The sequence below is a fragment of the Anabas testudineus genome, chromosome 21 (genome assembly GCF_900324465.2).
Source record: "Anabas testudineus chromosome 21, fAnaTes1.2, whole genome shotgun sequence".
In the NCBI taxonomy this organism is placed as follows: Eukaryota; Metazoa; Chordata; class Actinopteri; order Anabantiformes; family Anabantidae; genus Anabas; species Anabas testudineus.
In genome coordinates, this window is record NC_046629.1 from 7,197,383 (window position 1) to 7,326,464 (window position 129,082).

At 39.9% G+C, this 129,082-nt stretch overlaps 8 protein-coding genes and 1 long non-coding RNA gene across 22 annotated transcripts in view; 4 read left to right on the forward strand and 5 right to left on the reverse strand.

Moving 5' to 3' along the window:
- Window positions 1–4,864: 4,864 nt before the first annotated feature.
- On the forward strand, window positions 4,865–19,122 carry LOC113172608. Of its 3 annotated transcripts, XR_003299778.1 has the most exons (4): window positions 4,865–4,994; window positions 5,390–5,449; window positions 13,605–17,057; window positions 17,160–19,122. It is a non-coding gene; the product is annotated as an uncharacterized LOC113172608 (long non-coding RNA). The 3 variants fall into 3 exon arrangements; XR_003299776.1 differs by having other exon boundaries at window positions 13,605–19,122; XR_003299777.1 differs by having other exon boundaries at window positions 5,393–5,449; window positions 13,605–19,122.
- A 4,121-nt stretch (window positions 19,123–23,243) lies between these two features.
- Window positions 23,244–31,780, forward strand: creb1b (cAMP responsive element binding protein 1b). 2 transcript variants are annotated; one of them, XM_026377185.1, is made up of 8 exons: window positions 23,248–23,552; window positions 26,121–26,233; window positions 26,319–26,465; window positions 26,590–26,690; window positions 27,047–27,201; window positions 27,709–27,894; window positions 28,012–28,165; window positions 28,412–31,780. In XM_026377185.1, the coding sequence occupies exons 2-8, from the start codon at window positions 26,129–26,131 to the stop codon at window positions 28,554–28,556; spliced, it is 993 nt and encodes a 330-aa protein (XP_026232970.1). In that variant the 5' UTR covers window positions 23,248–23,552; window positions 26,121–26,128; the 3' UTR covers window positions 28,557–31,780. The 2 variants fall into 2 exon arrangements, with proteins under 2 accessions (XP_026232971.1, XP_026232970.1); XM_026377186.1 differs by lacking the exons at window positions 28,012–28,165; window positions 28,412–31,780 and having other exon boundaries at window positions 23,244–23,552; window positions 27,047–27,205; window positions 27,709–27,875.
- A 946-nt stretch (window positions 31,781–32,726) lies between these two features.
- Window positions 32,727–43,387, forward strand: ccnyl1 (cyclin Y-like 1). Of its 2 annotated transcripts, none has more exons than XM_026377067.1 (10): window positions 32,727–33,688; window positions 35,359–35,433; window positions 35,846–35,889; window positions 36,132–36,232; window positions 36,532–36,567; window positions 36,666–36,717; window positions 37,873–37,992; window positions 38,915–39,081; window positions 41,383–41,545; window positions 41,799–43,387. In XM_026377067.1, exons 1-10 carry the CDS (start codon window positions 33,526–33,528, stop codon window positions 41,913–41,915), a joined length of 1,038 nt encoding a protein of 345 aa, XP_026232852.1. In that variant the 5' UTR covers window positions 32,727–33,525; the 3' UTR covers window positions 41,916–43,387. The 2 variants fall into 2 exon arrangements, with proteins under 2 accessions (XP_026232852.1, XP_026232853.1); XM_026377068.1 differs by having other exon boundaries at window positions 36,156–36,232.
- Window positions 43,388–44,654: 1,267 nt separating this feature from the next.
- Window positions 44,655–48,911, reverse strand: fzd5 (frizzled class receptor 5). The gene has a single exon (XM_026377154.1). It carries the CDS (start codon window positions 48,254–48,256, stop codon window positions 46,532–46,534), a length of 1,725 nt encoding a protein of 574 aa, XP_026232939.1. The 5' UTR covers window positions 48,257–48,911; the 3' UTR covers window positions 44,655–46,531.
- Window positions 48,912–57,152: 8,241 nt separating this feature from the next.
- plekhm3 (pleckstrin homology domain containing, family M, member 3) lies at window positions 57,153–92,738 on the reverse strand. 6 transcript variants are annotated; one of them, XM_026376482.1, is made up of 9 exons: window positions 92,691–92,725; window positions 89,847–90,015; window positions 89,029–89,565; window positions 81,903–83,012; window positions 74,879–75,024; window positions 74,049–74,242; window positions 70,473–70,536; window positions 64,111–64,268; window positions 57,153–61,664 (listed from the first exon to the last, which is right to left on the reverse strand). In XM_026376482.1, the coding sequence occupies exons 3-9, from the start codon at window positions 89,549–89,551 to the stop codon at window positions 61,502–61,504; spliced, it is 2,358 nt and encodes a 785-aa protein (XP_026232267.1). In that variant the 5' UTR covers window positions 89,552–89,565; window positions 89,847–90,015; window positions 92,691–92,725; the 3' UTR covers window positions 57,153–61,501. The 6 variants fall into 6 exon arrangements, with proteins under 6 accessions (XP_026232267.1, XP_026232268.1, XP_026232264.1 ...); XM_026376483.1 differs by lacking the exon at window positions 89,847–90,015 and having other exon boundaries at window positions 92,691–92,738; XM_026376479.1 differs by having other exon boundaries at window positions 89,029–90,015.
- Window positions 92,739–97,887: 5,149 nt separating this feature from the next.
- Window positions 97,888–100,627, forward strand: dnajc15 (DnaJ (Hsp40) homolog, subfamily C, member 15). The gene is made up of 6 exons (XM_026375906.1): window positions 97,888–98,024; window positions 98,998–99,049; window positions 99,182–99,255; window positions 99,657–99,733; window positions 99,818–99,888; window positions 100,087–100,627. Exons 1-6 carry the CDS (start codon window positions 97,917–97,919, stop codon window positions 100,155–100,157), a joined length of 453 nt encoding a protein of 150 aa, XP_026231691.1. The 5' UTR covers window positions 97,888–97,916; the 3' UTR covers window positions 100,158–100,627.
- A 137-nt stretch (window positions 100,628–100,764) lies between these two features.
- sestd1 (SEC14 and spectrin domains 1) lies at window positions 100,765–114,394 on the reverse strand. The gene is made up of 19 exons (XM_026375899.1): window positions 114,157–114,394; window positions 112,722–112,791; window positions 112,514–112,622; window positions 111,839–111,929; window positions 111,591–111,704; window positions 109,053–109,166; window positions 108,861–108,955; window positions 108,716–108,771; window positions 107,853–107,924; window positions 107,244–107,401; window positions 105,787–105,909; window positions 105,261–105,455; window positions 105,050–105,164; window positions 104,747–104,915; window positions 104,427–104,508; window positions 104,217–104,339; window positions 103,864–104,055; window positions 103,558–103,661; window positions 100,765–103,285 (listed from the first exon to the last, which is right to left on the reverse strand). The coding sequence occupies exons 2-19, from the start codon at window positions 112,789–112,791 to the stop codon at window positions 103,018–103,020; spliced, it is 2,250 nt and encodes a 749-aa protein (XP_026231684.1). The 5' UTR covers window positions 114,157–114,394; the 3' UTR covers window positions 100,765–103,017.
- A 772-nt stretch (window positions 114,395–115,166) lies between these two features.
- Window positions 115,167–121,673, reverse strand: LOC113172867 (solute carrier family 22 member 4-like). The gene is made up of 11 exons (XM_026375905.1): window positions 121,255–121,673; window positions 120,959–121,135; window positions 118,838–118,941; window positions 118,533–118,687; window positions 118,209–118,380; window positions 117,991–118,117; window positions 117,823–117,917; window positions 117,364–117,578; window positions 117,031–117,213; window positions 116,641–116,776; window positions 115,167–115,930 (listed from the first exon to the last, which is right to left on the reverse strand). Exons 1-11 carry the CDS (start codon window positions 121,495–121,497, stop codon window positions 115,828–115,830), a joined length of 1,710 nt encoding a protein of 569 aa, XP_026231690.1. The 5' UTR covers window positions 121,498–121,673; the 3' UTR covers window positions 115,167–115,827.
- Window positions 121,674–126,472: 4,799 nt separating this feature from the next.
- The window catches only part of LOC113172866 (solute carrier family 22 member 4-like), a 9,065-nt gene continuing 6,455 nt past the window's right edge, over window positions 126,473–129,082 (reverse strand). For 2 of the 5 annotated variants that reach the window (XM_026375900.1, XM_026375901.2), the window contains exons 9-11: window positions 128,515–128,697; window positions 128,115–128,250; window positions 126,475–127,390 (exon numbers count right to left, since the gene is read on the reverse strand). In XM_026375900.1, the coding sequence (XP_026231685.1) occupies window positions 127,297–127,390; window positions 128,115–128,250; window positions 128,515–128,697 (413 nt within the window). In that variant the 3' untranslated portion in view covers window positions 126,475–127,296. Of the gene's footprint in view, window positions 127,391–128,114; window positions 128,251–128,514; window positions 128,698–129,082 lie in introns of all 5 variants that reach the window. The other 3 variants (XM_026375902.1, XM_026375904.1, XM_026375903.2) reach the window with 3 other exon arrangements.

Genomic DNA, 129,082 nt, shown 5'->3' on the forward strand with positions numbered 1-129,082 from the left:
ACAGAGGAACAGTATGATATTGATCACCGGTCCCTCTACTGCAGATTATTTAGTAAAGACTCGACCATCTGGACTAGATAAACATTTATTCACAGCAAAATCCTATTTATGTGCCTGTAAGAGTTGTGAATTTTGATAAGATGTGGCCTCGTTTGTCCCTTAAAACTGGTAAACAGATCATTTATTTAACCTTTATAGTTAAATAATAAGGATGCAGACAAACTGGACACATTAAGGAAGAAACCATTTGAATTTCCATTACTCTGCAGCCTGAGGGTCAGGTGTCAGTTTTGTGTTCAGATTCCTCAGATTTTAGTGATTTAATAACCATTAAGAAACACTACTAACAACCCCTTCCTGTAAAACACTTGCACACACCACCGATTGTTTTGGTACAGCTGAATCTGAACCAGGAGCTCTCACTGTGTTGCTCTTGGACAGGTGTGTTTCTGTGCTGTTTCGTTTCCCGGTGTTCTGGGTCATTTCAGTCTGCCAAACCCAATACAGCTCCTGCCAGATTCTGGAGGTGGGAACCCTGATTAGTTGTGACTCTGTCTTCCTGAGTTTCAAACACTTAAAGATTTCAGATTGAGTTGGAGTTGATGGAGTTTGTCTGCTTGTCTCCTGGGTTAAATTTGGTTCGCTGTTGTTTGTCGTTGCTGGAGCAGTTCTGTGTTTGACCAACAAATTGCTCGTCACATTTATGCGGCACGGCGGTCTGCTCATGTGTCTGCAGCTTGAATGTGTACAGTGGTGATGTTAATTGAGGGGGAAAAGGCAAAAGAACTCCACTGAAACTCCAGTGGCTTAGTCTGCAGAGGTCAAAGGTGAGGAGTCTGGACTCGCCGGGGTCACCGGAGCACCGAGAAGTGGTGTGTAACTTCTGTCTTTTCATGTTCAGATAGATGAACTAATTACAGTGAGTGTCCGCAGAGGTCCGCAGACAATCAAGTCTTTAGCTTATCTGCTACTTCCAGCCACTCAGGAGGTCAAACTCACATTAGCCTGCTATCACAGCTAATCTCCGTCTCCCCGTCAGTCTCTGCTCGCGCCTTGCTGCACTTCAGCGGCTCTGTCTCTCCTGCACACTGTGTACATACCTGAGTACAGGCTGTGGACGGGAATCTGAGTTTTTAAACACAGATAACGAAGCCCATGTTCAGGTGTTAGATTTTATTAAAACACATTCAGGCAGAGGATTTCTGCCTGTTTTCTTCTCATAACCAGGTTTTAACTAGGTAGTACAAGAGTTTCAGTAAGGGAAACTACCTCTCTCCTTTATCTAAATCTTTCTAATGCAATAGAAAGATCATTACTCATGTCCAAAATATTTGATCTGCTTCTCCACCGCTAATTATAAAACTACATAGAAAATTAAGGCCCATTGACAAACTAAAAACAGCCTGTGGCCTTTTTCACTACAGCTACTCTCTGCAACATTTGTCTAAATGTTTCCGACCGAAATACCTCTGTTTGATGTTTATAGTCCCTCTGAATGAGTTCATGAAACCTCCTGAAATCTAAATCTAATCTGAGAGTCTACACCTACAACACATGCACTAAAATACAGTATAGTACTTTGGTGCAGTTCACTTTGAATTTTAGACGCCTCTCTCTAGGAAGTATCCAGCCTCCTCTGTTTTTTCTGCCTGAAGCAGAGTGATCCATAACCCAGCCAAACTCATTTCCAGCTGTTTATCTTCATGTTTTTTGATGATTTTGATTACATGTAAATTGCATGACATTTTCATTTCCCTCCTGCTGCCTGATTTAAGTGTGATTTTTTCATTGATAGTCATTAAACTGAAGTGTTTTGGCTTAATTTGACATTTATAAAGGTATAAAATTTTAGACTTTCACCAAATGAAAGTCTCATCTCACACAGTGTGCGCTAATTACTATTATTGTCTGATAATAATGTAACTCTAGCTGCTTGGAAACATTAAGAGTCCAACAGACAGAAACTGTTTGTGTCACTCATTTTGCATTTTGATATTTATAGCATTATCGTCGTAAGGAATGAATGCTGCCAAGTTTCGCAGAAGGAACACCCACATGCAGACACACAGCTCGAACAAGCCAAAGCGTCTGCCTCCCTGAATGACAAAGTAGAATTGAGATGTAATCAGGTAACATTACAGTCTATCTGAAACAGTAATCTAGGAAATTGTCCTCTTTGTGTAGACGATGAGCGCTGCATGTTGTGCTTATCGCTGAGAGTCAAATATCCAGCAGTGATGTTTCTACCGTCGTCTCCCTCTGACACAGTCAGAGCTTCTGCTATTTGGTTGACTTTATCACCGGCTGTACTGTAAAGCTTTAAATTATTCAGTGCATGAGCAGATAGAGAGAGAAATGGGGAGGAGGCATTATCTTGAACAGCAGCCTCTGTTTTCTCCTCTTCTGTCTCACTGCACATCAGTTCAGACAGTATTTACTACACTAAACCTATTTCTCCTTCCTCCTATGAGTTGTTTTATGGATGTTTCTTCTTCTTCAGTTGACTCTGAGCTTATAATACAGGACAGAATTTTATTAATTTGTAGTATTATTTATTATATTCATTGATTTTAAGCCACATATGTTATAATAGTAACACAACCCCATTTTGTTTTGCTTCTAAAATGTGGTTCACAGCAGTGGTGTTCCCTGTGGTGTCGTCCTGTAGTGTCCTCTTATGTCCTTGAGTGTTTATTTTATGGATCCATAACTTGGTACTAATTCTGGAGGAAAAAGGAAAATACTGGATCATTTGAAATTAAAATAATCTTCAGCTAATTGTTAGCATAAGGCAGAGTTTCTTTTAATGAGTGCGCAGCAAAAAAGCTTAAATATGAATTTTGTCTTCAGGCGAGCATAATATATTCATATTTACCGAGGTTCAAGTAGAGCTTTTCTTTCAAGGACATTCCTATTTTCCCCAGAATGTGCATATAGTAGTTATATCCAGGAAATTTCCTGGGAAATAACAAAATAATACACATGCAAAAAAATAAGGCGACGTCCTATTTAAGTTAGTGTATTCTGTAATCTCCTAAGGTGCTTCCAGATGAATAGTAAAGCTGAGAAATGTCACAGATACACAGACAAACTAGCTGATACAGTTTCACAGCAATAGTGCAGCAGTAAAGTAAAGCAAGCGCTGCACAAACACTGTGGTCATTTCAAGATAGTGATCAATAAACACCACATCAGTTAATACATCTGTTTGATTCTTGACTTCTGTTGCTTGCTCTAATGGATGTTAGTGAGTCTGATAACCCCTTAGAATAATCAACAAAATCACACCCAGGCTGTAAAGAAAACCATTCATTATCCTTTAATCAAAAACCTTTGTCTCTCTGCAGATAGAGGTTTGTAAAGGTGCTCGTGTCTTTGATGAGAGAGGCCTGAAAGAGCATCACGGATTCCTCCTGTCCACGCAGCTCAAAGCCTTGTGTCCGCTCACTTAGTCTGTAATCAGCCACATGAAACGGTAAAAAGAGTGAACCACGGCGCTGCTGTAGGGTCTGTTTCTCCTCACTGGAAGATTCAAATTTAAAGGAGAACAATAGGACTCTGTTCCATCCAGCTGCTCTAGATTCTCGATAAATATCCACAAAAGCTTGTTGAAAGACTTTCAGAGAGACCGATTTTATATTTCTGTCTGGGGACAAGTTTATTGTTAAGAAATCAACATGCTAACATTTTATGTCTTCAGCTGAGACTCGTAGCGGTTAATATTATAACTCGTTTAATTGCACCCGCTGGCATTTCATACACAGTATAAACAATATTCCTTGGGGAGGTTTCATTTATAACATTTTAAAATTGTGGAAGTGCAATTTAAAAAGAAATGTGACAAAGGTGTAGGAGAAGCAGGTGAAGAGTCTGTTTGCTAGTTCTTCTTCAACCTTCAGCTCTGTTCGTGTGTTTTCTGCACCTGGTACATCCTGCAGCAACCCATTGTGGAAGAGGAAAAGGAAGGAAGCCTGAGCTAACACACACACATACACACACACACACACACACACACACACACAATCGGTTTGAGTCAAGGTCTGAGGTCATCATTTGAGAATCTGCTGATAAAACTGGAACAAAGAGCACAGCACAGCACAACACTGAGCACAGAGTGTGTGACGACTGTGTTTTCACAGTGTGTAGTCGTAAACAGATGAGAACACATGCGCATGATTCATGTTCATATGATCAAACTGTGCTCAAATTCTAACTAACAGCACATACTACCTATTACTATTAGATTTACTGTTTAAGTTACTCCTGACGTCATTTAATATAATGAAAGTAAACCTATTACATCTCCAGTTACCAAACGACTGTCACCTATATCACCTCCACATCTCTAAAGCTCTCAGGTGACATTGTCCGTAGTTTTCACTCACGTAGCACACACACAACAGGATACTGTGTGAGTCAGACTTGTGCGGAAACCACCATGTTTTGATTACAGCACGTCCTCAACACAGTCGCTCCCTCGCTGTGAACACCTCAGACAATGACCTGCTAGTTTCCCACAGAATCACAGTCGCACATTACACAGTCTTTGTGCCGAGGAGCTGTTTAGGTGAAGTGTGAAGTTTAATGTCCGGTCCAACAGCTTCGGGCTTTTGAGTTCTCACATGCCCTGTGTTAAACCAGCTAATAACGCAGCATCTTCAGGGGCATTTCCACCTACTTCTCCTGGAACAAAGGAAAAAAAAAAAAAACACAATCCCTACATGTTAATGTGTAAACTGAAAACAATATTAGTCATTGTTCCTCATGTCCATTGTTGCTCTGCTTACAACACAGAGATAGTCTGTGGTATGTGGGTAAATGGGTATGGTTCAGTCTTTACTAAAATGTCTTCTTTGTGCTCAAAGTGTGCTCAAGCTTAAGCTGAACACTGAACCAGCAGCTACTGCATCACCACTGTGTCCTGAATGAAGAGGATCAATAGAGTGTATCTTGCTAATTTACAAGCCTAAGCACACAGAAGCAGCATCATGCAGGTTTGTCTAACAAAAGTCTTTGTTTAATACCTGTTTTAATCCAGTTCACTTTCTACAGGCAGCATTTCTAAACACCACCGTGAACATCACTGTGGACACCACTCTACATTAATGCACGGAGCGGTGTTCATGAACTCTGAGTGACGTTTACAACGGCATTCATAAACACTGTCCCGCAAATTTACACTAGATTAAAAGTGATATTAAACACAGGACCGCGAGGGAATGGAGAAGATTTATGACCTCTTCAGAGAATCAAAAGCGTCAGATATATATAGCAAAGCTGAGAGTCACGGATCCTGTGAACTGAGTCATGTTATAATCAGTTCAGTGTCATAATGAAAGTCTAGAGGAGCTGTAAGGTTATTTTATTTTAATCCTATCTGTGTGTGCAGCAGGACGACGCCAGTGTAATCCTGAAGTGTGGACAACATCGTGGTAACATCTAGAAGAATGTAAGTTTTGTTTTTGACTTTCATGTGAATGAATTGTCAATGTTGTAACCTAGAATCCAGTTCTTAAATACATAGACGAGCTACACATTACCAGAGCGACTCAGATAAAATGAAAGTTAGTATGTGTAGTGTAAACATGTGTGCGTGTGTGTGTGTGTGTGTGTGTGTGTGTGTGTGTGTGTGTGTGTTGCTGTCAGCCTGTCCTTGCTGTGTCCAGCACTGACAACAGAAGCTTTGGTCCTGTCACTGCTCATCGCTGCTTCACATCCACAGCGTTCACAATGTGTCAGTGTTTCTGTTCCACATGGAGGCCAGTGGGGCATCATTACCATCTGGCTATAAGGCTATACTGATGTCAAATATAGGCCAGTGAACACACACACACACACACACACACACACACACATGCATACACACACACTTACACACTGATCATCCACACACTGTGCTCTTAGCACTTGGAGAGCAACAGGGGGAAGGAGGCGACGTGGACATGAGGCGAGCCGCTGTGACAGTCCGTCCCAATTGACCGCCAGCGCTCTGGTGGCAGTTGGCCTGGTTCCTTCTCATTGCACTGTGACATTCCCTCAATCAGCACTGTAACACACACACACACACACATGCAGACGCAGAGATATGTCCTCCAGCGGCCCTCATTGTCTCACTAGACCATCCATATGAGTCATTCTTCCCTGATTACAGCTTCCAGTAAAAGCACACACACACATTTTTGCATGGCAGTCAGTGTGCAGACACTCATTGACATAATTCCTTCCATAGCCCCCTACTGCCTCACCGTAAACTTCGCCCTAACCCTAAGAGGCCAGATTCAGCTGTAATACAGATCAACACATGTGGCCTAATGCACTAAAACCTTTTAATCGATGTATTTTATTTTTATATTTGCTGTGAGAGGAAGCTGAATCCCATATTTGCCGTTATATTTTACAGGACAGCCACTGAACATCTGAAAGAAACAGATGCTGTGCGTGGTTACATTATATAAATTGTTTTTGCATAGCTGGTTGAAAACAGATGAATCTACAGAACTTATCCCTGGTGAGTTTCACCTTCCCCAGACGTCTTCTGAGAGCTGTTAGTCTCATTAATCTTTTGTTTTTGCTCTCCTGCCATCTTTCCTCTCTCTCTTTTTTCCTCCCTTCATTGCTCGCTCCTCCTCTCTCCTTTCCAGACAATGATCCAATTAGCTGCTAGCTGCCGTGGCACCAGTTGCCTGCAGATGTCAGATGCCTGTGAGTGTGTGTTTCTGTAACTGCCTCAGTAATTACCAGTGTGATACTCTTGCAGCTCTGTAACCTTGTTCCTAGTTCGGACTCTGTGCTTCATGCTACTGGTGTGTATCGCTCTGTAAAGCAGACATAAAGCTAAGAAACAGACCTGTACTGAAGCTTTAATCAGTTGAACATTGCTATGGAAGTCGTGCACGAGCTCACACTTTGGTCCAGAGTGGAACAACCACAGCTGAGTCATCGCCATATTCAGCATCACCACTGATTTAAAATACATTACCACACAGGAGGTAACGCATTGTAGCAAAACAAGATTGATTTAGTTATATAATAAATTCACAAATCCACAAAATACATTTTAAATAAAAAGATTTTTACTACTTTTACTATGTCTGTCCACTTGGATTGACAGGGGTGGTAAAAACATCCTGCTGTTAAATACGTCTTGTCCCCTGAACACACATTGTTGTTTCCTTTGTTTTGACTTCCAGACTGCCTGCAGCAATTTTCCAGACACTGACATACTCCACCTGTCCACCAGATGTCCTCAATGCATTCCCGCCTCATTTCTGCAGCCAACTGCAAAATGAATATGTAGTGTTTTGTTCTCTGTCAGTATCCTACTCTCTTGCACTTGCATTGCCTTGAATAGAGCAACATGCCTATCTACTTGAACTCACTTAAGTTTGAACGATTCGTCTCTGAAAACCTGCCGTGGCTCGAAACAGTGCTGTGAGTAAACAGTGAAAGATGCTGCCCCCTTGGCACCGTGCAGCTGAAGGGAACTCTGGCTGGAATCCCACACTGCTGGTGTCCATAACTTCTACATCTAATTTATATGTTTATATTTAAAGATTTTCCAAGTGGTGTGACGTTTGTAGCACAGTAAAAAGCAGAGCGGAGTGTTTACTTTTATTTTTTGCTATGATTTAACCATGTGTGCGTTTGGCTGAAGCTTCGCAGCAGTCTTTTCCATAACCTCTGTTCTCCTGCTATCATAGAAAAGCAGAACCTGTGTTCATTAAAAGGAACATATTTGTAAAGCCTGCAGAGGAAATCTGCTGGGTGAGTGGTGACTGAAGGCCAAATTGGAGAGAATAATAATCGTTTGAAAGTGTATTTGCATTAACAGGCACGCGGTCATGGACACTGTGCATGTGTGTGTTTGAACGTGTCCATCAACTTCTTCTTTTGTTCTCCGTATCACTCCATCCTCTGAGCCTCTTTCATCAAGGTCCTCAGGTCAGAGGGAGCAGCAGCTGCTTGAGGCTGTTCAGGATCGTGGGGGGTTTGACCTTTGACCTTAATGGTATAGCATCACATCACCCGTTTTAACACAGCAATACGAGCGAAGACAGAGCAGGCAGGATTAATGAGGGAGCATGCCTGGAATTCATCAGGGCTTCATCTTTGTACCTTTGAGATTTTGCTGTCCCACAGGAAAATACGTTCTCAATATCAATAGATACAAGATAATGTTTTATTCAGTGTTTCACAGAGAAAGCAGCAGACACCATGGAACCATGAGATGCTAAACACCTGCTCTGAATGTTGTCACATCATTCAGTTGGTATAGGACCATAGGTGCGGGTTGGAGAGGCCACTTCTCCGTCTCCTAGTCAGCTCAGAGGCTGTTTACAGGTCAAGTTTTGGGTTAGTAACACTGACTTTCTCTTTAAATTGGGAAACAAATTGCTGCCTCCCATTGTTTTGAAATGTTGAAATGTTGAAATGTTTTTCTTCTTTTCTTTCCCATTAATTATCTCAAAACATTTGAGATTTATCTCAGAGGCCCACAGGGGGCCATGACCCCCACCCTGGGAACCACCATCAGAGGTATTTATGCCTAGGGCTGAAGTTTATATTTGGCTATATTACACACCTTATCAGAGAGGCGAACCCCATCATGTATTGATTTATTTCAAAGTAAATCTCTCAGCGTTGCCTTGAGATGTCAATATTAAAGCAGCTGCTTGAGAAAAGTATTTAAGGGAAAATCAAGGACCTCTCAAGAGTTTGGACAAGTCAAAAAAGATAAAATCACACATATATCAGGTAAATATCAAAGCTGAAATTAAAAAAAAAAGCATTTGTGGCTGTTTGTAGTTTCAAAAGAACAGTTGGTGTGCCTCGGTCTGTGTGTCAGTCATGTTTCTGCCCCCTCTAGGGTGAATTCATTATGATGTTTTCTGCTATTGTCGCTGTTTTCTTGATTAATTGATTAGTTATTTGTCAGTAAATGTCAGGAAAGGTTGAAAGATGTTGATCACAAATTCCCACAGCCTCGGGTGTAATTTATAATATCCTTGTTTTGTTTGAGCACTACTTTAAAAATCATTGCTGTTTAATTTTCTATCAGTTGACTTACAATAATCAATGGTTGCAGCATCTGTGTGTGTATGAAAAATTATTATCATAGACTGAAAAGCTGCCATTTTAGTTAGGAGAGTGTTGGATACAAATACTAATTACAGTGTGTTGATACAAGAGATTTTGCAGTTAAATTTAAAGTTAATGGTTTCTCTCTCTGTTTCTTCATCCCAAATGTCTTTATTCAGACAACTTGTCATATTCACGTGTCCGATTCAGAAAACTGAACGTGTGACATGAAGCCGTTCTTATGCAAATCAGTTTACTACGAAAGTCAAACACACTCGACTCACTAGCGATCAACAGTTCATCACAAACGGGGCTGTAACCCTGAACGCAGAGTGATGATTGGCTCTCACGGCTGTGGTCTAAAGTCATTAATTAACATGTCTGTATGACAGTGGAGCTGTGTGAGTGTGTATGTGTGTGTGTATGTGTATGCTGGCACAGGAGTGTGAAATTGGCTAATTAACGTGACCTCCCTTTGATCCGGGGAGAATACCACATATGACATCTGAATTGGAGTGAGCCGGAGGGATGGGAGGCTTCCTGGAAATCTGTAAGCAGCGTGTGTGTGTGTGTGTGTGTGTGTGTGTGTGTGTGTGTGTTTCCAAGGTTGCCACAGCTTTGAAAACTTCATTTAACCCTATGTTAACCCTTAAGCTGCAAAACACAGAAAAGAACAGCAACACGGGCCGAACAAGGTTAATTCTCCCTCTAATTGAGTTGTTAGAAATCTAAAGGTGAAACAAAACAGATCAGGAAGATAGATGCTTTGTGTACAAGCATTAAACTTAGTACACATGACTATTATTATTTAAAAGAGTTAGTGTAGACATATTTTTACCAATGACACCCTGTAATGATGTAGTTTGTATTTGAACCCTCAGGTGGCCTCAGTGATAATAAAAATAGATTAATGTTTATTTTTGTCGTATCGCTGCTAAACAACAAATTAACATTGTTTGCAAATATCAAGGAGTGAGGCAACCGTGAATAAGAGGAAACAATGAATGTGCTGTTCTGTAAGCACGTCGCTGCGCCAGATGGAGGAAGTTAAACACTAAACAGATAGACACGAACTGCTTCATCACACCAATATGTAAGAACCATATTCAAGGGTTTCTTCCAAAGATGTTAACCGTCTGCAGAGCCCAACAGCACTAATATCCAGAGAAAACATTATCATTTGTCTCATTATTATCATCTCATTCCTGTTAGAGCTTGTGTATTTTATTTTTTATCCTGCCACAGTCAGCTGAGCAGGTTTTAACAGACGTGGATTCACTGGTTACATCCGTCAGCAAAATGGTAGCAGCAGCTTGTTTGTACTTTAGTCAGATTCTGAAAGTGAACATCAACAACCTCGATTAGCGACCCTCTGGGCAACAGCGATAAATATTTTAAAAGAATACAGTATGTATTATAATAAGCTGTGCAACTAAGGTGCAGCAGTGTTTTTACATTTCCTGTAAACATAATGTTGAAATGTTGCTAATTTAGATTAAATGTAAAGTTGCAAATACATTGATACTGAACATAGTACACCACCCTAATATATACATAATACGTAATATGTACCTCATCATCTTAACCACATGATTGCAACCCTGTTCCTCTTGTTAAATACAGCAATTAATTCATTAAAAAACAAACAAAAACATTGCAGGAGAATATGATACTGTGAAATGTTTTGTATAAATGACAAAAACTGTTTATTTTACTTTATTTGGATAGGAAAATAATTGAAAATAACATATATTGTGACTTTCAACCAGTATATTGAGTACTGATACAAGTGATCTTACAGTGGGGACGAGGACAGGAACTTCAGTTGTGTTGTAATTTCATCGAGGCTATGAGTCTCCCACTTTTAGACATTATCACACCATTCAGTGGGTGTTGTTTTGTGACCATATTGGTTTACAAGCCTCTAGTCTGTTACCGCTGGACCTTTGTTGCCATGGTTTTAATTATAAACACAGAGAAACAACAGGGTTTGGTTCAGACACCAAAATTTGGTTTTGGTCTGAAAGAGGAAATGAACTGATCTCTTTTATTTCCTCTGTTTGTTGCCCTCCCTGACCTCCTCAATTGTGCTGATGTCATGCACCTACTGGTCTACTGGTAGGTCTCTCTATTCAATCCACGTTACCTAGAAATTAAATGTACACATGATTTAAAAAGATCAATGTTGTGACATGTGACTGACAGCCCCTTGTCACTTTAACAAACTGGTGCTGAGCCGCTTTTAGAGCTGCTCACCTTTCATTCTTCGCTGCCACTTTCCCCTTCTCTCATCAGTCCTCTTGGATCTGGCCTTTCCCTCACCATCCAGATCTCAGGCTGTCTTGTACAGTCTAAAGTCTGTCCATCCTCATCCTGTCTCTCTGTCTCTGTCACATCAGGTCTTTGCTCCAGTCTGTCAATGTCTCTCTCTGGTTTCTACACCTGCGATTTTGTCACACTGAGTTCTCTGCTCTTTCTGTCTCTTTTCTTTTTCTGTTTGTCACTCCTGTTTTCTCCCCTTTCCACCTTTCCTCCCTCCTTCCTCCTTCCTCCTCCCTCCTCCTCCCTCCTCCTCTGCCTCCCTCATCCCTCTCTCTGTTCCCCTCCATCACCTCCTGGGTAATGACAGGGGGACAGGTGGAGACCAGACCATCACTACCACCAGTCTTTGTGTGCATGTGTGTATGTGTGTGTGTGTATGTGTGTGTGTGTGTGTGTGTGTGTGTGTGTGTGTGTGTGTGTGTGTGTGTGTGTGTGTGTGTGCGTTTGACACAGACAAATGCACACACACACAGATGGTGGACAGGGGTCCCTGCCGGCCAGCCTGTCTGGTGATGGGGTGTTGTTGTTGTTGAGTGCACTCAGCCACACATGATTAGCTAGACAAACACATACACACATATACACACACACACATATTCCCTTCTACATAGCACATATGGGGCTCAGCACCAAAACAAGTCACCTGCTATTCTAGTCACACACACACACACACACACAAACACACACACACACACAGGACAGAATAAGGATCAGAGGGGCCGTGGGGCTGTCAGTACTGATTATGCATCATTTTTGTTGTGTGTCTCCGCTTTATGTAATATTATCAGTATATTATTATAAGTGTATATAAAAGATGTGTTGAAGTTGCCCAGTTCTAACTTGCATGATGGACCAATTTAGCAAGGTTGGCTGTTGCCATAAAGTTGGAGCAATATCATCACATGAGTTTTTGTTTTGTTCTATTTTATCAGTTCAGCAAACCGGTGGATCTAGTAACTATGGAAGTCAGACAACATCCCCAGCTGAGAGTAGTTATATAGGCTACAAATAAATACAGGCAAATGGTAATATTACTTCATTTAATGTGACATAAAATAAGCATTTGGCACAATAATGCAATTTTAGAAACCAAGAACAGTATGTTTGACATAAAGTCTTGGATGAAAGAACACTCCTAACATTCATCATGTACGTTCTGCTTTACATTCAGACTGGCAAAACCATTCTCACTCAACTTCTCATGTGAGTGTTCACTTTGGTGGAGACTGATGTATTGTGTAGTGCAATAAATGCTAACTAGAGGCTCTAAATACACTAATAGTTAAACCTATGCAAGAGGCTGTGTTGTTGGCGGCGTGTTGTTCTATGTATCAGTGAGACAATGAAGTAGTGTCCGTGAAGTGCAGTTGGAGGGCTGCGTTTATGTGTTGCATTGCAGAAAAAGTTGAACCAGATTCAGCATTTTCTTTTGGCAGAACTCCTCCGTAGTTCTGGTCCCTGCTGCCAATTCATGCTTTCCACGTATGTGTGTCCACAAGCTTATGTGTGATGTAAATTGACTTTCAAAGTCTGTGAGGGTCCGGGTGTGCATATGTCCACTTGCAGCCTCAAACTTTTTGATCCACGGAAGTGTCCACACTGTGAGTGCACGAGAAAAGGAGAGTGTATGCTCATTCATACACTGTAGGCATGCACTATTTATCTCAGCAGCGTTGGCACTGTTCTTATTCAGCAGTTACACATTTTGTTTTTTCACATTTTGCAGCCAAATGCAACAAACAAAGAAGCTCTTCTTGTTGGCGATTGCCATACCAAGTTGCCATTCAATTCTGTAGCTTTCGTGTGTGGAACATATCAAGTTGTAATAAGAGAAGAAGCATCTCTGCATATGTGGTGCACATACATGTGTGAGGGTAAGTGCAAATCATACATGGGCCCACTTTCCCATTTAAAAGAATGAGAAGGCCTGGTTAGTGTAGTGGGATTTGGGGGCACTGCAACAAGACACAAATTATTTTCTGTGTGTGCATGTGTGTGTGTGTGTCTCCTATCTCTTCTCGCCACAGTACATCAGCAGGAGCTGTCAGATCACCATCAGGCCTTGCCAGTCAAACTGAGGATGTTACAGCAGCAGCATCCTGTCCAGCAGCCGAGTGACTGCAGATGGATTACACGCACTCTCTGTTTATCTCTCCTCTGTCTCTGCTTCAGTCGCTTTCTCTCTGTCTTCTGTGTCTCTGCAGGAAGCTGCTGCTCTCTCGGCTCGGGTCCCAGGGTCGAATGGAGGTGAGCTGAGCTGAGTGGAGAGGTGAGGGGACAGGTGGCACAATGCCACGGCTTGGCTGCGGCTGCCAAATGAATCACAGGTAATCAAAAATCCTGTAGTACCCCAGTGTAAAATGAATTCATAATTCTTTGCCAACTGGAGCACAAGGGAAAGAAAGAAGAATCTGACAAGCTTGTGTCTGTCTTCACTGGTTCCACCTCTGGACAGGTAAAAGAGTATTCTACTGGTTTATTACCACTCATAAAACCGATTAATGCCATTTACAGTCTACTACACGTACTGTAGCTCAATCTCCCATCCAAAATCCACCTAAAGAAAAATTTAACACATCAAATCCAGCAGGGGCTGTGAAATATTCGCACAAAGATGTGTCTTCGCTAATATCTTAAATTATTATGACTATTTTATACTAAATGTCAAATGAAATTATAATTTAGTTACTTAATAGAACTGTTGGAAATTTGGAAAGATGTGCTTCTTCAGCAAGAGTCTGATCAGAATCTGAGAATATTTCATGTCTGTACATATAAATATGATGTTGGAACAAAAAGAAGGTTAGATCACACCAACAGCTTTATAGTGTATAATGTTTTCCAGTGTTTATTTTCATGGCATCACGGTGTATATTTTTAGTACATCATAACACATGAGCAGGCAGCCCTATTTATACCACAAACCTATTGCTAAATATCACTGTTGTGAGTTTGTGAAGAAGTGTGTAACGTAAAACTGTTGTGATTCTGCTCCACCGTGAGGAAACGTGATATTCGTGCCAGTCTGAAAGAGCGAGTAGGGATGGAACCTGTGGACAGTTACGGCACAGAGGGTTTTACTGAGCGTGACACAGCCCTGTGAAGGTCACCCATCCATGTAAATAATACGGCATCTGTGAACAAACACACACAGTGGAGCACGATGAGACAAAGACACACAAGACATCAGAGTATCAGATTATGAACGTGAAGAAATCCATGAACTTGCTGCGAAATATGAGATGTGTGTACTGTATAACCGAGGAGAAACACACACAAAATCTGGAGGAGATAAGAACACACACACGAACGCCACCAGAAAGCATCCTTTAAACACTCAACACCATGTTACTTGATTTTTGTCTTTACTAGTTTATCTATACTTAACCTAGACTTCAAACGATACTAATGTCAAACATAATCTTTAAGAACAGAACATTGTTAGTAGCTAACTGAGGAAGGCGCTGCTCATTTACCACAGTCACACCCTATTAAACTGAAGTGAACTGCACAGATCCAGAAGCTGGCTTAGCTAACTAAAAGAGGCACCTCATGTACTTTCACAGTCAGCTGAGTTTTTTGAGTAATGAACACAAATTTGCCAACACATTACACCTACAGTGTGTTAGAAACCTGTGCTGTTCTATCCACTGAAGTCATTATTATAATAGTTTGTCATGTTTTAATCGTTATATTTAAAGCTACATACAACTTCACCATTTGTCATGTTACTCTCTATGCATGGCCCCGCATCACCACGTATCATCAGTGTCCCCTTATGGCTCGTACTTTCAATCAAGATCAAAACACGCTAGCTTTTGCGGAAAACACACAAACCTGGCAACTCTACACAGACCTTACTATGTGGAGTTAAATAATTGTTGTGAGGGTGTAAGAATATTAGATGCTTTAAAGTTAGTAGGTTAGTATAAGTCTATCTTTGCTCTGGTTTGGTCTCCACCAGTTATATTCTACTTTATATTTGCAACCCTCATCCATTTGGTGCTGAACAGCCTTCAGCAGCTGGGAAATGCTGTTCGATAAGTGGTGCTTTAATCTGTAAAGTCAGTGGCATTACCCTTTAAGGTTACTGGATAGGGAATGTATTATATCAATGAGCATCTTTGTAAGAGTATTAGTAGTCTGTGGCTGTGTCTGTGAGCAGGCTGTGAAAGGCGTCCCAGCTGCCGTCCATGCTCTTCCACTGGGTCCATGAATAATGCAGAGCTCACATTTTCATACCACTTCCTCTTCCCTCCCTCCATCGCATTTTCTCCTCCTACTCCTCTTCCACCCATGTAGTAGTAAAAATAGAACCAAAGACCTGCAAGCTCTTGCAGTGGTGTTTACACCACAGTGACCCTCCCCACTGCTCTCTCTCTCCTGACAGTAGGGTTATTACTCTCATACATCTAAGCCTGTTCTCTATCCTCCACGGGCGCCAGAGAGCAGAAACAACAGGCGAGGTTGTCGGGCTAGACTGGGAGCAGAGACAAGGTCCTCAGGTAGCATATATACGCTTCATCTCCATATCTTTATTATGAGGCCCATAAAAATAGCCCTGCAAAGGCCTCTGCCGCTCACCTCCTCCCGCCTCCCACTCCGCCTCTGCATGCACTCAGCCTCTGCTCAGGGGAAATGAAAAGCTGCCCTGCTCAGACATTAAATGTAGAAATTAGGATACACAGAAAAATGAGAACTGAGGGATGAGTCTTCTCCTTCTCTGTGGATGCAAAGTTCCCTGTCAGTCCATGAATACAATCATCAGTGATGCAAAATGGTAGAAAACATATTTAAACTCACTTTATCTTGATTTGTGTTTAGTAATTTTGTGTTTGTCTTTGTAAGATGCATGAAAACAGCGTTTTAATGAGTTTCTTTGTATAGGAAAAATAGACAGTTACAAGATGTATAAATAAAACAGGTCACACTCACATGTAGACTGTGTGAATAGTTTAATTCATAGAAATAACATAATTCTCTTTCCTTGCAGGTACATGGATTTACCAATACGATTAATACGTGAGAGGCAGAAGCTGGGGATTTAAGAACATTATGTGGATAAATATGACACATTCACAGAATAATAATGCCAAAAAATGTAAATTTTTCAGAAAGAATAAACAAAATAAACCTTGTTTAACACTATTTCACAGGAGAAATTGAAGTGAGGAATTCAGTAACCATTCACCAAAACCCTCCCCTAATTATTATCGAATGTAAAACCACAAGGAATGCATTTAACAGTCCTGTGTGTGTGTGTGTGTGTGTGTGTGTGTGTGTGTGTGTGTGTGTGTGTGTGTGTGTGTGTGTGTGTGTGTGTGTGTGTGTGTGTGTGTGGATACAGCAGCTTTTATGCAGCAGTGAACAACAGAGTAGTTACCAAACACTCATCACACATTTTAAGAGAGACAAAGTGGAGAATTATAAGATAAGGTTACACTCCATGGATGAAGGTCTCCTCTTTCTTCTTCTCATGTCTTCTCCTCTGCTATTTTAAAGGTCACAGTGGAAACAAGAAAAAGACAGATTAAGCAGATGAAGTCTACTGGAACATCTTCCTATGCTCCATACTGAAGGGGTGTTTAACACCACACACGCTCCTCATGCAGCAGATCTGTGGCTGAGAAAGCCCAAATGGCAAACTGTGACTCCAGGTATGTTGGTTCATGTCGATGAGTGTGTTTGTATGCAGTCGGCAGACAGGCGAGTGTAAACAGTAAAGTCTCTGACAGTCTGCCGCTGTTTGAACCCACCAGTCACTTAAGAAGGCACAGAAGAGAGCGGGGCTGTGGCAGATGTGAGGGAGAGAGAGAGAGGCTGATGACTAGATCTGTGGTCCACAAACCCAAATTTTCCAGTTTGGTGGGTTTCAAGGTGACAACATTTTGAGAAGATGTATGGCTTGTTAAAAAAAATGATCGTGTGTGGCATGTTAGACATATCTGAGTAGTTTTGTTGGTGCACTCTACTTAATGTGCAGCCTCACTTAGACTCACTTTTAGAATATTATTTCATGATATTCTATGTATTTGATATCATTCTTAGTGTTTATTTACACAGCTGTTTAATTACTTTCCATTTCTGTGTAACACACTGTACATTTCATCTCCTGTCCGTGTCCATGACTGCCTGAGCACTGTACATGCCTACGAGCATTATTTAGAGCAGTCATTATTTCTGAGAGTTCTGTTAAATAAGAACTCATGTTATTTATTCAGTTCACTGTAATTCAAATGCCACCCACACAGTCAAATCCCATCTGTTCGCTCGCTGTTCCCTCAATGCTTCACTGTTTGACTTCAAATTAGTTGTCATAACTGTGAGGCAGTTGCATTTATAAAAGGCGGCAAACTGGCTTACCTTAATCTATGATTTTTTTCAGTCTGTGGAGCTGAATGAAAAATGCTTCCAAATGGCTCAGATCAGTGATGGTTCATGTACGAACCCCTGATGAATTTCAAGAGATGGTCAGATACTTTATTAGTTCTATGTGTAAACAGTCTGAGATTTAAAGACAATATGAGAGTCTAAGGAAACAAACTGCACATACAGAACAAAGCTGTATGTGCAGAATGTACCTATTATGAGCCTAAGACGAAGATATTGATCACAAACCAGACAAAGACATGAGATGACACAAAACAATTGATCGGAGCTTTTCTTTTATTTCTAGGAGCCCTTTCAGTGCTCTTTAAGGATCATTAGTGACCAACTGTGAGTCATTATTTAAGGCGGTATGAAAACCAAACTGTTAACTCAGGTTTCCTTTTTCTCTGTCACTTTTTGAGAGAATGACAAAATTAAATTAAGGCAAGTTAGTGCACGTCCACCAGAGATGAAACAGAACATTCAAAGCAGCAAACACACTGTGAAGAATCCACACTTGTGGTATTTTAAAGGCCAACAGGACAAAATTAAACCATGCGAGAGAAAACACAGTCTGTAACACACTGAAACATGCTGATACAAGTGTTGTGAAGGAATCAAAGCGCTGTTTTCGGACCCTTTGTGAATATGAAGCATATCGCAGACAGACTGTCACACCGTTTCTTTGACGGTTTCCCGTGGCAGGTTTTTTAAATTACCCCCTGGACATCCCGCCATCTCCAACGCCTTTCAAAGAGCTTTTAGTTTGGCATTTGATTCCCTGCTCTCCTTTTCTTTAGATGTGTCTGTGTTTCTTTTTTTTCTTCTTCTTCTTCTCTTTTCTTCTCTTTCATGCAGAGCACCTTGGCTGCTGAAAGGAAGTGTTGGATGAGTCCACGTTTATTCAGTGTGAAAAGAGATGATATGCAGAGTGAGGAGAGGAGAGGAGAGGAGAGGAGAGGAGAGGAGAGGAGAGGAAATAAAAACAGGAGAATACATGAGCAAAGAGATAAGAAGATGAAACAAGGAGAGCAGGCGAGGGGAAAGGAAGAGGAAGGAGTAGATAGAGCAAGAACTTGAAAGGGAAGGAAACAAGGAGACAATCAGAAAAGAAGATATAAAGGAAAGGAGATGAGAGGAAACGATATGAAGAAATGAAAGGCAAAAGAAGAGCAGACTGGTGGAAGCAAAGGGCGGGGGGAAGGAGGAAAGGAGAGGAAACGAGGATGCAAGAACATGAGAGATAAAGGGGAAACAAGTGCATGAAAAGAAAAAGAAGAGAAAGAAAAGAACAGGCGAAGAGAGAAGAAGAGGAGAGAACAGGCAGTTGATGAGAAGGCAGTCTTTCGTTACCCGGGGGGGAGGCACAGCAGGGGAGGAGGGGGGCAAATGGGGGGAGGTGGGCTCCTCATCTCTCGCTCCTCCAACTGAGCCTCCTTTTTCAAGGTCAATCACAGACACACACACACACCAACACACACACACGTACGCGCACACAAACACACGCAGGCGGGCAGGTTGGCAGACGTGGTGCACACCAACACACAGGTGCACACATTTAGTTGAGCTCAAGTAGAAAAGACGCCTTCTGCCTGCTTTTCTCTCTCTGACTCTCTGTAACAACCAGCCAAGTCTCAGTCAACCATCTGGAGATAAAAACACCACTCTTCCCACACACACACACACACACACACACAGTGTGTGTTTATGATAATAGACCAAATGCCTCTATTGATTCTTTCTCTTTCTGTGTCTGTGTGTGTGTGCATCTAAAATCAGTTGTATTTCTACTTGAGAACACACTCTGTCTCTTTCAAATGTTCCCCTACACTTGTCTTTTGTAGGACACTTGTCCTACACTTGTCTTTTGTCTTCTGGTCAAGAAAATGCCACAACTCTCCAGTTTTAATAGGTTATTCACTGTTTGTTGTTGAGTACAGCCAATCTTTATACCACTTATTTTTCACAAAACACCTAAAATGACTTGACCAAGGACAAAATGCTTCTTACTGATTATACACACAGACAAGATATTTCCTGAAAGCTAACCTATCAAGGTTTCTTGTTCCTGTTTGCTCTTGTATTAGCTCCATACATTCCCAGTTTTCCCAAGCAGCATCCCTTTGATTCCCAGCTGTCCTCGCTATTATGGACACTATTACTGCATTTACACACCGCAGTGATTTACTATTGCAGTCAAGATTTTAAAATGAGTCTTTTAGTCCCCGCAGTACACCCAGCTCCAAAATCACTGGGTACTGTTTTTTGTCAATAGTATATTTCATAATTCAGCATCTGCACCAGGTCTTCTGTCAAAATAACAGGTGCCATCGTCAACTTATTAAACATTAAATCAATTTTCTAACCTAAACAATCAATTCATATAGGCGACTTACAGGTATGTGATGTGTCTTTGCACATCTCTCTCACTATGAATCAAGTTGTTTTCCAGAAACCTCCCTTTAGACACACAGAGGCCATTATTTCTACATGTACATGTGCTCCTAGTGATGACTGCAGAGCTCTCGTGCACGTGATTTTACTGTTATTGTAATGGACACTGTGCGATGCTATGTGATGTAATCAGTACTCACCAGTGCATTGCTGGTATTGAGACTTGTTCTCCTGTATTTTTCTGTTGTCTTTATTTGATTTCTCTATCCCATGTGTACATTTTATCTATGTTTTCCTGACCCTGAAGAATTTCCTGGTCCTCTCTTTGGTTTATAGTCACTGACACCAGCTCTCTCTGAAAGGCCACAGTCTGGACATCTTCACCTGTCAAGCATCCTATACAGCTCTTTCTTTTTGAAGGAAATGATAATTATAGCTGTTGTTTGTCCTTCCTGTTTTATATATACGTATATATTTCAAATTACACACTGTGAAACAGGCAGTGGTATTAAAATGCTGCATTCTTTGTTGTATTGTTTTTACATATAACTAAGTGAAGGTTGACTAATGGACGATATCCAGCAAAACCAGAAAGCAGCTAAAAATCAGCAGCCTTGAAACCTCTAATGGGACGTGGAGAACAGGCGTCCTCCCCCCTTTTGTAAAATATTCCTCCTCTCCTCTTTGGGTCAAAATGGTCTCCCCCCTCCTCCCCTCCTGTCTCTTTCTGTTTTTTTTTTTTTTGGTGTGTGTTTTTTTTTTATAACTGGCTGCAAATTCACTGCTGTTCATTACCCAGGCAGGGTCAATTCCCCAAACAATGTGTTTGGTGTCACAATAAAAAGGGTGTTTTTTATGGTGTGTAGCAGTAAAATGCTATTAAACAGATAAAACACCGGCAACGAGCATCAGGAGGATTATAAAAGGAATTGCCTTGATAAACTCCACATATCTACGTGATGACACACGCTGCTGTCGCTGTGGAGGAGGAGGGGAGGCGCAGACCAAGGAGCACATGGTTAAAGAGTTCACACAGCTCTACAGCGCCACCACCTGGGAGGATAAAAACCAGGCTGCCTGTCTGTCCTGTGTCAGGCTGGGGGTCCATGAGAGGAAAAAAGAGACCCTTAGATGTGTTGTTCGCCAACTTGAGGTTAGACAGGACAAGAAGACAGAATAGAGGAAAACAAAACGAGAGTTCAAGTGAAGATTTTTTACTTCTTCATTGTAAAACCTTGGATTTCCGTGTCAGTGCAAGCTCATTATAAATACTTCCACGTGGGGGTTGTCATTCCCGTTGAGAGGACTGTTCTGTGAATGTGGTCAGGCAGACAATAAACTATTTAAGTACTGTGTTATCTGATGCATTTTAATCACTCTCAGCTGAGAATTTTGTACCATTGGTGATCGAAATGCAGCACCAACCCAGGATTAGGTGATATAAAAAACTGGTCTGGTGCCAGGTTGGAAGTGATCATTTGGCCAAATAAAGCTCAATCTTCTCACAAACCCACGAGAGAAAATCTGCAAGTCCTTGCCATTGGGTTAGGCGCTTGTGTTTTTTTATTTTTTTATTTGCAATATGTTGTCAGCCAATGTGCAGAATAACTACAGATCCTGCTACTGTGTGCATTAATCTGGTCTTATGCTTCCCTCTGGTGGTGACAGAGAATGGGTTTACTAAAAAAAAGCCTTTTCACATGACAGTGAGCCAGATTGCTCAATGCCAGGACCCTGTACCTGAAGCAGCTAAACGTAAGTCATCCTTCGATTGTTTATGGAGTTCTTCATTAATGTCCCAGTGATGCACACACACCAGATGGTGGTGCAGTACCTCACCTGCTCAGCATCTCCTCATGGTGGATTACTGAAGACTAAATGGTGAGTGTGAATGTTTGTCCACAGGAACATGTCAAGAATAGACCTCACCTCTAACCAGTGTTAGCATGAACTGGATCCAGTCTTTCAAAACCTGGTAATGTTAAAATATGCAATAATAAGGAATCAAGCTGGAAAAGACTTGATCCACTTCACCGAGCCCTCGCTCAAAAACCTTTCAAGGGAATAAATCTGCTGCCAGGCTATGAGTCTGGAAGCCTTTGACAGCAAATTACTATACATTTTAACTTTTACTATAACAATATGTGAAATAAAAAAGACATACTGTATCTTTAGCACTGTACTTTAGAATAATTTAAGGTTTTAAAAGGTACATGTGTGGGAATATTTTTTATTTCCTGTGAATTAATAATTTTATTCCACTACAATTCTACTCCATTACAAAAGAATAAAAAGAAGATTAATGTACAGTTATGGCTTAATATTTCCATGTTTGTGTGGTACAATTATGAGCCTGTTATAAGTAACTAAAATTTTTACCTGGCAAATAAATAAAATCTATGTAAAGTTTGACTGACCACACTTTCTTCATGCATTATCAGAAGATAATGTAGGAATTCAATTTGTGTCACTTCCAAATCTTTTGGCCATGACTTTGCTTTTATTGCATTACATGTAGTAATGAAATGATTCTGCTTTTTGGAGGGGCCCAGTTACAATGCAAACCTAAATGGTCCAAAGTGTATCCTGGGTGCAGTGCAGGTCTATTTCACACCTACAGGAAGTGGTTTCTTGCCAACACTGCAGGACACATCACAAAATCTAGGGTGACAGACACTCACTGATGCCCAACACCTGACTGTCAGCTTGTTGCAGGCATTAAAGACATCATTGTTTTTTCCCTCTCCCATTGTTCCTTGGATATGTCGTTTAACCTTGGGATGGTTGTGAACCACAGAAATAGCAAATGAGCAGCTACAACAGTAAAATGTTTTGAAGAATTGATGACTCCGTAATAGTGTCAGTTTTATTTGAATAGCCTACCTTGAGTATATTTCTATTCTAATATCAGATTGTGTTTGATATTGTTTGAACTGATAGCTACAAATCTCAATTTCAAACCAAAACTTTATTGGACTGGTCCTACAAATAAAAGAAATACATGTGTTTGAGGTTACATGGGTGAACTAAACGACCCTCTACGTAGTTAACAGAACATAGCAACAGTTTGTATTATCATCCATTATCAGCTGATTGATTATCGTTGTTATTGTTGAATCATTTTTGTAAATTGTGTCTTTATTCCAGACGCTTCACCAGACAGCGGTTGTCGTTCTGATTCGCTTCTGCTCGGCATTTTCCGGCCTTCTCCGCTCGCACTTCGTTCATTTCCGGTCCGCGTCGCCATCTGCCTTCTCGTCCCTCTCCAATCTCCGTGTTGTTGTTCCCGGTGACGCGGCGGAGGTGTAGCCTGACGCGGGCTCTTACGTGTCGGCCAGAATAAAAGTGGAGCTCCGGAGGCCCGGGAGTGACGAAGGGAGTCTGTATCGGTAAGGACGGAGCGGTGTCCGGGGCTCAGAGAGACGGGACGCGGCTGTAGAAAGCGTCGGTCTGGTCGGGTTCGGCCCGAAGGAAACAAAGAAATCATGGCGCCGCGGTGTGTTTGTAGCAGGATGGAGGGAGTGGAGGCTGCGGCTGTTTGGGAGGAAAAAGAGCTGATGTGAGGCTTTGATAGGGAACCGAGGGGGACATCGTGCGTGTTAACACACCAGAAACGGTGACAGGACTTTATTAGTGCTGCAACTTCTCCGCTGTCGAGTGGTGCTAATGGAAATAGCTTCATGCGCACTGATTTGCGCCGTTGCATTGAAGCCACCAGCAGCGATGTGGTTCCTATTAGTTAATTAATGCCTGGTAACTTCATTTTCTATTCTACACCTGCTGCACAGCAGCTACATGTCCTCTCCTTAGCCTCCATCCATTTGGTCCTGATACACATCGGCCCCCTTGCAGCAGGCCGTCGCGTTTGGATGCGCGCTGAAAACGCGAACCGAGGCCTGGAGATCCGTGTTTACGCTCAGGTTTCCAGGTGTTTCAATGTGGGTTTATCTCCCGGGATGTGACCGGTGTTGCGTTGAGGGGGCGTTGCCCGGCCATGTGGCTCTGCTGTCACACACGGAGCATGCAAGTGATTTTTGAAAAGCAGAGGGAGAAATGTGTAAAGCCAATCATGCAGCGGGGAGACGCTACGCACCGTGTGAGATCACTGGGCTCCGAGAGCAACACGTCCCAGATCAACAGTCCCTGTGCTGAAACCACACCGTGATCAGAGGCAGCCTTTAGCAGACTGCAGCCCTCAACACAATCAAATCATGGGTTTGACTAGTTTGGTCAAGTCAACAGGATCCATGGCACATGAATTATGGCCCAAAACATTAGAAACACTCCAACACCACTCACTATAATAATAAACATGTAGTAGAAAATATAACCCTGTGAAAGTAGGATTTATGTTAGAGCTGCTGATTCACTGAAATTCAGATTGAAGCCAACTACAGTCGTGCTTTTTCATATTATAAATCTCACACACACACACTAAATAAGATCTCTTGTCTGTGTTTGACCTGCCCACTCTGTCCCAGACCTTCCTGAGGTTTTCCTCGTTTTAGGAAAACCTAAACCTCAAAGCTCTGGTTCAGCTTCAGCTTCAGAGACTTTCTCTAGACCCTCCCTTAACATTCCTGACTGTACGAATGCCGTCAGTCCATAAACAGACCTCCGGTTTGGGTCTGCACAGTCACCTTAAAAGGCAGTTTGTTATGACTCCCACAAACCAAAGCCTCTAGAATTACTGAAGGCTCCTTGGAAATAGTGTGTTAGCATTATTTTAAAGTTTATGACAAGTTATTGTGTTAATGTGCATCTTTGTGTATGTGTAGTGTTGTTTCTTTAATTTTAGCACTATACTGAAAAACACCTTTTTCAGTTCTAATAATGATAATGACGTACTATGTACTTTAACTTTAAAACATATAAACATAATTTCACCTTTTCTCTACCTGCCTTAGCTAGAGTCACACAGTACATTTATTTTAGGCAGGAATATGAGTTCTTTCAAATCTGGTTTGGGCCCTGCACATGTTCACTTTTGTTTTCATATTAAGAAAATAGCAAACCAGGGTTCAGTGGTTTATAGTTAATGTATTGCTTTGCTTCATTTTGAAAAAGTCAAAATGTAATTTATGATGTATTAATAGAAAGACACAAGTGTATGATCAACCAGGAACAGCACAGACAGCTCCTGTTTCCTTTGTGTGTTTCTACTCTCCATGGATGAGGTTTTAATCTTATTGTTTTATTTCAAATGTTTATTCCTTCGTGCTCCACCACATGATAAATTAGGAACAGTAAACACTGACAGTTGCACACAATAAGCCTGCCACACATTTTCAGATGTAGTACTCACACCTTTCTACTCCCTTTTTGGCAAATGAAGTATTGTAATAGAGTAAATTACTTTTTTTGCCTGAAGGTTAAACTTAATTAGTTCAGAAGAGCTGAATTGATTAGTTATCAATTGACATTTGGTAATATTTTGATAACTGTTTTTTTTTTTGTTTGTTTGTTTTTTTTTCATAAAACAATATTGGGAAAAATGCAAGATATAATCATGTTTCAGCATTATCTGCTGCTTCTCTTTATCTTGTACAACACCACAGTGAATACTAAAACAATATGTCACATTTGGCTCTCTGTACCTGTGATTGATTTATCATCACATTTTCCTATTTTGTTTTAAAATTTAATATACCACAAAAATTAGTTAAGGAAAAATATGTTACATGTCATTTTTCCTGAACATGTTTCTCCTGTTGTGATAATAATGAAGCAACTGATAACAGAGAACAGAAATAATGAGATGTTAATTAATTAAAAACTTCTTACAATGTTTGCATTTAATGTGGATTCTGTTGTTAGGTTTGAATTTAAATCTGAAAATTTCTTTGGTTTTCCTAAGTTGAGGTACATGAACAACCTGTGATCCTAATGCTACATGTGCTGTTTCTGTAACTCCACTAAAGTCATTTTACAGCTTCTCTTCAAATCTCTTTCCTCAGCCCAGTCAATGAAGATGGAGTCAGCAGCGGAGGCTCAGCAGGGGGCAGACACTGCTGTGACTGAGACAGAGAGCCAGCAGATCACCCCGGCACAGATCGCCACTTTGGCACAGGTAGCACTTTGTTTTCAAATTTGCTCTATATGTATAGATTACTGTTACTGTTGAAAACAACAGGCACGTCACTCCTTAATTTCAGGTATCCATGACAGCAGGCCATGCTACTGCAGCAGGTCCCACAGTTACTCTGGTTCAGCTTCCCAACGGACAGACAGTTCAGGTCCATGGTGTTATCCAGGCTGCACAACCGTCCGTTATCCAGTCGCCGCAGGTCCAGGCTGTACAGGTAAATACACACACGTACAATGCTAGTGTTAGATACTCAATGTTTAGCCACAATGTCATTACCTTGAAATTGGGTTTGCGTGATGCATTTATGCCCTGATTTATGACTCATTTGTTTGTTTCAGATCTCCACCATAGCAGAAAGTGAAGACTCTCAGGAGTCAGTAGACAGTGTCACTGACTCTCAGAAGCGCAGAGAGATTCTGTCACGACGCCCCTCATACAGGTAACATGTACCAAGAGGCAAGAGGTTCTCCAGTCTAAAGATAGTTGGTTAGAGACCTGAAATTTCTCCTTCAGGTTGGTTTCATTTCACATCTGGCCTGAATACCTAATGAGAACTAATAAAACACCTAATAGGCGCATTCATGCCAAGAGTGAAGTGAAACCAACCTGGAGGATACATTTCAGGTCTTTAACAGTTCTATCTTTAGACTGAAGAGCTACTTGGATGAGTAGTGAAATGTTTCGACCTAACAAGAAGGAAGTCCAGTTGGTCTGATCCAACTTCCAGATGGTAGTTTAGAAGTGTGAAGCTCACCATGCTTTGTTATAAGCTCCCATGGTTGTTTGTCTCAACAGGAAAATCCTCAACGACCTTTCGTCTGACGCTCCGGCTGTCCCTCGCATCGAGGAGGAAAAGGCTGAGGAGGATTCATCTGTAGCTGCTGCCACACCAGCAATTACCACTGTTACTGTCCCCACACCCATCTACCAGACCAGCAGCGGCCAATACAGTAGGTGAAAGGTGGCAATGTAATTTTTTATTTTTTTTTAAGCTGTGGTGAAAATGAAAGATTTAACAGTTAAAGAGCCTGATATTTTTGAAGAACTGGTGAAGACCAAGCCAAAGAGAATAAAGGACAGAAAACTAACTCCTTTAAGACAACTTAACAAGATAATATATGCTTACTTTTTATTGTGTGGTTCATTGTTTCTGCCCCTTAGTCTATAAAAAACATCCTGATGAATCTGGGTAATGGTAACGTAAAAGGCAGGACGTAAGGCATTAAGAAGCCAACAAGCTTGATTACTTAGTGTTTCTTAATGAATGGGAGGAGAACCCATCATTTGTTGGATGTCCTATGTTGCTGTGATGTCCTACTCATAGTACATAATTTAATGTGATCATAGTGTAATCGGGTGTGGTCACAATTGAAATTATTTGTTGTCTTTATTTTTCTTTGATTTAATTGTCTCATATCCTTTTTCTCTTTATCATTTGTCCCTATCTCTGAACATAGTCGCTATCACACAGGGTGGAGCCATTCAGCTGGCTAATAATGGTACAGATGGGGTCCAGGGCCTTCAGACACTGACCATGACCAATGCAGCAGCAGCTGCCCAGCCTGGAGCCACCATCCTCCAGTACGCACAGACCAGTGATGGCCAGCAAATACTGGTTCCCAGCAACCAGGTGGTGGTCCAAGGTGAGAGTGGGATCAATTATCTTTGACCGCACCCATTTTATTTTACTGTGAATCCCTTCCCTGGTTTTATAAAGAGCTAACATTTAACATTCACTTTCCACCAACCACACATCTCAGCTGCCTCTGGTGACGTCCAGGCCTATCAGATCCGAGCAGCCCCTGCTAGCACCATCGCCCCAGGGGTGGTCATGGCCTCTTCTCCAGCCCTCCCCACCCAGGGAGCCACAGAGGAGGTTACCCGCAAACGGGAAGTCCGCCTCATGAAGAACAGGTACGGATAAAAGGGGAATCTGTGTCTTTGTGTGGCAATTTCTCAGAATCCACAGCTGCAGCCATCTGGAACAGTGACCACAATTGTGTTTTAATGTACTGTCAAACAAATCAATCTAAAGCACTAAAGTAACTCCGTAAATAAACCAAAAATAAAACTGAATAACACTTGCTTATTTTATTAGTAGCATATGAAATATAATCACACTCCAAATTCCCCACAAAATGTGTCTTATCCTACCTACAGAGAGGCAGCCCGGGAATGTCGCAGGAAGAAGAAGGAGTATGTTAAGTGTCTGGAGAACCGAGTGGCCGTGCTGGAGAACCAAAACAAAACTCTAATTGAAGAACTTAAAGCCCTTAAAGACCTTTACTGCCATAAGTCTGAGTAGTTCCTGTCCTGAACGGAGCTGGGCCAAGTAGCATTTCAGTTCTTTTCAAATACTTTGACTGTTTGACTCCGCCTGCCTGGCCTTCCAGTTTGCCCAAGCTGGCTCTTTTTAAACAAGCCACCCTAATCAAGTTTCATTTATACTACCTTTTTTCCTGTAGGCTTTAAGAAAAATACATTTAAAATACACTTCCAGGATTGGTACAATGAGAACACCAGCACATACTGGCATCCTGGCTCAACTTTGAGTTCCTAACTGAAGCTCTACAGTCTAATAAGAGTCCTTTGCAGCACAAAATCAGCAGCTGACACCAGGTAACATGTTATCTTCACACAAATGTGTGTGAGCCTGCGTCTCACTGTTATTGTTTGGGCTAATACAAATCAGAGTTAGCATAACATTGCACTCACTGCAGTTGCTGGACAGACGCTTCACTGGAAAAAGTTTGACAGTAGACCAGTGAGTCAGAGGAAATTTGATCCTTACTTATTTCATGTACATATCGGGTTCAGGTGAAACAAAATGGTGAACTTCCAACCCAACCAGATGGTTCATCCTTAAACACTCATGGTTCAAGTGTTTAAAAGTTTTATTGGCCTCTGTGGACTCAGTAGATAATTTGTGTTAATTACTATATGTAAGCAATAATGCCTTTAATCTGAAGACAATTTCATGCAGTGTGATTGTGAGCAGTTATGTTTCTGTATCAGGCAAGCTCAGTCAGTAGCAGTTAAAGGCTTTGAATGAATTGTTCATCTCTACTTGATCCACATCCTAATGTACATAAAAAATATGGCCACTTGTTTAGGGGACTCTACAACTTATTGGGCACAGACAGGTCTTTTTTTGTGTGTGTTTTTAAAGATGCTACCAACTGCCTATCGTGAAGGAAGTGGAATTGTGTATGTCAGCATGGACTGTCACAGTCAGAAATGTATTTTAGTGTCACACTTTTCAGTTTAATCACTTTTCTTTTCTGCCTCCACAACAGTTGGTTGACAGAGCTGCTATTCAATAAGATCATTGCGGTGCTCAAGCACAGTTTTAAAGAAAATGTATTGTTTTTTTGCAACCTGGAATTTCATTTTATGTACTAGATGTGTTTTAGATATGTAAACTATAACTCACTAGATTTAAGTACAGCAAAGCAGCAACTCAAGGAGTAGTACTATTACTACTATATGTATCTCAGACACAAAGCACAATTTTAATATAAAATCATTTAATGAATTAATGGTTTAGATGATTGGGTATTTGTTTAGTGTATAACACCACTGTTGTTGTTCTCTATGTCCCCAGATGTCATCAACTAATTTGGTCACTAAATTCTGTCATAACAGATAAGATTAAGTCTAAGATTATACGTATAAAAAAAGATTCAGGTTGTTTTAAAACATACATTTACTGAGTAATTAAAACAATTGAAACTAAAGTTACATTTGAGCTCAACCATCTCACCACTGTGCCACGGTCAACTACTACTAACTTATCATCAAGCACTGACGCCATGTTCAGAGTTTCCTTTTCTTTCTTTTTTCTTTTTTTTTTTTACAATTTTGTGTCTGTTATATTGTGAGATTGCAAAGTCAGTTAGAATATGTAGCAGATTGGATTGTTAGTGACATCTACAGAAGATAATAGGCTACAATTACATACATTTAACACTAATACACCAAGATATGGGTTCTGTTGAAAACAGATCATCTTTGTTGGGACTCTCTTTTGAGAAGATATGTGTACTTATTTGTTTATTTTTTTTATTACTGTACATAGACTCTACAGCATGTGTAGACCTCATGTATTTCTTGTTTATTTGATATGAAAATGTTCTTATGGCTTGTATGAAACCAACATATTTGTAACATATATTAATGTATAATAGAAGACATGTAATTCACCAGGCCTAACACAATCATGGCAGCTAAAGTGTACAAGAAAAGGCCTTTGTTGGAGATGTTGTATTTTGGAGTGATGTACCCTGGTTTGGATCAACAGTGTTTGTTTGTAGAGAAGATCAAGTCTGTTAAAAGCAGCAAATTAGAAATCAGTTACTTAATTAACTGCCTTGTATGGCTGAAAACTGCGTAACAGAGCCACGTTTAGCCAAGTTTAACTGTAAGTGTATTTTTATCTCATAGACCTAAGCAGAAATGGCTCAGTACCCTTTTTTATATCATTCAGTACAGGATATGAAAGCACAACTTTTCTTTCTACTGTAGATCGTTTTATGTTAATTTTAATGTACTTTGACTGCATTTTACTACAAACTATTAGATATTTTATTCAAATGGTGAGTTAATCCACCCCCATCTCAAATATTAGGGCTCATTTAGACAGGAAGTAAATGTAAATCCTCTGTAAACAAAATATTCCTGAGGTAAAAAAATAATACCGTCTGTGATTTTTGTTTTGTTTTTTAAGGAATTCCATACATGTGTAAAATGTCCCCCATATCACTGGTGATGTTTGAAACGTAATGTTTGGGTTGGAGTTACATCCTGGGTTCTTCTATTTCTGAGCGGAGCTAATGAATGTGGTTAGACAAATTAAACCTAACTCAAGGGCAATTTGATAGATATTCCTGAGCTTTCAAACACAAATTATTTGTTGTCATTATTTCATTTCTAATTTGGCTGTGAGCTAATAACTCATGTCTATGTTCAAAGATGAACTAGCTTGAGTTGAAAATCACTGGACTACAAATAGATTTTTGAGTTTCACAAATACGTTTCAGAACCTTAGTCATAAACTGAGAGGAAACTTGGGGGAACACATTAATGGTCGCTGATTAATTACAGTACAGACAATCAGAGTGTTCCTTAAAATGTGTTGTTTCTTTTATATTCTCTTTTAAATTATCAGTTCATGGTAGCTCTGACAGTGTTATCTTTTTAGTTTTAAACATTTTGTTATTGTAAAATATACAGTAATAATTGTAATACTTAGAGGATTAAAGGGTTTAATTGGCTTAAGAAATCATAAATGCAGAATGAATCTTTTTACAGTACAATTTAAAGGTATGAAATTAAGTGAGATAAACCACACCTTTGTAAAGCTTATTAAAGAGGAGAGGGAACGGTAAATTTGGTCCCTAGGCCATTACAATACCTGTGTTACTGAGATGAAAATGTTTATTCTGAAAAATATTATTTCCACCTGTTGTTATTCACACATCCAGTGCTGGTGCTGAAAGAAAATCTAGTAATAAACCTTTTTTCTGTTGATTTGTTATAGTGAGTTCAACTTTGTGATGTGACAATATCTTTCCAGCAATGCCAACAGTGTTTTCATTTCTGTGCCAGAATAGTTTATACCTATGGGCCTTGTTTGTGCATGAAACAGATTGATATCCATGTGTGAAAAAGTATATGTATATATATAGAATTTCTAGAACAGTAATTACATTTTTTCTAACTTCTGATGTGATCAGTTTATATATTGCCTCTTTTACAAGTTATCAATTTAAAATGCAATGTATTGTATAGTATCTTGTAGAGAGGACGTGTTACATACAGTTTGTTTAAACATTGTTACATTATGAAACTATACCAGCCCATAATAAAAGTGCTGTTAATCTGATATTTCACATCACTCTTTTGGAAACACTTGCAAAGTCGCAATAAACTTGTCTTGAAGATTGTTATGTTTTTGTTGTTGTTGCTTTGTTTTCGTTGTGATCGTCACAAATTAACATTATCATTTATGATTTTGAACTAACAAATGTTCAGGTTTAAAGTTTTAAATGCACATATTTGCACCAAATCACCTCTATGCACTTTAAATGTGCATGCATTCCAATTGAACATTGTTCATAGGGGCACCTTGCAGAAATGTGCCAACCTATCCTTTGAGCACTGCATTGATTTAATGTTGCTTTCGACAACAAACAGTTTAGGAATTACCTGAATGACGAGGGATGCACTGATTGACAGGGAAGAAGCGCAATAGACAACTAGCTTCAGTTTCCACAGTCAAACAAGGGTGTGGATCTGGGACGATACAGAAATAGTCGCTTTGTAAATACGGTTTAAATGTCTCTGACAGACAGCTTCCTCAACCAATGAGCCGCTTTAAAAGGATCGTGTTTTGATTTTTCCACCAATGGGAGTGAAAGGAATTCGTGAAAGGGCGGGGCTACAACAGTCCCAGTGCCAAGTAGTGGTCGTTTGTGAGCTCAGGCAACAGATGGCGGCGGCTCTAATGTGACGGAGTGTGGGCTCTGATGGGGGCTTTCGGATCAGCTACCTGGCTTTGTTGTTCACTGAGGAACCAGGAAAAAGCCTTGTCGTTTCGACTCCATTGAGAATTTACTACCTACAGTCGTATTTTTCTTTTTTTAGTTTGGTTCACTGGTGGAGGCCGCAGAAGCCTCGGGCTGGATTTAGCGACAGGCCGAATCGAGTGCAGGAAGTGGTCTGTGGGATTGTTTGTAAAGTCTCGTAAAATGAGTTTCCTGGAGGTTTGTGGTTGGACGTTGTAGCATATGTATTTGTGGTGACCCAGATGTGTTTACACAGTAGCGAAGCGTTTAATTAATGTGGAAGAGGGGAAAAAAGTTAAGGAGACAAGCTAACTAGTTAGCTAGCTATAATGCTAGTTAGCTAACCCACAGCGAAACTCTTGCAAGTTGAATGAATGAATGAATGAATTGTCCACCACCTTCACAGAACTAACAACGGCTTGTTGTTACTACGAGAACATTTCATGAGACGACACGGAAGCTCTCTAATACTGTAACGATAAGCCTTTTTGGCTAAATCTTCTTTGACTTACACTACATACCCACAAATGGGCAGGAATGCGATTCCTGGGAGTTGGACAGCGGCGATTTAGCACAGACAGATAGTGCTAATACTGACTGTAGCTTGGTAATGTCGATGAGGCTGGGGGAAGCTAACTTTAGCTAGCTACAAATATTTGCACTACGTGGACTTGGCTGCAATAGTTTGAAGCTTACATCTGGTTTGGAATGGGCAACACGGTGACATGCTGCGTCTCTCCCGAGTCGAGCCCCAAACTACCGTCGAGACAACCGGCAGAGCGGCTGGAGGAGTTCCAGACCAGCACCGAAGTGAGCGATGATAACACCGTGCCCTACCTGCAGCATATAAGCGACAGAGAGGTCCCTGATGGTAAGTGTTAGCCTGGCACATGTGTTGTGATTATGTAGAAAGCACAAACTCTGTCTTTGTTTGAGCCCATGAAGCATGTCTCACCCTTCATGTTTGTTTATAGGGAGGTTCATCTCAATTCACTATGGCAGTGAACAGAGAACTTCATGTGCACACACACCCAGACACTTGTGTCATTAAAAGCGGCTCATAAATCACGTATGATCAGAGTCAACAATTATTATATGCTTTCTTTCACAACTGCAGGGAAACTAGCCAGACACCCTCTTCAGCTACTGCGAAGTTGTTAGACTTGTTTGCTGCCACCCTATTGCCAGCAGTGCTCTGAGGATGATGACATTCTTGGCACTGTTTAGCTGAGCACTGCATCATATTGATCGCACTGGTGTCACATTACCAAGTCAGACATTAACAATAAAAACATACTCCACATCTTCTTAGTGCCACATAAACCACCCACTGCATCATTGTTGTAAGCTATTTTCCCAACCTCAGTTTTATTTCCACATATATGTGGGATGGGGGAGAAATAAAGTAGAAATGGGGAGACATTAACGAGATTACTTTTAAATTAGCTCATGTCTGCAAAAAAGCAACAACTTGTAAGCTGGTTGTTATTGACATTAACTTGGCACTTCAGTGCTCATTGTTGCAGAGTCAAAGTGTAGATTAAAGCGTTTTTGCACATGTTGTGATACAGAACCCTGATCATTAAAGCATCTCAGACATTTCTCTGTGATATCTGTGGTCTGTCAGTCCTCATGTTGCCACAGACTCCCAGTCCTGCACAGTGTTCATTCCATTATTGTTGGATTGGAGTGTGTTGAGTGCAGTTTGGCGAGACCAGCTGTTGGTAGGGTGAGGGTCACAATCAGCCCAACAGTCCTTCTGCATTCCTCTTCCTTGCTGTCCCCCCCTTCACAAATGTTGCCATTGCTTAATCCTTTGTCTTTTATGTAATGTGCTGTCTGTTCGGATTTGGAAGAAGAACACAATTCTCTAAGTAATGCTTGTGTATGAATATCTGCTGCCTTGGTGTTTGTACTGAGTGAATTTGCAGTTCTACTGTTGAAATGTCTAGATAATTAGCCTACTACAATAGTTATAAGTAGATCTACTATGTAAATATGCTATACTGAACATTCTTCACCATTTTCCCTTACAAAGGCTTTTTGTAGTTGTATACCAGCCAACATAGAGTATATATTTGTGTCTTAACACCCAAAATATAATAGATTAAGGACTTATTCTTACATTATAGAGGTTATCCACTGGGTGTATGCATATTGTGCTAACACTATATGATTGCAGTAAATATCAGTAAAATTAGAAACACTGATTACAATAAAGTTCTTAAAGTATTGGAAGGGTTGAGGTATTTACTAAGCATGAGTGAAAAGGTACGTTTTACAGTTCACCATTCAGTCTGAGTGAACATTTACATTTGGCCTTGATCTTTTGTGTCAAATCTTTTGCTTTTTCCAACCCACAGAAATAATCAGATAGTTATTGTCTGTTCTTTTAGTGGTCAACCAAATCTATACTGCGACCACCTTCTCTTCCTTTATGTTTGTGGTTTTGGTTTATGCATAAATCATGTTGTACTCATGCTGACTAATGGCAATTTACAGAACAGTTTGCTTTCCCCCTTTTTTTTTTTTTTTTCTCAGACTTGGCCTTGGAGTCGAACCCATCAGACCATGCCAGAGCAAGCACCATCTTCCTTAGCAAGTCCCAGACAGATGGTCAGCAAAGCTAAGAGCACAGACACTTTTTCCTTCTTTTGAAGCGCTTACACACGTGTCACTAACATAGCATTTAGTGTTGATTTTTAAAGCAAGCTGAAGATAATTCAGTGGTGCTTGTTTATTACTTGTGCAGTTGTTTAGTTTTATGCCATGATTTTAGAGTTGTTGCAGTCCTGCCCATAGTGTTGGAATGTGCCTCACTCCTCTGTAAGGCATGATTAAGTTTGTTTTCTGGAGCCACAGGCATCTGTAACAGTCAAATCAATATTAACATGCATTATTTTTATGATCAGACCGTCTTTAATTAACTGCATATAAGCACTTATCCAAACATTTCAATTGTGACAGTACATGTAATATGTGCAGTGATTCATGGTTAACTTTATTGAACATTTTTCTTTCTTTACAGTACGAGACAAGAGGAAAAGTAACCACATAAATCATATCAGCCATGTAAGTGTCAAAATCTAATGTTGAACATTAATCTGTTTGCTGAATTTATTAAACACCATGCTAATTGGTGAAGGTGAGTTTACACTTAAATGTTCTAATTCAGGTTTGTGAAAGCAGTTGCTTTAATTAATTACTTGTGATAGTAGATGTTTTTGAGATGTAACCTGGGACCAGTCTATAGAAATGCAGCCTCCAAGATATATTCATGTCTCAATGTCTTTGTGTGGTTTCAACATCTGAAGATATCTCCTGGTCCACTGTCAAAGAAATACAGCTCCTGTTCTACAATCTTCATAGATGACAGCACCGTCAGCCAGCCAAACCTCAAAAGCACAATCAAATGGTGAGAGAATTTCACACACACAAACAAACAAACAATACTGTTTTCCGAATGCCACTGGTTTCACATGAGAAAATCCTGTTGCATCACAGCATGCTAATCCTGAACAAATACTTAATGGATGCGTGACTAAAACAGATGTTTGTACACCCAATTTAGGACATTATTTGAGTGAATCTGGATAATTACATTTCATCAGGATTATCTGTGTATTTTAAATGAAGCCTGCTTGGCTAATGTGTGCAAAGGTTTGTCACATCATAAACTCATTTGTCTTTTCTCTCATATGCCTCTCTTTCCAGTGTCACATTAGCAATATACTACCACATCAAAAACCGGTGAGTTTGCCTCATTCATTTTATCTTACTGTGTCATTTGCTGGACTAAAACTGTTGTTTTGTAATGTGAAGTGTGTTAACAGATGTTTGTTGTTTAGGGACTCAGACAGGTCACTGGACATCTTTGATGAGAAGTTGCACCCCTTATCAGTGAGTATATTAAGATGGATTTATGCTTTTTCACAGTGACTTTTGCCAGTCAGAAGCTGCTTTCACACATGCACAGAACCCCGAACTTCCCCAGACACTGACTGGGTGTGCTGCATGTTAAACTCAAATGTCTGAGTCCGTCAACCCGGACATTAAGCAGACTTTAGCCTACGAGCCCCCTACAACAGTGTAGTGTCCGCATGAGCCAATGTGAGAATGCAGCAGAAAACTGTCTGGAGGATTAACAGTGAACAAGTAGGTGTTTATGTTAAGTTGATTTAGGCGGCAAATCACCAAAAAGACATACAGGAAATATTGAGCAGGCTTTCTGGTGTTGTGTTGTGCTTGGAAAACAATTGAAAGCAGCTGGAGTCTCATTAACTGCTGCCCAGCAGTAAAGCAGAAATGTTGATTTTCTTTCCTCGTGATTCATGTTTTTATTTTGTCCATTTGTCCGGCTGATCAGTCTGAGCCACCCAGAAATCTTGCAGCAGATATTAGAAAGTAATATCTGGGAAACGTTGTGCATCTGAGTTAGTCTTTTATTTTTCTGAATGTAAACTTCTCTAGCTGCAGACCTTTGTCCTTGCCTTCATTTTTTCCATTTGATTGCTCATCCACTAGAAATGCAGTACTTTGACCACTTCTCCTTACTTTAGACTGAGGTTTTTTAGAACTGCATTTCAGCTGCCATCGAGGGCTGCCCCAGCAGCAAAAAACCATTAGTGGTCAGTAAAACATCATCAAAATTAGATGTGAACACTGTCTCTTGCTCACCCTCACTCACTTTAAGAATGGTTTCCATTGAGTTAAACTGAGTCACAAGTGGAGTCCATTTCCACATTGAAGTAGTTTTACTGACAAACCTCATAGTTTAGATTTCCATGTTCCATTTTAACATGATCATTATTAATTGCTCTTACAGTGGAATCAAACTGCCTCCTTTCTTGTTGATGTGGTTCTGACCAGCTGCATCAAATTTATTTCTGTTCTGTTCCCCCCCAAAGTTTTGAATGTTCAGTGAGACTCAGTCAGCAAATAAGTGTGTGGATCTCCATTTAAAAACCACACACTGTGGTCACACTGTGGCCAAGAGAACCTTTTATATGCTTCCCTCAGACCCATATACCGTATACATGTGTTCATTCCATACAGAGAGAGCCAGTAGCAGATGACTACGCCCGCATAGACCCAGAACACAAACTGATCTACCGCTTTGTCCGAACACTCTTCAGTGCTGCACAACTCACCGCAGAATGTGCCATCGTAACACTTGTAAGTTGTTTTAGTGTTCACGGTTCTAACACTGCTTAAACCTTCAAATGTAGTGTAATATATAGCAATGTGCAATTAGTCCAGTTTTATGATTGGTATATGTTGACACAACATTAACATTATTGTTACTACAGCCTTTAAGAATCACATTTCACTTTAAATGCACTTAAATAATATATTTAAGTGTTGATCACAATGTTTGTGAAAGCAGTTTGTTTAAGGATCACTGGCCTCCAGAGGGCAGTGAAGTCATGTCCTACAACACAAGGGACACTGGCAAGTGTACACAGTGTATGAGTAGTGATCTAACAAGACTGTGTATTCCAGTAGGGCTGGGCAATATGGTTATTATATTATCAATTTTCTTTTCTCATACTGAGCGATATTCTTTTTATATTTACTAGGAGAAGGACGTGTTAAATGTTACACATGGGATATTGTGTTGTCACTGTTTTGGTAAATAACACTGAAATTAAGCTTAAACTTTTTTTTATTGTTCTGTGCTGTTATTTAACTTTTGAGTAACCTTCATAATATGCTATGGTATTTACGCCTCAACAAGGCTTTTAAATGAACATCACTTAAAAGATCAACATAGTGTGCTGTTAGTAACATCTATTTACTTTGGCTTGTTCGGTCTCTTATTCTGTCTGGAATAACAAGGAGGACAGGAATAATGCTCACACATGTTCTCTTTTACAACAACAAAAGCTAGTTACATTATAAGCAGGGAGTTGAATGCTGTTTAATTAACCCTAAACATAGGGGAACATTTTTGTACATTTGACATTAACTTAACCCAGCATTTCCCTGCCTTTTGTCCCTTGTAGTGTGTAGGTAGGTAATAATGGACTTATAAAGATTTAACTGGCAAAACCTTATCAGTTCCCATTTAAAAATGTCTTTTTACTTCTTTCTCAAGGTGTACTTGGAGCGCTTGCTGACCTACGCTGAGATGGACATCTGTCCTGCCAACTGGAAGCGCATCGTCCTGGGGGCCATTTTGTTGGCCTCCAAAGTCTGGGATGACCAGGCTGTGTGGAATGTCGACTACTGCCAGATTCTTAAAGACATCACAGTGGAGGACATGTGAGTTTAACATAGACTGATGGTGACAATCAGTTTTTCGTTAATGCCTTCCACCGCAGAAATAGGTTATTTCACTTTACGTTTGAGTGTAGATATTAAGACTTAGTTGACCAGCCAAGAATGTCCAGTGCAGTGATCAGATTGCTTTGCACTTCTTGTTGGTAATGTAGTACAGTTGGCGTAATTCCCTTCCTTTTCATTTGTAATGACTTGCTGCTCCAACTGAAGCAGCATCTTAAGTTTAATGAGAAATGCTGAGGTACAAATACATAAAATAAACTTTTACAGACTGCCCATAACCTACAATATATTTAAATATGTCTCTCATTCCTGTCACATACTCCAAAAGTTTTGTCTACACACACTCCCTCCTTCCCTCCTGCTGTTTCTCTCTCACTCATGAATATGAAGTCTCCTCATCTTATGTTTGTTCAGTGAAACTTGTTTAGTAATTGTTGTTGGTATCAGTGTAGCGGTTATCAGGGAATCAGTGCACCAGAACAGAAATTAACCCCAGTGCCTTTTACAACTTCTTATCAGATATATTCTCTATTAGAAGTAGCTGTTAACCGACAGAATAAGGAACGAGTACATCAGAGGGACGGCTCATGTTGCCTGTGTTAGCGACAAAGCCAGAGAGGCCAGACTGAGATGGTTTGGACATGTTCAGAGGAGGGATAGTGAGTATATTGGTAGAAGGATGTTGGAGATGGAGCTGCCAGGCAGGAGGGCAAGAGGACGACCAAAGAGGAGATATATGGATGTCTTAACAGAGGACATGAGGTTGGCTAGTGTTAGGGTAGAAGATGCCCATGATAGAGTTAGGTGGAGAAGGATGATTCGCTGTGGCAACCCCTGATGGGAAAAGCCGAAAGAGAAGAAGAAGAAGTAGCTGTTAACCATGTGTTGTGAGAGTGGTGTGAAAATACTAGGCTAAAAGTCTGCTTTGTGTGGCGTTTGTATATCTGCACACTGTCTGTGGTCTTCATTCCATTTTTGAATGAAGATCACTGACTATCACCACCACCTGCTGGTGTAAAGAGCTCTGTCCTAGTAATGCTCTTTGGCCCAGATGAAGGTGAGACACAGGTGCCTCTAGTCCTATCATATCTACTTGGTAGTATTTGGAGTTCTGAAGAATAGGGTTCTGGCACTACATGCACCCCTCTCCATCCCTCCAATAATAGAAACATAACAACAAAGATGCACTTAAAGTAGATGGAAGAAGAGAAGTGCTTCGGTAGATGGAAGATGCAGCTCTGCTGTCACTTGGGCTATAAGCCAATGAAGAGGTCAGGGGCTGGAGCATCTAGGCTTTATTTCTTACAATTGCTTTTCTTTTGTGTGTGTGTGTCTGTGTCTGTGTGTCTGTGAGGTTGAAAGTACCTCCTTTTTTGCGATTGGTGCGTGCGCTGTCTCTGTGTGTGTTTTCTGTCCATGAGCCCCCATTCCTCTCTGATTCTCTCTCTGTGTCCTCTCATATATGTCTGACCTGCACTCTCTCTGCTCTGTTTTTATTGCTATTGCCATTGAAGTGTCTTTGTGAGCCTGGGCGGGTTTGGATGGAGGGATGGGAAGAAGAGTAGAGAGAGAAATGGAGGGGAGGGTCTCAAGTGCTCTTACTGCTTCTACATAATGGCCCTGGCTCTCGCCCACTCCATTAGTTGCCCTGGGAGACCAGACATCACACACACACACACTCGCGCTCACTCTCACCACCTTTGCTGACCAACAAAGCATCCTGGATGCTGTCTCCTTGGCGACCACCACCCTTAGCTTTTCTCATGGCTGTGATGATGAAGGAGAAGGATGATGGAGGTTGTAGTCTGGAAAGACTAGCTGTGATACTCCAACTGGGTGCTTGAATATGCATATCTGATTACCTGCAAAGTGTGTGTGTCTGTGAGATTTCCATTTCATCATTCATATGAGCACTTCACATGTACAATGTGTATTTAGTACAGAAATAACTGATGCAAGTTTCTAAGGAGATTTGCCTTCTGTTTCAGCTGCTGGTTTCTACTGTGTCACAGCTTCTTTAGTAAAGTCTGATCGTTATAGTGCATTTTCAGGACAAAACGGTAATTTTCACCATGTAATATCACACAAACTGGGCTACTTATCCTTGCTTTTATAGTACATCTTGCTACCTTGTGAAGATTTTTAGTAACGTTTTCTATTCTCGTTCTAGTCCTCTGTTGTATTCAATGCATTTTACTTCCTATGGATGAGACCCAGAAGACTATTGAAAAGTTTTAAAAGACGATCTTGAATAATTCGAGATTTCCTCTCACCTTTCAGGAATGAGATGGAGCGCCAGTTCCTAGAGCTTCTTCAGTTTAATATCAACGTGCCAGCCAGTGTCTATGCCAAGTATTACTTTGATCTACGGCAGCTGGCTGATGACAACAACCTCAGCTTCCCTCTGGAGCCTCTCAACAACCAGCGTGCCCAGAAACTAGAGGTAAACTGTTCTCCTCTGACCTTGAATAAACATCTCTGGTCTTCTGTTAATTCAGTTCAGTTTTTGTTTATTTTCAGGCCAAGCCAGATTCATATAAATTAGAGGAACCCCACCTCCTTTTCAGCTTCCGTGACGTCTGAGATTATGCAATTTTTTTGACTGCAGAGTTTTTGAATTGACACATCTGAAAACATACTGATGTATTTACTTTTCCTGTGAGAACTTCTCAGTAACTGTGTGTTTGTCTGTTCAGGCCATTTCAAGACTGTGTGAGGACAAGTACAAGGAACTCAGCCGAGCGGCGATGAGAAGATCTTTCAGTGCAGACAACCTGATAGGTATACGACGCTCCAACGCTGTGCTGTCATAGGCCAGACTGCTGCCATCTGCCCTTTGATTTTCTAAGCCCGGCCCACCCACATCTAGCCCCAGACAAACATGTCCAACCAAAGCCACATCAGGCAGGATTGAAATGATACTTGTGACCTGCTCAAATGGTAATTTGCATTACAACTACAGAGCCACAGAACTGACAAACTGAGCTTGAAATTTATCGTTCGACATACCGTTTATTTGTTTTTAAAAACCTCATATTTATTTTTTAATTGTCCTTTTATGTCCTGTTAACAGGAATAACTCCTGGTATTCTTTTAATAATTTAATCTTTGAAAAAATGGTTGGAAGTATTCCATGCAGCTCTTAGGACTGAGGCTGTTCTTTATTTGGTTACTGTCATGAATTACCTTGAAAAGACCCAACCAACGATGTATTTATGTGTCTGCATTCTGTATTTCCTGACTTTCCCTCCGTGTCTGTATCATTTAGTACCAGGAACAATATTTAATATTTATCACAAATTTGATTGTTTCCTAAACAGCTGACCACTTGATTCTTTATCAGACATCACTTAAAAAGGAGAAAAATGTGCATTTGTTGGGACAAATTTCTACAAATAGATTAGACACATCTGCTGTTCAAGTATGTGTATGTTGGGGTAGAATTAAATTAGGAGACATATTACCCAGTGTACATTGTTTATTTTTAGGAAGACAATGGAGCTCTGTGGCACTGAAGAATAATACATACAAGGCTTTTGCTCCACATGCAGTATATGACATGGATCAATTGGTTAAAGTTGGTTCTGGTCTTTTCATGGCATTTGTTGACCATAATAGAAATGGAAAATATCACCAGAGTTATACTTTAGGCACAAAAAAGATTTCTTGTAAATTAGAATTAATACCAAAAGTAACCATTGAGCGTGTAAATCAGATTTGTTAATACCAGTAGTGTTGTATCCAGTTTCAGTACATTATCTACCCATTTAGATTGAGCATATAGCATGTCTGAGAAAACGTGGTATTAAGCTATAAATAATCCACAAGAGCTGGCTGAGGTAAGCAGTCAGCTGGTGTCTGTTGTTGTGTGTCCAGGTATCAGAAATGCCAATCTGGGATAAGTCTCAGATGAACTACAGGTGGCCAAACAGGACAGATTTGACAGATGTTGTAGTATTGTGTGGCTTGATACAGCAGTAAGGCACATAAGGATGCAATGTTGGTTGGTTCACATTTTCCAGCCTCAGTATTGTGTCCTTCAAATCCTGCCACCCTGACCCCACCTCAAAGAACCCATCACCACATTACCCGTGCTTGTCTCAGACCCCGACCAGAGCTTTCAAACAAACTACATAGATATTGAGGAGAAAAAAAAAAGACTGATGGATACTCTCCTCCCTTTTGCTTACTATGTAGGCTACTAGCTGTGAAATTTGTCTTGTTTTTAATTGAAAAAAAAATTTGCAGATGGAGTATTTTAAATAAACACTAATCATGTGACAAAGACACGTTGTGGTAATTGAAAATGGTGCTGCATTTGTCAATCTTAGGGGCTAAATGTTTTATTTTCTGTTGTAGAACAGATCCTCTCCATTGTTTTAAAAAATGTACAGTGTTTATTAAATTTGACACCAGACACATTTTTTGATGCAGATGAGCCAGTATATTTATATCCCATAACCTGTTACCCTGTTGAAGAAAAACCCATGAAATGAAGGTGATGTTATACCTTCAGATGGCTTCAGACAACCTGTGGCAGTCACAAAAACAGCAGTGTCTCTGCCATTAAAGTGAAATTGTAACTACATGTAGCTACACATTATCAGCCAGAGCTGTGGATTGAATAGTTCAAAATTTCTTGAACATTAGTCAGTCGGGTTTGTTAGGTTAACATTAGTTGTGCAGTAATATTTAAAATCCTACAGAAGCTGTTGTTTTGTCCAGATATGTATAATTTTAATTTATACAGCTCAAGCAGAACTTTCTGCACTAGAAAGTTCTAGTAGAGTCTAGTTCTGAGACACATTTGTACCATATTTATTTATATAGTGTGTCACATCTCTCTTCAGTACCTATTACTGCATTAGCCAATCAGTGGAAATCATGTACTGTAAATACAACCATCATTGGATGGTATGTAATTTGCTGATTTGACCAAACATCCCCATCTATTTTATTCATAAACAATCACTTCTCCCAAGAAAGTTCACTGGATCATGATATTTACTGATGAAGTTACATAAACAGTGCTGTAATTTGTGACAATTTAATCTCATAAAAAAAAACAAAATCTGTCTCTATATGATATGATTCTCTAATATTCGCTCCATTTACAACCAAGAAGTCTATTTATTGCTTTACAGCACATTTAAATGGCAGAATGAATGCATGAATGTCTTGTGTGATGTATTCTGGCTTGTAAAGCTACTGTCAGGCTGCAGTTTAAAGACGGGTGATGCTGCAAACAAGCAACTGACCATCTGTGTGATAACGTGCAGAAAGCAGTAGCACATTGGTGGAAAACAGGAGCCTGCATGAAGTGAGTATGACTGTTGATTTAAACAATAAGCCTTTTCATTTCCCTTTTAATGCCTTAATGAAATATGTCAAAATAAATCCATCCTCTTTAGGGAGAAGTTTGGAATTCACTTCCATAAAAATTACTTTTCATCTCATTTATGCCACTGAACAGTTTTTAAATGAAGTTATGGCATTATCATTAGTTAGTCTTTTTTTTTTTTAATACAAGGTGTTAAGATGGTGTACACATCTTTATTCTTGCACACTTGAGCCAAAGATCAACAAACTGCTCACACATGCATTATACAGGGACACAGATTTCTGAGAACATGCATCGATTCAATTGCAATCCCACATTAAGAATCAAAATCTACAGTATACATACATACATATTTTATGACGTCAACCATTAAACGTACATGTCAGTTTTTAAATCAACACATACTGGCATTCATCATCACTCATGCACTCATGTTCACTCACACAGATCAGGCTAATAAATTAAAGAAGATATCTAGCATGAGGACACAGTAGTCTAAAAACAACACAACTGCCCAGTAACATTTAAAAAAAATAATAGAAAACACCACAATATGGAGGGAAAATGACAACAGAAACATTAAATGAGCTTCAATTTCACCATTTTTAGATCGCATATTACAAAAACCTTGACTTGGATTCCAGTAAGTGTTTGCATTGAACTTATTTTTGTAGTTTCATTTATTTTTATTTTCACATTTAAATTCCCAGCAGAAATATTCATTGTGACTAGTAAAATTATCATATTTTGGAGGCCAGTATTGGCAAATATTGTTTTACTTACTACACCAAGTATTTCAGCAGTGTTGTGAAATCAACACAGATAAAGTCACAAAGGTTTAAGTCAAATTGTCCAAATAAAATCACCTAGAGTGAAAGTTATGTTTGACTTTCTCCACCATCACACAAAAAAATCTGAGCATTCTGATTATCAGTAAAACTTTAGAGTATATTTTTTACTGTAAAAGGATGGAGACCCAATTTTTCCAAAGTCCAAAACTGCGTTGACAGTGCTATAAAACTTAAATTTTACATTTAAAACCTAAATTTTTAGATGGTCAGCTATGAGAATTATATTTTTTATGCTATCGATCCGTCAGCGTGTGGATCGAAATAAGTAGGAAATGTAGAGCAGTGGTTGTCAAAGTGGGGTCTGGGGACCTTAAGAGTCTATGGCACAATTGCCAAAACAGACGTAATAAAAAGAAATGATAGTCCACAATGTTATTCAGTAGAGTTTCCTGAAGCCACTTTCTTTTACTTTCACATAACTTGTGAAAGGTTTTGGTACAAAATCTTGTTCGGCTGAGAGTTAGTGGTCTAAGTTAATCTGTTAGTCCAGTTTAGTCGCTGTTGTAAATTGCTCCACTGTGAACCAGCAGGTGGGGGTAAAGGCAAAGGTCAGTATGACCTCACAGCTTTAGCCTGATCACTGCCTGTTCTGACAACGTTTCAGAAATGGACTTCAGTGATTTCAAGTGTGATGTGACCTAACAACTGATATTCATGCATCATAATTACTGAATTAGTTTTTGTTTGATTCCCAAGTCTGAGGAAACCGAAACGGACAATGTCTCATACAAAACACATCACATATCAAATTCAAACCAACACAAACGGCACATTTATGGACACTTTTACAGTTCACATCAGATTAAATTAGTTTCTCTGGTGTTTTACACTTAACACGTGGCAGTGGCATTAGTTGGTTACAAATGAAACAATCGCACTATACAGCTAATTGTGTTTTTACAGCAAATATTTACAATATTTACATTAATAAATATGTTTTTCTTTTTCAGTGCTCAGGATGAGCAGATAGGAAGAAGCGTGTGTGATTCCATTATGGATTCATGTAATCTGGTGTGTCTTTTGTTTCTTTGAAACTATCGTCTGTTTCCACAAAAGCCAGACACTCTTCTGAATATTCAGTGGATTCTCAAGATCACAGTGAGGCAAACTGTCTTGCAGATGTTTGTCCACACTGACATGTTGGACATTTTAATTCTGAGCGTCCTACGAGGTGACTGTACAGCGTATGAACATCAGTCCTTTAAAACGTTTCACTGTGCCAGTCTGTTCATATGTGTCACGGGCCAGCTTTGTGGTAAAGCCCTGATGTCAGCCCGGTTCCTGTGTGTCCAGTTAAAGCAGTACTGGCCTCACTGTACATTGAGGGTGGAGCAGCAGCTTTCTGCGGCCAGCAGGGGCAGCATCGAGCCACAAACCTCCTCCAGGTCTCTAAGGTTTTTCCTGACCAAATCCAGACTCCTGAGGTGATGCCCACCACCAAGCACATGAAGTACTTGAGCATGAAGACAGCGTAGTCAGGGCCCAGGCCCGAGCGCTGGCGCTCAGATAGGCAGGAGCAGGCCAAGGCTCGCTCCCAGCCAGGCCGGTAGTGCTGCTCATAGACCAGGCAGGCCACCACAATGGTTGCAGGGACCGTGTACAGCACCGTGAAGAGCCCAATGCGGATCATTAGCCGCTCCAGTTTGTCTGTCTTGGTGCCACCCTGCTTGATGATGCTCCTGATGCGGAAGAGAGAAACAAAGCCAGCGAGTAAGAAAAGTGAGCCGGTGAAGAGGTAAACCACAAGAGGTGCAAGGACGAATCCCCTCAGATTCTCCAAGCTCTGGTTCCCAACATAGCAGATCCCAGCTACAGGGTCCCCATCCACAGAGCTGAGAGCCAGGACCACGATGGACTTGACGCTGGGGATGAGCCATGCAGCAAGGTGGAAATACTGAGAATATCCTGCAATGGCCTCGCTTCCCCACTTCATCCCTGCAGCCAGAAACCAGGTGAAGGACAGCACCACCCACCAGATGGAGCTGGCCATTCCAAAGAAATACACCAACAGGAAGACCAGGGTGCAGAGAGCAGGGCCAGTGGTGTCATAGAGGATGTGGAGCTGGTCTCCGGCGACTCCACTGCTGGTGCCACACGCCACTCGCTCATGACCTGCCACCAAACGGATGATGTAGCCCAAAGACACGAAGAGGTAGCAGGCAGCCAGGAAGATGATGGGTCTCTCTGGGTACTTAAAGCGCTCCATGTCTATAAGGAAGGTGGCAACGGTGGTCAAGGTGGAGAGGAAGCACAGCACCGACCAGAGTCCCACCCAGAAGCTGGTGAAGCCACGTTCGTCAGCTGAGAAGTAGGGATGGTGGCAGGGCTGAGCACAGTTGGGTAAAGGGCCAGTTTGGACCCGGCCGTACAGACTGTGGGACTCCCTCTTGATGGGGACCAGGGGATCTCGACAGCTGCACTCCCTATCACACTTTGATGGGCTGGGGGGTCTGGTCCGGCCTTTAGGTGTGGGCTTGGGGAACGGGGGAGCCAGGGTGGTGGTCTCGCTGCTGTTCTGGTCCATGCACAGAGTCTCATCGCCCAGCTGGGGCAGCTGCTCACAGCTCATCCTCTCGGGCCACTCGAAGCCGTACTGGCTCATCAGAGGCGAGCAGCCTCGTTTGGCCCGTTCACACACCGAGCGGCAGGGTGGAAGTGGCTTGCGGTAGTCCGGCAGGCAGATCGGGGTGTACATGCTGCACAGGAAGAACAGCAGGTCTGGGGAGCAGCGAATTCGAACCAGGGGCCAGAACTGGTGCACTTCCAGCCCCACCTCCTCCTGGGTGTCATGGTTGAACTGATTGGGCATGTAGGTCAGGTTGTAGCCGATGCCTTTGCACATGGGCACAGTTATGGGTTCACATACTAGATCCTTGGATGCTCCTAACGTGAGACCAGGACTCCAGAACAAAAGCAGCAGGAGAGACCCCGGTAGGACCAGGCTGCAGGACGAGTGCATCATTGTAGAAGATGAATATTAAAAAAGCGAGAAAAATAAAAATAGTAAAGGATGGGGACCGTTTTATTCATGAGTTCACCTCAGAAACGAGGATAGATCAGCAGCTTCCAGTCTCTAAACGATTACAACAGAACTAGTTGAACTTTTGACGGTAAATCCACAGAGGATCAGGTGAACCTCTGCTGTCAATCATTCACCAGAGCTCCTGCAATCATTTCGGAGAAAGTTCATCTCCGGTGGTCACGTTCCAATAAATTTAACAACCCTGGAGCATTTTTACCAGCTCCGTTTGTTCCCGACAGGTCGCAAGAAAAAGTTGCATCATAAGACTCGCGGTGAGTCTTATGAAAGCCCTCAGGGAAAATGTGAGGAAACAAAAAAAATCACTATTTAACAGTGAAAGGGGTGAAAATGTTAGAAAGTGTGCGTCTGCGCCCGGAGTCCGATGCGTAAAATCCACTTGACGGATCAGCTCCGGTTGGTTTATTCCCACAGTAACATGAAAACTGCTTCCAGCCACGTCTGCTCCTCAAAGTTTGAAAAGTGTCCTCTGCGGATAAAAAAAACATAAAACACGATGTTAATCCGATCTGTCCTTCAGGGTGAAACTTGTCCGGTGTTATCAAGTCGAGCAGCGTGCGGCTGCAGCCTTCCCCGAGCCCCAGGACGGAATAAAGTCCGTCTGGAGCTGCAGCACCTCCTCATCGCACAGGGACTGCTGCGTTCAGGGGCTGTGGGAAATGATGCAATGCAACCAGGAGCGCACACATACTTGAAATGATAATAGATCAAGGTTAATGCTCAAAAGTGGCTCCATAGTTTTATTAATAGCGACGTGCTCCAAACCAAGACAAATCAACAGAAATGAGACTTTGTAAATTATTTATTACATATTTATTTACTAATTAGGAATTAATATTATTAAATCCTGTCAAAATGTAAGTAATTGAATGTGTATATAAAGTGTTTTATATGTGTAGGATGTGTTAAAGTACATCTTCTCTATTAATGTATAAGTACAGGTTTAATGTACTTCTACTTCAGTATTAAGTTTTCAGATTAACTTGCTGTTTACCAAAATAAACCAATAATAACCTATAATGTAATTCATACAATAACATCACTCTTAAAGGAATGATTCTGCATGATGAGTGATTTAAATTAAAATCTTTTATTTACATTTTGCTGTTTAAATAACTTTTATTCTATTTATCTATTCTAAATGCTGATGGCTGTCATAATGTTTTTTTTATAAATGCGGCTTTAATAGTTTTGCTTAAGTTACAATATTTAATATAATCTTAAAAACCTTCGGAATCTCTCATTTATAAACCCACTTTGCATATAATCCAAACAGGTTGATTTCTTCAGAATCTGAATGTCCTGATTAGTTTCTTTCCTCCTTATTCTGCAGCTCAGTGAAGCCTGAGGCCTCAGTCACCACCAGCACCTGAATGCATCAGCAAGTTGTGTGTTTGACTTCCTGCATTAGTAAGTAGGAGTTTGCCAGGAGAGTTAGAAGGTGTCAGATAATGGATGAAGCCTTTCTGCTCACTGACCAAACAATGAATGAAACTAATTTAAATTATTTATAAGAGAAGATCTGCAGTAATTGTTTTAACTTTTCTTATATTAGCAGGTTGAATTTCACACTTTCTCACTTGTTTCTTCCAGTATGTCCAAAAACTGCATCTTCTCTAACACTCAGTTTAGTAAATGTTCTGTCTATATTTGTGTTTCTACCATGTTCCCATGCCAACCCGTTCAAGAGTTTTACTTTAAATTGGCCTTTTTTAGTATCACAACACATCCCCAGATGTAGGCATACAAAAAATATGAATATGCAGTTAATTCACATGTACTTTCCCTAACTCCCAACAGATCTCTAATCTCAGTTTGTCATTAACATCCAGTCAATCAGCCACCAGTAAACACCACTGACAATAATAGACACATTTAGTGCACATACACACATTTTTAAAGGCTTTCTTTTAAAAACTTTTAAAAAATCACATCATTTCAGACAATACTGGTTCTTACTGTTGTTAATGCAAATAAGAAAGATAGACACAGACTGTCGTGTCTATCATCAGTAAATCTAGACTTGGTGAGACTGAAACATTTAGTGTTTAATATGTAAACCTTCAAAAAGCACATTTAAACCAAAAACAGTATTTTGATTTTCATCCACTCCAGTGAAACAAACTTCAGTTTAATTAAATTTTATTTGTATAGCGCCAAATCACAACAGAAGTCATTTTAATTCACTGTAGTGGAAAATATTCAATATAATTAATTCCATAATTATATGGAAAACCCAACAACCCCATTATTTTTCACATCCATATATTTTTGTTCCAAAATTCGAACTCGGCTCTCTTTACACACATGCAGCCACATTGGACAAAGGTCACAACGCTCTCTCTCGGGGACAAAGGTCTCAAAGGGTGTGTTTGTGTGTGTGAGTCTGGTGGTGATAGTGTGTGTGCTCAACATATCAGCCAAGACAAGTCTTTGTCAGTCTGATTTACCTTCACTCAGGTGACTTTGATAAATGAAAGCAAACAGCGAGAGGTTAATTTGTAAAACCTGGATGGCATCACTCTCTCATGTGTACACACACAGACATGTTTCCATCACTTTTGAGCACATCACATTGACTTGCATTCATTTCTTAGAGACTTACCCTAACCTTCACCTACTCCTTCTCCACACCACCCCTACCCCTAACACTTAACCTAAACCTAACCTCACCCTAACCTAACCTAAAACCAAGCACTCACCCTAAGTTTTAATGATTTACCTCACATGGACTTGTGTAGTGTCCCCACAATATGAGTAATACAAGCACACACAGTCACACGGACGCCCACTAATGTGATCACCTGTGGAGATTTTCCCAGGTGCCGGGCTTGTTTGATTAAGACTTAAGTGAGAACAGAGACGCACACACCCAAAAATTTACACCAACATCTATACTTGTGAGAACCTTTACTGACATAATAAATCACCTAGTCCATTAGATTAACCAAGTAATTTTAATAAATTACATTAAATTACATTAAACTGCCATTGGAAGAACACCAAGAAATCAGAAACTCTAACTGGTCTTTCTCTACAGACAGAGAAAATAGACCTAAACCCTCATCATAATATTTTACTATGTAATAAGCATGACCAGACAAACCAAAAGGAAAAAAAATATTTTTCTAATGACGGTGTATCAGATGACGATGTGAAAACTATGAGAAAGGTGGTGGCTTGTTGTGTTGAACTTGAGTGACCTGAATCTGCAGCTGTTCTTGGCTTTACATTTATATTTTAAATATAAACATTTTACAGTACTAAATTTTTTTTTTGCATGAATGAAGAGAAACATTTATTAAGAATAAGCATGTTGCAAGAAGCTAGTTGGGAGGTTGGAGGACAAATAATTTGCAAGACAATAAACCACAGACCTGAGTTTAAGTTGAGAATCCAGTGTTGGGTTTGGGAAAAAATAAAGCATTTTGGTTAAGGTTAGGGTAAAGTCATGTTTTTGTTTACATTTTAATTCAAAGGACCGTTTTCTTCTAGGCCTGCTCAGCTCAAAGTGGCCCTGACCTTAATCCACTGCAGTCACAAAACTTGTTGTACTGCAAGTTTGGATATTTTTACAGGTTGGCTGTGTAAGTTTAATTATGTTAAATATCACTGTATGTGCTATTCTGTGATTGCGGTTTAATTGTATAGGAACGTAACAAACTTAATATTGTTAGTGGAAAGTTAGTGGAACATTTCGCTGCTAATAAGATATTTCCCTCAGGAGTTGGTGGAGACCGAAATCAGAGCTGAAAGAGTGAATGTGGGACTTAAATTCATCAGATGGTAAAGTCATAGCCCCATATCTATGATAATGAAGCTTCATGTAAATAAGCAACTGTTTGCTAACACGTCCACTGATTTAATTGGTGATATGTCAGTGCTGTATTCTCAAATTGGTTCTTCTGTTTTCAAGTAGTAAAATATCAGTGCTTAAGTAAATGTGTTTTTACACTCCGCTGGCCTTTATCAGATATTTGCTTGTGGAGACGACGGGGAGGAAACATAGAAACACAAATCATTGCCTATTGACTTGATGCAGTCATGCTTGCTCGAGGCTATTTACTCAGAAATGATGTAATTTTACTACAGAACATTTATTCAACACATATTGTACATTGTGTTCCTTCTGGCAGTCCCCTTCATGTCAGAACTGCATGAAAACCAACATGCAGAGACTTGGAGTTTGTTTGAGTAAGGGGATCCGTCATAGTGAACAAACATCATGTCTGCTTTCGTTGTCAGGTTACATTACAGTTAAAATAATCTACATATATGTCTGACTTCATTGAGTCTCTGCAGGTTAATGTTTAATGTGAAGTGTAGTAAATGTAAACGGCATCTCATGCCTTAGACTATAGTAAAGTGTTATAGCTGGACTTGATAATTAAAGCCTGACTTTAATTATATATTTAATTATATGAAGTCCTGCTTCATATGTTTTATAAAACTCCACCATAGAAGTGGATTTAATATGTTTATCTTTACAGATAACCACTTACAGCAGAGCAACTACAGAAAAACTAACCAGTTCTCAGTCAGAGACCAACAGATGAAAACCTTTGTTAGACAAAACAAATTAAAACACTTAATTCACAAGTAAGCAAACAGACTCCCTGCCCTTCTTATACAAGGAGTTCATGGTTCTATGCTGTATCTCAGAAGGGAATTCCATTGTATTTGGCATAAACGTGCACTTTGACTCTTTCATAAACTGATTAGAAGAAACAACAGTACTTATAGGGTAAAAATAGTTTGGTTGGAGTAGTGTCTGTGGCCACTTGTAGTCCAGTGTTTAGTTTTTTAGCTTTGTTATGGTCTCTACCAAATCCTAGGGGGAAGTATCTGGTTCTTTAGCTGCTAAAACTAAGCAGCTAGTCCCTGTATATTTGCTGCTGTTTTGTACTTGGTGATAATTATCTGTATGATCAAATCTATGACCCATTTTATATTATCACATATTGTCGCTAAACACAAACCTACTTTGTTTCCATTTTGGCAACAAGTCACAAAATGTGCGACTTCTGAAGCCACAGCCTCTACATCTTCTGATGTAGAGGTCATCTTCATCATTTAACTCCTGTGAACATCTGTAATGATGAAAAGAGTTGTGTTCTGTTGTGTTTTTGACAAGTTTCTCCAGATGTCTTCACAGAAACTGTCAGTGAGGAAACAAGATGGACGACTTCAAATCACTTTTTAAACCTTCAAGAAGTAAGTGTTGACTTTACTTAATTGACTTTAGTTTTAGTCTAGTCATTGTTAGTCACAGTGTGTTTAACACATAAAATATAGAGTGGCAAGAAAAAGTATGTGATCCTTTTGTAATTTTGTGGTTTTCATCATGTCATAAAACTTGATCTGACCTTCATCTAAGTCTAGAGTATTATCAAATATAATGTGCCTAAAATAATAACAAACAAAAAATCTGATCTTTTATGTCTCTAATGAGAGCAACCATAAAAACATCATAGTGGAAAAGTATGTGAACCCTTGGAAAATTGACCTGCTCAGTGGAGTCAGGTGCTAGCATACCTGGAGTTAAGAAAATGGTTTTGAGGGTGTGGACTGGAGCTACCTTGACAGACAAATCCACTTAAACTTTTTGAGTTTGCTCCGCACATGAAGAATGTGTTATGTGAGCCATACCTGGCCAAAAGAAGCTTTCAGAGGATCTATGATCAAGAATTGATGATTTACAAAAAGCTGTAGGGGTTACAAAGTGATCTTTGAAATTCACCAGTCTACAGTTATACAAATAATCTACAGATGGAGACACTGTGGGACTGTGGCTACTCTACCAAGAGGTCGGCAGTCAGTCAAAATGACCCCAAGAGCACAACAAACTTGGTTGTTGCTAAGGTTGCCACTTTTGATTTAGCTTCCACATTTTAAATGCATTTTTCAAAGCGTTGGTATTATGATTGGTCCAATTAAGATCTGGGGAAGCTGAACTTAAACTGTTTGTGATATTCCTCAAACCATTCCACTTTTGGTAGCTACTGTCCACTGACTACCAGGAACACATGACCTGCTGTTTTGCACCTATTTTAAGGTAAAAATAGAATTTAAAACAGAATTTAATCTGCACAAAAACTAAACTTGCCTTTTAAAAACCACATCATCTGTTTTGTAGTTTGTTTGTTTTTTTGTTTTTTTTTTTTTACTTTTTCACTTACCTCATACAAATTCTTCACCCTAAAATTTAACAGTTTATCATATGGGTTCTTGCTGCTTGTCTCCAAGAGGAACCTGAGTCCCCACAATGTGACTGTGTAAACACAATTATGTTCCCACAACATGAGTAATAGAAGTACACACAGATATCTGTTGATAACACGGTGACAATTGTTTAATTGTAACAGGTTTAATCTGTCATTAATCATTTACTGTTATCAACTGGATTTGGATTTTAGTTTATTGTTTTCAGATTATTTTACTAACAAAGGTGGAGCCGTGTTAACATTAATGATAAGTGAACTGAATGCTGAATGAAGTCAGTTCTTCTGAGAGAAAAATTTAGCGCCGTAATCTCTGTTGATTTTAAGTCATTTTATGTTTGTCTCTAGTGTATGTTATAGAAAAGTTTGTTTTTGTCATCATTACTGAAAAACATTAAAAACACAAATCAGGTTTTATTAACAATTGCTTGATGCTGCAGTACAGACGCAAGTCAGCTGAATTTTGATCATTAATTACATCAAAATATTTTGTTGTGACATCCTCATGGTGTATGTGAAGGTTCTTCAAATATCTTTAGGCCAAAAATATTCAGTTACTAATGTTGTAAAACCAAAATGCAGACAATTTGTGAATCAGAAAAAAGTTATTTTTGGTTATTTTCTCATGATTATAGATGTAAACAACCTGCCAATTGACAATAACAATAAAATAAATGAATAACTAATTTGTATTTGGGGGTTTAATGACATGAAGAGGTTGTTGTTGTTTTGCTATGAACTCAAACAATAATTATTTATCCTGTCATTTTGCAGGTGTCAGTGATTCCCTGTTTGAACTGAGCTAATGTCCAGTGTGGAAGTAGTTTAATGCTTAATTGCTAATGGCAGAAAAAACACAGTATTAGAAGAATTTGAGTAGAGAAACAGTGGATCTACCCTTTAACACCGACAAAGACGCACAGACAATTTGCTCGGCTCAAACTTGGTGAAAGCTTCACTGTGGCCAAATGAGCCCCTGAATAACCAGGTCACTGGGAACACTGGGGCCCTGCCAGCTTTTGTGTAGCAGCTCGCTAAATGTCGGCGGGGACCCTGTGTGTGTGTGTGTGTGTGTGTGTGTGTGTGTGTGTGTGTTTGTAAGCCACACACTCTCCTCATGCTAGTAGAGCAGAGGCCCGCTCCTTCCCTCCTCTCTGACCGTTGTACACCTCCCTCCTCCTCCTCTTCCTCCTTCTACTCTCTTTTTCTTTCCTCCATCCTCTTTTTCCTCTTTAAACTGTCTTTTGTTTTTATTTTCGTTGGCATTTCTGCTCCGTCGTTGTTCAGGCCCTAAATGAGTCTTGACTGGCCCGCGGGCCACTGGAGAAGCACAAAGGACTTTGCTCTACTCGCTACAGTTGATCCATTGTAGGCGACCCACAATGCACTAATTGGCGATGACAATTAAGCGCGGTCGACACTCAGCTTCAATTTGCCCGCTGCTCAACATACATCACAGGCCAATGATTCAGCCTGCTCTCTCTCAGAAAACATGTATATTCACTCGGGCAGGTTAACGTGCACCTTTATTCACACAAAACTGTTTTCTTCTCGGCTCAGTTTGAGACTCGGCTCACAACCAGCTGCAAACTGGCATGTTTGCCATCTCAGCAAACTGTGAGCTCATTTTGAAAAACATTCTTGACCTTTGAACCAGTAGCTGACACAACAATATCTTAAGGTCCATTAAGTGATTTTTCAGATTTTGATCGTCCTCAGCAACCAGAGTTTATCTAGTTGTCATGAAGGTGTATATGTTAAATCTTTCAGAAAAATGCAAACATAAACACATTATGTGGCACAATCTACTATCACTGTTCATTCTGCAGAAAAATGGACCATAGTGATATTATTAGATCTTGATGATGGTACATGCATGGACACTGAAGAACACTTTTCAAACCACGTCTTCAGGAAGATATTGAAGTGTAGCACAAATTAGTTGCGTAACAAAGGAAATGAGGAAGAAATACATTCTCTCATCCCAATATCACTCCACAAAGCTGCCCAGTCACTGTGTGACTAAAAGTCCAAGAGATAAAACCAACCCAACATTTTTCAGCTCTCCCATTTTTCTTTATGTCCTGTCAGATTTAACCACATTTCTCTGATACTTAAGGTTGATCTTATTCCCTCAGGAGATACTGTACATCAGATTAAGACCGTTACCAGTTCATAAGCCTTAAAGAATCTCTACCCATGCATCAATGATGGCATTTTTCTAATAGACTGTTTTTATTCTGCCACAGTAAATGGATGCTAGAGGACGCTGGAAACATCAACCGGAGCAGCTTTTGTGTTGACAATTGACGTGGACACTAGCGTGAAGCAGGAGGAGTTCAGCGATGATAAACATCCAGCAAGATTTAACTGTGAATGTTCAGGTGAGTGATTCTTTTTTCTTTTCTCAGCAACGGTGCATGGAATTTGCAAAGTTGTCACACAGTCATAAACTGTCACATTCCCAAATTTTTATAGAAACATCAGTGTCCTAATATTGTCTGTGCTCATTGTATATGCTCATTAGGTAGTGATATAAAAACCTCTGAATATCTTTAACCAAAAAATAAGAACATTTCTACATGCCAGCCGCACAATATTATGAAGTTTGTCTTTATTGGCATCAGTAGCTAGCAGACAACAGGAGGAAGGGCTGGTTAAATAAAAAAAAAAAAAAAATCAACTCCCTGTACTTGCATAAGAGTTTGGCTGCAACAGAAGCAATGATCAAAAATAACTTAGAATGTGCAAAGGAGAATCAAGTTTCACTCCAGTTACTTCGCTTAAACGATAATGAAAATATGGTTTTCTCCAAATACGTCAAGTAAAACATACTGCAATGGTCATAATGTGCCCACAACATAAACAACATAACTTGTACAATCTAGGAAAATCATAAAATGGCAGCAAGATTTCAACTTATAAGTTAATGTTTTCTCAAAACTAGGTAAAAATAACAAAACACAGCTTTGGAAGCATGGAAATGAAAACATGGCAGCATTGTAGAAAGGTAAAAAAACATGAAGTATGATGAACACAGCATAAACAAGCAAAAAAAACAACAAAGGTTTCAAACTGATCAGATGCACATTTCCTACAAGTCCGCTACAGTAGCTACATAGAAGGAAACAGCAGAGCCCAGCATGTATCGAAGTGATCATTTGTGTGCACACAATTATACACTAAACTCTCGGATTAGCATCAGTTTACTGCAACAATAGGAACTATTTTTCCCAGACGTTTGCTAGGCCCCTTTACTATTATGTTTTTTTTTTGTACAGACTTAAATGGTCATACCATTTGAATGTACACCTCTCTAACACTGAAGAAAATCTCAACACTATCACCTTTATTAAGGAGGATTTATTACAGACTTAGTTTCAGCTGCTGTAGTTGTACTGAATTAACTGACGGAGTACTTCTGTTTGCAGTTTAGACTAGAATCTAAAATTTCAAAAGATCCCTGACACCTGCTGGGCTCTGCAGAACACAAATGATAAGTACCAGGGGAAAACAATCAACATTACAAAATTGAAGTGCGTCAAAATGAGTCAAAAATAACTTCAACACTTTCAATATCACCTGACATGGCTGCAGGTTTGTTCTACAAAACAAAGTACATGGCAAAGCAAGTTTAAATCAGTGCACTTTTCCTGCCATATTTCAAACAACAAATTATTTAGGTTTACTCTACAGTATCATTTACTTCATAAACATGAATAACTATCAGTCTGTTCTCTGCTTTTCACAAAAATACATAGTACCGAATAAACCCGTAACTGGGGGTTTGTCAGTCAGCAGCTTATTAGCACATAAATTCCCTTTAAAGTTTTGTTGTATGGCTCCAAATGATGGAAAAACAGAAGGAAGAGTGTGAGAGTGGACAGAACAGCAATAATTTAACACTGATGTGAGAACAAACAAGAAAACGATTCACAAGAAACAGCAGCAGCTACATTTCCATCCAAATTAATACAAGCTAAGGCTATGGCTAAGGTTTATCGAACTTTAAAGCTGCTCTCCATGATTTTGTTATTATGCCCAAAATTCCAACAAAGGTTTATTGATGATGTTTTTGAAAACATATATAATCACTGATTAAATGTGAAAATTGATGGACCCTGCAATAAAATCTGTGGGTGCAGCTTTAAATGATGAATGTTGACAGCATTTACTTATGGTTTCATTTTTGAAGAAATTGTGTAATCTCTTTCTAGAAAACGATAATTAATAGAAATAGATTATTCAAAGAAAATACTAATCAATCTTAGTGTAATTGCCTTTATGTTGTTATCAGCTCCATCCTCCCGATTGAATCACACTTGACTATTATTTTGTCTGACATTTCTGTAAAACTGGATGGAAATGCAACTGTTGCAACAAATTTATGAAAACAACAGTGTTTCCAAACTTTTACACATGAAAGCAGTGGGTTATAAAGGCCATCTAGGTTGCATAGAGATACTAAAAGCTAAAGCTGCTATCATGTTTGATGGATTCTACATGAATAAAGCACAGCAAGAAGTAGAATCACAGAGGAAGAGAGGAAGGAAAAGGCAACAATGAAAGAATAAGTTACAGTATATTATTGCCTGGTATTTTACAGTTAGACTGATAAGATAATGTGCTCAGACAGACGGACAGTCTGTTTTAAATTAAAGTCGCTTTACGTACATTTTCATACACTTGAGAATTTAGTTAAAAACATGTTTTTACACCTCATCTACAAGTTAGTCAAATAATAATAAAAATGAGATAAAAGAGAATGTGAATGGAGGGTATTTGTTTATACTTCAATCAAAGCTATGATTTAAACTATTGTATTACCATTATTTGGTAAAAAAATATCTCAATCTAAGGGCCTGTGTTACTTCCCGAGGAACCAAAAATCTAATTTTCCACCTCAGAGAACGATGACTGTGAAACGTTTTGCGTTTGTAATTTGCTTCTTCACAAACAGCAGCTGTGGCCAGGTTGGATTTAGTCAGTTACATTAGATTTTAGTGGTGTCAAGTTGTCAGTGGAACTGTTTAGACTGTAATATAAAATATGGTTTCAGACACTGCTGCTGTCATGTTGAGTCTTATTTGGCTGACAAATAAATTTAGAGACTGAACTGATCACAAACTTTAAACCATTTGTGACAATGATGCTGTGGTTTGTAGTCCGACAGGGTGAAGAGGAAGTGGTACAGCTCTGGAATAATCACCACTAACCTGAACTTCAACATCAATTCCACAGGGACCGTTTATTCAGTCAATGTTTGAGCAGAAATGTGCAAAACAAAAGTGTTTTTATTAATTAAAATTTGATTACATTTCTGCTGATTAACAAAGTAATTAATTAATCTTTGTTCATCTTTGTTTCTCAGCTCTAAACTTTTTACTTCAACTTTTTTAGTAGAACACTGTTTCAGGTGAACAGCATCAATTTACAGGTTAATCCAATACATGCATACAATATTGCTTTATAAAATCCAAACTCTATTTGCTATTGAGAAAAAAGATAAATGCATACAAATCTCAGTCTTTTGCTCTTGATATTTGATCATCTCACCTGTATGTTCGACAACGTTCGAGCTCTGCATGATTTTAACACACATTACAGAGCTTAATGCTCAATTCTATTTTTAGTTGGATCTGATCTTTTTATATTGAAGGTTCATGTTCATGTTTGCAAATGAAGTGTATCCAGCTCCATCGCTGAAGCTTAAAATGCCACGCATGTGCAAATTTAACTTTAATATGGGCCACATGTGTACAACAACAACTACTACATAATTTGTGCAAAATCGTGTAATTTCCTCAAAAACTGCTTCATTACAATATGTTTTTTCTAGATTGGCTTGAACAGAAGAATCTCCATAAATGTGCTGTGAGGTGCCTGACGACTGATAACAGGTAACATGCAAATACGTACAGAGGTGAGACAATAAAACACCACGTTTTCTAACAGCAGCCACGTTGTCAATATAAATCAGATCTAGTATTCTTACACTTCTGTGGAAAAGAAAATCTGACCTGATTCACTCAAAAAGATCATATTTGGGCCAATTTAGCTTTAATGGGAACTTAATTTAAGATCTGAATGAGTCTCCTGGAGCTCGGCCCAAAATAGTAAATATACAGTAAATGTATTTTTAACACAGTGGGCAAAGAAATAGACCGAATATACAGTACACATAGATACTGTGTACTATTGTTGTTCTGATGTAACTGACATGAATCCACGTTGTGAAGAACTAAACTACAAACGTCTCTTGGGTTGAGCATCAGTTTAACAGCTGCATCATTATGTTAATCTGTTTACAGACTAAATTAATCCAGAAACAGAAGAAACGCTCACATTTCCAGAAGCTGAGGTGACATTTTCAAATTGTTGAAGTAAATCAGATCTTCACATTTAAGATTTTGGCGCCAGGGAATTAATTAATGACTCAAATAGTGAATTAATTTAATGTCACTTCATCACTAACCTCAAGCACGACTTACAGAGCAGGTGGAAGACGTAGGTTGGAATAAACCACTGAAATGTTTAAAATGTCAGTTTGAGGTGTGACTTTAAAACGTTTAACTCCTGGAATAAGAAATAAGCGAAGGTGGTGGGATGACGATGGTGGAGGATGACTGCATGTAAAGATGTTTGACTATAAAATACAAGTAGTTCAGTTTGTAAAGCCTGGTGCAGCAGTTCTTTAGTTGGTTTTCTCTCTGCTCTTGACAGTAGCACAAAGAGCACAGGTGTGTGTGTGTGAGTGTGTGTGTGTGTGTGTGTGTGTTAACAGGTGAACATACAGACACAAACCTGAAGATATATGAAACGCTCTGAGCTCATCCTCTGCTCAACTGTGATAGAATTTGTCCTGGAAGCACACAAATCAGACAAACAGCACTTTGTCCAGCGCCGTCGCCTGGCGGCACCTCAACTGTTACTGCTCTTGTGTGTTTCAGGTGTCGTGGTAGGGCAGGTGAAAGCAGCCGGGGCTGTCGTCATCAGGTGACCAGAAGGAGGACGGCCTCTTGTGGTGGAGTTCTCGGCGAACACAGCGAGGACACGGCTGAGCTTTCTGCTTACACTCGGCGTGGAAAACGGCGCTGCAGCCGTCACACCTGCAAACACGCAACACGCAGGTGAGTCATTAAATTACTCTACTTGTATGAGAAGTAGGGATCCAACAACAAATCTAAATATGGTAGTAGTTGCAACAAATTTAATCCTCGATTAGTTGGGTCTGGTTACTTATACTAGTAACAATACTGAAAACGTTAAGTGAGTCAGTGGAAGTGAGAAGCAAAGATATCTTAACATCACACATGACATTTATATTCAGAGACTCTAAGCACCAACTAAATCCATCAAAACTCAATTAATGTCTCAGGTTTCTCTCTGCACTTTACAGTAAAGGGAAAGTAAAAAGAAACAAAAAAAACTGCTGCAACATTTGTGGATTATCTAAATATAACAATAAATCAGTTAATTTATTTTTTACTGTGATTCATCTAACGTACTTAGTTTAATTTATAATATATATTATTGACAGTACTTATTGTATAAAACAATTTCACATTTAATTACTGTAATGAGCTGACCAAGTGCAGTTTTATTTTAGCTTTTATTTGCTGTGCTTAATAATTTTCTACTTTATTACAGCCTTCACCTGTAGTTTAGATCTGTGGATTCATTTTTTTAAGCTAATTGTTGGCATTTGGTGCTGTATTAAAAAGAAAAAGAGAGATTTGCTCTAACAAATGACAAAACTGCTAAATATATAGTTGGTGAGACAAACCAACAGTTTACTCAGTAAATACAATTATGACCTCCGCTAATTATTTCTCGCACTTTGCTTGTGTTCACTTCCAGTTTTCCCTCCATATAAATTGGTTTGTTTGTAATGTAAGAGATAATGTTATGATTGTGTTCCTAACAACTACGACCCAGGAACACCCGAGTACAGTATTTTTAATACAACATTATTACTTTGGTCAAAACTACAAATATAATAACACCTTATTACTCATTTGATTGCAACAAAGCTGTTTTCATTAATCTAGCTACTGCTCATTTCCTGTGCCATCACTGTATCAGTCAAAAAGTCAACAAAGTCCAGCTCAGCTCCGTTAAGTACAGCAGATACAGCCGTTATCAGTTAACATTTAACACTTCCTTCACACGTCATAAAACCCAACTCAGCAAGGAAGGTGTGTCTGTGTGAGAGTGATAGTACAGACTGGGTGTCAGTTTCCCTCCACGGTGCAGAGTCAGAGTAGGAATCAGTGCTGATCACATCTCTCTCTCTCTCTCTCTCAGGACGACGAGGAGGACAAGGAGGAGGCTCTGGACTCTGTCAAATGTCCATGTCGTGAAAATCCCTTCAACCATCACACGCAGCTTCTCATGCCAACAACTAACAAGCTGCAGTTCTGTGCCCAGAGAGCACTTAACTCACATACTGGGACAGTTTCACTTTAAAGGATCCATTCACACAGATTATTCTGTATCGATCCATGTGGAGAGATTTGGTTTTAAGTGTCAGGTATTTGAGAGATCAGTCTAACATGTCTGCCTCTAAAAAGGAGGTGATTGAATTTAAATGTAGTGATCAGGGCATTAAAACAAAGCTCAGCACAACGTCTTTCCAGAAACAACATCACCATAGTCTATTTTTACAGATAGGAGACGTCTTTAGTTAAAAAAGCTACAAAGAAAGGATATTGTTCATGAAAAGACATTTGTCCTATGCTCTGAGAACCAGGAATTACATTCAGGTAGGTTTATCAAAACCTGGTCAAATAAAAAGCAATAACTGAAGTACCAAACAAAAACACACGTAAGTTCTTAACATGAGTTGACACAAACAGAGGCACCAGCTGACTCAGATTCCTGCTACGTTTTGATATAAACACCATATCTTGTCTGCTAGCTAGCTGCAGCTAATGTCCGTACAGTTAGACTAGAGTTTGTACTAAAGAAAAACACACTGGCCCTAACTATTGAAATCTGGTTCAATGCACTTTTAAAAGTCAACAGTTTTAGTTTTGTGAGTACATATGTCAAGTCACAACCCGTACATATGCATCAAGCTCAACGCTGCACGTGTCTACCTGATATTTTGCATAAATATCAGGTAGACACAAAAATTTATCTTTTCATTAAAGAAAATGCTCTTATTTAACACTGACGGCTGTAATGATGGTAATGTTATTGATGATCTGTATTATGCTGCAGCTCTGATGTTTAATAAAGCTATTGTTAAAATGACAAACGTCTCTAACTTTGAACACTCGTGACACATCTGATCAGACAGAATAATGTGCTGCTACATATACTTTACATAATGTTATAGTTTGGTGTCTATTTATTAACTATGCTTTACGAAAATCTCAATTAAAATAATAATAATAATAATAATAATAATAATCAGTGTGTGCAGCCACTTTTTCCCCTGAATCAAGTCTAATCAGATTAAATAAAATATATATTAATCTTGTTTGAACTGTTGACCACCAGGTGTCTGTGTCTAACTGATTTACTTAACGTTAATCTGAGGGTCCGTACCTCTTGGTGGCGTTCTCCTGGAAGGGGTAGATGACCTGTCCGTTGTGGCAGAGCTCACAGATGAAGCCTTTCTCTCGACACAAACTGCAGCTGAAAACATGAGAGCTGGCAAACTTGATCACCTTGGACAGGAAGGGAGCCAGTTTTCCATCAATCACCTGCAGGGTGAGGAGAGGAAGAAGGGAAGAACAGAAGAAAAAAAATAGTCAACAACAATAAGGAAGTTCACAATACTTGTATGAGATGTAAAGTACCAGAGTGGCTGTCAGCAACCTCAACAAACTGATGCAAATGTCATATTTCGTTGCACCTCGGGTCAATAGTTTAATAGGAACAATTACTCATTAACTAAAACTTCTGTGCTTTCATACCAGCATGAGTTCTCTGGTAAAACTGAAGTTTCAAACAAGGAACCCAGTTTAACGACTTTAGAAATGCAAAGAGAAGCTTAAACGTTTTAAACAAGGATGTAAAAATGATCGTTTCTCACTTAAATTGAATGAACAGGAGCAAGCAAAGCCTTCTGGGTAATAATGAAATTAAACACAAATCAATTATTATGTTAGCTTGTAGTAACATAGACTTTACTCATACTTAATATTACCTGCAACATTAAAGTTATCTAAACATTATTTCTGACTAAATATAACGCAAACATACATTACTCCAAAATATCTTAATTAGTACTTTTACTTTTGATACTAACATTGAATATACGGCTTTTACTTGCAACTAAGTATTAAAGACGGCACACAGGACGGGAGGAAACTAAAGGAAGGATGGAGACAGTAAATGACGTGAATGCCTTTTAAAGGAAACGCTTGGCAAGTTCCTTAAAGAACTGAGGGTAGGGGGCTGCGCAGTAGAGGGAGTTGGACTTGGATTGTAGTGGACAGACGGTGGGTGACTCCGAAAAAAAAACCCAAAATAAGAGTGGTGCAGAATATTTCAGAACTGAAAATGTTTTCAAAGCTCCGTCATGTCATGTTAATAATGCATTCAGAGCTGTAAACATAATGAGAGCGTGCATGTAAGACAGAGAGAAGGAGACAAACAGAGTATGAAGTAAGAGACAGAGTGGTAGTGATACAATATACAAGAGAGATCTTGAGAGAGACCAAGAGCCTGTATTCAGATACAAGTGGTTCCACCTGGCAGAGCTCTGGACCTCCCAATTATAACCTCCTTCATGCCGTTTGTTAGACGAGGGGAGAACTGGAGGACATGAGATGGAGAGAAGAGGAAGAAACACACACACACACACACACACACACACACACACAAACACACAGCTCCTGTTTGCAAATCATAGACAGCTACACTTTACACTAGGATGAGTGAGCGTCCTTCACTGTGTCAAATTATCAACATGAGAATGATATTTTGGACTGTGTCGTTAAAAACAAGCTCTTGTTGATGATTATTCACTAATACGTTGTTTGCAAAAGTAAAAGTACACTGTGTGTTTTTATACAGGTGCTTTTAGTTGCACTTCAGTATAAAGATGTGCAAGGTTTCTCCTGAAGAGCCTCTCTCTAGAAGCTTCTGAAAAGGATTTTACAAGCTAGGGCAAAAAGAAAATGTTAGAGATGGCTGCTAAACCGTCGAATAAACAATTCAGAGGAACAATGGCTTCCATACCTTTGGCCCAAAAGTATAGTTTGTCAATTATATGGTTATGGGTTAGAATTTGTAGACACTGCCCAGTGCAGCAGTAAATTTTCTGAACATGGCTGAGCAGAAAAGTGTAAGATGTTTAACATGTCTAATGTTTAAATAAAATAAAATAAAATAAATTTTCTGTGTCTGTGAACTGTCTCAGTTTCTCTGCACGTTTAAACAACACTGCTGTTCTAAGAAAACCCCAGTATCCTTCTGCATGAGCTGTTGTCTGTGACGGAGAAAACAACTCCAGAGCGCATAAAAATGTTTGCAGGCTGGCAGACAGGCAAGCACTGAAAGTAAGACAGATGTACGAGTCCACCCCCCCCACCCTCCACCTCCACTCTGCACAGTCCAGCTAAGTCTGGTCCAGCCCAGTCCACATGACGAATGGCTCTCCTGATGGAGGCCGACAGGCTTGGTAATTAAGGCGCTCTATAATTGGACTGGGCAGAATCAAACCACTGGCAGCACAGCTCTGGTGGCTGACTGGTGGGACACTGGGAGAGATGGAGGGAGGCACAAAAAGATGGATGGATAGAGAGCAACAGGAGTAATCAACAGCCAAAATGTGGGATAGGGCAATTTAAAGAAAGCTTTTCTGTATTTGTTTTAATCCAGGAGGAGATTCTTCTATTAGAAAATGAAATATTATCAAATTCAATGCCTAAAATTCACAAATATTACCCACTGTTTTGAAACATTTCCCATATCCCTGCTGTTACCTCTGGCTATAAAGATCCATTGACCTTTTTATTGGCTTCACTGGGACAATCATTCAAACCAGAAGTTCCAACTTCAAACCTTTTAATTCATCCACTCGCCCACATCCAACAAGGACAACAATGAAGCCAGATATTGATGGCTGCCCTGAGAGCCTGGGTCAGACAGCAGACTCATTTCTGTCTCCAGGATTTGTTGACACATGTGATAAATTGGGGGAGTTTTGAGATGATTAACTGAAGAAGAAAGAAAAGAAGAGAACGCAAAAGAACCAAATTGTAGATATCAGGCTCTAACCTTTCTGTTTCGATTTCTATGTAGGACACCTCGACAAACAGAGAAGCTAAAATAAGTCTCAGGTCACTTCTTGGAGATAAATTCAACATGTACGCAGGAGCTGCCCAGTACAGATCAGTGACATGTAGCATTGACAGCTTGAGAAACGAACAAAAACAGACATCATCCGTATCCGCACCTGAACTTTCACTGAAGACTGAAGTATTTTCATCTCACAGCTTCTAACACAACTGAAATGGTTTTCAATTCAAGCATCACACAGAGAAACTCTGTTAAAGAGGTGATTTGAAGTTATTTGTACAAAGTAAAATGTGCCAAAAGTTGCACGAGTCCATCATTAATGTTAAAGGATGTTCTGATCTCCCACTGGGCCCCATGATAAGCAACACTTCAACTTCAACCTGTTGTACCTTTAAAGTGACCCGTCATCTCTTAAACCTGATTCTGACTATGACTTTTTCTCTCTCAAGTAAAGAGTAAGAACTTCCATGAATGACCTGTCATGTCTAAATACAGATGTAAAGCAATTTAAATGCTTCAAAGACAAAAGGCCTTCACTTGAACAAGTGACTTTACAAGTCCGTCATGTGACGTATTTCATGTGTGATAAAGTGTTTTCAGTCTGAACTTTAGAAACTGTTCAGATTTACATTTTTAAAAAATGTAAAATGACCAGAAGCAGCATCAGTACTAACATTAAAAAACAACTGTATCCACATGGCCTTTCCCTCCACACACTCACCAAAACACACACACACACACACTTCGGCTCGTCTCCCTCCATCCAAACTCCTCCCCCCTCCAGTTCAACCTCTTTCCCTGCTCCACGCAGAGTCTTTGTGCTCCAAAACCTCCTAATCCCCTAAAACTGCTGTTTAACAGCCGTTCGCCTGCCTGCACCCTCCTCTCCCCGCTCTGTCCAACCCCCCCCCACACACACACACTCGGCCACAGCTCCATTCACTAAACTAGGAAGCCAGCTGGGATTACATGGCTGTAAAGACAGGGGTGAGCTCTGTTTGGAGAACACCGCCCTACACCCCCAATCCCCCTCTCTCTTGCACACACACACTAAAAAGTTGATGAAGAGTATGTTGTTTGCCAAGTGTTTGGACGCTGGAGCCTGTCTTATCGGGGGGTGGGGGTGCCCTACAAGATAATCAATAATTAAAAAACAAACAAACTGATTGATGTTTCCACAATGAACAGATATAAAACCTAAAATTCCTTAAAAACATTTAAAAATTGTAGGAATAAATTAAAGTAACGACACAGTACAATCAGTCATGTGCACACCTCTCCTGTCTTCTTTTGCAGATATCTTGAATCACTAATTTTCAAATACAGTGTGAGAAAAATCCTTCAAAGCATTAATTATATACAAAACGGTGCAGAGGTTTTATGCACTAGTGATAAAATACCTGCATTAATAGAAATTTCCATTCAAACGTTTGGGCCAAGATGGACGTTTCAATTAAAACTCATTTTCAGCTGTGCTAAGTTCATTTTCTAATCATGAATTTGTCTACGTGTGACAGTACGTCTGGGTCACTATAATGACACTTATATGTGTCATTTCAAGTTTCACCACGGATCAAATGACGCTTGAACAGTCTCACTAAAGTAAATCGAGTTGTATCTTTCAAGCCTTGTGCTCGTGTTACAGAGTCAATCAACATTATCTCAACACTGTATTAGGCTACTATTCCTTTAATCCCTAAACCTTCAGTTTGGAATCTATACGTCTTCTTTCCCAGTTTCTAGTTGTGTCCAGTTTGACCTTTACTAACCAGAGTTGTAAACTTGAACTCAAGGAGCCATGAGCAGAAACTAGAAATTGTTCTGAGAGCATTTAACATTTACTTAAGTGGCCTCTGTGCGTCTGGACAAGTGTGAGTGGAGAGGCATGCCTGGCATCGAGGGAATGCCAGGGTGTCACTGTGGGAAGTCTGCTACACACACACACACACACACACACACACACACACACATTTACATGCCTACTTTCCTACTACTTTAGTTCTAGAAACAAAACCCCGCAGAGGAAAAGGGCAGAGTGTCCTTAGACAAACACATATGGTTTCTCCAAAATGAACTGGTTCCTAATAGGGGATATGGGTGGAGGCTATTTGTCAGGAGGTGAATAGACTAGTGTGGTCCAGGGGCTTAGCCAGGGGAGTTTAGCCTTCACTGACCTCTAAGCTCGAACAAAAAAAGCCACATTGATTAAGAGCGTCATTTTATGCAGGAGGTGAATCAAAAGAAACAAGCTTGTTAATATGGAAAACCAATTAAGAGGCAGAGTGCTTGAGAATCTCCAAGAGAGGGGAGAGAGGGGAGGTTAGAGGGTGAGGAAGAGAGAAGAAGAAGCTCTACAGACTCTACCAAAGACACCCATTGTTAGAATTAGTAGTAAATCACCGGTTTGGGGTTTATGAGTTAAAACTTGTTTAGCAGGGAAAGAGAGAGTGAAGAACACACACATGCTCCGTTACTGAGCGTGTGTGAGGCCAAGGGGATGTTGGGAAGAATGGAGGGATGTCACGCTTTGTTTTTCTGCCTGTTGATTCTGAATGTGACCAATTAGTGAAGCAGAGAGACAGAGTGTGGGAGTGGAGGAGGCGGTGGAGGTGGAGGGCGAGGGCGAGGAGGGGGTCCAATCTCTTTCACCGTGAGAGTCTGTGGCCGAGCACTGAGTCAGAGAGGGATGAAAGGAAAAAAATGGGGCAGGGTACAACATAATGAACATAATGACAAACAAAAGAACTTTTCAGTCGTTTGTGGTCGTGGTCGTTTGACCTTCCCCCCCCAACTCCGCTTGATGACTAGATACTGAACCCCTGAAAGACCAGGATGCGATTCCCTATTTTATGTTCACTAATACTTTCATTTGAAGCCGATAACTAGCAAACACAGTAGCAGTAATTGTTAACGTTTGACTCTAGAGGAATGAATGTGATTAAGTTACAGTGCTATTAAATAACATTTAAATTCAATTAGATTAAGACACTTGTCGTGGATAAGAAATCGTGTATATGTATAAAAAAACACCTACAATAACTATCATTATGTGAAATAGGATGCAGGCCTACACCCAGCCTAATTTTAAAAAGATTAAATGTATAATTTCTGTTTTAAATCTTTATCTAGTCCTTACACAGTATTAACACATCAGAGCTTTTCGCCTTTATGCCCAGATCCCCTCCGGGCATTGCTGAGATAATGCATCCACAAGAATGGGACACACACAATTTCACAGTGACCTTGACCTTCGGTCAAAATCTAATCAGTTCATGCTTGAATCCAAGTGGAGGTTTGTGCCCAGTTTGAGGCATTAAAATGGACAAAAGGTGACTTGTTATTAGATATACTGTAAGTAACAGATGAGGTAACACAACACAACATCTGACCTCGTTCCACTGGGACCATTGTTTTCTGCAACAGGGCACTTAAGAGCTAACCGTGTTTTAAACCATTATTGCTGCTGTTATGACATGGAAACTTTCCAAATAAGCAAAAAACAGGTCCTGTAGTGGATTTAATGTGATTGAGTTAACTTAAAATAAGATATTTAAATGTCTTTAGATAAGATAAACCATCTAAAGTTTAGCCAGACTAGTTGTAATTCATGTCAGACAAATGAATGTCATCAATGTAACTGTAAGAGAGTATATGTGTACCTGCTGCAGGTCAGCCATGGAGTATAGGTGAATGTGCTGTAGCAGGTATTCTCTGGGAAAGATCCTGTGAAAAGTCAGACAAGAAAAGAAAAGTTAAGATGCACCTTTCTCTGTGAAGAAGATGTAGCACATAATGCTATTTAAAATTTAGTAGCTGCGATGCTTCAGTCATACAATGCACACAATGCTTTAATGAGACACAATAGTGAAAGTCAGAGTAACTGAACTATTTACACTTAACCTTTTTTAAATAGCTCAGTTTCTAAGACACGTGAAGTGCAAATGGTATCTGAAACACAAACTGTAAACACAAACTAAATGCAAGTTGAATTTCCTGTGAGCAGGTCCATTTTTAAACAACAGCCTCACTCTTGCAAAAAATTCTTATCCACTTCTCTGTGTTTGTGTGTTTGTGTGTGTGTGTGTGTGTGTGTGTGTGTGTGTGTGTGTGTGTGTGTGTGTGCACGTGGGGAGTGCACTACATCAGTGACTGTCCTCAGAACTAGAAAAAGACAAACATGTGGGAGACCTCTGCTCAGACCACTAAGATGGGTGGCACCACATTAAATCCAGTCTAAGCTGTGATGAGTGGCAGCAAAACAATGGTGTGTGTGTGTGCATCCATGCATGTGTGCATGTGTGTGTGATCCAGACACCTCACAGTGATAGGACCCGCTGATAAAGACTCTGTTTGGCAAGTTACCAATGGTTACCATCAGCATTCACACAGGTTCAATAATCAAACACACACACACTCAGCCTCTGTGATTGTGCAGTCACTGCCCAGATGAACACACCCTGAAAGTGTTGATCTTGATAAAAGTACTTGAGAACTAACACATTTTGGGATTAGATTACACATGGAACACACACATGCATGCATGCAAAAGCACACACAGGCCAACAACCAACTGAATATTTGTATAAGATGTGATTATATTTAATTCCACATTTTATTTCACTATCCTCTGTGCTCTTTCAAGTCCAGCAGACACACCTTTCACTAAAATCCTGTTATCACTATATGATTATCACCGTGTACTGAAGGAGGGTTTGACCTAGTAAGTGTGGGCTGTGTGAATGAACAAATGTAGGAAGTTAACATTACCTTAACAAAATCTCTGCAACTAACTCATCTTTGTCAAGCTTATAATGATCCCTTTGAGTTGACACAGCGTCGGAGGAGCTGTGAATTTGAGTTGTTAATGATTTTGTGATTTGTCACGAGGCAGTTAAGAATCAGGTTTTTGAACCATGTAGCTTTGAGAGACACAAACTACAAATGTACTACTGCACATGTGCAACTCCTCCAACTCCACTCCACCACTACAACTATCACTAAAAATGACCTCGTACAACTACAACAACTATCTAGAGCAGCCTCAAAACTGCTCAGACACACTGCAGATCCACAAGAACACCACAAAAACCATGTTATACACTATAACATACAGTTACTAAATCTAACAGCCATATACAAATGTCATAGCTACCTGTAGTTATGTTTTTTGATATTTTGCATGTATAAATATACGTATGACTAAACCAAGGAATCTTTCATACAGAGAAATATACAGTTATTGCATAAAGAAGGTATATTAGGATGTTATATAAATAATACACAGCTGCTTCAAGACAAGGAAAACCAAGAACAATGTCTCTGAATACAAAAAAATAAAATAAAAGATTGTTGTATTAAAGAAAACAAATATAACTTTTTAAACTTAAGAACTGAATATTATTTAACAACCTTCTACTATTAGCTTAGCAGCTATTAGCAAACACTAACAATCACGTAACATCAACCTACTGAAACCAGAGAATCAACAACACTAGAGCAAAATGACCGAGTAGAGGTCAGAGATCAAGTCGCACCTTCACTGGAATTTGACAATAAAATGACAGAACAGCTTTTACTCTGCACACCCTGTTGAAGACTCCTGTGCAACATACCATCACAGATTGAAAGTATTTAAAACTGCTGCACTGAGGCAAACGTCCAGCTCTCTCTCTCACTTACAGCCTTCACTGCCTCACGTGGTTGCGTGTGCGACTGTGTGTCCGTGGCCTTTTGCCTGTATGCAACAGACACCTCTCTTCAGAGTCCCCCTGAAGTAGACTGATGCCTAGAGGAAGGTTTTAGCGCCACAGCCCTCATCAATCCTGCAGTGTTTGGAAGTGGCGAGGCACTAGCCGGCACTAGCTAATGGGACAGATGTAAACACAGAACGCCATGATGCTGCTCTGCTCTGCTTTGAATTTTTTTTTTTAACTGCTGATAAAAAAATACCATTAGTTTTGGTTTACAGCAAGCCTGAGATAAACATGTTAAAAGTGGCATATTTAAAGCCTTCATTAACACTGAAAACAATCAGATTTTACATGCTGATATTAACTTACAGTCTGTGTTTAATTTTGCATGCTTTTTAAAACGTAAAACCACAGATTAGAGAAAGTAAAATATGTCCAAGCAGTGAGATTTTACATTTTCTTTTCTTACTATTGTTGTGTTTAACAATAAACTAATTATAGACTTCACAGTGGAGACTTTTCTTTCCACCAAAGAATTCATCTCTAAAAAAAAAATTAATTATTTACATTTAACATTGTTACTGTATGAATATGTATAAAATATGATGTATTATCACGAAGGAATATGAATTTGTTTCCAGCCTGTCTTATGAGGTGGATGATTTTTCTTTAGGAACTGTCAGATCCGAATGTATTAGTGACCTGGAGCAGGGCAAGCAGCATCCATCAGCTAACAGACAAGGCTTTCAGTGTGGGACCCCACTCAGATAAACACTCATCCTTCTTCGACCATTACACACATGGACATATACACACAGACAGACATCTTTTATGTACATGTGGTATATATATATATATATATATATACACACACACGCAGGAATGCATGCAGATTAAATTTATGGCAACATACATACACATGCACTCTGACACACCTAAACAAATATGCACAGATTACACGAGAAGATAAAAAAAATGTAAGTGCATCAGTCAGCGTGACTGATAGCACAGGATGTTTGTGTAAAACAGGAAAAACCGATGCACAGAAACTAAATGTGTCATTAAAAATTAAACTCAAAACAGTAGAAACAGTAAAAACTGAAAATATCAATGCTGATATCTCCCTACTGGTAGAGTCCATTTCAAATAGTAAATTAATTTACATTTGTACTGTATTATGTAACAACTCACTCCTATGTCATGATTTTCATGCTTTTATTTTGTTAAGTTTTGCACGTCCCCTGCCTTACCACATTGCACCTGTACTGTTGTAGAACCTGCATATTCACCCGCCTTTGTTCTGGCACCAAACATCTGTGCAGGTGAATACCATCACTCCCCCCCCCCCACACACAGAATGTATAAATATCTGTGTAGTGCCTTCAAATTGCAGTTTTCTTCTCACAACTTTTAAGTTAATGCGATTTATGATCATAGTTTGTGCAAGATCACATTGGATTATTTAAAAGTTCACAACAAGAGAAAAAAAAAAACATTAGCATGTTGCAACAACCCCACTACAGTTGACAGCAACCCCCAACCCACCTTCGTCGGAGGTCCTCAGCCACAGTAGCTCTGCAGTTGAACAGGTAGGCCCGCAGGGACTGGAGCTGCTGACGGAGACGTAGCACAGTACTGAGAGGCTCACAGTGTTCATACAGACAAGGGTTGAGCTGCTGGATGTCCAGCAGAGGTTCCTCATACACAAACTCCAGGAACTCCTTGGCCTGTTTAGACACCTGGGGGATAACAACAGAATCTACATCAAGATCCATGCACCAGAAACAACTCATACATGAGGGTTAATACCTTACAAAGGTTTTAAAATTTCAGTTTGAATTAAAGAAAAAAGTGTTAGAGCGCTTCTGAGGGTGTTTTTCTTCATCATTTGGACACAGGCGAGCCAGCTGTTTTTAGTCTTTATGCTAAACTAAAATCTTCTAGCTGTAGCTTCTTATTTACTGGATAAACATGAGACAAATTTCCCTAAAAGGAAAACTGCTTTTGATTTTAGCAGCAGTGAGAGTGGTGATGCTCCAGAAAGGCCACCTCGAGTTATAGATCAGTGATTATAAGGCTTTATCAGATGTTATAACACTGCACAACTTTATATTCCTGAGAGTCAAGCTTTTACAGCTGAGATTTTATTACAGTGGCAGTTCCTTTAGGTTTCAGTGTGATAAACAGCAGACCTCACGTTGCAGTAATTAATTGCATTGCTGTAAACACAAAAACAGGCTTTTGGCTGCAGCCCTCATAGACTTAAATACAGACCTGAATGAATAGTGTTTTCATTTGTGATTTGACCTTTGTGTATTGATAATTTGCTGATGTTCCAGCTGTTATGTAGAAAGCAGGTAGTACTGCTTACCCACCTTGTGCTTGCTGGTGTCCCAGTTGTGCAGCAGCCGTGCTGGGATGAGGAAGGAGTTGTCCTGATGGCAGCTCTGGCAGTAGTACCAGCCACTGTAGTAACAAACTTTTGCTTTTCCCCTGGACAGACCAACTGGACGCTGACAACCTGAGGAGAAAGTCATTGTATAAGTGTGTGTGCTTCCATCTTAATAATACATTTAAGGTACTACATTATACTCTTGGGTCTCTGAACTTCTCTACAATCATGGAGTACCATAACTACTCTTAAGTTTTAAAAATGGGATTCAAACAGACACCCTCAAGTGATGGCTTCAAGAAAGACAGTAAATTGTAAAACTTTTTAAATGTCCATTTATGTATCCCAACTGGCTAATTAGCCCTCAAGTGTTGTACAAGTCAACTGATGAAGGGGGCAGGAAGGGTCAACATTAGGAGAACATGAAGGCTGTCAAGTAAATAACTTGGTGTTAATGTGTGTCAGTTTATTGCCCCTCACTAAATTCCACAATAATCCAGCCGAGTAAACCTGACAATAAACAACAATAAAATGAATATAAACGTTTAAAAGGAACTCTGATCCAAAGAAGGTAATATGTTGTATCATGACTCATGGACAAAAAAAGACAGCAACAACAGATTTCATTAAGTGGACAGAAATTCTTAAATAGATGTGTTTCTTCTGTTAATTTAAGGTTGAGATAGAAAAACAATTAAGTGAAAAAGGGCACTGCATGAACCGCAGCCTGGACATCCTTCAACAGGAGCTCGTATGTGCTGCTATTTGTGATCTCATTCTTTCGGTTGCAAACCCTCAGACCACTGATGAGGGTCAGGACCCTCTGGTCCACAATGCTCTGGTATGATGTCTGCTTTAGTACTGACGCTACACCAATCCACCTGTGATCCACCTCTATCCATTTTCCCCTTACTTTTGAACAAGACTCCAAGATACTTAAACTCTCTCATTTCAACTTGTTTTCAACAAGACTCTCTCAACCCAAAGAGAACCAGCAAATAACCATGACCCCAGACTTAGAGAAAACTAACTTTATTAACTTTAAACAGCACTCTCACTCTCACCCACAAACTCCTGAAATCACACATACTAGTAATTTGGATTGTGTTATATTTCACTTAAACTCCATATTTAATGCTTCTTCTTATATTAACAGTCTACCAGAATCTACCTGCCAAAGTGATCTGAAGTAAACCCTTTGATAACAGAGTCTTGGTTCTTCCAGTAGTCACAACGGGAGGACTTCAATAAGAACGAGTCATGTGGACTCAAAGTACAAACAGATCCTCGGCTCTATTCAGGCTGATAGCTGCCCTGCTGTCTGCTTTGTCTTCTAGACTCTTTAAAGTCTCTTCTTCACCCAAACACCTGGACCTGGTCTATGATCACACGCACACAGTGAGCGCCACAGCACTGTGACAGGTGTCCCTTATCCACACAATCTGAGAGGACATAGGGCCTGGAGGAAAACAGCAAGTGAAGAGAGGTGAGAAGAAAAGAAATGGGAGATCGGTATCTGGGTTTTGGAAAACAGAGACACAGACAGCTACCGAAAAAAGAGAGAAGAAGAACGACAAAGGAAGAGGGACGTGTGTCAGCCTGTTTGTGCAGAGGTGGTCAAAACAAAAACAATACAGATTGAAAAAGGTAAAATAGAAAAAAAATACAGAGTGAGTGAGTGGCTATCAAGAGATAGGAGGAGAGAATTAAATGAAAGAGAAGAGTGCAAGATCAAACAGGAACAGATGGAGGCAGACAATAAAGAGAAGTTCGTCCAGCTACTTTTCCATCACAGACAAGAATCAGCTGTCTGGAAAAGACAGACAATGGTCTAATCAGCACTGAGAGCTGGGTTCCTGCTCTATATGACCAAAAGAAAAAAGGCCAGTCAGCCGTACAGGAAATAACTGATGTTGCAGTTGTGATCTTGTATTACTGCAAAGAAGTTACAGTTTACATGTGTGTTTGTCCAGACTTGTACTCTAAATAAGTTTATTCATGAGTGCAAGTGGATGCTTGTGCAAGATGTTTGTGCAAGATCTCAAAATATAATAAGTTATTTCTCTACATCAGGTATAAGTTGGGTTTACTGACAGAAACATCTTGGAGAGTTTCTGTTTTGACAGATGCAGCCTGTGTACTATTCTGAACTACAGTAACCCAAGTGTAATACATACAGAAAAAGTAAGTTAAACTATGTTCCTAAAAATGTAGATAAACTTGCACAGACTGTATTTACATGGGTGAGACATCTGATCATAACGTGTCCACGTCCAGATGTGGTCTGGCTGTTGCAGTTGTAATGCTTTCTGTGATTTTCACTAAAACCTTTACAGAGGAGCTGTGAGTCGAACATGGCAGTAATCTAGATTTATCAGCATCCATTTTTACTTTCCAAAATGTAAATAATGTATATTGATTTTCCTCTAATTGAAGGTATCGTTTGTAAAAAAAAAAAAAAAAAAAGTCTTATCTTCTCGAAATACCCATGATCGCATACATATGTGTGACTCAGAAGAAGGTAGGCTAATTACAGCAGTGAGCTCATGCTGTTGTTGGGGTGGATGCCCTTTCAACAAACCACAGTCCACTGGTTGGGAGCCAGCAGGCAAAGGAGATGGTCAACAGTCAGAGAAACACTGTGTCACTTCGAGGAAACAGCTGACCACCAGGCCAGCTTCCTGGCCAACTGTGACCTCAAATCTGGTCTCTGCTGCTACTGGGACCAGAGGAACAAAGCCATACATATATGTAGCCTGACATCATGTGCAAACTAAATAACAACCTTTAACTTTTAGCTCAAAATGTATATAATGACAACACAAAGAGGACACATCCACACACACTGTGTGTATGCATTTGTACCTCAACTGAGGTCATCGCTAACGTGTCCTGCACAGTTAAACAAACCGTAAAGCTTCAAAAGATAATGTGGTACTGCAGGAAAAACGGAAAGGATAAAATAACAACAAGCACACGAATGCAATGCTGACTTGAACCTCACCAAAACCTCAACAAGCAGCAAAACAACCTCAAAAACAGAGTGCAGGACTCCTCACTCCAAGTGGACTGAACCACCAAGGACAGATTGTGATGTGCGTGTTGTATAAATAGAAAAACAAATGCATTCGCCTTTGTTTTGCTTCTACGGACAACTAACACTGCATCATATGCTCCGTCAAACAATAGTACAGCACATACTATAAGAAACCAATCTAATCTAATAAGAATTCGATCAGTCTAATACAGCCCTATACAGTCCCATCTTAAAATATTCAAATGGAAAGTCCAGTTTATTTGTGTTTGACATGACAGGTGTTTCTTGTTACTCGTGTAACATGTTAGAGAAGCTCTGAACTACTACTCCTCTTAATTTTAGCCTTGGGTTTTATTGTTAAAGTTAAATCAATGTGAAGAGAAGAGAGTTGTCTATGGGAGGAAAAACAAGCCATTTTAAATACTGAGAATCAGAAGCATTGCACAATCTTTATGCATCGTGAACACAAAAAATTAGAACATCCTGAAAAAGAAAGAAACCACTGGGCAACATAGAATACAAGGTAAGTCAGCTGACAAAAACAACAGCTGATGATGGCACAACTTCTGCACATAAACATGTACTTTTGACTGTGTGGGTCATCTAACTCAAAGCTGCTATGTTTATGTTGTTTAATGCAACATATCTAGATGTAAATAAATACAAGGGAATAAGAAATTAAATTATAAATGTTTGTCTTACATTTATCTTTGGATCACAAAACGTCTTTAATGGCCATGCCATCAGTTTCTTTGGAGTCAACTGTAGCAGTAATATGTCACATTATTACATTTTATTTAATGTACGACCACTGTATTTTTCCATTTTCCACACAACTACAATCCTCCTTCTGCATCTTAATTACTTACAGCAACTATTAATATTTTCTGCTGCTAACTACTTCCTCCATTATCAGCACAGAGTAACAACTGCTTTCTCTATCTGCCATCTCTGATCTTTTGTGGGTCTTTCAGGGATGAAGAGAAAGAGGGACACAGGGAAAGATGAATGGGAATTCAAACGTAGCTCAAAGGTCCACACCGATTGTACTGCAGCTCTCTGTAGTGAGAGAGGGTCACTTTGACCTGCCCAGGGTGAGCGTACTGTGGGGAGAGAGAGAGGGAGAGCGAGAGAGACACATAGGGAAACAGAAAGAGAGAGAAATGACATCAGGGCAAAAAGAGGTTCACGCTTTCATCTGTCCGCCGCTGGTTCAAACCAGCACACCTCTGAGAGGACGCCGGTGTGTGTGTGCTATGTACATGTGTGTGAATTAAACCTGAAAAGACGAGGAAAGCTTGAGCTTTGATGTCTCTCATTCACAACGACCAAACACTCAAATGAAAATGTGCACAAATGGAGAGTACTATATAAGTAAGGTAGTTATAGAGGAGTGTGCATGTGTGTGTGCGCTTGCCTTTTTGTTGCTGTGTAGACAAACTGTATTTAGATACTAAACATTGTGAAGACATTTAACTGGTTGTGACAATGTCATAGCACTGCTTGAGGGTTGAGACTTGGTTTTAGGGTTAGGGTTTGATTTACATTAGACTTGGGAATAGGCAATGCAACACAGTGTTCTCACAGCTATAGAGGAATGTGTGTGTGTCTCCGTGTTAGCTGGAGAGAGAGAGAGAGAGAGAGAGAGAGAGAAACTGTTTCTTTTGATGTGAGCCCACCTCCTACATCCTCAGTTTCTACTGATTCGCACTTCACCCAAAACCCCCTTTCCCAAAGATTCACATGGTCTGTCGGGGGCCTGAGAATGTGCACCAGTGCAGCGACAGGGGTCACCAGACCCGAAGACACATTCTGCACAATGTGTGTGTCTGTGTGTGGTTGTGTGGACACACTGAAGGTGTCAGAACAAACACAATCTATTTCTTGCAAAATGAATAAAATTACCATGTGTAATTAGTTGAATACATTTTACATTTTGATGTAAAATAAACTAAATCAGTCTATGATTGGCTGGTTAAAGTGGTAGCATACTGAATATTAGGCTCTGTGGTCTCCACCATATGGAAAATATTTCGATTAGTGGCCTCATAGACCCATCCAGGTGAAAACAGAAAACCAGCACGGGATAAAATAGTCTTAGAGGGATTTATTGCCAATATGATGACACAAAAAAAAATTATACCAGGAAGTCAAAGGAGAAATTCTGAACTTTCGCCTCATATTTATTTATTGATCTTAAGCCAAAATGTCTTCATGTTCAGCCAACATTGATAAATTGGCCATTTCCAGGTTCTTTGGATTGAACTGTAGATTGTAGGTAAAAATACTTTATCAATACTGTGTACTAGAGGCCATGACCATGGCCATCTGTTTTGCACAGAATGTTTAAGTCCAATAATCGTCTTAATAAAAGCTGATGCTACCAAGATGAAATGAAGACAAAGAGTAAATAGATGTCTGTGTGGTTTCAGGACTAATTGGAAAAAAAGTGGATTTATAATTCGAATTAAAGACATATATATGTGGCGTTAACGACTTTTTCAAGAGATGCTAAGTAACTCTGCAGGAGACTGAGAAGGGATACAGTGAAAAAAATAAGACGGGAGGGGGGCAGACAAAAAGAAGCAAAGGCTGTGAGTTAGAATGAAAAGCGGAGACATGAACAGATTGAGTGAGTAGAGGTGTGCTCTGTATAGAAAATCGACGTATCCAGCTGTCCCTCACATCCAGCTCTGCAGAGAAACCCTTCAATCAAACAACTACGATCAGGCCTGACCACTGTAGCATCCCCCAGGCCGCTTTCATTCGCTCTTATTCATTCATTCATCCATTTTTCCTCTTCTCCAGCGCTTTAAGCCTACCAATTATCATCAGTTGCCCCCAGACGGCCTCTGTTCTTGTTTCTGTTTCAGCTGGCCTTTCAAACAGCCCTGCATTAATAAGCCAGTTGTTACAAATAAAAAAGGGAGGTGAGCGGTGATTATTCAAAGCCCTCCTAAGAGAGAGAGGAAGCCCACGCTTCACACCCAGGGAGAGTAAAAGCACCGCCTGCCATTTATGGGGTTGTCCAAGGGCCTGGTATGGGGACTAACAGGAATAATAATAAATGAGGAAAGAGGCTGTAATGGTCCTGGATATGAAAAAGGGAAAAGACTGAATCCTGGAAAATACCCAAACTGACTCATGGAAAAACAGAGAATCGTTCAGACAGCATCCTTCATATGTCTGGTTATACAGGTTTTATGCATTATTTAAATAATTATATAATTTGAAACCATTTTGTTTGCTTTCACATTTTGGGAAACAAATGACTGCACATCACACATTTGTGAGGCCTTAAAAAACAAAACACACTTTGCCTTCACTTGAAGCCTCATTTTAATTTCGGGAAACTCTCAATTGCTTTCTTGTTGAGTTTGATGACTAAGATCGCTCATGTCTGTATGTGACCCTAAAGCTTGTTTAGCACATAGTTTAGGAAATCATGTTCAAGATGGTGTCTCATTTTGTCCTTTGAAAGTTAGAAAGATTGAGGCACCATCTTAAAATGTGTTTCCAGATATCAACATCTTTGTTTGGCCCATGTCTTAAAAACATATTATATGTATATTATTGTTTACACCAAGGCCCTTGACCGTGCTCGTTTTTGCCGGAGCTCATCCCAAACAGTTCAGCACTGTTGTCCACTCTATACCCCAGGTTTATGATGTTTTTAATTTGTATTATGCCTTTGTTTTAAGCATGTGTTCCTACAAAAATGTCATGCTAGTACACCAGGGGCAATTCTGCAATTTTGATATATAAAGTATTTATATAATTGTTCTAAGCACATTTAACAGGTGAATTGTGCCAAGTATTAAAGCGAACCATGAATCAGAACACGAATGAAAACAGAAAAGCAAGAACAGAAAGTGAAGGTACGATGAACTGAAACTCACTCACTTCAAACCAATCCAGTGAGCTAACAGCATTATGTCATTGTTTTCATTTGGGTGTGTGCATTACTCACCTGCACATCTGAAGCTCTGAGCAGTGAGCCCCTTCTCCACAGCCAAACAGGTGAGAATACTGAGGAAACTTGTGGTGACTGATTGACGTTTGGCTCTCTGGGCTTCCCGCTGTCTCCTCTCCCGGGAGGGTTTTGATCTCAGCAGCACTCCCTGGAGGCCTGGAGCTCCTTCTCCCAATGCCCCTCCTTCTTCTTGTGGCGGTCTCTGTGCTCCCACGGCCTCCCGCAGGGCCTCCACCCATTCCTGGACCTTAAGCTGATTGTCTGCGCGAAGTCGAAGCACCTCTTTCAGGAAAGTCACTTGGAAACATTCTCCTCTATCCATCCATGCCTCTCCGTTCTCTGGTTCCTGATTGTGTTGCACAGCCAAGCAGGAGGCCAAGGAATAGTGGAGAACAGGCTGGGAGACTGACCCATGGCCTTCAGTTGGGAAGGCCTGGAGAGCAGATCTGGTCAGGACAAAGGTGAAGGGCCGCCAGTTGTTCTGATCCTTGAGTTGGTGGAGCAGACCAGCTTTGAGGACGTCCCCGCAGCGTTGGCTAAACAGAGGCAAGGTGGTGGGTCTGGTAATGAGGCCAGAACTTGTCTGGAGAGAGAGTGATGCCTCTGCAGAGGTGGGGGTGTCACTGTCGCCATCAGGCCTCATGTCTAGCCCCGACGGAGAGGTCGATGAGGAGGGCGACATCGGTGCAGCAAATTTGGCAACCAGTTGGATTTCCACTCCAGTCTTATTCTGGTGGTTCTCCTGCCTCATAGGTCTGGCTGCCTGCACCTTCTCCCACATCAATCGTCTCCACTCCATGGCTTCCCATGGGTTGGCCGCCCTCAGCTGGAGACGCGTGCTGTTGAAGAACAAAGCCTGCAGTGTACGTTGATCTGCGGGTTGGGTGATCTGGCCAGGCTGGCTGCAGGGTGCTGGTGCGATGACGCTCTGACAGTGTGACAGAGAGTAGGCGGTGCCCAGCTGGCGGTTGGCGCTGCTGTCCAGGGTGTAGAGCCGGAGCTCGCAGGGTGTCAGTTCCACGTGGCAGGGTGTCCAGCGGCCCCGAGGCCCCTCACGCTGCTCCATCTCACCCTGCTTCACCACGCTGCTACTGCTGCTTTTATCAGCTGGACAGGGATACAGAGGGGAGAAAGAAAGGAAAAGGAGACAGATGGGTAATGTGTGTGAGTTTATGGTAACCACATTCGAGACATCAGTTTTCAGACTTGAGTAAAATTAAGTATCAAGCTGTTGATGTGGTTGGTATAGGAACAGTCTAGTCTTCTTAGCACCACCTGTTCACTTGTTCCCCTCAGCTCGCATTAAAATGTCCAAAGAAACTACTCAAACCACTCCACAATGATTCACTTCCCCACCACCGACCCACTAATTTGTTGAGTATGCTTATTTAACAAAACTTCAAAAATGCAACCACACAAGAGTACTACACAGATGTAGTGTGTTTAGCTGTGCTGTGGAAAAACAGTGTTCAAATCATACAGATATACAAGTGCATTATGCTGCATGGGTGAAATTTCATGACATTTCAGACAGTGGTTAATACCCAGGACATATTCTCCGTGGGTTATTCTTTTAATGAATGCTTAGATTTACCTCCCACCAAGTTACATTTTATGATTTTCTATTTATTTCTAATTTTGTTTCACTAGTGCATCTTTTTCTCTTCATTTGTCCAAATGCTCACATTCTCTCTCTGTACTCTGATCTACCTCCAGTAGGCAAGACCTCTTTACACTAACCCTGCCTTTGCCTTGTACCTCACTTGTAAGTCGCTTTGAATAAAAGTGTCTGATAAATGACTAAATGTAAATGGAATGTTTTCACCAACCATAATCTAGCTAATTTTCCTACACAAGGCAACTTATCAGACGATTGATGCTCTGACCAGAGTGTTGGTATTTTGGTTAGATGTAGTCATCCATGTGGATCCTTCTAAAATGGTCACCAAGGTAGGAAAAACAATATTGTTAAAGAGACTACGAGGCAAAAGTCCCACTTTCCCAATCTGAGGCTGGAAGCACACCCTTCCCTCTGCTGTGACCTTATAATCACGATCTGCTGTTCAGGAGGTTTGTTCTTCCCTCATTTGTCGTATGTCTTTCATCTCCGGGTCTCACTCTTGTTTCTCCTGTGATTATGGGATGTTTTTTTTTTTTTTCCTCCATAATTAAGAAAGTTCAGACTCAGGTGGATAACAAGCATGACCACTGATCTGACACAACACTAGGCCAGTCTTCATTATTAACTGTGTTGCCTTTACTGCCCCACTGTCAGATGCCAACGAACAGCAAATCTTTCCCACTTAGAATATTTGAGGCCTAAATCATTTTCTAATCTGAGGAACCAACTTATAGGTAAAGTAACAGTAAATACCACATAGTAAATGTTGAAAAGGAATTTACAGCAGTTTGAAATATTTAAAATACATAATAAACGCTTTAAAATGTGTCTGTCTGCCATTTCCTGCACCTTATACTACACATACAGACCTATTCAAATCAACAAACTTTTCCACATGCCAATGTCCTGAGAATGAATATTTGGTAACTTCCTCCATACAGCGTTTTCATGTTGTGCAATGAAACTAAATTAGTGAATGAAAAGTTTCATCATTTATTATTATAAGTTCCTGTTTTGGTTTCACAATAAATCTCTTCTAAAAACCACAGCAGAAAGCAGAACCTGCTACACAGAGCAACCCAGCAAAAACTGCCAGCTATATACAGCTTTATACATTTTAATAAATAAATCTCTCCCCCTTTAACATTCTTAGAAGCATGATTTAATTGTAAACCCCCACCAGAAGCAGTGTAATTGGCAAATATTGCATCTTGTTTCGAGTTGAACCACTCAAAAAGGAAAAAGCTAAATCCACCCAGCTTCTGTTAAGTTAACGATGGCGAGTCAAATACCTCATCAATCTTATCAAAACCGCAGTAGACATGGTGTCACTTTAGGTCTCAGACTTTGCATGTTAACAAACCTTTTGCTAAAGGAACAAATGAATATGCTAATAAGTTTAGCAGGAATCAGGTCTGGCTGATTGGCAGTCTTCACGCTTGGGAGGCTCGAGATTAGAATTAGGCACTATGGCAAGGAAAACTGCTCTGTTCAATTAGCCTTCATCTCCACCTGGTAGGTTCTGACATCACACTTTAGTAATAGTCCAATATAAATAAACAGGCCTTCAACCTGAGGTAACACTTTCCTCTCAGTGAAACTCACTCACCATATTGCCGCCTTCAAGTCAATCAAGACGCAAACCTCCACTTTAGCCCTAAACTAGCAGCCGCACTCACTGATTAGGGAGCCAGTCATTAATATTACATGCTGTTTGACAACCTAGTGCCACAGATCCCTCGATACCAAAGTCCACAAAAGCCGGAGAATTCATCAATCAATAAATGCCAAGGTGCCCCTTCCCTCTGCAGCCATACCTGCCCAAGCCCAAACAGAACCACCAGGTTTGGGTGATGATTTGGTGCTTTGTATCATAAGTTCTCCCTTTTTTATCCACACTTTCCTCCATTTTCCTTTGACTGAAGTTGGAATTTGTTTCATCTGTCCACAAACCTTTGTTCCACAACTCTACCACTTTCGTCTTGTATGTTTTTTTATGAATTGCAGCCAGGACTTTCTGTTTTTGAAGCTAACTAGGTGTCTGTATCTTGTGGCGAATGCTCTGAGGTTATGGTTGTGAAGTCGTCTCCTGATTTTCATCCTGGACAGCATTCTGTCAGGTTGTTTCCCTGTTTATTTTGGCGAACCAACAAGCTTTTAAATAACTCTGACAGATTTTTGCTTTTTAGAAATTGATAATTATGTTCTATGTTCATAACTTGGGTGATCATTGCTTTATTAACATTTATCTCTCACACAGTTTCTGATTTTTAAAGCTCTTTAAAAGAATCCAATTAATAACTAAATTATTATTTCTACTTATAAAAATACATGAGGACATACATAATCAATAGCCTTTGCTCTGAATTTACTATTTCGCTATTGACAAATTTAAGGAACTGGTTCCATCTTATATTTCAGAGCCATGTGCCGACACAGAGGAGGGCAGTCATCCTAACTTTACTCCAGTACAAGTCGACCATAACTGTAGGTTATCAAGGAATGCTTGCTAAAAATGTGAAACCAAAAATAGACCCCTTAATGAAAGGAGTCACAATGTACAAAGAGATGAATGTAGTTCAGTGACCAATTTTACAAGACATAAAAGAGCTGTAATAGACACTGTTTGGTTCTATATACACATGCATATTGTGTATATAATAATAATCATCATTTCCATTTACCCCAGCTGTCTCTAATGGAAAAGCAAACCACCACTTTTTCCCCCCACTGTCAATGAAGAGACATAGCGAGGCTGAGCTAAATCACTCTGCCTTCTGCTTATTACGATCCTTTTCCTACTTCTCCCCTTTCAACGCACATCGAGCCAAACTAAATAGCCTGATGCCTTTTCACACATATGCTAATACTAAATAATCCTGCCAGTGTCAGGAGCTGGGTAATTGGGTTGCCTCTTCTCTCGCCTCATTTGAGTCCATTTGCTGACAGGATTACAGGCTATTATGCCTCAGGATCCTTTAGGATCTCCTTAGGCCTTCAGATGGCCAAAACACACAAACAAATAGTGTGTGTGTGTGTGTGTGTGTGTGTGTGTGTGTGTGTGTGTGTGTGTTGATCTCTCTGCCTGAATACTGACTGTCATAGCACAGCTGTGTCATTTCAACTTATCATCATCTTCTATCATTATTGCTTTCTCTGAGGATGCTTCAACATAAGTACAGCATATGCCCTGATCTGCAGCACAAATAGTCCACGACTTCTGTCCTCAGAAAGCCTCTCGAAGGCTGAGAAAGCTTTGCAGTGAATGGACGGCCGATCAGTGTATAAAAGGACGAGGAACTGTGCATGTTTCTCACAGATAGGGGTCGCTGTTCTGGCTAGAATTATGAAGATTTCAGGTTTAATTAGTTAGGGACCAGAGGACAGGACAGTATCATCATCAGGAAATCTTTAGCTCTCTACACCACAAATGCACAATTAGGCAAATAGTGGCCCTGGTGGCCAGCAGTGGTACTGCAACGTCTGCACTGACCACCTGACTTAAAAAGCATTCTCCTCATGGAGAATCACTGCAAAAGGAGCAGCAATAAAAGCAAGAACAGCAGGATTTTTATTATCAGAATTCATTCTAATTTGTTCATTGATTTATTTACTTATTTACTAGCCCGATTTCTTTTGATAAGAGCTGTAGGTTTATGTTATTTCCAGCAAGTGGTATATTTGCCGTGAGGTACGAGTGTAGGAGAGCCCAAAAACACGATAGTATTAGAACCAACCCATTATCTGAAATTTTTATTGTACCACTCAGTAGCTTTCATAGAACTGAATAGGCACCATGTTTCATCCTGTTATTTAGTTCTTATAATACATCCATGGACAGTTTGATTTAGATAACATACTATGATTTCACTTAGTTCTGCAGATACATGCAGTTATCTGGGCTTGATTTAATATATCTGCTGCTGACACATATGCTGTTACTATTAGACTACTAATACTAGTGGTTATGTTAGGTTAGTAGTAGTGGTAAAATCACTGCCTTCCATGTGTGAGACTGGGGTTCAAATCCCAGCTGCCTCCAGTAGGGGTCCATAGGGAAAACCTCCTTACGCTTACCATGCCTATCCTTGTAAGTCACTTTGGATAAAAGCATCTGCCAAATGACTAAATGTAAATGTAATACTATAATTTTATCACACGCACTACAACTTGTCTTTAATCTAACCCTAACGTACTGATTATTATCTTAATAATCAGTAAATTATTTGGTTTGTTTAAAAATGAACAAACAAATCAGCAAACAGCTTGTTTTGAGAGGCTAGCTTGATATTTTCATTTACTGTACATATAAATCTGCAATTACATGTTTTGACCCGTCACTGTGCAGCACAAAGGCATACCAGGCATAAATGTGCTGGGACCTATAATAGGTGAAGATTCTCTGGCCCCGCTGTACATGAACTCAAATAAACTCAATAAATTCTCTGCATCTTGAGCCAGCATCACATCACCCTCACATCTGCTTAGGCTAAGCTTCTGGTGCTGGCCCTCCTGGCTTGTAAGGCTCTTCCATTAGAGAGACAGACCCACACTTTTGTCCAAACACCATCATTGACTAGTGAAATGTCTGTTTCACAAACCGGTGTCACCTGGCGCCAAAGGTTACTTTGCAGGGTCATCAGGTGGAACCTGATCAATAACTGTTTTTTCTTTCAGTTGGGTCAATGACACAGAGACGGGTCAACAGGGGGTCAAAGTGTCCTACAGCCACCACCCTATTTATCAGCACTCACACACCGAGCAAAACCCTCCATGGTGAGCTGACTTCCACTATCACCGCCCACCAGCAGGCTAACCGATCACAACTGGACATCTGCCTGTCAAGTTAAACAGCACGTTGCTACCACAGATAGCATGCTGCTACAAATTATGCTGGTATCCAACGTAGGATACCTCTACTGATACACTGAGCTCCTCTCCTCTTGTCTATCCATTCAAATTCCACCCTTGCACGTCATTAACTTTGCCTTTCTCTTTCTCCCTCTCTCTGTTCTCCTCTGCAGGTATTGCCAGCCTTGGAGCTGTTTATCTCCACAGTGCAGTTACTGGCCCTACTGACCTGTCCAGTGTTTTTGCTGCTTCTTTTTGTTCTTTGTTGCCTGCTGTTTTTTTTTACTCTCTCCCCCTTCCACACACCCCAACCAGTCAAGGCAGATAGCCACCCAGCCTGGTTCTGCTGAGGTTTCTTCCTCTAAAGAGTTTTTCCTCTCCCCTGTTTCCTAGTGCTGCTCGAATGGGGTTGTTGGGTTTTCTAAATAATTCTGTATTAAGGTACATTTTGTAAGGTCATAAACCTTAAACACTGTAAAGTGCCTTGAAATTACTTTTGTGATTTGGCACTATATAAATAGAATTTAATTGAATTTAATTAATTAATTTTAAGCAAGTTCGACATATCTATTTCAGACCTGAGAGACTTAGGCACATGAATTTATAACTTCATAAATCACACACCAACTCACACTATGTATATGAACTCACCCTCCTGCTGGTGGTTGAGGATCATGTTCTTCAGCGTGTTGCAGTCCACCGCAGGCAGTCCGTTGTCTGTATACACAGACGGACGATAGTTGACATCAGATCTGGACCGGTTGTGTCCCTTCTTGAAAGCTGAGTTAGATGAGGAGTTGGAGGTGTTGTTAGTGCATTCTTTCGTGTGGGCTGCCAGGTCGTTGGTGGAGCGTGCCCGGCATCTCTTGCCGTGTCTCAGTCCCATCCCCAGTCCCAGTACGCTGAAGTTGTCAGCCCAGGCGAGGCCTAAAGGTCCCACCTCTGGCTGTTCTCCAGCCAGCAGGCTCCAGACACCACTGGAGCTCAACTTCCCCAGCGCAGCATTGGATACCTCCTGCAGCTGCTTAGGCTGTCTGGGAGGTTGGAGGTTCCCTGTCTGAGCTTGGCTTGGACCTTGTCCTTGAATCCCATCCATGCAGTGGATAAAGTCCTCTGTGGCCTCCAGGGCCGGGCTAATATCACCCACCATGTCAAGTTGCTCAAGACCCTCCATAGCCGAGTCTTCCCCTGAGAGGTAAATCACAGAACAAGATGAAAAATGGGCACAAAAAGCCTTTTAGCAGCATCTACATTTCCAACAAAGTAAACAAATCATCTGCTGGTCGTGGACAAGCTCAGAGGACGATCCCAGCACCCCGCAAGTGCCGAAGCCAAGTCCCAGACTTTCAGCGTCTTCCTTTTCTAATTCTACTGTGGCTTCAAGTCAGAACTACACAACTGGCAAAAGCCTGGGACTTTATCGAGCCAATTTGGATAGTAAACTGTGATACTTGTCCAGATATACACACTTTGAGGTACGGAAACAGTAGAATCCTTCTGCTCGATGTGAAATGTTCAGAGTCCGAAGAAAGATTCTGGCAGAAGTGAAGTCAAAATGAGCTATCAGGATCATTATTTGTGCTCTTTTGGTCTGTCTGGTGGCTGTGAGGTCAGTAGATGAGACTGACTGTGCACTGACTGGAACAAAGGGAAGAGAGAAAGAGGAAATAGTAAAGAGGAACCATGCCAAACGAACAGCTGACAGTAAAAATAGAGAATTCATTGATGCCTAAAATGACTCAAATTGAAACACAACCTTTACAGAATGAGAAAAAACAGATAATAAGATTCTGAACCCTCAAGTTTAATTTTAAGCATCAAACCACCTACCCACCTTCACCCTCTTCATCACACTGACACCGCTGCTTCACAGATTCTGCCTCAGCAAATAGAAATGATCATCCTCCCTCACATGTCCTGATGAAATAATACTTGACTTCCTCCTCAGCTGCTCATCACTGAACTGAGCAGAGAGGAAGCAGGCCTGGGTGGGGTTCCCATCCATCTGCCTGACCGCCTGTCTATTCTAATTCTCTCCGCTCTCTCTGTCCCTCTCTCTTTCATTCTCATTTGTGCTCACTCACTCTCATTGATTTCCTTATGCTCCGAGCTTTTACTTTTCTCCACATATGAATTATTTAAAGGTCATTACATCACTGCAGTTCAATTTCTAGTCAGCTGGGCAATATTCAGAATATTTACAACTTAATCATAATAATTTGTTTAAGATAGAAAAAGAATTAAGTTTGAATACATTGAATTTGTATTTACCAATCTCGGGATTTATTAACTTACAGCATATACACTATTATTATGCAAGTAAGTCAAAAGAATATTCACGCACCATCATAACTTGCTGTAGACCACTCAAGACAATTTTTCAATATTGTTTTCCACTATTCAGACAACAACATAACAATGCGGGGATAACAGGACACATAAAAATTTACACTCTCTAGGGCATATTGTAGGAATTCATTAATATGAACAATAATGCTGTCAGAAAGCGCAAGTAATTTACAGACAGTAGAAGGTCTGTAAATTATGATTCACAGTCATTTAGCTAAATTACAAAGCATTAAAAAAAAAATACAGAGGTAGCCACTTTGCTGTGACTTCCCCTGTAGCATCACTAACTCATTACATTTCTCATCACTCTAATTTACATTGTAGCTTTAATCTAACACCCTGCATAACCACACACTGACACATTTACCATGACATCATCTGCCTGCAGATGCAGTTCTGACCTAACTGAGCAGCATCAGCATGGTTAGTTACTCATCGAGCATCCCTCTGAACACATGTTGACTCACATGTGATGTTAAACCGATGTAGCCAACATAAGCTGGGAAACCACAGATTCAAGTGCTTTTTTAAAATGAACTAATGAAATAAACTTAAGAACAAAGTTAGAAGTGAACAAAGATTCTCAAATCAACTACTGATTTAATTAATCTTAAATAGTTACCTATCATTCCACTACTGTTTGCTTTGCACAGCTGAGCTGACAATGAGACTATATTGACACTTCATCATGTTCCATATTTAAAATCACTGACAAAATCTGAGATTACTTTTACAACTTTAATGTTAATAAAATCTCATGTTAAGGTTTTGAACTTTAACTGATAAAAACTCATAACTGAGATTCTAACACACAAAACAATCACAGCATGGAACAAGAGGTTCACATATGGTTGAAACCATATTTATGTAACAATAAATGTCTTTGGTATATGCAAATATACAGACATCTGTCCATTCTGGGAAGCTAAACTCCATGTTATAGGTCTTAAATACAGATAGCAAAAGCATAAATAAATCCTCAGCAAACATGTTAACTACATTCTTATGTTTCATCACTGCTAGATCTCCTGTTCTACCGTTTCATCAAAATTCACTTCACGTAATTCTTTTTGTCATGCTTCTGAACATCTCATACAATAGGCATCCAACCAACCCATATTTTTTTGCATCTGCCAAATTATCGCCGTTCATTATTATGTGAGTACTGTTCAATTGTTTCAGCACTATATCTTGGTACAACCATCAGGGAGGCATCTAATCAAAGCATCATGTGCTTCCAAAGTTAATCTCATACTTTAATTTTCATGTTCTCCAAAAAGTGTTATTTGGAATCTACTGGGAAAGAAAAAAGAATTGTAGTAAGTTTCGTCACCACACTTTTATTCACTTAAGATTTTAGATGGTTTTGTATTTTTTAGTTAAAATTATAAAAACAAAATGTTTACACATCAGGTGGCAGATGACTTGAAGACTTTAATTGCTTATCTTGTCTTTTCAACGTTACACATAGAAACTTGTGAAGTTTACCAAGACATGAACAACAGTCGACCTGAGACTTCACTGTTGCTGTTTGTGTTTTCCTCAGTTCATTTATCCATAAACGCACAGTCAGCATTTCAGCAGTAAACACTCACAGAGGTGAAGCCACGGTCAGCATCTCGGATACATACATGAAGCTACTACACAAGCTAACATTAGCTCTTTATTACGGCAAAGACTCTGTATATATAACTGTATATTTATAAAATTGGCTAGCCATCCTGGCAGATAACTGGGTGACTAAGGCCTGTTTTCATCCCCGGGTACTATGATAAGAGACGGAGCTAGTTAGCTAGCAGCTAACGCTAAACTAGCTCCATCCTTGAACAATGTCATTTTAATACGATATCAAACTGTTAACTCACTTAAATACTACCCATCAGATAACACCGGACCTGATGTGGTGCTGTCATGTCGTGAACCCGATGCTGCCCTCAAGCTATAAAACATAAATCGAGACTCACCTTACAGTGTTTACCATTATGTCATTTGATAGTCCGTCACCAAAAAAGTCCCCAGCAACTGAGGGTACAGGAGAAAGGTTCCGGACATGGCATGTTCATTATAAAGCGGTAGGTACCAATGTTTATTTTATTTTATTTTTTACTATATCCACCAATGGAGGAAGAAGCACTTGGGTTGTCTACTTAATTAAAAGAGGCAATACCAAATTTTAGAAATACTCCTGCATTTACGAACTTTGGCACTATGTATGAATGTCATTCTAAAACTAGTAATAGTAAATAGTAAGTCTATGTTATTTGATAATGATTATTGATTCATTCATTTACATACCAATTCAATGTTGCATCTGGTAAAGGTGGGGTGAATTAATTACTGTACAATATTGTTTATGCATGAATCAAGTCACATAGACATCATATAAGCCATATCTATTTGACCTTGTTTGTGGATTTTACATACATTACATTTAAACATATACTTTGAAATATTTAATGAAAACCATTATGTAAAAAAGCATGTTAGACAAATAAAATCATCAATAATCTCATTAGTGTAGTTGTAATTTCAAAAAAAGGCTGCACAGAAATTAAAGTTATAAAAGTTTTACCAAAGCTTTATCATTTTTTTCTGCACCTACTCTTTAGTCACCTAGTCTTCCACTAATGAGCTAAGTTAGTTCTGTTATACACAGTTTTTCCACTATTTTTCTTATCATGTGGGAGAAAAATCCCTAATAGACGAGATCAATACCCTGGTGCATTTATTGAGTCTCAAAAACAAAGGTCAAGACAGGCCCTTACTCAGATGAATGTGACCAAGATGGGTTTAGTTCTCCTTGATGGGCTCCTTGAAGCTGCCCTGGCACCTGAAATGACCCTCCAACAGAGAAAAACATCACTCAGAAAAACAGTAAATCTGCTCCAACCTGTGGCTATGACGTGTGTGAGGCCAGTGAGGTTTCTTTAATTGAAAACACATATTTGTGAATCAATATGGTCCAACTCCAGTATCACAGACAGCCTTAATAAAAGTATGTTGGATGTATAACATTTTGTGTATCACAAACTAACTGCGGCACTGTATATGTTAGTCTTTAGTGTGAAATTTAGAAATATTAATATCATAAAATGATTTATGGTGGCTCATGGGCCAGAGACTGAACAGAGGGTGTTTGTGAATCCCACTCACTCATTCACAACTTTTGTGAATTAACTTTCTGTTCATTTAGTCGTACAAAGCTGCTTTGAATTGATGCTGTGTATGATAAGTACTATTTAAATAAACCTGACTTGACTTGATACAGTGTACTGGATGTGATTATTTCATGCTGTGTTTCTTTGTTTAGCTAATTATTAATAATACTAATCCAGAGCTTGATTCAATAGGGTCACATGATAAACAATAAAAATGTAATTTCTGCATGTTTTGAGCATAAATAACTGATTATCAATAGCTCCAACTATCATATTAACTTTCAAAAGCCCTTTAAAATCGCCCCCTGTTGGACCCCCCACCTGTCTGCATCGTTCTTTTTTGATGCTCTTTGTCTGAATTTGTTTAAAAAGTTCTCTCAAGTGAAGAAGAGGAGGGCAAGGCCGCCCTAATGGGCTCTTCTGTATCACTCTCTGCTGCATTGTTGCAGGATAATAGCCCCACATCTCAGATAGAAATGGGCAGATTCTTTTGAGCTTCTGTTTTTTATTTAAATTCTTTTAGTTTAAGTCTGGATGTTTATCCAAAGCAAACAAATACGAACACTGAGTATTTGACATGCATTCATTTCATTGTAGAATCTCTTCAAGGACAAATCAGTCGACTTTCAGTGAGCACCAAAACATGATTTATAAGAGAAGATTGTGTTTCATTTTGGCCTTTTTACTCACCAAATCCATTTAGCTGTTGTATCTTGATTTGTCATAATTGTAAATAAATAAAAAGACATGAAGGAAAGTGGATATATGGACAGTTATGACTAAGTCACTGTCTTTGCAGCATCTGAGTTTCAGAAATCCCTTTAAGGCTAAGTGCCTGTGTCTGGATATAGAGATTGATGCAACAAATAAGCATCAGCTTTAGGAATAAAACCGTCTCAGTCCGTGAGGCTCCATCATTTTCCATCTAACAGCAATCTCACAGCCGTCTTCCCTTGACTCATGCACTCAGGTCTCTCTCTGTCTTGTCGGCCTTTCCCATTTCTTTCTTTATTTTGATCATACCATCTCCTAGTGATGACTAAATTATGATTAGATTTAAGGACGTGCAGTGCTTTCATCTGTCTAGTGCGTTATTTAATACTGCTCCCCCACAACCCCTCTCGAACCGCCACCCCGACCCCCCCAAACATACACAACACAATAGGCTTCTACCTCGACTCGCTCACCCACTATTGAAGAGCAGAGTGGCTGCTTGGTCCCCATGGCAACACTGCGTGTGTATGTGTGTGTGTTCAGTTAATGTTTCTCCCTCGCTGAGATTAACTTGAACACACACACACACACACACACACACACACACACAAAAAAACACAAGACATTTTTTTAATATGCAAATAATCTGCTTTCCTTTAATGTAACTAATGTACCGGTGCATTATAAATCTGTATGTGAATTGAGAGGTTTAACAGGGGCAATTACAACACTTTGACACACATAATAGATGTATTTGTTCATGGGAGAGTGCTGCTTTTACCAGGAAGCATTACTCTGTGAGGCTCTGTGTCATTATGCACCTGCTAAATGCATAAAAACTGTCAACTATTTTATTTTCACAGCTTTACCACTAATAATCTCAAGTTGTCACCTGAATGAGAAGCGTTTATCCTCTGTGCAGTGATCAGTTTGTTGCAATTGTAAGTACACACAATGAAAAATGACCATGTTTTGTTATAATATCATTGTTTATCTGCTCATCTGCATGAGGAAGCCATCCCTATTCCTTTATTACTGTTCACGCAAATCTGTAAGTGGACACATGATCTGGGCCGCCCTCATTTCGAATGTCCAATTAAAATAAGACTAAGTAAAGGGAAAAAAAACAAACAAATGCATACAGAAGAAGCACGTTCCAATTTAAAAAGACATAGAAATTATACAAGTCAAACACAACATGGTTTCCAGGGCAAACAAACACAATGAGAGAACTAGTAGCTGTACACAATAATACTAATTTATTTGTCTTTTATGATATTAATGTAGTGTGTTTAAATGTAACAAGTGAGATACAGACCACATGGGCAACTTTGCAGTTCAATGTCTTGCCCTGAGTCATTTAGGAATGGGCTGTAGGTAAGTCAGCAACATACCAGTGCATTTTACAACAATCCAAAGGTCTGCCCTGGGTCCAATTTGACTAAGGACACAGGGTGTAATAAAACATTTAGATTAAACTGAATTCTTAAGTCAAGTCTAAAAACTAACTGGACCAGGATTAGACTACTTTAGAGGACTGACTAAGCTCAGACTTATTTATTCAGCGTCAATAAGCTGAGATACTGGAAGATACAGCAGACCTGTCCAGCTCTAATGCTTGAGTCAAAACGGCATTTAATATGAAAACAGCTATTTCAAATGTGGACACGTGTGTGTGTTTGACCAGCACCAATACCAATTTGTGTGTGTGTGTGTTCACCTCTGACACTGCACGTCTCATTCACACCTAATGATTGCAGCCTCTCACTGGCAGCCATCTCTCCTCCCAGACCAAATCCAATTACTGGGGACAATAGAAACCAGCTCCAGGCTCAGGACTCAGCTCCTCTGTGCTGCTGCTCCCTGCTCCGAGGCTCCTGCAGGATCTCTAATCATAAGGAGGGTCCACAAGGGCCACAGAGTGCACCTGTACACATACACAAATACAAAATGAAACAACAACAGACACATATCACCCAACAATGGATTAAACACACAAAGATACATGCAAATATGATAAAATGTAATGTTTAAAAGAAAACAGAAATAAAGTGTAATAAAAGAACTAAAGCAAATATAGACAAAACTATTAAAAACTGTCAATACAACACACTAAATTAAATATTTATCCTTGTTCAGAACATGAATGAATCTTACTGTTTCACTTTTCAATAGCCCCATCTAGTGGCACAAGGATGAAGCAGAATAAATCAAAGAGCCACTGTTGAAACATACAGGAGGTGAATATGTGGTAGACAACAGGAGAGACTGAATGGATCTAACAACTAGTAAAAAGAAATTGAGACATGAATGGATTACACCTTAAAAAAAGATTACACTGCACTACACTACATTCCTGCATACTGCACACCATTCATCAGCTGCAAAGCCCGAACACAGCAGCAAACGTTGATGAATTTACTTCTCAAAATACAGCAGTCCACAACACGTACGATGACAAACAAATTTTAGGTTATTTGTCCAATAACATGTTTTTATAATGATACCGCCATCTTCTCTACATTCACAGTCATTAAAAGCATTTAACTACATGATGTACCATGTATGATTGTGTTGTATCTGAACTTTGGACACACAATTTCTCTGATTTTCTGAGTGTTATGTTAACTTAACAAACACACAAACAAATCACACCAATAGTTACCAATTAATATTTGTGCACAAAGTGTTATATTTTTGTAGTGTAAAAGTTAGAGTGCTGAGGAGAAAACTTCATGATTCAAAGGTTCAATTTATCACATTCTCACAAACACTCATGAACTATGTGTGCAAGTATCAGAGTTTCCCTCTTTAATAAAGGTTTTCCTATTTAAAGTGAAAATATCCTAATCTTCTAGCAGAAATTATTTATATAATAATAGGACAGATTCAAGGGGGTGCAAAGCACTTTAAACTACTATTTTGGAGACAGAAAGACACAAATGTTGGTAGCTACATAAAAAAGAAGTGAATTGGGAAGTACAATATTTCCTTCTGAACTGCAGCTAAATAAAATTCAAACATTACTTTAGAAATTACAGCACTTGAATAAATGCATTTAGTTACAGCCACTGGCAAGTAACAATAACCGCATAGATTGAATTAGAGAACTTTTAAGATCTCAAACTCAAAATATCAAGTGGTGTAGTAATGTAATTATTGTAATTCTCTGTTTAACAATGCATTTAATGTTTTGTCCTCTAGTGCAGAGTTCTTCCCAGTTCAGCTGATCCATTATTTGCTGGAAGTCAGACAGGAAGTCCCTTTTATTTTGAAAGTTCGAACCGGATGTGCTCTGGTGCCGTCAGAGGAGCCAACATGGCGAACACCGGCGGAGTGACCATGGATGGAGGGGACACGATGCGATATGCTGAATACACTGCAAAAACAAATGCTAGGAGCGACGCCGATATAGACAGACGGTTGGTAAGTATCTATCTTCACATTGAAGACATTTGTAGAGTATGTCAAACCAAAGCAATGTGTTTTTTACCTACTAGCGTTTGTGTCAGGTAACCTCAATGACCGCCACCGTTGACTGCTGTTACATCAGGTGCATTAGTTAGGTAACGAATTAACGCTTTAGATTAAGTAAAGGGTGGGTGTGTTTACTTTTACAGTAGTTTTAGTATAAAGAAGTTTTGTTTGGTTTATTTAAATGTCATTTTCAAACACATGAGCTAGCTTAATCTGTAACCAAACTTACAGTATGTCCACAGCTTCAGATGTAGTTAGCTGAGCTAATGTAAATATGAGCTAACCAGAGGTGGGAAGCAGCTAGCTAAGCTAAGCTAAGTCATGTTATATGTTAGTTTTAGTTACAAGAGAGTAGATGCTTAATCGGCTTCTTTCAAGTTAAAATGGGTTTATATTTGAAAGAAATACAGATACAGAATAGTAGCTCTGCACTGGCTTCCTGTAGCTGCCTGCATCACTTTCAAAGTCCTGACCTATGCCTCCAAAGTGGTCAGCTCAACAGCACCGTCCTACCTGAACTCCCTCATCCTGGTCTAAAGCACTGGTCTAAAATCCCTCTCACTCAATGCGCTCTGAAAGGGAACAACGTCTTGTGGTCCCCTCATCTTAAAAGATCCCAGGCTGAACTTTTCAGCTCTGTGGTTCCACGAAGGACGAACAACCTACCCACCTCCACACGCTCGGTTCAATTTTCAAAAACCTGCTGATAACAGAGCTCTTCCGAACCTTTCTCTGCCCTTAAACCTTGATTGATATGTGTCCGCTCTTTTTCTTCACTTAAAACCTAGCAGGCAGCTATTTTGACCTGTGATTGATCATTGTGAGAAACAATGGAAACAGCTACAGTGTCAAACATCCAGATGTGTTATACAACCTGTTATAAGTAGTCTGTTAAATGCTGGATGTTTTGCTTCTGTGACAGGGTGGGACTTTGATTGCAGTTGGTCTCGGTGTGGCTGCTGCAGGTTTTGCAGGTAAAAAAAAGCTTGATGTAAAATCTGTATGTGCATGTGCTAAAGTTGTTTTTCAAGTTTTTATGAATCATCAAGCAAATAGTTCAAATTATTACTCTGTCGTCTGTCTGTCTTATTATGTTTGATCCACAGGCCGCTTCGCATTCCAGCTATGGAAGCCTCTTGGACAAGTTTTCTCTGAAACAGTTAAGAAGATGCCCACATCTGTGAGTAATTAATTAAATTTGTTTACAACTGTTAAATTAATCTTAGACCGCATTCTCCAATTATTAAACATTTGGATATTTTAAACCAGAAGAGCCAGAAATGAACAAAAACTTGTGTGTCCTGAAAAGCACTTGTCTAATCTGTTTCCTGTGACTCATGTTCATCAGTGCATTGACTGTGTAGGCTCTCGTTACAAGTAGATGGTTCAAAGAACAGCTTAACATGCCTTAAATTTACATATGCAGGAAAAGCACTAGTATTTTTTCATATTTTCTGATAAATTGAAATGAAAAAAGGGACAACATAACTAAGTTAGCCGCATCTCTAAGTTTCTGGGACAGCTCTAGTTCAGGTTCAGACTATTAATAATTAAGTTTCTAATACTCTTCTGTCACCTTAGGCTTTCTCAACCTATTATAAAGGAGGGTTTGAGCCGAAGATGTCCAAACGAGAGGCCAGCCTCGTTCTTGGAATCAGGTAACAGAATGTTACCATAAGTACCATAATTCTGTGTGTGTGTTATCGTTGGCTCCATTGATTTATTCTTTGTTTTATGTCCAGCCCAGGCAGTGCTAAGGCCAAGGTACGCGAGGCACATCGGAGGATTATGGTCCTGAACCATCCAGATAAAGGTGAGCTTCAGTCATGTGTATTTAAGGTGCTTTTTTTGTTGCAGCTACTAATTTTTATAGTGGTCTGGAGTATTATGTTTTGGCGTCTTGTTAAAGAGACAATAAAAAAAACAAAAACATATAAGCTCGGATATAAGCCTGTTAAAAGAAAGGAAAGAGGACTGATCACAATCAGATAAAATTTGTTTGTGTGTGCAGGTGGGTCACCGTATCTCGCTGCTAAGATCAATGAGGCCAAAGATCTTTTGGACAAGGAGACCCGGCGATGACTTGCATTGTTATCAAATACTTTAAAGACTTCCATCATTCCCTCCACTGACTCAGTTCTGTGGTTCTGCTTCATCATCTGCACCACACCTGAATCTCCACTCTGACCCCTGGAAGACGACAACGTTTCACGAGTGTCACAAGTTACATCAACTTACTTTGAATCATTCTAAATTGTGCACCTATAAACATGTATTTAAACCAGGAGTTCAGGATACTGACTAAAATTACTTTTGGTCATTTTAAAGTGTATAATTGTGAGTGGGAAAAGAAAGTCGCCCTCTGGTGGTAACTATCACATCACAGTACTACAGGGTTAATGATTTGTCAACATGTGAAGTATTCCATAGCAGTGTGATCTATTTAATTAGAATAATACATATTGTAATATTATTCTAGATATTTACAGGTTAAACAGTCACAGGAAATGGTGAATAGTTTTTTTTTTAAATAAACATCCATTGAAAAAATAGTTGTGGGTCACTTGCTAATATTTAAGTCGATGTTATATGTTGTTGCTTTTAGCTGATTTTTTATAAATGATGCTATGTCAGGAGAACGTCCACTTTATATTTACTGTTATATCAAGATGTAATAATTTTAAAGCCATTATTCAAAATGCTTCTTTATTCAGAGGAGGATGTCTTATTGATCATCATGGTATTATGTTATTGGACAGAGAGGACAGAAAGCAAGATGCAGCATTTAGCAGTTCAATTTACAGCAACAGTTACTGGTCAAAAACAGCAACCAGTTACAGTAAAACAGAGTTTGATTTCACCATGTTGGCAAACGACCACCTGTCTCACTGCACCCAATCTGTAGACTCTCAGCAGAGGTTAGAGGTCACCTCAGTCTGGACCAAAGTGAGCAGTTTGAGTTCCATCATGAAGGCTTTGAGGGTTTCTTTAGCACAGCGAAGTGGTCGAAAATGTTAGCATCCTACATTAATATTAAAACTGTGTTGACTACAAGCCCCAGAAAGCATTTCAACAACAAATGTTTGATCATGGCCTGAAATTTCAAAATGATATCAAAAACCTTTTTTGCCAAAAAACCTTCAAAGATTTCACTTGTAATTATTAATTGAAATCGGTGTTAAAGTACAGAGTCAGAGAGGTTTAAAATTAATCAACCTGAGTTCAATTTACTCTCAAGTTACTTGAATGTTACATGTTTTGCCAAATCCAAAATTGTATTAGCACAGTCTAAAGTCAAAATGGGCACACACAGCAAAGTAGCTTGTTGAGATATAAAATACTTTAAGAATCCAATGTGTTTTAACAGATCAAACCTGACATACGCACATTTTTTAGTCCAAGATTTGCACTATCTAGGGATCTAACCACTGCAGCCCCATCTGTTGTTAGACGCCGACAACATGTTTTTATCCTCTTGAGAAATATAAAGTGAGAAATATTTTTAAATTCTCTTAATTATTTTCCACTTTTCTCATCAACCCATGATATTCTAGTTACTCTCGTCCCTAAATGGGAGTTAGCAGTATGCTATAGGTGTCTCCTCCTTTTTTATAGTGGGTGTTCACCCCAGAACCTCAGGAAGCAGAAACCTAACTTTACCCTCTAGGTTCAGGTTCTGCATTTGTTTCCACTGCCCTCAAACTGCTTTGGAAACAAGTTCTGGGAGCTAAATATCAGCACCTCTCAGGAGGTAGTACTATATCGATTTCCAGGAAGTTGAAGGAGAACAGCTGTAGCCCCAATAATAGGCTGTTGTGTGACTGCAGAGAGACACAGACACAGTACATCACTGTGCTGCACTGCAAAAGTATAAATGCTTGAAACTGCACAGGCCACCTGTGTAAACGTGGCACAAATCAAGTTTAAAGAGCAACTAACCTCCACAGAAGAGTGAAAACTCGATGGAACAGTAAAGCAGAACTGATCTTTACCCTATAAATTCAGACTATGGGAAGCTCCAAGTAAGTTCCTGTTCATGTTATCGTCTTCCCAACCCCTCAGTAGTAGAAAGTTATGATCACATACAACATACAATATGACCTAAATATACTATTAGGAATAAGTTGGATATGTTGAATTTAAACGTATTGACTTTTTTGTTGTTTTTTGTGTTCTTTGGGACTTGTAGTTGCCTTCTCTTCTGCTATAGGAACAATCATATCTTTCAGTTAGTATAGCAGAATCCTTTAGCTTGTTTGTACTGGTGATGCACCCATGTCTGTCCACGGGGGAAATGTCCTTTAACTTCCTGTAGTGGCAACTCAGTTCATCTTCAGTTAACGGAGGAAAATAAAAGTAGGCGAGCAAGCAATAAAGGAAACAAGTTGAAGGAGGCACAGACAGAAACCATGTTAGCACCATGGAAGATCCACCACCTCATAGGCGAAACAGGAGGCATGCTGAGGAGGAGGAGGTGGCATTAGGCGTATGTTAGGAGTATTTTTATCCAGCTTATTTTACAGTCGATCATCATCAACAGAGCATCCAGAGACGTTAATTGTTACAGTAAATAATTCCAGTATTTTACATTTGTGATCCAGCGCGCCTCATGTGGAAGAAAATCTGCAGGATCGCTTCATGGCAGAAAAACAGTTCGAGGGGCATGTTCTTGTAAGATACACGGTCGTAAAGCACGATGGAGGAATTACTTCCAAATTCTTTATCCTCTTCCAGGAAGTGAGAGCAGTGAGGCTGATGGATAATGTAGTTTTAATGTAGACAAACAGCAGCAGTAAAAATCATCCACTGCTTCAGTGGAACAGAAGCAACCAATCAATGGATTTCCTGGCTGGGGTTAAACCAATCAGAGGTCTCGGTGGAAATTAATCAGCAGCCCTTCGTTAACAAGCTTCGCTAAGGCTGCTCGGTTTAACGTCATGCATTAGCAGTCCTGTGTAGCTCTCTCAGACTCTTCATCCTGTTGCCCCACCTCCTCCTCTTCCTCCTCGTCTTGCTCCTCTTTCTCGCTCAGTTCCTCTCCGATCACGTCTAGCCGCGCCTCCTGCCCCTTCAGCACCTCCTCTTCGTCGTCATTATGAAGCCTCGCCTCCTGCAGCTGCAGCCGCCGCTCCTCCACCAGGAGGAGGCGCTCTCTGACGCCCTCCACCGCTGCTGCTGTGTCGCTGGGACTTCCAAAGTACTGCTCGCTCCTAAAACGATGAAAGGTTGGGTTAGGAGTGTGTATTATGTAGGGCAGATAACAAGCTAGTATTACTAATTTCACATCTGCCACCTAAAGCTTCCTACAAGGTAACTGTTTGCAAACAAGTTCACAATATCAACTTGAAAATATGTTAATGTTAATGTAGGATTAAGGCTGAGATTGAGGTTAAATATGAAATTGTTGCAGTAAAGCTCAGGTTAGGTGTCCTATAAACAAACTTCTTAAGTGAAAAAACAAAGCTTGTCTGTGTATGTGTACCCATCAGGGAAGATAATAGGCATGGTTAATCTGTCCAGCAGAGTTTTTCCTGAAGAGTCGACTTCATCCAGGGATTCCGCCTCCACACATTCCTGTTGGAACACCTGAAACAGTAGCAACACGTACTCAAATTAAGCTTTCAGTGTTGAGATAGTCTTTAATAAGGTATTTCAAACGATTCATATTCACTTGATTTCCACAGATATTCTAGTGAATTCTAGCCGATAATAACAGGCTGCCCGTGCACAGATCAAGCTGTACTTATATAGACTATACGCAGTGAGGTCTCTCTGCAGCCTGTCTCACCCTCTCAGCGGCGGTGTGGAAGTTCAGAGCCAGCTCCAATCTCTGTTGTCTTTCCTCCGCGCTGACGCTGAACTGTTTCCAGACCCGGTTGAGTCTTGGCAGCGTCTCTCCAGACGAGCGCGTCGTACAGCGAAGAGACTGACAGAGAACAACCGTCGCCTGCAGCAGCTGACGGCCATAGTCATACGTGCTCTGTAAGAACATACAGGAGGACATAGAGGCGAGCAGAGGGACAGTTACTGCCTGTTACTGTTTCGATTTCTAACCATTTCTTGTTTATTGCATCTTAAAGTTAGCAGGTTTAGATTTTCAGCCATGCTACTAAGTAATTACTACTAAATACTGTGTCTCACCTGAGCTACGTCCACAAACTTCCTGTGTTTGTCCAACATGGTCCTTGTCTCTTGAGAGTCGTCACCCAGTCTGATGTGGGTCTTCAGCAGGGCGTCCAAGAGCTCGCTGAGCCACTCTACTGCCTAAACACACACACACACACCACCTCATCAGTATAAGTGGAGCATCTGTGTAGGTGTGTGTGTGTGTGTCACTGTTGTATGTCCTACCTGTAATGCATCCTCTTCACATTTGAACAGTTGGACCATCTGCAACATCTTCAGTCTTCGCACATCCACCATGTCCTCACACCTGCAACACACACACACACACGCTATTAAAGGCTTCATTAACGTAATAGTAACAGTAAAAGAGCTGCTGTCTGTGTGCAAGGAGCAAGATATAGAAATAAAGGCATTGTGGAATGACTGTTAAGTCTCCAGCTGTTTGAATCTGATCTCACAGTCCTATAGTAGATAGGTATATAGAAACCCCCTCAGTGTGTCTCTGTTGATCTCTGCACTGAAAAGAAAAAGAGGAAAAAAGTTACCTCTGCTTGCGAAGCTGCATCTCCTCCATCACAGCTTGGATGTGCTGAACGTTGTCCTGCTGCTCCCCAGTTGGACTCTCAGTCTCAGGCTCCAGGGACCACGACGGTTGACTGCACATCTGCTCCAGTACCAATCCCCCTTTTTGACGTAGAGAAGAAAGACCTGCCTCTGCAACAAGAGGATGTTGATGTCACAGAGGAATTTTAATTTTAATACTGGTGCAGGTATAAAAAGTGTATGAACTAAAAAAAAACTATAACTCTGGAGGAAAATTCACGAGATGTATCATTAAGGGCACAAACCGACTGTCTGTAGCTTTTCCTCCAACAGTTTGAGGTTTTGCTGAATTGAAGCTCCATCAGCTGGAGCCACGTCAGCACAGAGCATGCCCAGTAAACCGTCTAACTGCTGGGACAACTGCAGAGACAGACGTGCAGAGATGTTTGCTGTGATGGCAAACTAGGTCTGAGGAACGCATTATGTCAGAGAGTATAGTTGTAACACATGCATTACCTCCTGTGTGGTGCTATGGAAGGCCTGTGCCGCCTGCAGGACGTTCTGCCGGCTCTCCAGGTGAGCCGCCTGTCGGTAGCAAACATCGCTCAGCTGCTGCTGCAGCGCCTTCAGCTCTGTAACTTCCTCCTCCTCCCCTCCACTGAGCAAGGCAGCGATCTGCTGGTTCAACTCCACATATACCGCAAACCACTCCTGTACACACGCAAACACAGAACCAGAATTAGTCCAGTGTAAAGCTAAAACTAAATCTACTACAACACCACTACAACAACAGACGTCCCTCACTTGAATACGGTTGTCCATAGTTTATTCAAGAGTTTTCATTTCTCTAATCAATCTTACTACGAGCATGACAATAACTTTACTCTGTACTCTCTTGCCTGCTGTTCTTTTTCAATCAACAGTCTGTCTGTGACTGAAGTGACTGTGTCATCTAAAGATCTGTTTTTTTAATCCGATTCACCAATTAGTCCTTGTCAATCAAAGGTGTGTGTGTCTGTGGGTGTTCAGCGTGCTGCATTACACTGTGCTGGCTTTCGATCTCCTCGTGTTTCTGCTGCAGCGCCTGAGCCGCTCGAATCGAGTCTCCGATTGCCTGGTGGGTCTTCAGCAGCTCTGAACCTGGACCCTGCAGCCAGGTGACCACCTGAGAGAAGGAATAAAGACACAGAACACAGACTAAGTGTTGTCCTTACAATGTGACAGTGAGCCTGCACACGCATGAAACTGAAACAGCTAAACTGAATCATTTCCTCATCATTTTATTATTAACATCTGTGACTTTGTCCGGACGTCTTCAGTGATTCAATCTCAGTGAGTCTCTATGCTGCATTGTAGCAGAAAAACCAGCAGGGGGCCCCATTCTCTACACATCTCAGATGGAGTTCACATGTTTGTATTGTATCATAATCATATTAAGATTTTCTTCATCACTGTTTGTCAGTGTCTTTTTTTTTTACAGAAATAGTTTTTAATAAAGTTAAATTTCTGTTCAGTTCATAATTTTCTTGGTTTTTGGTGGCAACACAAACATGTTACAGTTTACAGGACACAGGAAATAAACAAATACCAATTTGTCAAATGTATCAATAAATAATTATTTATTCATAATTTCAGGGACATTCCATGGATTTAACAGTACACACAATGTTTTTAATTAAGTAGGCTCAATATTAGGCTGAAAAGTTCATCTTTAAACTTTATGTTCCAATAATAAAGCCAAACATTTGCTTCACAGTTTACACAACATGTGTGTTTTTATGCTTATTCAATTGTTTTGTTTAATTTTCTAATTAAAACTTTTATAGTTTCCTCAATATAATATAAATTGCAGTTTAGTTTTGCAGCGAGCTAATGTTTTGTGGATGTTTAATAAGAAGACAGATATGAAGTGTGTCTGTTGAGGAAGAAAAAGTAACATCTGGGACTGTCTATCCAGATGTGTGTGTGTGTGTGTGTGTCAGTATCATGATTTAATTGTATTTATCAGGTCAGTGACGCCTTAAAGAGCTAACACACACACACACACACAGTTTGATCCAGAACTAGGCCAACCCCCCGCCTCAAATCCTTCAGGCTAGCGACCGACATGTAGCAGTTACCATGACAACCCCAGGCTCAACTCCAAGACTGTGGTGCTACCCATCAGCCTCCGGGCCCGCAGGAACCCCAACAACCACAGAAGGATCTACTCCTGCTGGATCTGAAGCTGCTCACTGACGTCAGAATCAGGGCTTTAAGGAACAGCTACATGTTTACACAGAGCTGTCAGTGGGTGGAGGACAAGTTTGAAGTGTGTTGATGATGATAAGTTACCGTTATTAACGGGATAGTTAGATGTTTAGGAAATTCCCTTGTTTGTCTACTTGAGGAGAGTCACATGAGAAGCTAAGTCAAGCATGTGGACAGGAGTAGTGAGGGGTAAAACCACTAACACAATGAGACAAATTGTGTGTGTGTGTGTGTGTGTGTTGGCGTTACCTGCATGACCTTGGTGTGGATCTCGTCTAGCTGTGTGCGTTTGTTTCGCTGCCTGCAGAGTTCCTGGTATCTGGTGTACTGCTCCCTGAGCGAGTCCAGCAGCTTCATCACCTGAGGCTGAGCCAGCAGCTCCTCCTCCATAGGACACCAGGCTGGACCTGGACATTCAAAGAGAAGTCAGGGAGAAAGCCTGCGATGCCATAGGCCAGGACCTGGTCTTTTCATTTGCAGGACATTAAATATCAGTACAGTCTGTAAGGACATGGTTGTAACATGTAAACGGCAAAGAGCATATTCTTCATCTAGCAGCATTTAGTCCCACTGTCATTAGATTGATAAGGAAACAGTGAGATCAAGTTGTTTTACTGTTTAGCTACTTCAACTTATACACACCTTTAAAACATTTTACCATCAGCGGAAAAGAGAAAAAACTCTGAGGTAACAAGTGTGTTTGGCAAATATAAAATCTTGAACTTCCACATGGGGGAAATACAACATGTGGTTCAGTTTGGAGGAGAAAACAGGCAAAAAACTTAACAAGTGCCATTGATTCATTCATACTGTGGTCTAGCACAGTCACATCTGGCTGAGTGACAGCTGTTTTCTCACCTCCCTGTCCTGCTCCTCCTCCCTCAGAGCCGTTAAAACGACGCTGTTGCAGCTCCGACAGCAGCTCATGACCTACAGACACACAGACAGAGAGAGAGAGGCTTGGTTTGAGATTTAAAAAAATCATCAGACAATAATGCATCAGTGTTTGTGTACGTGCTGATACATTATGAAAGGAGCTGGTAGAGGGAGGATGGTGGTACCACAAACAAAGACTCCTTTCACCTCTACGCAACACACTGACACAGACTGTTCAGCACAGTGAACACAGACATCCATCCATCCATCATTCACCCATCCCTAGTGTCTATTTAGCTCCAGTTCTTATTTACAGCCACCTCCCTGCAGGTCAAGCTGAGCCCATCCTGCCAGACACTTAGAGACCTAAGTCGTTCAGTCACGGCCCAGCACTCTAGACCACAAGTGGGAGTAAAAACACAAGCATGCCGTTGTGAACGCGACTGTATTATTCTATTGACTGCATGAGCTTATGTTTTACCACTTGAATATGAGACAGGAGACACAATTTTCAATTCTTATTCACATCATATTTCACAGTTTATTACAGAGCTTTTATTTTATCAAATTTTAAGGATGTTAAAATCCGGGTGTCAGTGACTGTGACTGCTGGTGTCTCTGACCATCGTTATTATTAAAAACCCTCTAAATACCTCATCTAACTTCTCCAAAATCAGAGAAGATCATAAATTCTTATTCTTTCAATAGTTTATTTATTAGTATTTACCATTATATATTGGCTTCATGAGTCTGAGGCATCAGACCAAAATGTAAACATTAAAATAACATTCATACAGTATAACGATATGCATGTCAGAGAGGGGTTTAAATAAGATGATATTTACCGGTCTGCAGGACAGTCTCAGGGTCGAAGGACGGCAGGAGGGCACAATCAGCTGATCTGCAGAACACAGAAAAAACCTCAGGCTCTGTCTACTGTTAGTACATCTTAAAATACAGCTCTGTGCGTTTGTGTGCGCGTGTGCGTACTTGTCCTTGTCCACCGAGCTGCTCTTGTCACTGTCATTGATGATCGACAGCTCGTCCAGCAGTGACGTCGACTCCTTGGTGAACTTCTCAAAAACCTGCGACAAACAAAAAACAAAAAAACAACCGTGATCATACGGATCAGAAGGTTTCAACAGCGAAAAGACGTTTAAGTAATTTGGATAAAATAGTGACCAGTCTCTTGTTGAGCCAGTCGTTGTGGTCATAGTCCAGACTTCCTCCAAAGTCGTCCGTCAGCTGACAGGGCTCGATGTAACGAGTCAGCTTATTGGCCGAAACCAGGATCACCTGACAGGAAGCACAGAAACCAACATGAAGTACTAATCATACTAATAAGACAAAAACAATGAGAACATTTTCATAGCCTTATCCTAAATGTCAAGTTCTATAATAGTCATATGGTGATTAGAATATTTATTTTACACTAAGTTTATTTTGGTTTTACATTTTTCACATTGACTTTTTTTAGACCCTCAAGTGAATCAGATAAAAGGCATAAAAGGAGTCGCAAGGGTGGAGAAATACTTGCACAAGTCTTGTACTACAGGTCTGAAGAACCCTTATCACAGAAAATTGTGCCTTGGTGAATGCCACAAATTCCCATGAATCACCTGTATGTGGCTCTTAAGAGCAAATCTGTTGCAAACAAAAGACTTCAGAACACATGGAGTTCAAACAGGTGAAAGTGGAGTTCTCACCTAACTATAATCATCAGGCTGAACAGTCAATGTGACGTAATTCAAATTGCAGCTTTGGTGACATGATACCTGGATCGACCAGCCCTCTCACTCTGTTTAATCTCAGAGCTGATGTTAAAGCTTGCTCATGCCTTGACCTGCTTTGCACGCGTTATACTAACACATAACACCCACACTACTTATTACACACAAACAAAGTCAACACAGCATGAATACAATCAATTACTCACAGGGGGAATGACTCTTAATTTCACATTAAACAAATGATGATTAAAAAAACAGTAACACTGAAATAATAAATGACTCTACATATATTAACTTTTCTTTTCTTTTTCAGAAAAACACAAGTAATTAAGCACTAAAGTATTTAATTCACATACAAACATTTTAAATATCACCGAACAACAAACACAACTCACTTTAACCTTAAACACTGTTTTACAGGGAACTTTCTGACTCATTACTCAAACATTTGGACAAATTCTTAAGACAAGAGTTCTTGGATCACAAGACGAGCTGGTTTTTCTGGGACTTTCTAAATAAAGATAAATTTCCTGTGAGCCGCTCTGAGGTTTTACAGAAGATTCACTGAAGAATAACTAAACACTTTTAGCTTTAACTTCAAAATTTAGACGTTTACCACTTTTTGTGTGTCTGTGTTTTGTCCTGTTCTCTGTCTTAACACTCAATATAACGCTTTTAACTGCGTTTGTGTGAAATGTTGCTGGCAACAAGACAGCTGGTGGTGACTGTGTCTTACAGTTGTCACTGCAGCAGATGATGTCAGAGAAACTGGACTCAACACAGCGTGTGTTGGGTCAGACTTTAGAGCAGCTGTATGACACACACCCTGCTGGGAAATACCGTACAAACACACACTCCATAGTTTAGATGAGTAAAATTTCAACACGGTCCCTGTGAACTCTCTTCCAGTAAGTGTGTTTGGAGTGTGAAGATTAAAATAAACTGTAGAAGATTAAATGTTTTCTTAGATTCAGTCCTTGCACATTATTCATCAAAGTGCCAAATATTTATACTTTCTAAATCCATTTAGTATGAACACTGTGAATAATGTGAATTTGAGTGTTTGAAAAGCCAACTCTTAAAAGTCCAACTGTCCTTGAAAGCACCAATTGCAGAGCTTCTGAAGTGCACAGTGGCACTGGCTGCAAAACAAATAAAACTACAACAAAAAAAAACAGTGTTGATGATGATGGCAACTTACAAGTTGCTCCAGACACATCAACTTGCTCAGGTTACCATGACAACAACTATAGAGCCAGAAATCTGGGTCACAGTGACTACTGATCTCTGTCAGTAAAACCATCTGTTGTAATAGAGGAGGAGAAAATCTCAGAGACAGAGACACACACACACACACACACACACACACACACACACACACACACACACACACACACACACACACACACACACACACACACACACACACACACACACACACAGTGATCCTGGCTCAGGTTTCCAGCAGCACTCAGGACAGTTAATGATGCTCAGGGTTATTATAACTGGCTCTGTTTCTCTCTGTCGGATATCAGGTAACAAGACAGTGCAGGAGCATGTGTGTACATGTCTTTCTATAGTTGTGGGCTTGTCTTTATTCGATACCACTGTTGGGAGGACACTGACTGCTCTTCACAACAAACAAAGTGACGTTAAGAGGGTTAGAATTAGGTTTAGGGCTGAGATTCGACTTCAGTCGTAATGGTTAACGTCAGGGTAAAAGTCTCAGGAATGCATTATGTTAATGAGACATTCTGACATGTTGATGTTTCTAAAGAAAAAATGTGAATTAGGTTTTGTGGCATCCATATAATAGTTTCTGAGACAGATAGACACCCTGCTTGTTTTACATACTGTGTACTCAGAAAACAGATGATAGCCAGTTACAATGATGCCCTTAAGTCTTTGGCTGTCACTTGGGGTTGTTTTTTACCTCATTAATGAGTGTTTATCCTGAAACAGTTCAGCAAACAGCAGCTGAGAGACTCACCTCAAACCCCAAGCGGTCTTTCTCCTTCCAGAAGCAGAAGTGTGTGACCTTCTTATCCCAGAACTCATCTGGCTTCACCACACAGACGAGCGACACCTCGGCTGGGATTACATTCTGAAACAGCAAAAGCATCATCACTCTCAGCTCCTCAATATCCCGACAATGTAAAGCAGCCATTCGTGTTCTCAATGGGAGCCATGTTTCTCTGTACAGGGCGATGAGGGATAGTAAATGTGTGTGTGTTGTACCTGCAACATGAGCACCACAGTCTTCACAATGTTCCACTGAGACTTGCGTCCATCCACAATAACAGTGAAACCGCGAGCTTTACACTTCTCACTGGGAGAGAGAGGAAGTATTTTATAGAACAAGGATATCATTCACTGTCTGAATAACACACACCAGAATTTACATACAGAGTTTCCTGTTATTGAGTTTCATCCAAAGAGACTTTACCCAATAAAATCTAATCAAATAAATAGTTTCTCCAAAGACTAAGATAAATGTGCAAATGGCTTCTGAAGTATCTGAAGGGTGCATTCACATCCAAACACTTTCCAAATCAGAAGTTGCAACTAAGAAAATGCGCAAATATGGAAATGCAGGAAAGGGTGGGGGTCATCTTATGATCATGGTTGTCACATATTCAGGCCAAATTTGGTTAAGACCCGAGTTGTAGTAAACCAGAACAACCATATAAGCCTTTTACAGACCAGCTAAACATGCTGGATTCTTTCCAAGATGCAAACTACAGATCCAGGAGCTCCTCAGTGACAAGTTCATCCCAAATACGTCCAAAACATTAAAAAGCCAGACTAAACAATCTTTGATTTACAAAACTGTACACAGACACATACCAGACCATGTCCACTGCTGCCAGTACTGCTACTACAGCCTGTGTGTGTGTGTGTGTGTGTGTGTACCTGGGGATGCTGAGAAGATAGTCCAGTGTGGCGCTGAGCTCCTCCATACTGGTCTGATCTGAACAGAGAGGGATGGTCAGGATGAGACCACTGCGCCGGTCTTTGCCCCCTGCAGACAGAAAAAGAGAGCAGAAATCTGATGAGTGAGAAAACTACATGTCACACTGAGGACACACATGTAGACGTGTTTTATCTCTGTGTGTTTTACCCGACAGAAACGCTAGTTTCTTCTTGAGGACGGGGAGGATGGTGGTGGCTTCCATGGTAACGTTGGACATCTGTAGACACACATAGACACAATAATTATTCCTCCTGTCCTCACAGCCTATGATAACGTCCACAATGCTAATGCAAAATACAGGAGGCAAAACCCAAACACTTTATTTGGAGGCTAGTCCACAAGTCCAGTGTTTCATGATATCAGACACTAGATTTGGAGGAACAGAAATCTATCAGTTATGATGACAAACATGCTACAAGTCAACACAGCAATACTATAGGATAACTATTAAACACTGAAGCAGCACTGACACAGAACAAACCGCAGCTGAAGAGCTACCGGAGCATTACAGAGACAGCACAGTGGTTTTCCAGAAGGATTTTCTCTGACCTGGCATTTCTCCCAGCAGATTCAGACTCTTGGCTTCATATTTAGCTCAGCCTTTTGATTTATTGCCCGTTTTATCTGTGCAGTTAAAGCAGACAGTCGATAAACCATTCAGTTACATTCTAACACTTGGTTGGTTACTTTAATATCTGTGTATTGTTTAACTATAGTAAATTGATGCTATATTGTAAAAAGTGCACTTCTAATGGCCTTTGTGTTTATAAAATGTACTTGTTCTTTGCTTCTCTTTTCTATAATTACAGTGAAAACTCTTTTTTCCAACCAGCTTCCTTCTGTGTGTGATGTAATCCTACATGAGCAGAAAATATTCTGCCAACGTAGGAAAAGTTTTGGGTGGTTCACAAGACAAATGGAGCCCATTTAAAAGCTTTCTATACATATTTAAGTTTAAATCTGATCAAACTACACAGTCTTCCTGAAGTTGCCAAGCTATATTACGAATACATGTAAATAACAATTATGTTGAATAAAAAAAGTTTTCCTTAAAGTTTAACTTTAATTGTTGGTTTATTTTAGCCATGAACAGCCTATATATGGATATATAATGTTAAAGAGAAACAGAATTCAAGTGAGATTTCATATTTTAGCACTGCATTTTTTTATACTTTCATACTTTTGCAGCATTTTGACTTTTAGAGTCTGTGTCAAGTTTTAAACTTTTACTTTTGGTCCAGATGTTACTGTCCTCGTCATTAATTGGAGGATTTGTGATGAGAAATGAGTCAGTCTGTGTGTCCTGCTGCAGGGTTTCACCTTCATCCACCTCCTCCTCCACCTCCACCTCCTCCTGTCGTTGCAGCCTGGGGCCTGGCTGCAGCCGCAGGACGGCACGGCCCCGGCTCGGCTCGGCTTGTTTCGGCTTGGTTCGGCTCGGCCCACAGACACAATGACCTACATTGAGCGGCTGGAGGCTGCGGCTGCTGCGGCTCTAACCTCTCTCACCGCAGTCTCCATCCAACAATGTCGACAACTTGGGGATCGATCAGTTTTTAGCTTTGACCACTGATTTTCTTACCTTTCAGTCAAATCTGCAGCATTTTACACTGTCCCGATTTGTCCTCCGGCTCTGTCCTCTGTCTCTCCTTCGCCTCTGCAGCGTTTCCTCTCTCCTCCTCGTCCTCTCAGGCTGATTTATCAGCAGAAACTGGATCTGTTTTCCATTAAAATAAACACTGAAGGTCTCAGTTTGTTCTCCGTTTGCTGTGAACAGTGGAAACACAGAAAGCAGGCGTTGGACCTCGCTGCTCTGCGCAGCCTCAGTGAAGCCGTAAACAAAAACCTGACTTCCTGTAGCGCGGCATTCAAAATAAAAGCCCGTGTGGCGACGAGGCTGGATTTAATAAAAATGAAAAGTTGTTTACTCGCACAATACATGCCCATAAACCAACTAGAGTTGAAATTATTATGTTAGTAATTAGTTAGCTGAGTCACATAAATTATTTAGATGTTATGTTTTTATCTAAGTTCTAAAACATTTTGAGATCAACTTCACAAATGTGACAATTTGTCATTGTCTTTGCTTTTCATGACAAATGTCTTCAGGGTTTGAGGTGTCAGTCAAGGCCTTTCAATGTGATTGTGTTGTATTTCACCTTTTCAAAAGTTTATTTCAATTTATTTATAACATATCTTGATCTCAATATTGGATTTTGGCCAATTTCAAATACTTTGTGACACTTGTGATGTGTGGGTTATCTCAGTTGGTCATTCCAATGATGATAAAACTTTGGGCTCATACTACTCATTACCTATGTGTGTTTATAAATTATAGTCAGACTTAATGTAAATATTATGACACACATATTATTATGTGTGTTTATAAGTGATATTCAGCTTGTGATAACTACAAAAATGCAAAAATGTACTGTAAACCCTTTTTTGTTAATATGGTAATAGGGCAAAACAATTTCCCTCTGGGATTAACAAAGTTTTTTGAATCTTGAATCTTGAATAAATTTTGTTTCATCGAGTACATAAGAATAAATCTGCTCAGAAAAAGTTATACAGAATATTTTTATTGTTACTACACAGCAGTTGGTATTTTTCCCCAAAATTGTCTGTAAAAATCTGCTGCTTTGCATTTTTTATGGAAAAAAAACAAACCAACATTAAAAAAAAGCTATGCCTCTATTTTGAAGGCCTTATTCTCCTCTTCCGGTAAAACCTTGTGCAGCTTCATGAAGTCGAAGCCGTGTTTCCGGGGCGGGTCCAAAGGCAGACAGGCCACGCCCCGTGTAATTTAGACCACTGGGGCGTTCACGAACCCACAGAAACTGCAGAAACTGATATCTGAATTATAATAAAAGACTTACAAAGCAGCCTGGTGTATTATGTACTAGAGACGAAGAGAATAGAAGGACTATAACAGAACTGTTGTGATTTAAATCAATATGTAAAAAGATACGTCTTTACTATGTGTTAACTGGATTAAGGGCCACATTTATATAAACTTTCACATTTACAGCAAATTGACATTCATCATTCACTCACTAACTCACATACTCATTCATTCATTCATGTCACCAGTGTTTAACCAGTGTTTCAAACCATCAACAGCAACACATGATTTGGATCTTGAATAAGGTTGAAGATGGTCAAAGCCCTTTGATTTGTCAGAAAACTCAATAATAAACTAATAAAGTCTTATTGTTTTCTGTGGCTTCCATTTGTATGTGTGACAGGAGTCTTATAGGTTAGTTGCACAGACAGTCTCGAGTCCCATGATCTGGTGTTGAATTGGTTTCTCTTCATCTTTCAAACAAGACATAGAGGCCCACGGACACCTGAAACTGGAAGCCACATAAGGAGAGGTGTGGTCATTCACACTGTATTGGAAGTACAGTATTTGTGCATTGTACATATCTCATTTTATACTATTTAAATAATAAAAGTCAGCTCTAAGATGTTCTCAAACCTGTTCTGTTAAGTTTGAAGATTCACAGTCAGATTCATAGACTTCATTCAAACATGCACTAACGCTGATTCAGATTGTGAATTATTGTGTTATGTTCAGTTCAGTACAAGAGCAGGGGTTCACATGACCTTTTAAATAAGTGTAATGAGTACCAGAAAGGAAAGTATTACAGTTTATAGTTGCAGTTTTTTTTTGCTTTGTTAGCAACTGTTTTGCATTTTGACATGAATTAACTACCTGCTGTTGGAGCTTTGTTTATCACTGTTAAGAAGTGACATACTTATTTTTTGTGTTAATAGTTTTATGCAAAAATTATTCAAAAATTAATAATTATGAGCATTTTTAGGATTTCTTAGCGTTGCCGCCTCACCAGCCTCATCTCTGCTGGTGAGTTAGTATATCCTGCACTGCTATGGGCTAAAAGCAGCACAATTCCCAGAAATCAAAAACATGAACTTCACACCTTTAGAGGTCTAGACTTAGTAAAAACTGAGGTAAAACAGCACTTGAAGCTCTCAGCACTACCACTGAAGAGGACCGAAGATGCAGCACATACTGTACATTTAGCAGTGTAATTTGACTGACCACTGTATTTGTCCCATCTCCTGGATGGTGTCAGGATAAGGTTTCCTGAAGGTCTCTGGCAAGAGGATGTAGAGAGCAATACTGAGCAGCGACAGAGAACCAGCAAAGATCCATGGCAGGGACACGTGAAACACAGCTGCAGAACAGATTCAGTCAGGTGAGAGTGGTGTGTTTAAAAATGAATGGTACATTTACATAAATTAATAACATTTTTTGTTTTGTTTAGATTTTTTCAGAGATCTGCCTATAAGATGTTGACTCATTTTTGCAGGGAGTAATTATTTATTAGCATTCTAATGCTAATAAATAATTATTGTAGATGAAAAATGAACCTTATATGTGAATTCACTGGTTTCATTTAGGACAAACAATGTAAGTGAAAGTTTTTACCCAGCTGCATTAGATAAGGGGAAACACAGCACCCGACTCTGGAGAATGTGGCACAGGATGACATTGCTGTGTTCCTGATGACTGTAGGAGAGAGCTCTCCAGTGTGCACGTATGACACCGCAATGCCATTCAGAATGCCAAATTTACCCAGCAGCACCAGGGACAAGCTGAGAGCTGGTTGACCTGCAGAAAGGTGGAGAACTGTAAGCCAGTGATGAAGGAGACAAAGTTCATCAAACTTCTCCCCTGAAGTTTAGGCACGTTTTCCAACTATCCCTGTTCTGCCTGCTACTCTGCGTTTTTGGAACATTAGCTCCTATTGGTCTTACTTACTGTGCAGTGTGATCTGAATGAGTATCAGCGCTACTGCCCCCACCAGGGTGAAGCCAATATAGGAATATCGGCGGGGACACCTGGATACCACCAACCAGTTCACAGCATACGCTGGGAGCTCAACAGCTGTAACCAAAAAGTAGTTCAGGAAAGGGCTGCCGGAGAGACTGGACATGTTGAATGACAATCCAAAGTAGCTTACACTTAAAGAAAACCTGCAAATAAGAGAGAAGACAAAATAAATCTTGCCATTTGTTATTGTCCTACGGACATAATGTAATGAATGCTGATTTGGCCTTTCTTAAGTTGTTCAAGTTCAAGTTAGTAGTAGTGCAGCTAAAAATACATGTTTTGCCCTGAAGGTGGTGACGAAAGGTCATGAAGACATTAAAATCCAAGCAAACAAGGAAGAACTAGAGGAAAACGTCCTGAATACCAGTAGAAAGTGCTTGAACTTACCAGACAAGCCACAGTATAAGTGAGGTATGTCGAATGTTAGAGGTCCTCAGCAGGTCCAGGAAGCCGAGGGACTTCTTGTTTTCTGCTTTTTCACACTGTGAAGAAACTTTAGTATAAGGAGCTGTGTTTTTGATTGAGTGAAACAAGACTGAGGTTAGAGTTTCTCACGTTGTCTGACAGGAAGAAGCCATGTGGAGGTTCCACCTTGTTCTCCAAAGCTGCTGAACTTAGAAGGAGTTCTGCCTCCCTCAAGCGGCCACGGGATATCAACCAGCGAGGAGACTCTGGAATCTGCCTGGTTGACACACCAACAAACACAAATATGTATTCTCCATAACAGAATTAGAATAAAAGTTTGTGACAATTGTGTTTTTAGGTTGTCTTACCACCACAAGGGGACACAGGCCAGGCCAGGCACAGCCATCATCAGTGACAGGTGTCTCCAGTTCCTGACCAGGTAGGCGCTGCCAGGCAGCAGCATCATGCCAGTCACCCACATACAAGGCAAGCAAAGACTGGAGAAGAGAACTCGGGTCGAACCAATCAGAATCTCTGAACCTGTGGAGGAAACACAAGTATACAAGTATATAATATTAGAATCTGCCCTCCAGCCCCCCATAGACATCAACAAGAAAACAATGGCAATAGATTGTAAAACCAGTGCATAGGTGGATAAAGGTCACTGGACAATAAAAAGTAAATACACAAACCTAGAACAAACAAAACGATGAAGCAGGCGATCTGACCCATGCCCATCAGGAAGTAAAGCAAAGTGAAAACGGGCCAGGATGGAGCAAAAGCCAGAGCGATGCTGGAGATGCTAAGCATGGTGATGGCGCCAAACACAACTGGCTTCCTGCCAAATCTAAAATACAAATGCAACAGAATGGTCAACAGCAACAACAACATAATGGGAATGAACAAGCCCACAGTCATCCAAACCAACAACAGAAGAAATGAATGATCATATCGCAGCTGTTGACAAAAAACTGTTTAAAATTAAATTGAAAGGTACCGGTCAGAGATCTGTCCAGAGATGAAGCAGCCGCACAGTCCTCCCAGGAAGTAGGCAAGAGAAGTCAGAGGTTTTTTCCACTCTTCATTGCACACCAGGTTAAACTGGAATATGATGGACAACTTGGAATAATGAGCATATGCAACAATATATACTGTAGTAATACAGCAAGGACAGAAATTGGAATATACATCCCTCACAGGAATGCAACCTTAAATACACAAGACATAACACAAGTCTCCAGTCAGATCACAGTCTGACATATAAACAAGAAAATGCATCACACTCCTTCACCATTTAAATTCAGTGAAATGTATTTTGAAGTTATCTGCACATTTTTTAAAAGACAGTCATGTCCTTATGTATTCCTGGATTTATTTCACCACCATCCACAATGTGTTTTTATTTATTCTCACTGGCTTTACTTTACAAATCGAGAAGTTGCAACATTACAACACACTGGCAGGTGACATTATGATGCAGGTCCAATCCAGTCTTTTCCAGTCTCTCGTCAATGATTGGTGGTCACTGAGAAGCTCACAATGTCCTAGTACTTTTATAAACAGGACCAGTTCTGACCAGACTGTACTATGCAACAAGCTGCAGTTGAAACAGAATCATGTGTTTGTCAGCCTAACCAACAGCAAACAAGCCTGCTGGACGCTGTGACTTTCATATTCTTCCACACAAAATGTGCAGGTGTGAAAATGTCATAATGTTCAATGGAGAGTGTGGTTGTAGCTGCAAGTATAGTCCCCCTGTTAACAAATGTGCTGACTCCCACAAAGATATAGAGATGGTGCCATTTTCATAACATAGAAGAATAATATGATACTGTAGCTAAAAGCAAAGCACAAATGATTTAACTCTTTCCTCCTTAGATATTCCATAATTTGTTTTATTTTAGTTATTAATTAAGTGGTAAATAAGCAGTGAAAAACAAATGTTTAACAGACAGGTGACAGGAAAACCCTAGCCCAGTCAATGATTGGTCACAGACCAGATTCTTTCACAACACTAACATACAGTAGACAGAAGGAGTAAATACAGTCCCTATAAAAAGTATTCAGCCCCTTGGACATTTCATCCTTTTATTGAAATTATAAACGAATCATGGTCAACTAACTACAGCAGAAAAATTCCCTTATTACTGTCAAAGTGAAAAACAGGTTTCTACAAACTAATGTCAATTAAATAAAAATATGTAAGGTGAAATCAGTGTTTGCATTCCAGACATTTGGTGCTAGTAGTCCCACAGTTAGTGAAATGTGGTCACCTGAGTGCAGTGAATGGATCTCAAGTGATTTCATAAAGAAACTTGTGTCTTTAAAGTCTGGTCACTGGTTAATCAGTATTCCTGGCCACCAATTACCCCATGAAGACAAAGGAACACTCCCAGGAACTCATAGAACAGGTAATTAAAAAGCGTAACTCAGGGGATGGATACAAGAAAAAAATCTCCAAGGCACAGAACATCCAGAGTTTAGTGAAATCCACCATCAATAAATGGGAGGAATATGGCGCATGTCTAAATCTGCCTAGAACAGGCCGCCCCCATCTGAATGATCGTGCAAGGAAACTAGTGAGAGAGGCCACTAACACACTGATGACTAGTCTGAGGGAATTACAAGCTTCAGAAACTAAGACAGGAGAGACTGTACACTGACACCAAGTCACGACTTGAGTTCTCCAACAGGCTTTAAAAGACTCCATGGTCCAGGGGAAGAGGGTTCTTATGCCTGATGAGACCAATATAGTGCTTTTTGTCTATCAGACTAGACTCTATGTTCGGCACACACCAAACACTGCACATTGCACACTAAATACTGATCTGAAGGGGGTGAATATTAATGCAAACACTGATTTCATCTTATAAATTTTTCTTAATTGACACAACTTTGTAGAAACCTGTTTTCCCTTTGACATTAATGAGGTATTTTCCTGAAAATGTTTTGTTAAAGTCGCCAACTGTTATTGACCATGATTGATTTATAGTATCAATAAAAAGGATAAAACATCCGAGGGGGTGAATAGTTTTCATAGGCGCTGTAAGTATTACTACTTTCAGTAGGTGCAGTTGCAAATTCCTCAATAACAGTAGTAGCAGCAGTAGTTCAGTACCTCAGTGACTACAGTAGATTCGTAGTACTCGGTACTGTAGGTCCATCCATCCTTACAGTCCTCTTGCTTCAGTTCAGATAGGACGAATTCTGGACTTAATCCCAGTGCAGACAGGTTCTGAACCTGGTCCAGGTCATACCGGCTGCAACTGCTCCTCTCAGACAGCACCCCCACCTGCTGAAGAGGAAATATCAACTTTATTATGTACAAACTACACTTCAGTGACAGCCTGGGAACCTCGTTCTACAGTAATCTGCAGGAGGATCACAGCTTGGCTACAGTAAATCATCACTGACTTGAGTTGAATTTAGGTCCCCACTGGTTCCGAACTGTTCTGTGATGCTGGCCTGGATCCAGTCCTGGCTCATATTCCTGTCGGCAGGGATGTGGCAGTGATGGGGGGGACTAGCGAGCAGAAAGAAGACAGACAGGAGGTTGTATCCACTTGGGATGGCCATAAGACAGAGAAGGAGGAAAACTCGCCTCTGGAATCGGCCCCAGGTCCCAAGGAACGACACCAACTCCTCGTAGTCCTGCATGTTAATCAGCTGATACTCTAATTTTAAATCTATATCTAATAAGTTTGACTGCAAATATTTTAAAACTACATAAAATAGTATATTCAAATACACCACAACAATTATCAGGTGTAAAAGTGTCTAACAAATTAACATTTTAAGTACAACAACTACAAATACAGTTCTCAGGTACTCCAATAAACATCAACCTGTGTCTGCAGGATTTCGCTGTGACCTGCTTTATCAAGATAAGACAAAAGAACTCCACCTCTCCTCCTTCCCCTCTCATCCACCTCATCTCAAAAGTCCATGTTTGTATTGCAAATACTAACAACAGCAAACTTAATCTCAGAGGTAAATTATTAGAACAAAATAGTTACTAAATGAAGAAACATCCTGGTGACACTGCTGGATAAAAACAAGGTTGGTACTTAAAATAATTACATTTTCATGTTGTATTTTGTATTTTATTTATAGTTTATTTTAGTTATACTGTTACAGTAGAACGTTTCATATTTTGCACTTTAGTGTGTTTTCTATGATTTTTATAATAATAAAATGCATTTTACTCAATAACAATATATTCTTTTTTTTAAACATTTTTTAATTTTCCAGTGAATTTTGGAGAAATGACAATTAACAAATATTAAATATGTATTGTATGTAAAGTTAATTAAAGATTGTCTGTCTGGTCTCACTATCAAAGCAATTTGACCCTTTTCCCAGAGAACTGAACTGAATACACATTTTTTATTATTTAATCTGGATGTTACCATGTTTTCTCTGTTCATCCATTAAAACCTAGAGGGACATACATCATTCTGCTGCAGTACATCCTTAATCTCATGTTAGCAGCACTGTTAACATTTCCTTGGTGGTACATGACAGGTGCGAACTGTATGTCACAGACCTGAAACCACGTCCAACTGGTGTGATCATTAATTATCACAGAGCAGGATTTACAGAGGACACATTAAAATGTCAAACCAGTTCAGAGCTTCCAGTTCTGACTGACTCAGTGTTGGTCTGCAAAAAAAAAAAAAAAACTCACTTTGAGCTTCCTGGAGCGTACAGCTTGAATAAATGTTTAATCTGATGTTTGATGTTGTGCAACACCATCAAAAACATAACGAAGCAAAAGACTGGTTGGACTGGTTTTCAGTTCTTATTAGAAAGACAAATTTCCAACTTTGAATTACTAGAAGAGAAAGAAGGAGGAAAGTGAGTCGGTTCCTACCAGAGTCCACACTGTGGATCATTTGTGCAGCTTAGCAGTGTAGTTTAGTGGAAACGTTACAGTGTCGATGTTAAATGTGCCCCTGAGGAGCCTCTTTCCATTAAGGAGTCCAATTAACTAAACTCTATGTTAAGAAGAATCCAGCACTGGTGGAGGATGTTCAGCAGTTTTTATTGAAAACAAATAAAACAAAGTAACATAAATAAAATAAGGAGACAACCATTACATAATCTCAATCTGACAAGTTTGCATATTTGCACCATAAAAATGAACATCATTGTAAAAAAAAAAAAAAAAAAAAAAACTTCAGAGTTCAGAGAATAAATACTGTACATAAAGAACTGGACGCAGGTTCTCTGGAGCACGATGTTTCACTTTTTAATACATCTCATGCTGCTGTTATAAGATATCTCTGTTTTAATTGTTTTATCAACATCTTAATGATTCAACTTTAGCAATTTATCTTTATCAATTCATGCTGATCTAAAAAATCAGGCTGAAAGTCTCTGTGTAATGTGTAAAACCTGTATGAATACAGTTTCTCAAATCTGATTTTGAAATATCTTTAAACTTGTTTGTTCATAAGTGGAAGACTGAGTTATTCAGGAGGAGGCAGGAAAACAGATGAGAAAACACCACTAGAAATCATAGAAAATGTGATTTATAAACCCTGTTTGGAAATTTATTGAGAAGTAATTCAGATTATAATATTAGTATTTATGATATTTATGATTCAGTCTTGTGGCTGTAGTGTCCAGCTCACACATTGATTTTTAATGTTTTCAAGAACCACTTACTTTGACAAGGAAATTACATCTTAGCTTAACACTTATTAAATAATAGTTATTTATTATTATAGCTTAAAAACATTTTGTATACAAGTACATTGATAAATGCTCTATTTTTGTATTTGACACATAAAAAAAAAAGTAAAAAATTGTTTTTTCTTGTGTCATATTAATTAAATTATAGATACATTTCGAGTTTTCAAAATTTCATTAAATTTCCAAACAGGGTTTAAATAGCAGCTGTTTTTATGTTTCATTTCGTTGTTTATTCTAATACAACATTCACACGTCCATTTGTATATTTCAGGAATTATCAGTTAGTTGGTTGCTGTAGTCAAGCCCCTACTCAAAAAGCCCACTCTGGACTCAGACCCTTTATTTCTAAAATTCTGGTAAGGGTAGTTTCTAAGCAATTATATGACCACCTGCGCAGTAATAACTTGTATGTCCAGTCAGGATTTAGAGTACATCATAGTACAGTAACAGCACTGGTAAAGGTCACTAATGATCTTCTATTAGCATCAGGCAATGGTCTACTCTCTATACTCGTCTTGTTAGATCTTAGTGCTGCATTCGACACTATAGACCAAAGCATTTTATTACACAGGCTGGAACATGTCATTGGGATCAAAGGAACAGCACTAGAGTGGTTTAAATCGTATCTATCAGATAGATTTCAGATTGTACATGTTAATGATGAATCTTAGATGCACAGCAAAGTTAGCCACGGAGTTCCACAGGGTTCTGTGCTTGGACCGATTCTTTTCACTCTATATATGTCCCCTTTAGGCAATATTATAAGGAAACACTCTATAAATTCACATTGTTATGCAGTTGATACCCAGCTATACCTATCTATGAAACCAGGAGAAACTGAAGCAGTTCAGCAAACAGCAGCTGAGAGACTTACCTCAAACCCCAAGCGGTCTTTCTCCTTCCAGAAGCAGAAGTGGGTGACCTTCTTATCCCAGAACTCATCCGGCTTCACCACAGTGACACCTCGGCTGGGATTACATTCTGAAACAGCAAAAGCTGTTGTACCTGCAACATGAGCACCACAGTCTTCACAATGTTCCACTGAGACTTTCGTCCGTCCATAATAACAGTGAAACCGCGAGCTTTACACTTCTCACTGGAAGAGAGAGGAAGTATTTTCTAGAACAAGGTTATTATTCACTGTCTGAATAACACACACCAGAATTTACATACAGAGTTTCTTGTATGGCTTCTGTTGTATCAGAAGGGTGCATTTACATCCAAATCAGAAGTTGCAACTAAGAAAATGCGCAAATATGGAAATGCAGGAAAGGGTGGGGGTCATCTTATGATCATGGTTGTCACATATTCAGGCCAAATTTGGTTAAGACCCGAGTTGTAGTAAACCAGAACAACCATATAAGCCTTTTACAGACCAGCTAAACATGCTGGATTCTTTCCAAGATGCAAACTACAGATCCAGGAGCTCCTCAGTGACAAGTTCATCCCAAATACGTCCAAAACATTAAAAACCAGACTAAACAATCTTTGATTTACAAAACTGTACACAGACACATACCAGACCATGTCCACTGCTGCCAGTACTGCTACTACAGCCTGTGTGTGTGTGTGTGTGTACCTGGGGATGCTGAGAAGATAGTCCAGTGTGGCACTGAGCTCCTCCATACTGGTCTGATCTGAACAGAGAGGGATGGTCAGGATGAGACCACTGCGCAGGTCTTTGCCCCCTGCAGACAGAAAAAGAGAGCAGAAATCTGATGAGTGAGAAAACTACATGTCACACTGAGGACACACATGTAGACGTGTTTTATCTCGACAGAAACGCCAGTTTCTTCTTGAGGATGAGGAGGATGGTAGTTGCTACCATGGTAACGCTGGACATCTGTAGACACACGGAAACACAGAATAACTTAAACAACATGTGAATGAAGACGGTAATTATTCCTCCTGTCCTTCCAGCCTATGATAACATCTACAATAATAATGCAAAATACAGGAGGCAAAACCCAAACACTTTATTTGGATGCTAGTCCACAAGCTTCATGTTTCATGATATCAGTCAAGACAGGTGAACACAGCAATACTATAGGATCACTATTAAACACTGAAGCAGCACTGACACAGAACAAACCGCACAAAAGTGTTAGAGGAGCATTGCAGAGACAGCACAGTGGTTTTCCAGAAGGATTTTCTCTGACCTGGCATTTCTCCCAGCAGATTCAGACTCTTGGCTTCATATTTATTATTATAGCTCAGTCTGTGGACCTCGCTGCTCTGCGCAGCCTCAGTGAAGCCGTAAACAAAAACCTGACTTCCTGTAACGCGGCATTCAAAATAAAAGCCCGTGTGGCGACAAGGCTGGATTTAATAAAAATGAAAAGTTGTTTGCCCACAGTTTACTCCCACAATACATGCCCATAAACTAACTAGAGTTTAAATTATTATGTCAGTAATTAGTTCGCTGATTTACATAAATTAATTAGTTGTTTTTTCTTAAACATTTTGAGTACAAACTTCACAAATGTAAACATTTGTTAGTGTCTCTGCGTTTCATGACAAATGTCTTCAGGGTTTAGTCAGTCAGAAAAGGCCTCTTCAATGTGATTATGTTGTGTTTCATCTTTTCTCAAGTTTTTTTTTCCAAATCAATTTATTCATAACAGATGTTGATCTCTGTATAGACTCATAATGGATGAAGGTCATTGAGTTTGGCCAGTATTAAAGACTTTTGTGATACTATGTGGGTGTTTTTTCAGTTGGTCATTCTAATGATGATTAAATATTGGGCTCATATTTACTATGCTATTTGTCCCACACTCCAGACATTATGTATGTTTATAAATTATATTCACCCTGCACATATTTACATACACATCATACATTATGTGTGACGTGATATTCACCTTGTAATAACTACAAAAATGCAAAAATATACTGTATACCCTTTTGGAGACTATAGTTTAAATCAAGGCTGCTCTACAAGAAGAGGCTTTAAAATAATTACAATAATCCATGTGTTAATATCTTTCATCAAGTACATTAGAATAAATCTGCTCAGGAAGAGTTATACAGAAAAGTTTTATTCTTACTAGACAGGAGTTGGTATTTACCCCAAATATGTCTGTAAACACCTGCTGTTACGTATTTTTGTGTAGAAAACAAACAAACATTAAAAAAAAAGTTATGATTCTATTTTGAAGGCCTTATTCTCCTCTTCCGGTAAAACCTTGTGCAGCTTCATGAAGTCGAAGCCGTGTTTCCGGGGCGGGTCCAAAGGCAGACAGGCCACGCCCCGTGTAATTTAGACCACTGGGGCGTTCACGAACCCACAGAAACTGCAGAAACTGATATCTGAATTATAATAAAAGACTTAAAAAGCAGCCTGGTGTATTATGTACTAGAGACGAAGAGAATAGAAGGACTATAACAGAACTGTTGTGATTTAAATCAATATGTAAAAAGATACGTCTTTACTATGTGTTAACTGGATTTAGAGCCACATCTATGTAAACTTTCACATTTACAATAAATTCACATTTATCATTCACTCATTCATACAGTCATGAATACACCAATGTTTCAAACCATCATCAGCAACATTTAATTTTAAATTATAGAACAATGGTCATGGTAAAATAAACTCCAATAACAGTTTGAAATGGTAAATAAACAGCTGTCTCCCATGTTAAAGCCCTGTGATTTGTCAGAAAACCACAAATAAAAAATAATAAACTAATAAAGTCTTATTGTTTTCTGTGGCTTCCATTTGTATGTGTGACAGTATGTAGTCTTATAGGTTTATGCACAGACAGTCTCGAGTCCCATGATCTGGTGTTGAATTGGTATCTCATCATCTTTCAGACAAGACATAGAGGCCCACGGACACCTGAAACTGGAAGCCACATAAGGAGAGGTGTGGTCATTCACACTGCATTGAAACTACAGTATTTGTGCATTGTACATATCTCGTTCTATTCTTTTTGAATAATAAAACTCAGCTCTAAGATGTTCTTAAACATGTATCTGAATAGCTCTGTTCTGTTAAGTTCAAAGATCCACAGTCAGATTCATAGACTTCATTCAAACATGCACTAACGCTGATTCAGATTGTCCTCAGGTGACTATTACATTCAGTCTGTTGGCGTTATGTTCAGTTCAGTACAAGAGCAGGGGTTCACATGACCTTTTAAATAAATGTAATGAGTACCAGAAAAGAAAAGTATTACAGTTTATAGTTGCAGTTTGTTTGCTGCTTTGTTAGCAACTGTTTTGCATTTTGACATGAATTAACTACCTGCTGTTAGAGCTTTGTTTATCACTGTTAAGAAGTGACATGTTTATTTTGTGCGTTATAAGCTCTATGCAGCCTGCAGCTCAAAAATTAATGATTGAGAGGATTTTTAGGATTATTAAGCATTGCAGCCTCACCAGCCTTAACTCTGCTGGTGAGTTAGTATATCCTGCACAGTACCCAGAAATCAAAAACATGAACTTCACACCTTTAGAGGTCTAGACTTAGTATTAACTGAAGTAAAACAGCACTTGAAGCTCTCAGCACTGAACAGGACCAAAGACGCAGCACATAACAGTACATTTAGCAGTGTAATTTGACTGACCACTGTATTTGTCCCATCTCCTGGATGGTGTCAGGATAAGGTTTCCTGAAGGTCTCTGGCAAGAGGATGTAGAGAGCAATACTGAGCAGCGACAGAGAACCAGCAAAGATCAATGGCAGGGACTCGTGAAACACAGCTGCAGAACAGATTAAGTCAGCTGAGAGTGGTGTGTTCAAAAATTAAACACTTGGCTTTTAGGGCATTAAATGGTAAATTTATATAAATTAATAACATTTTTTGTTTTGTTTAGATTTTCTAGAGATTTGTCTATAAGATATTGACAATTGACTAATTTTTCAGGGAGTAATTATTTATTAGCATTCTCAGAAATTATTGTAGATGGACAGGGAGACAGATCTGAAATATGAACCTGTACGTAACCTTAAGTGAAAGTTCTTACCCAGCTGCATCAGATAAGGGGAAACACAGCACCCAGCTCTGGAGAATGTGGCACAGGATGACATTGCTGTGTTCCTGATGACTGTAGGAGAGAGCTCTCCAGTGTGCACGAATGACACCCCAATGCCAATCATAATGCCAAATTTACCCAGCAGCACCAGGGACAAGCTGAGAGCTGGTGGACCTGCAGAAAGGTGGAGAACTGTAAGCCAGTGATGAAGGAGACAAAGTTCATTAAACTTCTCCCCTGAAGTTTAGGCACGTTTTCCAACTATCCCTGTTTTACCTGCTGCTGATTACCTGGATCAGGTGAGTTGAGCGGAAGCTGTAAGTGCAGGGATGGTTAGAAAAAGGTCAGGACAGGATTGGCTACCCCTGTTATAGGTTTTACATCCTCTTACTCATAATAATTGGCGGCAGTTGCTCAGGTGGTAGAGCAGTCGCCTATGAACCCCTGGGTGAGTGGTTCAATTCCTGGTTCCTGCTGGCTACTAGCTGAGGTGTCCTTGGACAAGACACCAAAACCCTGTAGGAGCGCTGACTCAGTCTGGCAGCTGTCCAGAACGATT

Excerpts from the sequence above, each read along its gene's own strand:
- sestd1 (XM_026375899.1), bottom strand. The coding sequence starts at position 112,791 with ATGTCCAACGTTACCATGGAAGCCACCACCATCCTCCCCGTCCTCAAG. Across the intron at positions 111,930-112,513 it reads TATCTTCTCAGCATCCCCAG|TGAGAAGTGTAAAGCTCGCG; the intron begins GTACACACACAC and ends TCTCTCTCCCAG. Across the intron at positions 108,956-109,052 it reads ACTGGCTCAACAAGAGACTG|GTTTTTGAGAAGTTCACCAA; the intron begins GTCACTATTTTA and ends TGTTTGTCGCAG.
- ccnyl1 (XM_026377067.1), top strand. The coding sequence starts at position 33,526 with ATGGGCAACACGGTGACATGCTGCGTCTCTCCCGAGTCGAGCCCCAAA. Across the intron at positions 37,993-38,914 it reads AATGTGCCATCGTAACACTT|GTGTACTTGGAGCGCTTGCT; the intron begins GTAAGTTGTTTT and ends TTCTTTCTCAAG. Across the intron at positions 39,082-41,382 it reads GACATCACAGTGGAGGACAT|GAATGAGATGGAGCGCCAGT; the intron begins GTGAGTTTAACA and ends CTCACCTTTCAG.
- creb1b (XM_026377185.1), top strand. The coding sequence starts at position 26,129 with ATGAAGATGGAGTCAGCAGCGGAGGCTCAGCAGGGGGCAGACACTGCT. Across the intron at positions 26,234-26,318 it reads AGATCGCCACTTTGGCACAG|GTATCCATGACAGCAGGCCA; the intron begins GTAGCACTTTGT and ends CCTTAATTTCAG. Across the intron at positions 28,166-28,411 it reads GTCCGCCTCATGAAGAACAG|AGAGGCAGCCCGGGAATGTC; the intron begins GTACGGATAAAA and ends TCCTACCTACAG.
- LOC113172867 (XM_026375905.1), bottom strand. The coding sequence starts at position 121,497 with ATGCAGGACTACGAGGAGTTGGTGTCGTTCCTTGGGACCTGGGGCCGA. Across the intron at positions 118,688-118,837 it reads TCTGGACAGATCTCTGACCG|ATTTGGCAGGAAGCCAGTTG; the intron begins GTACCTTTCAAT and ends TTTGTATTTTAG. Across the intron at positions 118,381-118,532 it reads CATCGTTTTGTTTGTTCTAG|GTTCAGAGATTCTGATTGGT; the intron begins GTTTGTGTATTT and ends TTTCCTCCACAG.
- fzd5 (XM_026377154.1), bottom strand. The coding sequence starts at position 48,256 with ATGATGCACTCGTCCTGCAGCCTGGTCCTACCGGGGTCTCTCCTGCTG.
- dnajc15 (XM_026375906.1), top strand. The coding sequence starts at position 97,917 with ATGGCGAACACCGGCGGAGTGACCATGGATGGAGGGGACACGATGCGA. Across the intron at positions 99,050-99,181 it reads GGCTGCTGCAGGTTTTGCAG|GCCGCTTCGCATTCCAGCTA; the intron begins GTAAAAAAAAGC and ends TTTGATCCACAG. Across the intron at positions 99,889-100,086 it reads CCTGAACCATCCAGATAAAG|GTGGGTCACCGTATCTCGCT; the intron begins GTGAGCTTCAGT and ends TTGTGTGTGCAG.
- plekhm3 (XM_026376483.1), bottom strand. The coding sequence starts at position 89,551 with ATGGAGGGTCTTGAGCAACTTGACATGGTGGGTGATATTAGCCCGGCC. Across the intron at positions 75,025-81,902 it reads TCAGAGCTTCAGATGTGCAG|GTTGTCAGCGTCCAGTTGGT; the intron begins GTGAGTAATGCA and ends CTTTCTCCTCAG. Across the intron at positions 70,537-74,048 it reads GCTGAGGACCTCCGACGAAG|GATCTTTCCCAGAGAATACC; the intron begins GTGGGTTGGGGG and ends GACTTTTCACAG.